Here is a 144,179-nt window from a genome sequence, read left to right on the forward strand (position 1 = left end):
CACTGAATTTTTTAACATGCATGGGATGTTGAGAAATGTAGTTTTTTTTGTCCATGTATTCAGCTCACGTGCCAAATTAATAACTGCTGTGTTTTTTGAGGGAGATGCTTCCTACTTCATTTTAAACAGACTCTTTAAAAAAAACTCAGGGACTCGTGATGTAGAATCTGTTAGAAAGTCATTCAGTAGTTTTTTATTGGAATTGAAGTTCCTAAGATAATGCAGTGTCTGGCTTGCCAGTCATAGGAAGAAGGTTGATAACAATATGCAACACTCTACATGTGCTTGTTTGACCTCTCAGCCACAAAATGCTGTGGAGGATCTTTTTAAAGCATGTTGAAATGCCAAAACATTTCACCATTCTTTGCCTAATCCATGACAATATATGAGTTGTGGTTCAAGAGGAGTTAAACACAGTTTAACCTGAAATGGCTGATCAAGAACCAAGAGTATCCCAACTTTGGTCACTAAGTTCCCTTAGATCTTTCTAAACCTGCCAGCATCATTACCAAAGCATAAAAGATAATGTGACTGCTGTATCCAGAAGACTAAGATTCTTCATTACCAAACTTTTATTGAGAGGTCTGGAGGATCTTGAGAAAATCCCATCGAAGCCATGACTCGCAGAAGACTGACATAGAGAAAGAAATCAAATATACCCTCAATTGTACAAGGCAAACATATAGTCACCTATGGATAAGAGTGTTAGAACATCAGAAATAAAACTCAGGGCTTTAACTGTTCAGTGTTCAAACATGGACAACATGTCCATGACAGATGCTGCAGATGTACAGTCAATGTACAGTGTGTTTGTGGAAGATCATTCAATTAGAGCAGATTTGCAGACATTAACATCATCTTCTTATGAGCAATCATAAGGAAATGTAGTGTTGATGGTCACGTCATCTGTATGTCCAACTGTAAATCCCATAAAGAAAGTTTTATTTTCCCCTTTTAATCAATGTTCAAAAGAACAGCAGATTAAGCAGTTCAATTATGTCTCTAGGCCAATTTTAACAAGTACAAGATTGAAGATACACCAGATGGAGAAAGACTTTGCTATGAGCCATATGACAACTATATGGAGAGGTGGGAGTGACAGGAACAACACATTTCTGTTCCAAACAAAAGCCAAGGATCACCAATTCTACTTTCAAACATGTCATCAAAGTAATGGCAAATTACATGTTCAAGATTTGCAGTATAAAATTAAGTAATACAAACTACAAGTAATGTGCTGTATAAACTCTTTATAAGACAATAATCTTATACATAGACAGTTATTTTAAATAGAGCTAATTTTCAGGATTATGTCATTCCTGATTTGGCATTCTGTTAGACTTTAAAGCTTTGGATAGTTTGGCTCCATCACTATTAATGGACATCCTCATCCTCACTCATTATTGTAATCTGTGGTCAAGGACAAGGCCTTACACTACAGACAAGTGGTGTAGGGTGAAATATTCATATACAGTATGGGGAGGGACTTTAGTATTCTGTGACAATATGTGCAAATGTGTTGGTATTTTAGCTGTGATTAACAATAACTTTCACTGTATCAATTTCCCTAATATTTATTTTATTTTATTGTATAAACATATTCTGCTTTCTCTGTGCCTGATTTATTGTATATGTATGCCTTTCCTTTTTATGGCCCAAGTACTTTGGAATATTTTGAAAATAATAAAAATGTATTATTGAATAAACAATATTAGTATAAGGACATAGTAACATTCTTATACATTTCATTTTTAGAGGAGGTACAGTATATCACATGCTGTGCAATGGCATACATTTAAAATGATATTAAAAGCTATTATGTTTATTTAATAGATGTTTTTAATTATCCCTACATACTCCAAATCCTAAACACTAACTCCATAATAAATCTACTAAGGATTAAAAATGATCAGGAGAGAAAACAACATCATTCTTGAACTTATAAAGAATGTTAGAGATCTGCTCAAGAAGGATCTTTTATAATGCAGAAGACCTGTCAAGTCAGAACAAAATTCAATTATCCGGTTATTAACTGGTTAAACATTAGAAGAGAAATGCAGGGAAGTGCATAATTCTAGACTTAGATTACCTTCTTGTGAATTTAGGTGAACAAGGAAAGAATAATTACTTTTTCTAGGATTTCACTGAATAAGTCAGAAAAAGTAGTTTCATATACTGTGCAGTATATAGTAAAAACATTAATAATATATTAATATAAAAGTAAGGCATGAAAAAATGTTTTGTCGGTGTATGTACAATTCTTTGATTATACCAAAGAATCATAGAGAAAGAAAAAGTAAGGTGATTGTTTTAATTTACACAACAGTGAATTAAATCATAATTTCATCTACTAACACAAATGGTAATACCAAACAAATATTACAAAGAAAAGACATATTTTTTAATGGACATTTCACTATGAAGTGATTTTGGATGACAAAGAGAAACATTTTGAATCACATTTATTTCAGAATGAAAAAATTATATCATTAGATTACATTTAATTATATGAAAAAATAATTGCTACTCACTCTTAACAAGCATAGAGAAGTAGTTCACACTATTATCCATTCCTTTTTGCAATAAGAAAACCAGAAATATATAGCTCCAGACCATAGAAATCAAGTAGTTTAAATTGTCATAACGAGACAAAACTCATTTAATTTAAGAGAATATAAGGTCACTTTAAAAATAGGTCATATTTGCTGAAAGGAACATCATGATAGAATGCTAATAAGTAAAAGAATTTAAGGACTACTGCAGAGAAAAAATGTCAATTGAGTAATTATTTAGAAAGTTAAGTAGAAAAGTGTTTACTAGATCCAGTACAGCACAGATCAAAAGAATTCCATAGATATTTTACATGATCAAAGTCATGACTTACAGAACATTTTCAAAACACTAATTGGACCAAGTTTATTATTTCAAAGTAAGAAAAGTTTATTTTGTAGTTATTTGTTGAATCATGTATTGTGACAGCGCTCATCAGACACTCATGATTTTATTATATTTAATAAATTCTTATTTAGGATAATTCATGAATTCTAGTTCAAACAGCAGAGGCTGATGATTTTTATGAAGATTAACCTTTCTTATCTTACCTCTGCTAAATGGAAAAATCATTAGAATTAAAACTTCATTCTCATAGGAAAAATATTAGCTGTAGCTCTAACAATATTCGGAAGTGCAGTAGTAAATTAACAGTCCACAACTTTTCATTGGTGTGATTAAAATAAACATACAGATCCAGCCATTCAGACTACACCAGGAATACTACAGTAGTTTGCAGTTGAACGGCTACGCAAGACTGCGTGAGGTTGGGGTAGACTGCGGGAATTCGCAGAATTAGATATTTTCATTAATGTGACTACAGTTCTTTGTAAAACTGCCAGGTGGAGCTGTGATAGCTTAACGGGATGTGTGGGGCATTTGGGCTATTACCAGAAAGCGCCTGGTTTCAAATCCCGGTCTATGCTGAGGGACAATCCTTTTCTAACTATAGAATTTAAACTGTACACTGTTTAGACTTTTATTAATTTTAAACTGTTATTATGCTGTAGCTTGTGAATGTGATGAGCTCTTTTCAGCTTTACATTCACATAGAGAGAATCCAAAGATATATTTTGATAGCAGAAAACAAAAACAGCACTGTAATATAATACTGTACATACAGTGATCTAATGTATGCACAGTGGATAGTAGCTAAATATGAAAACGTACCCAACAGTATTCTACCCTCTTCATAAATATTTTACGCATCAAAGTCTTTGACTTGGTAACTCACAGTGGGTTATGGTTTTAAAGTGCTTGTTCTAATATTATAAAGTTTATATACTGTACTTCATAAAAAGTTATAACGTTTTATCTTTTTCTAAGAATATGTAGTAAGAACACCACTTGCAGTAATTGTAAAAAAAAGTTGTACTTTATACGATTTAATAGTTATAATAATATGGAAACGTTTAACTTAGCAGCTAAAATATCACAAGTGGTCATTTCAGAAAACATTTTGACATCCGTTTCTTTTTAAAAAAACTGAACTGTGACATTCAGAAAAAACAATCAAGAATAGTCTTTGGTATTTGTATAGATAAAACTTTTCTAAATGTTTTTTTAAAAATAGAAGCTGTAGAACAGTCTTTATGGTTAATGGGCGGTGCACTATTTTGTCAGCATCCTACTGATCTGCTTAACACTTGTAGAAAACGTGATTTTATTTGTGTATAAATGCATGTTGCGCAGTGTTTAAAATGTTTAATTAAAAAGTGAAAAAACGTACAGCTTACACAAAGACTCTAAACTGATCGTGCCATTTTTCGTGCATAAAAAGTGTTTTTAGCTATGTAAACCCATTTTTTTTATTTTAAAGTCTTGCAATGTCTAATTTAGACAATCACGTTATTGTTTTTTATTTTCTTTAAAAGTGAAAGAATCAGTTGCTCATCGTGCCATACAATGTTACATTTTTATGTTTTTGAGAGACTTCTTAATGTTTCAGATGATGCATGAAAATGTAACCTAATGCTTTCTCGCGTTATGAGCTCGCTTATACATGGGACCCACTTTATTCAAGCTAAGTTTTCTAAAAATGTACTAGATATTGTTTAAATAAGAGCTGTGAACATTTTCAATAATTGCAATCTTTAAAATGCCTGTGGTTTGAAGGTTCTGTGCAACAGCAGAATTCACAGATGCCAATGCCATGTAAAGTTCTCCCAGATATCCAACTTTTGCCCATCAGTCAAGAGAAGGAGAGATTGTACGTGTAGTGCATCAGCACAGACGGAAAGCCAGAGCCAACCGTTATACGACTCTTCTGTTTCGTAATTTTTTTACTTTTGAAATTTACTGGGGATGGACCACATCTGTAAATTTTGACAGGCTTAAAGGCAAAAGGGCCTTGCCTTTTAACGTTATAGGCATGTTGAATCGTAGACTCTCAAAACTTACTTTGTATGTTTTGAAATTAATACATGATTGGATAAACTAAATGCTTTAAAGAAAAAGACACCCTTTACCTCTGGTTTAACAGTCCGCACAGCAACAAAACAATGAGATTAAACAAGAGAGTGTGACGTTACATTTTGTCAATGAAAAAATAGTCTATTCGTGTTGATTTAAGTGTCCTTCTTTCAGTTGGATTGCGTGATTAGCATGAAACAGCTCAGGGTTATTGTTATGATTTCTCTATTATTATCGAATCCCTCAACTCGTTCACTTGTAATTATTTTGAAAACATTTTGACATGTTACTTTTAACTACATTGCTGTTGATACTGTTGCAATAGACAATAAAACTCTCTGAGTTTATAATGTAGGGCGCTCTGAATGAGTTAAACTTTGATGCAGAACAAATAAAAGTATTTCCCACAAGCTATACTGTAGTGGCTTTAAAACTATACAACATCGCACTGCATGGATGTGGCACGTCTTTGTTCAAGTTTTAAAACTACTGTACGGAAAAATGAATGTTAAGAAAAAACAGGACAATTTGATTGCTGGCTGCCTTATGTTAAAGAGCAACAGTGACAATAGAGCATGATTCCATATATATTCCCCATTAATCAAATAAAAAATAATGCTTTTTTACTGCAATTAAGAGCACAAGTATTCATAGAAAAGGTTAAAACACCATAACTTTTTATAAAGTATATAAACTTAATATAGTCAGAAGTAGCACGTAAAAACTTTCCCAAAATACCCACAGTAAGTAACCAACTGAATTAAAGACGTTGATGCTTAAAATATTTATGAAGAAAGTGGAATACTGTTGTGTATTTTTTTATTTATTTAATAGCAAATTTAAACTAACCATATACAGTTTGATAATATATTTACATTACTCAATTAATACAGTTAGTGACGTTCAGACAAGATATGCTTAATTTATTTTTAAGCTCAGCTACCAAAATTTCCCTTTAGTTCCATATTAATATTCAATATTAAGCGGATTTAAACATGCACAGTAAAGAGATTAAATGAATCAATCAATTCACTAACAACCAATGCACCACAAGGGCCACCTTTCAATCATTTTGGCCAGCCAACCACATACAGCAGTATTATGCGATATTCTGCAGATAATTTCGTGAGGTAAGGGGCTTTAACGTGCATTTTGAATGGCTGCACTTGTATATGAACTTCGCTGGGTGTGCTAACCCTAACCCCACCTTGGGTATCAAGTGAGCATTTAGGCGATCTATAGCTGAGCTTCTCTAGGCAGCGGTTTTGAAATGCTCCTCAAACCATGAAGTATGAGCAGGAAAGGATTAAGACCATTGATCAAGGCTCTTGCAAGTGAATGAGATACAATAATGCTTGGTTACAGGTTTTGACCTGACCGAATCAGTTTTGGGAAACAATTACCGTGAGGTGCGCCATGCCACCCAGGCCCCACAGCGTTTCTGAAAAAAATTACAGATAGGAGCAAGAAACCACTCATCCTAGACCTGATTTGGGGCCCAAAACCCAGCGCTGAGCTTAAAAATTGTCTAAGTAGTGTGTGAATGCTAAGCCAAACCCAACCTGGGGTATAAACTGAGCATTTACGCGATGTATATTTGAGCCTCTCTAAGCAGCGGATTTTGACATGTTCTTCAAACCAAAAAGTATAAGCGGGAAACAATCAAGACTATCGATCAAAGCTCTTGCAAGTGAATGAGATTCAATAATCTTTGGTTTCAAGTTTTGATCTGACCTACTCAGTTTTGTGGTATAATTACTGCGCAGTGCGCCGAGCCATCCAAGCCCAGAGAGTTTCTGAAAAAAAAAAATCAGATAGAAGCAAAAAACCACTCTTCCTAGACATGACGTGGGTCCCAAAATCATGTTCTGAACTTAAAAATTCTCTAAGTAGTGTGTGAATGCTAACCCTAACCCTACCTGGGGTGTCAACTGAGCTTTTACGCGATCTATATCTGAGCCTCTCTGGGCATTGGATTTTGACATTTTCCTCAAGCCATAAAGTATGAGTGGGAAACAATCCCACTCTTTGCAATTAAAGCTCTTGCAATTAAATGAGATTCATTAATGCTTGGTTACAACTTTTGATCTGACCGACTCAGTTTTAGGATTCAATTACTGCGTGGTGCACCGTGCCACCCAGGCCCTAGAGGCCCTAAAAAATAATTTCAGATTGGAGGACAAAAACACTCATCCTAAACCTAAACCTGATTTGGGCCCCAAATTTTCTGTTAGTGCTTGAATGCTAACCCTAACCCTCCCTGGGGTGTCAATGAGCTTTTTTACGTAATCTATAAAGTAATGTTGACATATTTCTAAATAATACATTGGGTATAACAATACATGTACTGTAAATTCACCTGATTGACCTGATTTGCCCCAATGCTTATTATTATCTACATAGATATAAGAAAATATCTTAAAGCTCTTAGGTTATTTTAAAATTCCATAATAAGAAATATAGTTATTTAAGTCTATTTAATACACAGCGGAGAGCAATATATTTAAGCTGGGAGTTTGACTCTTTTGTACAAAGAGGTTGGTTCACTGGACAAAAGTATTAACATGAACATCACTTATGTACTGTATGGTGTACAGCTGGCATCTAATGATCTTGTAAAGTCTGCCATCTGGTGGCAGGAACTTAACTTAGGAACGCCAAAGTGGAAGTGCAGGGTGCACTGTCCAGAGGCTCAAATCACCTCAGGGGTGTTTGTACACTTATTTTACAAAATGAGCACAGCAGTAAAATCAACAACATACTAGGTACAGCTGGGAAAAGATGGATAGTGAGTCAGAAGAAGAAGGATGGTCTTACTTCAATTACATGATGTTAAAAGGTTCAAAATGGCTCAATCTATAAAACAATGAAATCTAAGTCTTGTGTAGACATAAATGGAGATATTTATAATCAAATGAAGAGACTTTTTCACAGATTATTTGAAAAGTAGCATATCAAATTTATTGCAGTATACTCTTATTATCTTGATAATGGCATTCATAAGAGGGGGACAGACACATGTTGAATCAGGGACCAAAAATAATGCTATGCATTTTTCCAGCACAACAGCAGTAAATGAACTGTAAAAACATGAGTAAATAATATAAAGAATAAAAGGGGATTAATAATAAAATAATAACAGGATTTACAACAGAAGATGTCAATAAAATTGCAACATTTTATGGAAAAAGCTCTATCAATACCGGATAATTTTAACATAACTGACACTGAAGTTCTGTAGGGGCTAGGGTTGCTAAAAATGTTAAATTGCTGGGGCATGTTGGTAATTTCCCTGTTATACTTATGAAAATGAAGGATATTATTAACAGGCTAGCATATTTTAGCTACCACATATATTTTGTGTAGTACTCACACTTTCAAGAACTTAATTGTCTATTACAGTAATTTTTAAATTGGTGGACAGAACTGAACTTGGAAACTATAGACCAATCTGTCTGTTATGGATAAATGTTTTGGATATGGCTGCTAGACTTAAATGAGAGGAAAATTAGAAACTAATCACATTATAAGAGACAACCAACATTAATTTGGAAAAGAAGGGTTCTGTATGAATAACTTCCTAGAATTAATCGAGCAAGCAACAGGGTTAGTAGATTGAAAAAAAAAATAAAGCTTATGACATGATATATTTGGACTTCTAGAAAGCTTTTGATAAGGTCCCTCTAAAATACTGAATCTCAACTTCAAAGCTAAAATAATCCTAGTTAAGATATTGTATGTACATGGATTGAGAACTGGTTAATGAAGAGAAAATAGCATGTCATCTTCGGGGGCACAGCTTCTGACTAGAAATAAACAGTGGTGAGCCACAAGGGTTAGGTTTAGGACTATTGCTCTTCTATCATTCATTATCAGCATTGATAATATACACAGTATCAATGATTTAGATTCTGATTTAGTTGACAAACTAGTTACATTTTCAGAGAACAGATGATACAAAAAATGGGGTGGCTGCAAACACAAAAATAGTGGCAAACCCATTACAAAAAGACTTAAAGTCCTTTGATTTGTCCAAGTACATGGCAAATTTAACATTGATGAGTGTAAAGTGATCCACACTTGTTATAGGAATACACCATACACTGTGCATAGTGGTTCATGAGCTACAGGAAAATACACTTGAATCTGTGTTTTTTGTAGATTCTTCTACATATGTCTTCTATGAAGCAGACAATTTTTTTAACTATGGCAAACCTGTACTCTGGAAATGCTGCACAATGAGTGCATGCATCATTAATTGAATTTGCCAAGTTTAACAAGTAGACAGTAAGTGCACTCCACTGTAACAGAGTCCACACTTGTCACTGCTGTGAGTGTCTTCACAACCTCCCATCTCCACTTACAATCCACAACTTGGGGTTTGTCAGCTACATCAATTTGAACTGAGTCATTTTTCAATGACCTATGGCTGAATTTTTCTTCTTTTTGTTCTGGGGCTTGGCTTCTAGGCTCTGTAACTACAATGCCACCAACACAAATTCCACTTTCAAGCTATACCTCCTTCTTACTACAGGGCAAGACCTGAACTCCTAACCTTTAGTGTTAACCCAAAGGGGAGAGCTAACCATGCTGCTCTGTTTCCAGTGTTTCCTTCCGTAACCAAAGGGACCAAGCCTGCTCCTTCCTCAAATCATCTAGCTCAATCCAGCAAGCGCTTGGTGTACAACTTGATTAAAGTTATAGTGGTCATATTGTCCACGTAAGCTCGAATAGGAGGTAGTTGCAGTCAAGATCTCAGACGTTCTCCTCCTACCACCCACCTCTAATTATAACTTCCATCACCATGGTAAAAGTCAAAGGGGAGACTATACATCCTAACATTTTGCTGTTTTCCAAAGATTGCTAAGAGGTGGTGTACTCAGAAGCGCTCTAAGGCAAAACTGCAGATCCCGGAAGTAATCCAGACCTCACACAATTTATAATGGTCTCTGGAATTTGGAAAAATTTGAATAGTTGTCCAGAGGAGGTTGTGAGGAACTAATCCAAAAGCGTTAGAAAGATCTGTAAAATATAACATGAAGATACATGTATCATCATTCTCTTTAGAATCTTGCATCTAGTGTCATATCATATTTGTATGTTCTAAGCACCCCGAAATAACATCACTTTATTAACCCTTTACAATTTCTTGCATTAGGAATTTGTCTTTTTGCATACCCCAGCTTGCTTTCCATGAGACACACAGATAGGGATAGAGCATGGGGTCAGAGCACAGGGTCAGCCATTGTACAGCGCCCCTTTAGCAGTTGGGGTTAAGGGCCTTGCTCAGGGGTCCAACGGAGTAGGATTCCTCTGCCAGCTGCAGGATTTGAACCGGCAACCTTCGAGCCACAGGCACAGATACTTAACCACAGAGCCACCACTCCACCCCAATACCAGGAAATACCTGGAATTCCTGTCTTTTGCTCCTTTTGCTTTTTGCAATTGACATTGAAGTGTCAATAAAGTTGTTTCTTTTCAGGTAAGCTGTTAACCCTTGTGCAGTTATACTGACAAAAATCTTGTCTTCAACGTTCAGAAGACTGATTTGTTGAAATTAGCTGATATTTGAAGCATCTTTTTTCTTTGGGGCTCAGGAATCATAAGAATCTTTTGCCCTACACCACACTTTTGGTATTATTTACTTTCTCCATTCCACCTTCATTTGCCTCCACAGAAATCTTAAGACATCAGGTGCATTCTTACAGGGTTTATATGGAATTCCATTGTGCCCTTGAATTGAGGCTGTTCTTGCTTGACACACTGTATTTTCCACTTCTCTCCACTTAGGAGAACTAATACCCAGATGGTATACTGGTGCATTGATGGGTGGCTTGTTTCTAGGTATAACAAAGTGCTCATGCCTCGGACTAGAGACTAATAAGTCTTCTTTTGATAATCTTCATGTTCCATGGCACTTTGAGTGTTCTACTCCTCTCCTGTGTAAAGTGAATGTCCTTTTACATATTTGTTTATTCTCATCCGCTAACTTAAAAATAATATGTGTTACTCATTCTGCATAATTGTATGTTAATAATGTAGAACAGATAGGTGTAGTTCACTCAGGATAACATGTAACATGATTGCAAATAAAATCCCAACAAAATATTGTTTTATTTTTTATATGACCTGAAGTGTAATAAAAATGTTTATGGGCTATTTAGAGTTTAATAAGAATCCTTATATTACAGGGGAGGTAACGTGGTTCAATGGTTAGCATTGCTGACTCTCAGCACTGGGTCTTGGGTTCTGCATGGAGTTTGAATGTTCTCCCTGTTTCCTCCAGGTGCTCCTGTTTCCTCCCACGGTCCAAAGATACAGTATATTGGTAGGTTATTTGGCTTCTGGGAAAATTGACCCTGGTCTGAGTACGTGCATATCTTTGTCTGTGTGTGCCCTGAGATGGACTGGTGTCCTGTAAGTGGTGTACCCTGCCTTCCTCCCATTCCTTGCTGAGATGGGTTTCTGCTCTCCTGTGACCTATAACTGTATATAGTGGTTATAAAATGTATAGATTGATTAATGTTATAAAAATTCCTAAGGAATAAGGACTGGGGATATCCTATTGTGTTTACTATTAAGTTACAGACTTTAATAATTCGAATTTGCAAAAGCAGATAAAAATAAGTTTGTTATGGCATTTCTCCAGAAAAGGCAATTAAAGCAAAGTTTAGATGTATTTGTCTGAGAGACATTAATAGAGTACCTACAAAGGCAGCTGTGAAGAACTGTAAACCTGCCAAACCTCAGTTGGAATCTGACAGGAGAGACGGATGTGCACCTGAATACATCAGCAATTGCCCCAAGGCTTCTGGAGTTCTGAAGGCACTCACATACATGCCAGTGAGCACGGAGTACAGGTTACAATATTAATTGAAGGTTAAATGCAAACATTTAAAGTGAAAGCTTGAAACAGAAAAGGTTAATGTCTGTGTAAAGACACAAGAGAGAAGTGAAGGATGATTTCAATGAAAATATGTTTGGGCAGCCCAGATCACGACATAGACTGATGGACACTTTCAGAGGGATTTAGAGACAGATGTTTAAAAAAATACTTTTAACAAAGACTGTCACAAAGATACTGAGGAACAAATTAACACAAATAAATAAATTAATAATCAACAAAAAACAGTATCTTAAATCAAAATGTTTGATTAGACGTATCCATTTACAAGTTCATTGCGTGTGATTTTATTCCAGGGAATACATTATCATCACGTTATACTGAAATTTTGCTTATATTATTAATTTATAAGTATGTTTATTCTGCATTTTGAAGATATCCATGTCAAAGTTATATGGACCACTTGCTTCAGGCTTTTAAATAACAATTACTGGTAATGTTTAATCTGTTTAGTTTATGCTTTTATGAAAGAGAATAAAGTTGTAGAATTTATTAAAATATTGCATAAAACATCAGAAAGATTACACAGAAGAGAAAACCATTGTGTGGTGTCCTTCTTTTCTGTGACCAGAGGTGTAAGAAGTGATGGTTAAGTTTTATCCCTTGATATAATAATCTGGAAGAATGATCTGTTTGCTGTAGTAATCAGATATTGTAAAAAAGCAAATGTGCTTTGGATACCAAGATCGCATTTGGATTTGTAATAGACTCATCATTATATATGAAAATCATGCTTATTTACTCTTATTCTCTTGGAGCACTTCTCAGAATACAATCTGATGAGCAATAACAAGACCCAAGAATTAAATGTATTGAAAAAAATGTTTCTTGTTCGTTTAGTCATAATATTTTGGTTTTACGTGCTTGGGTATGGGCCAGTCCCCTGGCTATAAGAGTGGGATCCCAGGCAGATTGAGGAGTTAACCAAGGGTCAGCTGCAAAGGTGGAGACGGGGTGGAGGAGAGATGCAAAAGATGGATGAGAAGGAGAAAAGGCCTATGTATTGTATTTATATTTATTTAATGTAGGAAATGACATCAGTAATGAATATATTTTAGGACAGTTGAGGAGAATTCTTACTGTACACAAGTATAGTACTGTACTTGTACCTGTACTTGACCTACTGTGCACAAAAATCTAGAAATTTGAAGCTTTCACCATAGGAACCCAAATAAATCACAAACACAATAACTCTAGTTTTATGCTGACTACAAACAACAACTAGTATTAACAAGTGAAAGGCAAAGAACAATGATTTTGTCATTTTGACACAATGTTTTTTGGCAAATTCTTTGGATAGCCTGAACACCTGAAGGTATGTTTTAAAAAACATGTTTTAATAAAGAGTAATACTGTGCAAATCTCTGAAAGACATTTGTTGAAAATCTCTTCTTAATAATAAACATTCTCTCATAAACCCCATAGAAACTCAAATGTATTGACTTCACTGTCAACATACAATTCCATATATGCATAAGTATCTCCCATGTTTATTTTTTAGAGGGCCATGTCCATGTAAAGTTTCATCCTCCCTTATTTGCAGTGGAGGATAGTCAGTGGAGGCAGTGGAGGTATACATCAATGGCAGTGTACAGCAGATGTAAAAATACTGACCCTGATTGTATTTTGCCACATTTCATTGTGTTACAAGCAGAAATCTTGATAGACTTACATATTTTTGTCTTTTGATCCACACAACATTTTCTACAATATCAAAGTTTTTAAAAGTTTGGAGCTAAAAAAATGGAATAGTTGAAATAGTTAAAAATAAAAACACTATAAATCTTCATTGGAAAAGTATTCATGCCCTTAGCATTAACAATCTGTCTCAAACAGTTCCCTTCCGTATTTGCATAATATGTTGATTGGAATCCACTTGTATAAAATTAAAGTGGTTGACCATCCAGATTGAACACACCAGTCTTTGCAAGGTTACTTATCCTTTTAGTGCATTTCTGGATCACGGTGAGACTTTTTAGCTACTTTTCCCAGTTAAGTAAAAAAAACACCTTTCTCCCTGATACAAACAGCTAAAAGCACATTTTGCATTTGCTAACAAATGCCTTAACCAATTTAATTTCTCCTATAAAAGGTACCCTTGATTGTTGTTGAAATACCCACCAGTGCATTAGGCAACCCAGGCTGGAATGTACTACAGTAGATAATAAAATAATAAAAGAGAAAATGTACTTTGCCTTTGTTGTAATAATGAAGTGTTAATTAAAGAGTGTCACAAGCACTTTTAGCAAAGTGTGTGTGTAGCAGCTGTAGGGGTTTTGTGAATTTACTGGGACAATGCATTAACTGCAGCAGTAATCACGAGGTGATTCGTTATGGCTATTAGAAAATAAATCGATCAGTGACGCACACAGACAGATTCAATACATGAGATACATTTATTAATACATGAATTGTGCATATCAAAATATGCAAATATGTATTTACTTTTGAGTAGCTATTGTAGAATTTATATTAATGAGACTGATTAACGATTCTACAATAGCTACTCAAAAGTAAATTACTCATGAATTAAACTGATATCAACTTGTGTTGTAAAAACACAATTCTTGAATTCTCGAGATGCAATGTAGAACATTGGATTTACTAATCCAGATATGGGTTCGTATTTTCCAGCACGAACACAAAAGACCAGCTAGCGGCTGCGTCCAATCTCTGCAACGTTCCATAGGTGTCTCCCCGGCATCCTCTGGCTCCCAGTCAACCAGTTGTGGTGCAGCTCGGAGGAATTAGGAGGAAAGATTTCTGCTTTGACGACGTGCCGACAGTGTCCCTCTCAGGGACCTACTAGTAGTCTGGCTGACTCGTAGAAAGTCTCTATGCACAGAGGGTGACCGCGGGTCAGAGCAAGTCAGTCTTTAGGGGGAAGACACTTGGTTTGCTTCCGGTGTGAATAAAACGTATACTTCGGTGATCAAGCGAAGCGTCAATGTTGGCGTTGGCTAGCGATTTACATACAGGCATTCCCCGGGCCGATACTTTGCTGAAACAAGGTTCCAGTCCCTATACCGACAACACTGGCCATCACGTGAATGTCTCTGAGGGTGTGAAAATGGCCAGATTTAAGAAAAAACCTTAAATCAGAATTGCATGAATAGCTTCTCACCACAGAGATGAGAAAGAGAGATGGGACCTCATTTAGGAAAGCACAGCAACACCTAATTCTGACTTATTAATATGCATTGCCACTACACAGCAAAAGGATGTCAGTAACACTCATGGATACTATAACTAATGTTCCGCTAGAACATGTAGTAGAAATACAAGATTTATACAAGATCAATCTGGGGGAGGAGCTCATGGGTGAGGAAATGGATAAGATAAAGCGAGAGGCCGACACTGATAGGGACAGTCAGGTCAAATACTGTACAAAGAGTTTATGAAGTTTGCATTTGAAAAGTTCCTACATCAATTTTCAATGTTATTGGGAAATGTGGTCTCTTACACAAGCTGATCCTGCTCAAAAACTGTTGGACCAATTTAAGCCAAACATTATACAGTAAATATAATTTACATTGTGTTTGTTGTTGATACATGATGCATAAACTAGCTTATTCCTGTTGTTCTTGTTTTGGCCAATAAACTGTAGGAATGATAGGTAAGCAGGTGAGCACACAATTAACATATGGGATACTAGCATTCTAGTGTAAACTAAGATGTCTATCGGATAATTTTGTTTTTAAAATTCAGACCGACTCCGTTTTAGGAATTACTTCAGTATTTGAATTAAATTGTAGTAATTGAATTCTTCCAAATTGGCTTGATGGACCAAAATGAGCTTCTCTTTAATAGTGTTCCATTCCATGTAGCACTAGCCCATCTTCTTTGAAAATATCATTGACAATAAAGTATTATTAACATAAAGTATGGCAATATTGTTGCCCTGCAGGAACCAAGAGAGATGCTGGATCATCATTGGCTCATAATGCAAAATGATTCTATACTAAGACTGGCCAATTAATTCCAAACATTTCTATGTACCATTCTGGTGGTAATACAATTTACTGTCCTTTTCTTGTATTGTAGTTATGCAACCTGCACTGCAAACTTTGGAAATTCTTGAAGTGTCTAGCCATTTAAGGTCAAACGTCACACTTTTCTTTTTAATGGAGAAAACACAATTATAAAATTATACGGTGGTGTTTCTATGTAATTCAAAATAGCCTCCTAATGACCACTCATCGTTTTTGCTTTTGCATTCTAAACACTGAAACGTCTTGTGCTCAAACAATGTGTGTATGATCATCTTCAAAACTGGCAGGTGCTGTATCATTATGACACTTGTCAGCTGGCACATTATATCAATATAGATACACAACTGACACATTGCTTTTGTACAATATTTTATATCAGGGACTTTTGCTGGTTCTTATGGTTTTCATTTTATTGAAGGTAAATTATTATTGTATATTCTTTGTTTGCTACTAATACTGTATGTACTCCAAAACAGCATTACAACCACATTGCTTCATTATAGCATTTCATAACACTGAAACTTCCCCATAAAGAAGTTTCAAAACTTTTTTAGAGGTCATTTTCTGAATAATTTTCCAGCAAATTTTGAACACGTCCCAGCAAAAATGATCAGCCTAAATCAAGTCTCCTACTGCAAAGTCTGAAATGGTAAAATCAGATTAAAATTCTTAATTAAATTGAATCTTGACACTACTTTTAATACCTTTGTTTTTGTTACCCCCTTTTAATTAACAGAGACCATAAATTAAATATCAACATATCTGACTCATTAGACATGAACAAATTCCACATTTTAAGGCTAATAACCCAAAGTTCATGCCCCATTAAAATATAGCCTGAAACTCTGCCTAAGGATACATCCATCAACTGTGTTAGGAAGAACAATACATCAAGACTCAGAGAAGGCATTATCTATGACTGCAAACCAGGTTACAGAATATATACAATTCATTCCCAAATGGTATAATTATAAGACCAAAACATCTTGTTATCACCTAGCAGGTTATATTTACTGGGTGTCCATCGTAAGATCAAAATAAGTCAGCTTTATCTGTTAGGATTTTGTGATTCAGCCATTGTCAAATTATACATCTTTTTATAAATTTGACACAGATCTACATATATTGTAAACTGTATGCTGCATATTGCAGATAAAAAACATCTTGCATTGTGTAACTGCTGACCCCTACTGAATGGATACTGTACCACAACAATACCAACTTCCATCCAACTAACGGGTTATTTTGAAGAAGCACAACATGTCCACCTCTGTTGTTTTTGCAGTTTTACTCCAAGCTAGTGCTAATAAATAACAAGATGAAATGTGTAATCCATGCTTGTTACAGGCTGGTGGAAAAAAATTACAGCACAACTGATCACTGATGGAAAAACAACACAGCACCATTCTGTCGGGGCTTGAGATTTCTCACAGATCCCAGGTGTGCAAAGTCTTTAGCCCTGCCAGCTACCTCTCACAACAGCTAATAGGAAGCACACATTTAATTAGGGAGAAGCCCAGCTGTCAGGTTTTCTTGATCGTATTGACCAATGGCTGGCTCCTCTCAGGCAGTGGTTAAGCTGATTGCTTGACACAGTGCTCAGTATTTACACAAATCAAGCAGAGCAACATACAAAGTAAACCTTAAGTCTTCCATTTCCAAGTATGGTTATTAACTCAACCAACCAAATATCCAACCAAATACTGACGTCTGTACTCTGGAATTCACTTAATGTGAACGTATCTCAATATCTATAGTATGGTCACCTAAAATCAGTAGTTTTGAGCACATATATTTTTGTTATGATATGATTGGCAGGTTTTCTTATAAAATTTACATGTCCTTTGATTCATTTTCCCTCCCATCTTAACAAGTCCCTGCTGATGGGAAGCAGACTATTAAGTGGTGAAGGGTCCAACTGTGAGGCCAACAACAACTATGAAAGACCTACAGAAGTCAATGACTGAGATGGGAAAAAATACAATTCTCCAAGTCAACAATGTTTCATGCACTCAACAAAGCTGGTCTGTATTGCAGAGTGGTAAACCCTTCTTAAATCACACATGGAGTTTGCAACAAAGCATGTAAGTGATACTGTGGTAAACTGTTTTGTGGTTAGACTACACAAAATTAAAACTTTTTGGTCTGGTGCAAACTCAGTAAAGTACATCACCCAGTCAATACCATCCTAGCTGTCAAACATGGCAGTGGCAGCATTATGTTAACCCCTTACTCATTGTGGTCTGATCTAGACAGTGTCTGGGTGGTATAATGCACCTTTTATTTCTTCATAATGGAGTACACCATGTCTACAGGGATATATTCAGTGACTCAAACATGTTTGTACACCTTTCTTGATCTGTGCTTTTCAAACTTTGCTTTGAAAGATCCTTATTCTTCATAGTTGAGTATTTTCTTGAAATTTACTGCTGTCCAGGGAATCTCCTAGAAACAGTGTTCTTTTTAATGAAAAAATGAAACAAATATTGTACATAGACAGAGCTCTTTAACTAATTGTATGGCTCAGATAGTTTTGTGCACATTAAATTAATTCAAGGAACAAGTAATAGGTTTATTCCATGCTGAAAAGAGAAGAAAGAAAACACAATGTTTCGGTTGTGGAGCCTTCTTCAGGTGTGAAATAGGAAGGAGACTTGGGGACCGCTTCAGAGAACATGTTAGGACTGTGAAGGTTAAAGATTTCTCCAAGCCCATTGTTTCTCATTTCACTTCTGATGGCCATGATCACACTAATCTCTCTGTCTGTGTTGTCAAAGATGGTTTTCCTAACTCATACATCAGAAAGACTACAGAAACTAAAATTATCCTGCAGCTAGGATCACACCTTCCCCCTTCTCTCAACAACAGACTACGTTTCTTCTAAATTCTCTCTATTCATTGTAGGTTTCATTTCACACCTCTCTTCTCCCATCCAGACTTCACACCACCTGATTGGCTACTTTGTCTGTCCCCTGCTCCCGCCTCTCGCTCCTCCTCTCTCCCAGCTTTTGTTCTCCTGCTACATTACCTTTGCTTACTGCCCTGTCTTTCTCACACCTGAAAGAGGCTCCACAGACAAAACGTTGTGTTTTCTTTCTTCTCTTTTCAGCATGGAATAAACCTATTACTTGTCCCTTTGCAGTCTACGCATGCTGACGCAGCTATCCACTTAAATTAATTTAGATTATCAACAGTATATGAAGCACATTGTGAATAATTTTGACTTAGTTTTTAATGTAAATCATAATAACATTCATGATTTTGCAATGTCCAATACTAACATTCACAGTATTAATGAGGTCAGTGATGAAGAGTACAGGTAGAAAAAAAGTTATTTTAGGAAACATTAAAGTATATCACAATTGGCTGATTACAGAAAACACAAACCTTACTTTATTGTGATTGATGACAATGTCTGGTATTGTTAGAAGAAATCTTATTAATTGGTTTTCTACATTGTTGTCTATTTTGCTTTTTAGACATCATGTGAAAGCTTTTCTAGAAACTGGAGTGGGAGAACAATTATCAAAATTACCTGACACAGAAAGGCAGAGGGACAAAATATGGTAATTTATTCTAAGCTAAATTCCCATGCGCCTGTCTAGTCAAAATCCAATAATGACCAAATGAGGTAATGAATAAAGAGATAGCATTATTAGTATTTGACTTAACTCACCCGACTGAGTTGATGATGCTGGGCAAGAATCATTGCTGCCAGACCCCCTCCCCCGACTTAGGAGTTATGAGCCAAGGAGAATTACTGCTATGGTGTTATTTGGGGTGGAGGGAGGGGAGCTCAAGAGCAGTGTGGTGTTCAGCCAGTGAGCAGTTATGAGTGGGGAAACAGAAATGCGACATTAGAATTTTAGCTCCACCCAAACCTCTGTGCATGTGGTCACACGACACCTCCTGTGTGGGTTATGTTGGGCTGTGGATGTGTTGTTCACAGAGAAGAAAAAATACACAAGGGGAAGTCAGCACTTAAAGGAAACAAAAGGGGCAGTTTTTTTTTAAGTTTTGCACGCAGCTGGCCACACAAACACTCACTGGGTTTCTCCACTAGGTATATAAAAAAAACAAAATAAAACCTTGAATAATATTGTAAACACCTTGATCTTGCTAAAACTCACTAAGGCTCCTGACTCTCCAAACCCTTTAAATAGGGTTTTGGCTGTACCATTATGAATAGGTGTAAAACATACAAATCAAATGACAAAACAACATATAGCACGGTAGTCGGACTACTTGGACACACAAATACATGTAACCCTTACAAATACACAGAAAAAACAATAATTAGGATTTCTAAACCTGGTTGCTCTTTCTAGTAGAAATATTAGGCTTTGATATCCTCCCCCCCCCTTCAGCATTTTAGCAATTGGTTGATTTACCTACTAGGCTTTCAGGCATATAATCAATTTCCTATCTGTTTACAACCTTTTGACCCTTCTGAGGACCCTTCCAAACAAAGAGGCATGGGCTTCTCCACCTATGCAGTACTGTTAAGAGGTAAGCTGGTGGTATTCTACACTATGCCTTGTTTCTATAGTGCAATTTCTATTTTTTAAGTAAGAATAGTGTTATCTGTCTTTTCCCCTTCTTTTCCACAACCTGCGTGTGCACCCGCAGGCTGAGAAACAAACAGGATAAATCGAGTGAGAACTGACATGCTCTGGTGTTTTCAAAAACAAGCTCCCTTAAGTATTGCCATCTTTGTCCTAGTATGTTTTATTTGTCGCGGTGATGGACTGCTCTGTTACATTATCCACCCCTTCTCCAAGATTGACCATGTTGGGCAATCGTGAAAGATAAACAGCCACCAGGTTCCTACTCCCTGCTTTGTGCTGGACTCTAAACCTTTAGGGTTGCAGGGCCAGATACCATCTAGTAATCCAAGCATTCTTGTCCTTCATGTTGTTGATCCAGCTGAGAGCCCAATGATCAGTATCTAGGATAAACTCTCTCTTCCTAGTAAGTAATACTTTAAATTGTCTAGGGACAATTTAATGGTCAGTGCCTCTTTCTCGGTGGTGGAATATCTGGTTTCTTGGGGAAGGAGCTTACAACTCAAGTACAGGATGGGCTGCTCTTAGCCTTCACTCTGGGCGAGGACAGCTCCAAGCCGAGGCATCCATTTGCATGAGAAATGGCTGGTTGAAGTCTGGACTTTTAAGCACTGGTTCAGAAGTCAACCAGTTTTTCAGAGCCCTGAATGACCTATCATGTTCCCCACTCCATTTTACCGGGTTCTGACCTGCTTTTGTTGTAAGGCTGGTAAGGGGAGAAGCAATTGTGTTAAACTGGGAAATAAAATGCCGGTACCAATTCAATTTTTTTTCAATTCAAAGTGCTTTATTAGCATGACCGATGGGTACAATCAGTGTTGCCAAAGCAAATAAGATAATGAAATTCACATGAAACAAAACAAAAAATAAAAGTAATATAAAATCTACAGACATATTACAGACATTTACAACAAAGACATATTATAAAATATTTACATATAATGTAGACAGAAGGAGCATTATTGGGAGACAGGCTCACTGTTCCTCAGGCTGTGACAGGAGATCACATACTGGGCTGCCAGTTCCACTGAGTTCCCTCCTCCCAGTAGGATTGGGACCCGTTGTGATTCTGGCAGGTGTGGGAACTCTGGGATTAGATTTCTGTATTTAGGGAAGAATGTTTCTCTAATCCCAGAGTATCTGTCACAGTGCAGTAGGAAGTGCACCTCTGTCTCTATTTCTCCCCGCTGGCAGTGGGAGCACAGCCTGTCCTCTCTGGGTAGCCAGGTCTGCCTGTGTCGCCCAGTTTCTATGGCCAGGCTGTGGTCACTGAGCCTGTACTTTATCAGGGTCTGTTTCTTTTTGTTGTTTCTTATCTTGGTCAAATATTCGGTTAGTGTGTATTGTCTGTTTAGGGTTCTGTAGCATTCCAGTTTATGTTGTGTTTGTGTGTGTGTGTCCCAGTGTGTGAGATATTGCTGTTTGATCTGTGTTGTGATGTGGTGGAGTCTGAGTTGTGGTGCTCTAGCAGTGCTGTCCTGAGGCTGGTTAGTGTCGGTATGGTTTGTGTCAGTGAGCCTCAGGACCAGCTGGCTCAGGGGGCTCTGTTTTGGGCTCAGCTCTTGGCTCAGCAGGGCTTTGTGGTGGTAGGAATTTTGGTAGCTGTTTTTTAGGTGTAGCCAATACTTTAATATTCTTTTCTGTATGTTTATCAGTAGTGGGTACTGGCCTAATTCGGCCCTGCACCCATTGTTAGGTGTTTTTCTCCGACCATCCAACCAAGCCAAGGAATGAGCGTACATGGAGCTTTGTCTGTGGTCGGGTCTATGTCAGATGGCCTTCACCTTGTCTGCTTGCGGTCATATCTGTCCTTTGCCTAGTTTATACCCCAAATTAATTTCACTTTTTGCCCAGGTACATTTCTCTATATTAAGAGTAAGCCCTGCTGCTACAATATTGCTTAGCACTCTTTTTAGGTCTTCCAGGTGTTCCTCCCAGGTGTTACTGAAGATAACAACGTCATCTAGATACTGTATGCTGCTGCCATCTTCTCACATCCTTCAGGTACCTTGTCCTTTAATTGTTGGAAAGTGGCCATGGCTCCATGAAGTCCAAATGGCATGACCGTACATTGGTAAAGACCAAAAGGAGTTCTAAAAGCTGTATAAGCCTTTGAGTCGATTGAAAAGGGCACTTGCCAATATAATTTACAGAGGTCCAGGGTGGTGATGAAGGTGGCTTTACCCAAGTGTTCCAGGAGCTCATAAATTTTGGGCATTGGATAGGCATAAAAATGTGAGACCTGCATTTACCTTTACCTTCCGGAAATCAATGCAGAATCGTAAGCTGCCAGCCTTCTTTGGCACCATCACAACTGGGCTTGACCATTCACTGTCAGAGGGCTCTATTACCCCTAGGTCCAGCATCATTTTGATCTCTGTCTTCAGGCCTTCCATTATCCTTTCTGGTACTTGATAGGATCCTTGACGAATTGGAGTATCATCCTTCAGCCGTATGGTGTGCTCTACTAGCATAGTTCGTCCTGGCCTACCTTGGTTTAGGCTTGGGAGCAAACTTAGAAGGCATCACAGGTCTTGCTGCTGCCTTTCATTGAGGTGGGATGCCTCTGGCATCAGACATTTGGCACCTGCAGCCCCATTTCTCTTGCTTCTCATCTACCTGTACCACCATTAATGACTGCTTAGGACCCTCTCGTTCCTTCCACACCTTAAGTAGGTTGATATTGTTTCTTCTGGTCAGGTTGCAGTATTTCATAGGTGACTGGTCCCATTTGCCTCAATACTTCATATGGCCTCTGCCATTTAGCTAAGAGTTTGCTTGTAGCAGTGGGCAACGGCAGTAATACTTTTTGGCCTGGTTTTAACTCTCAACTCCTTGCACAGTGTTCATACCATATTTTTTGGCTCTTCTGTGCCATTTCCAAATTCTCCCTTGCTTGTTCTTTCAGTGCCTCCAGACGGTCTCTCATTTGCAGGACATAGGAGACTATACCTACTGTATAGTGGTTGTTTTCTTTTCCTCCCAGCTCTGCTTCAGGATATCTAGTAGACCTGGCACCTGCTCCCATACAGGAGTTCATGGCAACCATCTAACCCAGTCTTGCCCTGAGTCTGATACAATTTTTTTTAACATTTTCTTAAGTGGTCCACAAGTGTGACATTAGAATTTGACTTCCACTTGAACTTATGTCTAATAACATATTTTTTTGCTAATGCAGAAACAATCTCAGTAGTGAAATAGGTTGACTTTGTTTTCTAAAAACACATACCTTAACATCTTATGGCAATAGGTAAACTCTTCTGGTAAACTTTCTGAAAAAAGCTTCATATGGAAAGGTTTCATGTAGTGTACAAGAGTTCTCTTGGCTGAATTTACATTTTCACCTTATGGATACTTAGATAAGATTTGAAAACAGGCTTCAGAAACCACTTTCTTCTGTTTTCTAAGTGTCTTCTAATTCCAGTAAAAAGATTCCTTAGACAACAGACAACTACTGGAAAATGTTCATTTTTTTCGAAGCCTACTGTGGTGTGACAAATGTTTTGTGCCCCTGTATGCCCAACTTTCAAGTAAAGAAAAAAACATCTTTGTGGAAGATACAGTATACATTTATCTCCCATATACTACTTACAAGCTACTCACTTGTCCCAAATTTGGAGGATTTATTTATTTGAATTCCTATGTGGGGAAAAAGCAACCCATATGACTGCGGCACTGAAAGCAGGTCACCACAGGCTATAACATCTTTTATCATTTTTTTCATGCTTGTGTATCTTGATTCATACTGTACATCACAGGCCTGTAAAAGCACATATCCTCTTTAAGAATTACTTTGGTATGTCTCTATTTCTTAGTTTGTTCAAGCAGTAAACATCTTAATGTGAATGGAAACTAAGAATTCAGTGTATTGGAATTATCTTATTTTAAATGAAAAAATCAGATTCAAAGACACAAACAGAGGTTACAGCACACCTGCACAGTAGGGATCTGTAGTTATTTTGGAAACTGCCTACTGACTAGATACTGTAGAATCCTCACTTACCCATCTCATCCTGTTCTGCTTTCTCTTAGCTAAGGGCTCTTCTCTCCATACATTTTTTTTTCCTTGCGTCAGCTTTGATATGGGTGTGCTGTTTGAGCAATAAGGCATGAGAGGGACATATTTGGCAACTATTTATAAAAGCAATGAGGCATGAGAGGCCATGCTATATTGTAAATGTAGTTACACTGAAAAGGCGTTGTTAGGCCCAATGCTTTGCCTCAACCCTTTTAACTGTGACTAAATTCACGATATAGCACAGGCCTTGAGTGCCTTATTGCTTTAATGAAACGGTTGCCAAATATGCAATTGCTGTATAGAATTAATTTTAATAAAAAAATGTATTTAACACAAAAATTAAGCTGTTTACATTCCTCCGCCAGAGAATATAGCCCCTTGTTGCTATGCAACAAACACAGCCATACAACCAATATGATAAAGGAATAAATTACTTGTTTTTGTTTATTCCTTGTGGTTATTTATTTGAACATTTCCATTAATCGTACAAGCATTGAAAACCTGTACAATCCCTAGTTCGTCAGGCATTTTCTTTTTCGCTGGGGGAGAGCTACGATTGCTGCTTGTCTCATTGCCTGCCAGGATATCACTCCAGCGCTGTCTGTCATAAAAATTGGGTTTCCAGTACTGTAACTCCTTAGTGAACTCTCGTTTTTATGTCCATTAACAGAACTAACCTCCCTTGCTTCTAATCGAGTGATTGATCATTTCCGCGCCATTGTGCTACGAAGGCAGTGGTTGGTGTAAATTTTTGTTCCAGCTGCTCTACATATTCTTAGAAACATTGTTGCAAGATAATTGACACCCATCGGTTCCTTTGTGTACCTTCAAAAATATAATAGGCTATTAAGGGGTTCTAACCGAGTGTTTGATAATTTCTGCACCATTGTGCTATGAAGCAGCTAAGTAGCCTTTCTTATCTATGCTAAGAAGCACTCTTTAAAAGCCTACTGTATATGATTGATTTGATTGACTGTTATTTATCAGTCAGCACATTGATATTTCTTTATCACACAGTAAAAAGTACTTCTGGGGTGTGCGTATATCAGAGTTTATAGCAGGGCTTCAAACGTGTGTCAGCCAATCAGCTTGCAGGACCGGAACTATCCGTTTTATCATTTCTGGTAAACAACTCCCTTCACAGATATACAGCCCATAATTCTGTCACGAGGCTGAAACTTAATGTCTCCTTCTACAAAGCATATTGTATGTTTGTCAGGCTTGCCTGAACTATTGAAGCATTGGTGCTGTGCACTGATAACTTTTAGTTGTAATTAATATAAAGGAAATAAAATATGGTTTTACTAGCCAATTAATAAGTAATAATGTCCCCAGCAATTAAATTTCATACTTAAGAGTCATTTACAAATGCAAATCTGTTTTTAAATTTTATGTTTTAATGGAATTATACAAAGTATGCCTTATCATATTATAATACTGTATTATTTTGTTCTTTTTTCGACATACAGTTTTTATTCATGCTTTTGATTCATCTGTATCTCACCTGTGATTAAGGAAAGTATCATCAGTTGTACTCATCTGTATCATCATGTATGTACAGTACGATTAAAATGATGAAATTATTTTAATCATCATGAAAATATCAATGAATGGCTTTCACCATTCATGTATTATATTACAAAGAAAGGTTTTGCAGAGGTACTGTATTACTGAAAGTTTATGTGTTAAAGTTTAGTATGTCCAGAAAAGATCCTTAAAACTATCTAGAAACCTAAAAATGTTATCACAATTGTGTAATTCCTTGAAGTCTGGTGTATGTTAAGTACGGCAGATATAAACTAGAAAACAACTTTATCTATAGAATTGCTAAATAACAGGTCTAGTAAAGCATGGCCCAGCATTCTCTGCTACTGTACTTCATAATGAATTATAGTAAGTGCCCCCACCGGTGTTAAACAGTGCATATGCTGCACTGACCCATTTGCAACAATAACAGTGCCCCTTTGTAACATTTGCTGAAAATTCTAATCAAAGTCGTTCTTTCTTACAGGATTTTTTTACTTCTTCTTGAAAAACAAATCTTTGAGTCAAAAAACTGTTCAGAAATGTGAAGCTACCAAAAACTGAAACAATAAGCAATTGTGGAAATACCAAAGAATCAAAATTAAATTGCTAATTTATCAAGAGAACTTACATCTGAAGGTGCACATAACATTTCACAATTTAATTTATTAGTGAACCACAACATTCAAATAGCCTTATATCTTGTTTTTCATTACATTTCACCACAAGTGCTAATTGTGATAACATATTTACATTTAAAATTGATCATTTATCTATATAAAAAACTTTAATTAAAAAATTTTAGGAAGGAACCAAATAATAGTAAGGCTGCTTGGTTAGAATTACAGTATAATCTCAAATTACCCTCATTTGCTAAGAGATATGCATTCTAAATGAAAGCGTTTCATTAATATTAAATAAATGTAATCCCTAAATTTGAACAACAATAAAGAGAAGGCTTCAACAAATTTGTTTTGTCAGATGTGTTATAACAATTAAAAGGTAGATATTAAAAGCATGAATAAATATGGTACGTAACATAAATATAAATTTAAACAATTATTGTTTTTTCCGATTCTTTACAATAAATAATTCCTTGGATAAATATACAGTAGGAAATTAAGAAAATACAGTGGCACATTCATTATAGTAATTTCAATTTTAAATTTATGTAATAATGTATAATCATTTTTATACAAATTAACAAAAGGAAATTAGAGATACCTGTGTGTTTTTCGCAAAAATAAAAAATGCTTTAAACTCATTAAACATTATTAGAAACATTATTAGAAACATAAATTCATAACAAAACTACAGAATTTTTATTATGTAACTAATGATTTAGCTGATCACTCTTTCAATAAAACATTTTACTTCAGAGCATTTTTGCAATAAAACACTTCTACTTTAAATTACATTCTCATACAGTATCTGTTTAGAATACAGGGCCCTATATTCAGAACACTAAACTTAAATGTCCATAGGAAGCACTGGGCATTCACAAATGTACAGTATTAAGTATTTTGAATATAGGACCCACATGTTTTACAGAAACTGAGAAAAGGAATGTTTCTTCACATTCATTCTGCTACCCTTTATCTATTGAACTGGCATGCTTGTATGGTAAACTATTTCAATCACTAAATGTAACTGTCTGGAGCAAAGGGTGGGCACTGTGGTCCACAAGTCACTGATAGAAGTCTGGATTATGTTATTAGCAACATTCAACCAGAACTGTCCAGGGGATGCATACTGTAACTAAAAAAGTTCCATTGTTGTTGGGTGAGTTGAAATTATCTTGGGTTTTCATAACTTGCGATGAAACTGTCGCTGTTAAGACTCGCTAGCTACCTATACACTTTCAGGATTATCTATGACAGTGAATACATACTGTAATATCAGATATACAGTACATGATGACAACCACACAAACAATAATAAAGACACAAGTGCTACTATAAGCTTTATACAAAAGCTTGCAGCAAAGTCTTACTTGTATAAGAGCAGAAGCCTCAAGCTGAAAGGGAAGGTGAATGCGTGCCTCACAATCTTTTGAGGATGTTTGAGGATGAACAAGTACCAAAATGGTCTTTTTGCAGATTTGTATTAGAAAAACACATTGTTGTTACCTCAAATGTTTTGTCAAAACAATACTAAATAATTACAGGAATACTGGCCAGAGGCATAATGGAAAAACTAACTGAAATGCAGGATGCTTGTTTCTTTTGGAAGAAAACTGCAAATGCAAATGGAAAGTGTCCTAAACAAAGTTATTTAAGCAGGAATTTTCTTAACTGAAATTCACTGTTCTTGACCTAGAACAACATTGTTTTACATTACTATACAGTATGTTTTTCAAGCTGAAGGGTCATTTTGTTTTGTTTCAGTGTGTTATTTGGAATTGTAGAGAAGTGAATACTGACAAAAGTATTAGAAAAAAAATTCTAATTGTAAAATTGTTTTCTGTTTTTATTCAGGACTCTTTCATCAGGACTGAATATCTCATTTTCAAAACACTTCTGAGGTTCTTCTGGCTTCTGACAGCTCATTTTGTATTCTGTTATTTTGGACTATTTTGGACAGCAAATATGACAAGACAAATTGGTTTTTTTATAATAACTTAGTCATGTTAGAGTTGTCCTGAAAAGGTTTAGATCTCTTATGAATTTACTGAATGGTACTGTATAATTATTTCAATTGACAGCGAATAATACTACTATTAAAATGTAAAACAAAGATTGATGTCAATTTTATTTTGAAGAATATAGAACTGTCACTCACTAAATAATGCATCTTGCTGTAATTCAAGAGATTACAATTTCCTTTTTGAAGTAACAACACTATTGAAAGAGCAACATACTGTAATTTATATTACGTGTTTTTTGCCCAGTTTACACAATTTTCATGCCAATCAGTTTTGACCAACTGTTAATTACATCCTCTACACATTACTATGGAAATTTAAAATGGAAATTTAAAATCTGCAAGCCACAGTCCACAAGAGGAACACACCAGAATGTATCCAACTATAGCCAACGAAGGAAGCATGAGTATGTATTTAGTTGCCAGATTTACCACACTTAATTGCTTTCCTCTCTCATCATTTTGCCGTCTTCTTATACATACTGATAATACTGCTTTCTTAGTTCAGAAAGTATTTCTAGTGAAATATGTTCAAATTATTTTAATATTATTCTTGTAGCACTAAATTGAATATTATTATATTTTTTGTGACATTGATTTTTTAATTAAACTAAAATGACAGAAGAAGACATCATTGATGGAAGAGCCAATCCCTAGTACTTTATTTACTTGTTTAACTTAATGTAAGATTTTATTTTAATTTATTTTATTATAATTTTTGGAACCATATTAATTTTTTGCATGAATCACGCTCATAAAATCCAGTTTTGTTTTATTAATAGTTTTAGAAACAATCAGATTACAAAATAAACATTAGAAATAGAACAATCTAATACTTTGTTCCTCGCTTCATTTTGCCTATCCTATAGCATTAACTGTTCCATTACATACTAGAAATAGTGGTTCCAATTTAAAACAACAGTTATAAAATGCATCTTCAAAGAAGCTCATCAGCTAACAGAAAGACAAATGTAATTGATTTACTCAAATAAATACTGTATTTCCCTTCCAATTAATTGTAAAGCAGAATCTCCAGTGTACAGTACCTATGAAAAACTTAATCCTGGAATTACTTTTTCTAATTTGGCTGTTGTTGGGCTCTCCCACCCATAACAAGGGACTTTCAAAGCCTTTTTAAAAGTGATCTTCTTTATTGTAGGACTCCTCTCTCTACTAAGTGAAGGCTACTGAGAAACCACACCATTATGTACTATACATACAAACACAAACATATATATGTATAATACTGGATATATTGTATACAGTATTATTCACATGTTTGGAAACACTGTGAGCTATAATAAAAGTGCATACATCTTTTAATAGAAACCAAAATTGCAAATGTATTTTTTTTTATTTTATTCATGTAAATAAGAAATGTGCTTTCCTAAAATAAATATTTTTGCTATTGATATTAAGTTGGGTGGTTAATGTTGAAAAGCACTGTTTAATATAAGGAGCTGGGGATTTTAAAGCTCTTTGATTCAGGTCATCTGAGAACTCCTTTAATTGTTCATTGGGAATTAAAATATTGTACTTTAACCAAACAATACAGATAATATGGTTAGAACACATGATATTTTCTTGTGTTCTAACCATACTAACATACGTTGTAATATACTACATTAAATGGCGTTTACTTGTAAAGATACAATAGTTTAAATTGCTTACAAAATAATGGAAAAATTCTGAGCTCACAGCAGCTTAAACCCTTAAAATGTATTAATTCATTCTTAATACAGAATGAAATTGTTTTATTTCCTTTACTGTAAATCAATGCAGAAAATATAAATACTTGCTGTTTTTTTTACTGTTCCCTGTTGCATTTTAAAATTTAAGGCAATACATCATTAGTGAAAAATTAGTACAGTATGCAACAGCTAAACTCCAGGTTCATATGCGTAAACCAGACAGCTGACAGATAAAATATTGCTGATGGATGCTGCATTTGGTTCTTCCCAGTAGCATTAGCCCATTTCTTCCACTTATTTGGTCATAACAGAAGCTATTACACATACAGTAGATATTAAAATTTGACCCTGACCTTGCTCCTTTTTATTTCAAGTCTTAGACGATACTTGTATGGCTTATACATGCAGTGTTTTATAGTTTTGTGTGTGTTTTACTGCAGTAACACCACTCCCTTAATTAACACTAAATGTATAACAGACACAGCTGTTACTTTGGCAGCAGTGCTTGATAATCCAGAGCAGCCAGTGCAGTATGCTCCAAAACTGCTCAAACCTGAAGAAATCAATGCCAGATATTTGATTTTGTATACAATATTGCACTTCTCACTCATCTAAATATTAGTTTCTCGCTGCATTTCATCATCCTGTGATTTCTGAGGACAGACAAGCACATCTTCAGGTGTCATCTTGGAGTCTTCTTCAGCCTCTTTCTGGTCATATTTAATTTCATCCTTTTTCAGGTCTGTTTGCCGTTTGCGTTCTTTGTCGAGCAGTCTGTAGTTGATGGCGTTCCCGACAAACAGCCAGATACTTGCAATTATCACAATGACTCCACAGGAAACATACATGTATGCATAGTTCCCAGTCACATCCACCAACCAACCTACAAAGATAGATAAAATAAAGTTACAGATTGTAACTGATCTACAACTACAAACTGTGTAGTTTTTGCAATGGTTTTAAACATATTTGGGTTTAAAAAATGAACATTTGTGTTTAAATTTTATAATCTTAATGGTGGCTACTAATGTTTTGTTTTGTTTTGTGTAAAATTAAAGCCCCTTGCCAGGTTAGCTATCATCTTAAAGTTTGACCACTAGATGGCGAACACAGAAATGTGATACATGGGTAGTCTGAATACTATAATGCCATATTCAGCATCTAATTCATAATTCAAAAACTAAGTTATCCACTAGAGCATATTTCTGAAATGTGGATTAAATAATAAATTTTGATATGGGCAGTTGTGTAAAATTAAGAACAATTATTATAATTGCTTGGATAAAAACATGAGGTTTTCAGTCACTTGGTGGAGTGCATTTTGCACATTGTTTTAACTGAAGGTGAAAGAAATACACCACTTAGATAATGAAGGTTAAAAGTATATAGGAGCTGACATTTATATAGTTTTCATAAGTCTTTCTACCTGTCTGACATATACTATATTTAAAGATTTAAAAATATGTTCTCTCCTGTTTAAGAATAAGCAAATAACATATGCCTGCATTACAAAAGAAAATCAAAACTGTTTATTACCTGCCAAAGGTGGTCCAATAAGAACTGGGCAGCACTCTACGATCGTAACCAGCCCCACAGCACTGGAAAACCGCTGAGCACCAACAAGGTCCATTAAAGTTTCAAAGAGGACTGAGCTGACCATCCCAAAAGCAAATCCAAAGAATATTGAATATATTACAAGCCCTGTGTAGCCCTTTGCCAGTGGGCAAAGAATATGGCAAACTCCATTGTATAACACAGCAAAGCTAAAAAAATACTGAATTTTTGGTCTGATCCATTTAGAATTTGCCAGAAGTCCCATTGATGGTCTTGCAAACATGTCCACAAAGGCTAAAATGGACAATAAAAAGGCTGCCGAATATTCATCAACACCAGTATCTTTGGCATATGCAGCCAAAAACACAATAGGGGCAAAGAAACCCACAAACATGATGACATTCCCTGATAAATAAATAAGAAACCCTCTGTGTTTGAAAAGGGAGAGATCTAAATACTTGTTTATTGTTTGCCATACCGATAATTTCTCAGTATGTTTCCTGGTATGCAGGAGTGGATCAGTTGTTTCAGATTCAATGTCTTTTTTTATTGGAGGTGCAGGTTTTGGTCCTAAGGGTCTCATCAGGGAACCAGCTACACAGCAGTTCAAAAGGATGCCACCCAAGATAAGGAAGCTTCCTCTCCAGCCAAATGAATTGAACAAAAACTGGTTGAGCGGGGCAAGTGTGCTCAGAAATACTGGGCTTCCAGCCATAGCTAGGCCATTGGCTATTGGTCTTTTCTTAAAAAAGTATTTGCCAATCATTGTTAAGGCAGGCTGCAAATTAAAGGCCAAACCAAAACCTAAGGAAGGAAAGGAAATACAAAACAATGCATGAGTGTGAATAACATTAACACATTTTGAAATTCAAAGTACCATCATTATCACAGCTTGGTGTTTAACTTCTCTAAAATCTATAATTCTATAATTCCCACAGAAAACAAGATACCACTTAATAGCAGTCAAAACTGACTCTACATAGCACCCGTCAAGGAAGGGGTTGTAATTATCAGCATTAATATTATTGTTAGTTTTTATAATTAATTTCTAGGACAGTATATATTTCTCCATGCAATGTATGTCATTTAATTGAACCTTACCTTTGTAAAGCAACTATCACCTTTCATCTAAGATAGTGGTTCCCAGTTCTGGTCCTACGACCCAAAAACCTGTTGGGTTTTGTTCCAGCTGTGCCCTTAGTTACACAATCAAACCCTTCATTGACTTTATAAGAATAAGATTAATCTGAAATTTTTCTTCCCAGATCATAACTCTTGCCACTGTGCGATATAAAAGTATAGCTTCTGAAACAGCTGTCAATACATTTACGCACAAAATCCTTTAAACAAGTTTCACCATAAAATTCCCAGCTTCGTTTATTGTTAATATGAAGGACGTGAACGTAATTTGGAATGTGTGTCCCTGTTTCTGGTATGCATTCAAAGTCGAAAAAAATGTACTTGTTTGAATTTTGGGGTTGTCCAAAGGCTGTATGTAGCACAAATGCGTGTCAGGGGTGTCGATTACGTTGTTACACCGTGAGCACAGTTTCTTTTTACATTTGTGATTTGCGAGGTTATAAACCCCACATTTCTCACAAAAGGACCTGCTCTCACACTTATCAACACCCGTCGCCACATTCTGTAAGTGTCCCGTCAAACACTGAGAGCTTTGACAAAAGACCTTACAAACAGGGCAATTCTGAATTTCTGCATCAATTTCACTGGGGATCTAAACAAGTTTTACAAGATTTAACACATGCATGAGCATTTTTGTGACTATATGCGGCAGTGACTGCTAAAATACGCTGAGCCCACAAAAGCTTTAATATTTAAAACCCTGTAGAAATGATCTTCATGCAGTAGATCAAAAAGTATTTTAGATTCTGGTGGCGTGGGCCCCGTTGTAAAATATTTCTACTCGTTCTGATCGTGGTACAAAATTTTAATGACTACCTTTAAATGTTTTTCAATGCTGCAACGTCTGACAAGCTAATTTTCTGATTCTCTAAAACCCAAGTCCCAATTTAATAAGTTGTATTTTATAAGTGAAATAAAATCCCAAGTACAGTATGCGACTAGAAACAAAATGCAGAATTTCCAATGAAGCAACTTCTTAGATCAATTAAGTCTTCAATTATCTAATTATGGTGGGATGGAAAGAAAACCAGTAGGTGTGTTGGTCATCAGGACCAAGAGTGGGAACCACTTATCTAAAAGAACAGATTAAACCTTTGATGAGGTTCATCACATACTATCACTTCCAAAGTAAGTAGTTACAATAGTGCATGCATAATTGCATTTCCCCTATTCATTTTTTGTTGCTAGATTTGCACCTGCTGTTGTTTTGCTTCAAGAAAAATTTTCTCTTCTGTGAAATTTGGAAGATCAACTTATGTTCATCTTCAAATTGTAATTTCTTAATATTTTTTAATAGTAGAATTAGTTATAAGTTAGTATGTTATAATTATTATAACTAACCAAAAAATTCTAATAAATCCCATAAAAGAGATCACCAGAGCTTTTTATATTTGGATGATTGCCAAACAAACTCCAACTACTGAAACAAAGCAAGAAAAGCAAAGCACGAGTGAATATAATTCCTTACACTTTAATAGCACTTTTCTGAACACTCCAGGCAAAGTGCAACAGTACACTCACCACACATAAGCTATCAGAGAAAAAGTGATGATGCCAGTTTATGGATGGGGATTATTAGGGTCCAATATTATTAGGACTGGTAAGGGCAAGTGGGAAATTTGGCCTGGACAATGGGGTAACACCCCTTATCTTCTCAGGAAACACCCTGGGATATTTAATGACTACGGAGTGCCAGGGCCGCAATTTTATGTCTCATTCAAAGGATGGGACCTTTTTTTATAGTATAGTGTTACTACTGTATACTGTGCCATTATATCCCACACAAACCACGGGGTGAGTGCCCCTGTTTCCACTAACACCTCCTCCATCAGCAACCTTAGATTGCTCAGGAGGTCTCCCATCCAGATACTGTCTCACACCTGATTATCTTTATGGGGTTTATGAGAAATAATTATTATTAGTTCACAAAGACTATCCCAGTTTAGAATTCACAGTACCAAGACAGTTGGAGGGAACTGTCTGTATATTTCAGATTATATAGAAAAGTACAGCACACTTCTTTTCAGATTTCATTTAATTACTTTTAGCATGTAATTGCAGGCTAATTTTACTCTGCTGTGCTCAAATCAGTTTAAATGTAGCTCCATTCAAATTTTCTTACCTCCAATAACTCCAATACAAAGGTAAAGTTGCAACACATTGCTACAGAACGATGCCGATATCATTCCAATTGAACACAGGAAACCTCCCATGATCATCACTGGTCGACTGCCATATTTGTTTACCAAGATACTGCTAATAGGACCTGTAAACAAAAGGATTAACGATTAAGAAAGTGATCCTTAACAAATTTTCAGAAGAATCAGATCAATCTTTTGGCTCAATATTTAATTTCTAAATTTTAATTAATTGATATTAGAACTGGATAGCTACAGTATAAGTCATAAACGTATTCATGTTCAATTCTAGCTGCTTGTATATACCTAGAATTTAACAATATCACACACTTTGTAGCTTAGCTTCTTTTTGCTCAGTGCAGTCTAATTTTGGAGAATTTTGCATTAGCAGTCTCTTTTCAGGAACTTTGATACCCTATAAGAGACACCTCACACAGAATTGTACAGAAAGCTGCAGAATCGGAATGAAAACATGTCAAAAGAAACAAACTGCACACAGAAAACGGTATGCATTACAGAAATATATATATTTATTTTTTTTTACTGACATCAAAACACTAAAACCTGACTACACTAATTGGGATTGCTATGCTAAACATGTTAGGTAAATAGCATTATTTGTTTAAATAGGTTCAGTATTATTCTGTTTTGACCTTGAATTGATAAAGAAATCTCATTTACATACACAAAATCCTTCCACTGCAATCTAGCGATATGTCAAATTAAGAAAGTCTCAAACATGAGCTGGGCTAATTAACACACTGTAAAAGCCACCAGCACTTCCTTTGTGAGGATTTCTGCTCAATTGCTCAGTATTTTCATGAAAACCATTCCCTGCTAGCATTTTAATTTCTGACTATACCAAATGGAAAAATGCAAAGACAAAAAAGCTAAAAAATATAAAACTCATTTGCAAATTTTTGTATGGAGACACTATGCAGGCACTCTACTAATTTGATAAGAAAAAACTATAAGTGTTACTACAATAAAGCCTGTAGGGATTTCCTTTCTGCCCTTGGGTGTATTGTGTTTGATTAAAATTTTGATTTTTAAAAACATTTCTGGCGAGTATCGTGATTTAGAGTTTTTTTACTGTAGTCAATCAAATGTTATGTAGAATTTTTCATTAACCAAACATTTATATAACTATTTAAGTCTACAGAAAACAATTTTCATTACCAATGATAACTTTGCAATGAAGTTCAAGCTAACATAGCAGAAAACATAGAACATGATTGCCACACAGAGAAATATATATACATATACAGTACATATACTGTATATACATATATGTTCTTCTAAAGATAAGCATTATACACATTTTTCCTTTCCCCTACCCACCTGGAAAGAAACAAAAGAAAGAAAAATGGTTTTGTAGTGATACACTAATACTATAAATATGTCAGATCAATATTTAACATAATAAGGCAATTCTTTATTGAGGACACCTTATTCAGAATAGGTCCTAAGTTTTTCCTATGTTCATGACAGAACACTTCCTCCACTTAGGCTTATTCTCTGAGCTTCTATAAAACTTTACTTTCTTTCCTTCCCATACACTATACTCTTTCTGTCCCCTCTCCTCCCGACTACATCGCTGCATTCCTTCACCCCTGTCTGACTCTCTGTTCTTTGCACATGGATCCCACAACTAATACCCCTACCTTGGAATACCTCTCTGTCATCTTTTCTGGACTAATGCTCTTAGTCTACTTCTTTTCATTTCATCTTCCTTCAAGACTTCTTTGATTTCTCATTGTTTTCCTGATCAATTACAGAATATCCACATTATCTCTTTTCTCAAGAAGACTTCACTTGACCTCAGACTATTTGCCTGCTTTCTTACATTCTTCATGAGCACTGTCTGCTTGACTCTTTTCTGATCTGTGCTCTTGTGCTAACCCTCAATACATTGCTTGTGCTATTTCACTTACTTCTGTACTAATTCTAGTCTATACAGGACTCCTTCTTTTAACTTCATGCCCAGTTTATTTATTGATATCTACCCTGTACATATTGAACTACTAGCTTAAAGTCTAGATTCAGAAATAGATGCATTCTTTACCATTCTGCTACATAACAATTTCGATCAGAAGACTGTCAACAGATTAATTTGAACACATTTCACCAACATTGTCAAGGCATCAAGGCATTTTAAATATTCAATATAATGTAGCCTAAGCTTACAGTATAATCAGCACACAACTCCTTAAACCAGTGGTTCTCAAACTCTGGTACGCGGAGCGCTACCAGCTGGTACGCCATATGACCCTGGAACTTTGTTGTGTGCACTGAAAAATCGGGACGGGTTTTCATATTTTCTATTTTAATGTGTCGAATACGCAGCCTACGTACTACAATACAGCACGCGCTAATATTTGAGTGGACACAAGAGCTACTATGTAATTCTACCATTGTATAGGAATGCATGCTACAAATGCAAGTGGCCAATTGTATTTAAAAAAAGGTATCTCCAGCAAATAGGGAGGTAGGAGAATGTGCATGATTTTGGAACACCACCAATCTTGTAAGCACAGGAAAGCATAGAAATGCATGCTACGAACTTAAGTGACCAATTGTATTTAAAAAAAAAGTTATCTCCAGCAAATAGGGAGGTAGGAGAATGTGTGTGATTTTGGAACAATGCCAATGTTGTAAGCACAGGAATGCATGAAATGCGTGCTACGAACGCTGGCAATCTTGTGAGCACAGGAAAGCGTGATAGATAACAGAAAAATATTTAAGAACTGTTCTAGGTTACTTTGAGAAAAATACACAGAGAGTCTCTTTGTTTCACTCCCATGTGCATGAAATAAAAACTTATTTTAACTTCTGAGACAGACTCCTGAAACGGAAACAGAAAAATGCAAGCTTACGGATTGCTAAAGCAGGTAAGCCCCACACTATTTTTGAAGAACCTTATTTACCGTTGGCAAAAGAGCTGACACGTATTATGTTTAGAGAAAAAGCTGCTAAACAGCTCAACCTGCTGCCCCCTCTGAAAGACACAGTCACTCATAGAATTATTGATATGGCAGATGATATCAAAAGTACACTGATAAGCGCGTTAAGATGAGCCGATGCTTTTCACTGCAATTAGATGAGTCTGTAAATGTCGTCGATTTGACCAATTTGCTCATTTACATTAGATACGAGCTTGAGGGTACATCGCATGAGGACTTTCTGTTCTGTAAGATGCTACCAATAGGAACTACAGGAGAGCACATTTTTCAGCTTCTGAATGAATTTATCGAAGAGAATGGCATCGACTGGTAAAATGCATCGGAGTTTGTACAGACGGTGCTAGAGCAATGACAAGCCGACACAGCGGTGTAGTTGCACGAATTAGAGAGGTTGCTCCAGAAATGAATGAACGCATTGCAATATCCACCGTGAGACCTGTGCCGCCAAGAAAATGCCTGACAATTTAAAATCTGTTAGACTCTGTTGCGAATTGTATCAAGGCTCAAAACATTGAATTTACATCTGCTTTGCTCGACTAAACAGGCTCACCCCTCTCACTGAAATGGTGCTTTTTATTGTTAATTTTAAATGGTTGTTGTTCCTGTTTTTTTTTCTGTAAAGCGCTTTAAGAAGCCACCTTTAAAGGTGCTATATCAAATAAAGTTTATTATTATAATATTTATTATATGTGTATGTGAGTGTGTGCACGCACACGCGCTCGTGTTGGTCATTGAGATTTTCTGGGGTTCCTATGAGAAGGTGACTTGTAGGTGGTACTTGGATGCTTTGGTTTGATCAGGGGTGGTACTTGGTCCAAAAAGTTTGAGAACCACTGCCTTAAACAATATAAAGTAAAAAATTGACTACAGAATTGACTACAAAGACTACAGAAAGAAAATTATCCTGCAGCTAGGATCACACCTTCCCCCATCTCTTAACGACAGACTACTTTTCTTCTAAATTTTCTCCATTCATTGCAGGTTTCATTTCACACCTCTCTACACCTATTCTGACTTCACACCTCTTGATTGGCCTCTCTTTCTGTCCCCTGCTCCCGCCTCTCGCTCCTCCTCTCTCCCAACCTTTGTTCTCCCGCTACATTACCTTTGCTTACGGCCTTGTCTTTCTCACACCTGAAGAAGGCTCCACAGCCGAAATGTTGTTTTCTTTCTTCTTTTTTTCAGTATGGAATAAATCTATTACTTGTTCCTTTGCAGCCTACGCATGCTGACGTAGCTACCCACATGAACTACTAAAGTAAAAAATGCTGCATAAAAAATTATAGCTTTTAACTGGAAACCAAAATAACATCTTGCAAGCTTGATTATTCAAAGATTTTGTCTGCATCTTAATTTTTGGTTTAAAAACCTGTCCCATTGATTTGAAAAGTGAAATACTCATAATAACAGGCCAAAGTGTTTTTTATTGTTGTTGAGTTAGTCTTGACTGATTAGAAAGGATGATTCAAGTATTTCGTTTTTGAATTGAATAAGCAAACCAGCATGACTTTTTTATATTTAATAGTCCTTCTTAGGATTGCTTAGAATGTAATGACATACTGTAACATGTTCAGATGCATGAGAACACTTTTTTAATCTAAAATCTGTCCATGTTTATTAATCCTGTATTCCAGTGTTAATTTTAATGATAAAATGAATGTACTTGCATGGTGAAAATATTAGGTGAAAAGCTAAACTATGCCAGTCTTTCTCATACTGTAGCTTGTATTTCTGCTTTCCACATCCCTAAAGCAGTGATCAGTGAGTAGTTTACTATTTTATATGCTTCAAGGAGCATTTGAACACAAAGATAGTGGCATACAGTTTGCATATACTTCAGATACAGGCAGTACCCTTGAGGCATTAAGGTAATTAAAACCTATCTGAGACATTCACAGGGCGTGTGATTTAAGAAACTGTATTTATGTGTCACACCCTCTGCAGCCTCCTGCAGGAGGCTCCTACTCTGTCCTGTCTCTAGTTTCCGGTGCCTTGCTGTCCTTCCGGTGTCTCTCTCTCTATGGGGCTATAATTGTCCGGGTCTTTCATTTGCCTTCACTCAGCAGTGACGTTCGGATGTCCTGAAACCCGCCTAGCACCAGGTCGCCCCACGTCCGCTACCTGAGGGCATAGGTTTCTATACGGCATTCCCTGAACAGCTGAGCCCGGGCTAACCCACGTCTTGCCACTACGCATAGGGTCTTTTTGCTCTCCTGCCATTCCATGGTTCGTCCTTTCCGACATCCGTGACAGAATGCTGAGCCTTTTTCGACCCCGTGTGCGGCGTCTTTTGTTTTTTCCGCAGCTTTTTTCTTTTTCTCTGGGCTTTTTTTTTCAGTTCTTCTATTCTAATCGCGGGATGCTACTCCTGACTTCCGTGTCTGTGAGCAGGTCATTCTGTGTCATGCCGTTCCGACATACACACCTGAATACCTGGCTTTCCTCAGGTTGTCTCTCCCGGCATCCGTGATTGAATGTTGAGCTGGCTCTCCCATCCTTATTGCTGGATATCACTCCGGTCTTCCGTGTCTGTGAGCGGGTCCTGTACCTGGCTTTCCTCGGGTTGTCCACTCCGATATCAGCATTAGTTTGGTAAACTTTTTGCCGTACCTCCATTCTTTTCGCTGGATATCTCTCCGGACATCTGTGCCTGTGAGCGGACTACGGTCTGGCTTTCCTTGGGTTGTCCACTCCGATATCAGTATTAGAATGTGAACGTGCCTATTGCCCGGTCTGCGGTATTTATCCCAGGGTTTTTTGTTTTTTATTCTTGTTTTTGCCTGGTGTTTTGATTTTTCACTTCCTGGTTTCCCCTCCTATTTGGTCCCCCCTGCTCCCTGTATCTCCTACCTGTTTTTTGTTGTTTGTCACCCTGGTCTCCCAGGTTTATGTTTGTTGTGGTTTGTGCTTGTGTGCTTGTCTTTTTTGGCCATGGACTCCCAGAGGTTTCCTTTCAGTTAAATGAGGTTTTTCCTCCCCCCAGTGCTGTGCAGCTCATTTATTTGTTTGGGTGTCAGGAGTACCCCCCATTAAGGGCGCTCCTACTCTGTCCTGTCTCTTGTTTCCGGTGCCTTGCTGTCCTTCCGGTGTCTCTCTCTCTCTGGGGCTATAATTGTCCGGGTCTTTCATTTGCCTTCGCTCAGCAGTGACATTCCGATGTCCTGAAACCCGCCTAGAACCAGGTCGCCGCACGTCCGCTACCTGAGGGCATAGGTTTCTATACGGCATTCCCTGAACAGCTGAGCCCGGGCTAACCCCCGTCTCGCCACTACGCATAGGGTCTTTTCACTCTCCTGCCATTCCACGGTTCGTCCTTTCCAACATCCGTGATATTATGTGCAACATCACAATATAGACATAACTGCTATCGTTATACAAAATTCTCCTTTGTTATAGTTGCTTAATAAAAGTACAAAATAAACTCTTCAAATCAGATGTAAGCAATACCCGACTTTTTCCATTGACATAAACATAGAGTTGATTAATTGAAACCTGAATTAACCTTTTAATTTTAGCAGTTACAGTAAATATATTGAAAACTAATGCCAATTTATAATACAAATAATACAAATATATTTTCATCATATACTAATGTGTTTACAGTATCTTTGCAATATTTGAAACTCATTATATGTATATGAAAACAAGAAGTTTTATTTTTAAAACTTGGCAATAAGTATTTAGCAGTGAGAAAGTACTGTATATAGACAAGATATCAAATTGAGTTGCATGACTTCAAAGAAAACTATTGGAGTTTTATTCTCGTAAATAACAATTGTACTTATTACTTAACATTTATCAATACTAATACAGAATCCTGTTTTCTACAGTTCATTAAACCCCTCTGTAGACCTGCTAACGTTTAACTTCTTTGCAGTGACGATGCTCTACTACTCAGCTTGTACTGGGTTGCACAAAATACATCATATTGTATTTGTAGTGGATTAACTAACCATAGAATTAAATATAGAATGAAACAAAATAATGTTCTGGTTATGTTTTACCCCTCTTCTTTCTGCTATCCATTTTTTAGCATTTAATTTTAGACTATAATTCAGACTATTTTTTGAATATTTAATGATTTTTGAAAAATCATGTTATTCAATTAATATTTACTGTCCAAGTACCTCTAGACTTTACAGCTAGCTTAAATGCAGAAGTACTTTTTTATTTTGCTTTCCTTGGAATAAAGGTTCCTGTTATACAGGTCATTTTAAGGGTAGTGCAAATTAGGCAGTTGGCATTCAACACATGATGTGCCCTTATGGAGAATAACATCTTGTGACAAATGAGAGAAGACCATCCAACATGCTTACCTGTTGACAGATCAATTTTGATTAGTCAGGTATAGTACAGAGAATTTCATTCCAGACAAGGTTACTTCAGAATTTAATGGTACAATCTATATTAACTATTTGCTCATAGCAGATATGCAACAGCCTGTACAAATAGTTAAGCTTGTTTGATCCTGCTTTGATTTTTCTCCCTCAGTAATTCAATTCAATTTATTTTTATACAGCGCCTTTCACAACAAGGTTGCCCCAAGGTGCTTAACAAAGCAAGAGACCATACATGTTGTGAATACAGAACAGAAAAGACCAGAAGACAAAATTGATTACTCTTAATTTGAAGTGGAATTGCAGTCACAATTTCTCAGACTGGTTATTAAATCTCTGTAACAAAATAAATTAATTGAAGGTATTTCAAAATTTTACAAATTTCGAATTAAGCACAAAACTGTGAACTTTGTGAAAGTAATGTACACTATAGTCATCATGTTATCACAAACTCCTGGTATCACCACAGCAAGAGCAAGAGTTTGCACGAATTGCGACGTGAAGTGGACCTTCCTGCTCACTAGTCACTGTAATGACTAGTGTAATGCGATGTATGAGCATTTCATTGCAGAAATATTCCAACGTGATGTGATCTGCATGCTGAGTTAACAGGTTGAATTTGACAACAAAACAGTCTTGACATCAACAGCAATATTTCTATTGGATTGAAAGAGATCTATTCACAAGTGTTCTTCTTTACAATGTAACAGGCTCGCTTCACCTCACCGGAAGTTTGGTTGCCTCTTGCTGAATCGCAGAAACGCATACCTGGAAATTTAGTTGGTTTTATGTTGCAAATTGGAGGTTTTACTCATTACTGTGTACATTTTACTTTCATTGTTGATTGAAAGAAATGCACTCATCAATGCCATTTCTTTCTAATCACAAAATAAAAAAATAGCATTGCATTTTTTTTCCTTTAATGGAAAGAACATTAGTTTCCTTTAAAGATTAGTAGAGAATACTTTACTAGTCATGATTCCTACAACTGTCACTTTTCAACCAAAAGAAATCAAGAGCTACAACTAAAAGTAGGCACATCCAAATTAAAATTTAATTATAACATTGTTTATGTTATTTAATTATATACAGTATATATGCTGTATATCGTGAGTATCAAAAGAAAGTTGTCACAAGTTATCAAATCAAAGTTTATTGTTTCTAATAATAATCAAAAGCTAACTGGAATTCTCTTTTAAAATATATAAAATCTTTTTTTTCAATGTGTATTATTCATCAGTAGGAGTGCGCGATGTATCAGAGGCTGACATATTATTCTCCGATAAGTAGGAAAATGTCATTATAATTATCGTTCCAATATTGGAATTACAGTCGATAATTACAACCAATAATGCGGCGCCGTATTTTTGTTAGCGCAACTAGTTTTTTTTTATGTGCATGTACTGACGCACTAGACTGGGTACAGTGCAGTTGCCGCAGAGTGAAAATGTCTGAGCCAGCTAGCATTAGCTAGGAAACAAAAACAGTAGCAAGTGCAGCGATGCCTATCCAACACGCATTTGAAAATTGTAGATTTTGTAGATTGTAGATTGTAGATCTCTGTAATAGGCTAAAGCAATTACAGAGAAAATCATGGAGTTTATGGCACTTGATGACCAATTAACTTTCTGTCAACTGAGCATTTGGAACCATGTTATACTCTCCCCAGCCGCCGCTACGTTTCTCATGTTGCCTTGCCGCCTCTGTATGATGTTGTCGCCACACACAAACACAACCTGATCAAAGCTAACGTCAGAGACATTTGCTTAATAACAGACATATGGACTTCTGACGTTAGTCCGATGAGTATGCTGAGTTTTAGCTTTCTTACCCTGATTACACATCAACTGTGGATTATAGTGTGAACTGGTTTTAAAACGCAGAAAAAGTAAAAGTATCAGTTATCGGTATCTGTATCGGCCACAACAAGCTGTTAATTATCGTTATCGGTCCAGAAATTCCATATCAGTGCATCCCTATTTATCAACATTTATCAATTGGGAATTAGAGCCTAAAATTAAGGCCTGTAGCATGTGTCACCACCATTGGAAGCAATACAAGTTTAAGATTAGTGACACATGATTTGTATTAGGCTGTAGATATATTCTTGTGGGATTAAATCCATATTCACTCATATAGCCAAAATAAGCATGTGTGTTTTTACTATTGTCTGTGCCCTAGACATTTTGCCACATGTCAAACTAGCTCATCCCATAAATATTCAATGGGTCTCAAGTCTAGAACATACAGTAGGGCATCCACAGCATAACTGTCATATTCTCATTTTGTAAGAAAGGCTTTGCTTTCACTAGAGCAGTATGAAGATGTACAGTACTACTGTCTATTATTCTGCTGGAACATTGTCATCAGGATGAGTCCACAGAAAAGGGAATAAGTGAGGTCCCAGGACTTGTTCAATGTAGCGCCCTAGCAGCCATCTTGCCATCAATCACTATGAGTGGAGATTTGGAGTGACTAGGCACTTCTGCTAATGCCATCATACTTCCACATAGCATACTGCAAATTTGTACCACAGTCACAGACATCCATCAGAGTTTTACCACTAAAGAGGACTGTAATACTAGTGGATCCCACTGAGGTTTTGTATTCCAGCCTCCCACAAATGCAACAAATATTTTATTTTCTGTTGGCAGGTCATATTGGTTCATTTCAAATCACCTCATCGCCTATTCTCAATCTACCCTCACATTAGTGAGAGGATTTAGTGCCTATGCAACAGTAACACTACTGTATTATGGTCAATTATAAGTGATTAATGATGTCTAAAGGCTTGAATACTCATTTTCTACATTTTACATTTTCTACACGTGTAAAGGTAATGACTTCTTTTTGTGTTCAGTATAGTTTAAAATATCACATAACATACATAAAATAAATACATGACAAGTCATTTGTTTTCATACTCTGACAGAAATATTTGGGTAATCAAAGTGTTGTATGGAATGTATCCATTGCTAATTATTGATAATTGACAGGAAAATCAGAATTTGATGATTATTTTAACATAAATAAGCAATCATCATGTTCTGAAAACAAAACTTTGAAAAAAAACTATACAGTAAATGTGGCTAAAATGAAAGTTTAGCAATAACCTCAGAATGACACTTCTAAAATGGCACTACTTAACTAAGAACCACAAACAGAGCATATAGACCCAGTTTAGTAAAAAGCACAGTGTGAACTTTTATTGACTGGGTGAAATTAATTACTATAAATAATAGTTGCATAAGGTGTGGAAGATCAAGCAAGACAAGAAAAGGTTGGAAATAGAATTTCAAAAAGTGATTTATAACTTTCAATAGAAAAAAAACCCTAGTTTATAAAATACTTTTCTTTGTCATTATTCAGAATTTTATTTCCATAGCACATTCATACAGTATGCCCACACATTTTGTGTGTTTGATTTGATTAGACAACAATTGCTTTACTATTTATTTACCAAGTCTCAAATTAAACAAAACAAGTATCATCTGCAAAAACAGCCCAAAAACTGTAGATGTGGTGAGATGAAGGTTAAAACATCAGTCAGACATTCAATGGTAAATACAGAAATTTAAACATATACTAAAGTTCAAGTGGGGAACATTGTGCACTCTTTACCAGCAACCACTTATATTTATAGTTTTTTGGATCTCTATGAATCAACACAGTAATAAATGTAGAGGTCGCTGGAGCTGAAGGCAGATATGAACAATATTTTAAGTACTTTCAAAAATGTCAGTATTTTTAATCCATATATCACAATTTGCACAAATATAGGAATTCAACCTTGAGCAAAAGGCAGGTTAGTGCTTTTTGATATGACTGGCAAAAAATATCTTCAACACTATAAAACAGCTATGCTTCAGCACCGCCACCATAAACCAAAATGAGATATTGTATATTTATCATTCTTTTACCCACAAGGTAAAAAATAAAGTGATGTTTTCTCTTTTACAAACACTAATGCACTGTTTAGATATTGATGAAGGAATGTTGGCCCAGTTTCTTATTAAGTAAAAACCTACAAACAATTGAACAGACTCATCTCTACTAGAGACCAAACAATAAAAGTGGTACAGGGCTTGATTATATTTAACACTCATTGCACAAAAACCAGCTTACAGAATGTTGACCTTCACTGAACTCACTGGATAGCTCCGATGATAATATTAATATACATACCTGTATAACAAGATCATAATTTAAATTTTACTTTCAGTATTTTTATCTGTTGCACTTTTTTGTGTGTATGTGCCAGAGGAAAATTATTTTCTATAAAACCAATTATTTTCCTTAATACTTAAATTGAAGCAATATTGCAATAATTATACCATGCACTTTATCACATAATGTTAAGGAATATAAAGCAAATTATGTCTAGTGTGGTATAGCATTTCAACTAGTTGTCAGGTGTATATTTAAATTATTTTGTAGTATTGCCTTAGGGCTTTTATTATGTTGTCATGACAATTAAACATGTACTGTATGTGCGAGCTGATGGTCTGATGTAGTTTAATGTAAAGGTCGGTAGTGACAAGCAATAGTGAATTTTGGAAAGGAAACAATAAACATATATTCCCATTAAAAGGTCTAAAGACAACTGATAGTTCCGCAAACACTAAAAAAAATCTCATTTACTTAGTCCTTGCAGCCGATTTGTTGTTCATTAGTTTGGTCAGATCCTAATAAATGTGATATATAGGATGTGAGGCATAACTTGTCTAGTTAAGGGAACACCCCACCCTAGCTTTTGTGAGGAATGAGCTAGGGACCTGCTGTAAAGGTGAAGAAGGGGTGTCAGGAGAGATTTGCAAAGGGAATTTAAGAAGACAAGATGCAAAAAGATGTAGGATCTGACATTCCTTCAGAACATCTGCTAAATACCATTTAGTAGCTGGAACATGTTTAAAGAGGCGGGTTGTGATCTTAGTGAGCTCAATGATACAGTGACATCATATATTCACTTTTGTAGAGCGTGTGCATTCTTTGCAAATCTGTCACTGTGTACAATAATTAAAACCCTGTGTGAAAAAAAACAGGGCTTTCAAATAAGGTGATGATGCTAACTTCAAAACCGGTAAATATGAATTCCTATATGCAGTGAAAAAGGTTAAAGCTGAATATGGCAATAAGTTAGAAAATAAACAAATTACCAATGACAGCCAAGGTCAGTCAACTAATCACTGACTACAAGGTGAAACAAACTGCTCCAAGAGACATTCCCTTTCTCCCAAACAAACTGAGTGAATTCTACTGCAGATTTGATGCACAAAACAGCATGCGGTGGACTGCACCTAGACAGCCAGTGGGGTCACACTAGCAACACTTTAACAATCGAGAACATGACGTAAGATCATTTTTCAACATAAAGAACAGAAGGAAAGCATTTAGGTCCGACCTTGTTTTCAACAGCTACTCTGAAATCTTGTGACAATCAGCTTGTTCCTATTTTTACAGATATTTTCAATCTACTGTATCTCTTAAGCTTGAAAAGGTGCTTCTCTGCTTTTAGATTGCTGCTTTAATACCAGTACCTAAGAAATCAACTGTGAGCTGCTTCAATAACTACAGACCAATGGCCTTGATGTCTATAATGGTCTATAATATATTTCAATATCTAGAAGCACCCAGCATGTATAGACGGATCATCTTAATTGATTATAGTTCTGCTTTTAACATGATCATCCCTCTCAAGCTTTTTTATACGCTATCAGAGATGGGTATCAGTCAAAGTTGGTGTTATTGGCTAATGAATTTCGTGTCTGTTAGAAAGCAGGTGGTGAAGCCGAAGGATTCAATCTCTAAACCTTTCATCCTGGGCACAGCCGGTTGTGTCTTATCACCTCTCCTTTACTCACTGTACACAAATGACTGTATTTCACATTCAGACTCAGTTCCAATGTTCAAGTTCGCTGATGATACTACTCTTCTAGGACTTACTACAAACAACAGGCATCCTGGCCAAATTTCCCATTGGCCGTTACAAATCATGGCCTCCTAATAATCCCCATCTATGAATTGGCTTCATTACTCTGCTCTCCTCCTCACTGATAGCTGGTGTGTGGTGAGCGTTCTGGCGCACTATGGCTGCTGTCGCATCATCCAGGTGGATGCTGCACATTGGTGGTGGTGGAGGGGAGTCCCAATTACCTGTAAAGTGCTTTGAGTGGAGTGTAAGCTATATAAGTGTAAGCAATTATTATTATTATAACAATGAGTCAGTATACAGGAATTAAGCAGCTTATTTAGTTGGATGGTGTACCCTAAACAACTTGGAAAGAATTTTAAGTTCCTGGGCTCCACCGTCTCCAGCATCATCAGGTCAACTTTTGTTTACTTTCCTCCACTCTGGTAAGCAACTTAGGCCTATCAAGATAAGGACTACTAGAATCTAAACCTACCCATAGGCTGTGAGGTGAATGAACTCCACACTTTTATTTTAAAAGTTTTGCTCAGCTCATTGTTATTTTATCTGACCTCAGTGTTATTTATCTAATTACTGGTGTGTGCTGGATGGTACAGTATGTGTAGATGTGTTGGGTGGATACTCTTTATTATTAGTTCTACATATATATGTATTACATGTCTTTGAAATGTATGAGCAAACCAAACCAAATTCCATTCAAGTATTTGTTATTGCCATAAAGTATTGAACTTGAACTTAATTGACCTAATGAATGCTCCCAGATTTTTCCTACAAGAAGCCAACACATTTGATTGAATTACAGTACAAGGCTAGGTACAGTAGGTTAGTCCAAATATAAAAAATAATAATTTAATAATAATGATCTTTATTTTATAAAGTGTCTTTTCATGATGCATCATCTCAATGCATTTTACATTGAAGCAAACAACAAAAGTTGTTGAGTATGAAAGTGAGTTTTAAGACATGATTTTACAGAGCAAGTGAAATGATTCTAACATCAACAGAACAGACAACAGTCTCCCAGCTCTAGCAAGGCCAGAGTTCAAAGAGAGAAAGAAAAATGTGTAGGTATATAGGGAATTAACACTACACTGATGTAGCCAGAAGCCAAAATGTTAAGGTAATACATGCTGATACATTTTAATTTCAGAACTGAGTTATAAAAATGTCCATAAATATAAGATATCAATATTTATTTACTATCAGTTTATATTATCATCATTATCATTCATAATCATTCATAAGTTTAAAATATAAAAAAGGTGTTATAAAAATACACCTGTAGTGTGGAAATGTATCTAATTAACCAGGTGAAAGCTTCTTTGGGGTTAAAGACTCACAGGACATGCACTGTAGATATGAGACGGATGTCTGAGCATCTGGCAAACATTTCCACTCTGTTGATCTTTTTAATGACAGCAAGTTCTTATCAGCTGTTGCTCTATATATAACATGAACAAGTTCACCTTGGGCCACTCTGCTAGTACAGTGCCTTGCAAAAGTATTCAGATCCCTGGACAGTTTTCACAGTTTGTTTCTTTAAAATGTACAGTCATCACACTTTGAAGTGGAAACTAATATTTGTTATATACACAACCTACTCCACACACTAAAAGCAAGAAATAAAAAGAGAAACAAATATATTATTGATATGAAAAAAAACAGAAAAGATATGGTGGCATAAGCATTCAAATTCTTTGCTGTGGAAAACATAAATTTATTTAAGTGCCACAAAATTATCTTAACAAGTTACACAATTAATAGAATTGTATCTAATATCCCACAATGAAGTTTGCAATGAAGCACCTAAGTGACCCTGCAAAAATGTGTCACAAGATATTGAGGTCAGATGAGACGAAATGGGAAACATTTAGTCTAAATGCCAACCTTTACTTTAGGCAGACCCAACACAACACATCTCTAAGCTAACACCATTCCTACAGTCAAATGGTGCCTACATCAAGAGAATACTTTCCTTCGGACAGGTTAAAGTTTGTTAGGACAGAAGTTTATTGGGGCTGAAGTAAAAATGGACAAAGTGTAACCCATCTCAGACCACAGTACACTTAAAACTGGAGCAAAAACCTGCATATCAATAGGACAATGATTCAAAGTACAAGGTCAAAGCTACTGTACATTACAGTAGCCTAAGAGTAAGCAAGTGAATGTCCTTGAATGGCCCAGTCAACGTCATAACTTGAATTCTATTATCTGTGGAAGGACTTGAAAACTGATGTCCACAAACAATCCACAAAGAAGTACAGAGAGCTTGAGCAAAACTGCCAAAAAGAACTGGCATGTATTGTATAGAGACTTACCCAAAATGACTTGCAGCTGTAATTTCTGCCAAGGGTGCTTTCACCAAATATTTAATTCTTGTGCCAGAATACAAATTCGATAAACATATTTCAGTTTTGTCTCTTCAGTTTTTGTAACATTTACTGTAACTTAGTTTACCCTTAGAAGTCTTCAGTTTGAGCATTTGGACTTTACAAAATTAATATATATATACAGTAGTGTATACATCATTTTGTAAGTTCACAAAATGGGACACCATAGAAAGGGTCTGAATACTTTTCCAGAGCACTGAAACTATCCCCAGTGATAGTCATAGCTTGTCTGATAAATAGCCTGATATAAAATACTGTATATAAGGTCACTGTTAAATAACTATGGAAGAAAGGAAATGAGCTTTCCCTACTTTCCTCCATTTTGTACACTAGTACAGAGTGTACTACTTTCCTCCTAGTACACTTAAAGCTATCAGTTAGTTAACTGATAGGCAAAAGTTAGTTTTTCTTTTGACATTTTATGAACTAATATTTACAGTACTTTTGTCAAAAGCATTCCACAATTTGTACAGCACTCTATTCCTCTTTTCTATTTCCATTGATAGCAACAGTTCTTCTAGTGCTACGTTTTCTAAGGAAATATAAGGTTTCTTATCTAAATGTCTGCCTGTCATTTATTTAAAAATTCAGCATCTGATTCAGCATTTAGATGTTTCAAATGATTCAGATGTTTCTGATGCAGACACACAAGACTGATAAGTTATCTGTAACTGGCTTTTAAAAGGTTTAACTGGGGTAGTATAAATTTATAAAATTTAAACATTTTATGATGTACTGTATACGAATCTTGGTGTGAAAGGAATACAAATATCATACAAAATCCCAATTGAGAATTATAAGACTTAAAAAACTAAAAGAAAATTGCAAATAGGAAAAGTGACAATAAGATTCCAACACAAAGAAGCAAGTTACTTTTATTCTGCTGAGTGATTTGATCTCGTTTGCTTTCTCACTCTTCCCTTTACTAATATCAGTACTTGACAGACAATCGACTTATGGTATTTTACAAAGGCAAAATTATCAGTTTTTTTCATATTTATATTTTGGTCATAGCTTACTTTTGCTGTGATTTCCTTTGATTTTAACATTCTCTCTGTTTTCTAACTTCAACCATAAGGAATCCATAATGTACTATTGTAAGAAAAATGGTATACGGTTTGGTCTTCTTGTGGTGCAGTGTAGTAACAAACAGAAAAGAAACATTAAAACTATAAGAAACCAAGACAAAACCATGGTAAAAATGTGGAAATGCCAAGGTATGTTCACTATGGTCAATTTTATTTAAATAAATACATTTTAAAAACAAGTATTAAGACATTAAGATAAACATTTTTTCACAAATGACTAGCAGCACTCCAGTTTTTCTAAAATCTCTTAATTTCCATGTATTTTATAAATAGGTTGAGAGTTTATATGTTGAAGATTTTTGCTTTCTTTAATGAGTCTCAACCATAAAATAGTAATTTCAAAGGCTACACTTTATTTGCACATGCCATATACTGTAGTTATTGAATAGTACAGAATTATACCAACACTTTAAATATTTAACAGTCTAATAAAAATGTATCAATGTTTATAAGATGAATGGAAAATGTTATGGTTTGGTCAACATAACAGCACACAAGAACAAGAACATCAAGAGATGTATGGACTAAAAAATACCACAGAATAACACTTTATTTCAAAATAATTTTAATATCCCTCCTCAAAAACGACTTTAGAAGGTTTACTGTTCTACAAAAAATATAGCCTTAAGATGTCAATCTAAAGAATGGCAAGACATTTAAGCAAACTTATATTTTGTCTTACCTCCTGCATACATGACAGCTAACATGATAGATGAAATCCATGCTATCTGGCTGTAGGAGGTACTGAAGATCGTCTGGATCTCTTTGAAGAAGACTGTGATGGCTTTGGGAAAGGCATAGGAAAATCCAATGGAGATGAAGGCTCCAAATACCACAGCCCAACCCCAACCCCCATCAGGTGGAGTTATAGTTGGTGGACCTCCAGCTGGTGGTGGCATTTCAAGCTGTTCTTAATCACTTTTCACTGAAAAAACAAAAACAAGAACAGATTCTTGTGAACTCTTAGTTGCAAAACTGTAATTTCTACAAATAATTGTGGATATTTATTAAGGTATTAGAGCTTAACCTACACAGCTTGGACTCTCTCATTCTCTAAAAGGCTTGTAATGTGTTTCTAGCCAGAACATGTGGCAGTATAATGTTAGCTGCTACAGTGATTTTTAATTGCTGCCTTAAGCAAAGGAAGCTCACGTGTACTTGGCAAAAAAGTACCTCTGACCTCAAGGATGTGTTTAGTAATGGAAACGGATTCTAATAAAAGCAGCCTGAACCAGGACATGCTAGAGCTAATGGAAAGAATAGCATGTGTGAATTATAGTAACCAGTGCATGACCTGAAGTTAAAAAATAAATGGTTACCACAAAATACCTTGAATTTATTAGGTATAATCGAAAATGTTTTTAAGAATGTTTATCTTCAGTGTGAAGTATCATGCAATCTAAATACCATATTAGGTGCCCACTGTATAAAACATGCTTAAAATCAGTCATTTGTATAGCTGTATTGCCAGAAGTGGTTTGAGTTCTGAACTCATAATTCGATGTTATGGGTTCAAATACAAGGTGAGATGCTACTGTTGTACTCTTGAGCGAAGTACTTCACCAAGATTGCTGCAGGAATGTATTCAGATGAATAAATGGGTACTAATGTAAGTTGCTTTGGATAAGAGCATCAACCAAATAATTAGTAATAACAGTTATAGAATACAATATTTTATACAGGCTATATGATTTCAGCTTTCTGTTTTCATCTTGTTTGTAAATTTGTTTTTTTAGCTCTTTAAAGATAGAAAAAGTGTAGTTATCACACCCTCAGAAACTTCTGAGTTTCAGAACGTCCCTTAATTACTGTTTAAGAGCTGTTTAATCAGAAGTAGTACCAAGCAATTTGAGGAGAGGTCGTGATAGGTTCTGGAAGCTAACATTTTTAAAAACAGTATTCTTGAAGTAAAGTTTTTTTGACATTCAGAACTGACTCAGGAAACAAGTTAAATAAACACCCAAGCAGATCAAGAAATGTACTTGATATTGCTCGTCAGTTAGCACTGGAGTGTTACAGTTCAACTGGAATGAAAGCAAGCAGAGATCTATAGTGTTCCCTTATAGCACAGCAGAAAAACCACCCAGTTTCCTCAGTGAGCAATGGAAAGTTATTTGAAGATTGTTAAGTACTTACTGTACGTTACGAGGCACAGCTATTGTTCGACTGTGTCTTAGAGCATAAAAGGCAAAAACAGCTTTAGGTATTTTAATTTAAGTAACTTTGTATATTAAGGACAGATACTGGGAGCAAAAAGAAAAGGACATGGTTTAGAAAACTGTTTACTCAGTGATATGAAGAAGGTCATGGGCTTTCTTATACTGTAATTCTTATCATTCTGGCATTTCCTGAAAGTTACGTAGCATTTTTATAGCATTAGAGTCCTGTCAACCCCAAAAAGCATGACTCTCCTTGAAATGTAAATTGCAGATCAAGATATTATCAAGTCTATAGTTTGCTCTATTGGAACAATCTGCTTTCAAATGTTTACCGGAACAGCAGTAACAATAACAAAAAGTAGTCGGTTTACAGCATAACCATCATTCAAAATAAGATACAATAATCATCCATTAATACAAAAGAAAATGAATTACATAATGATGTTTTATGGCATATAGGGACACAATTGCCCAGTCCTCCAGTACTTAAATAATCTTTGAAGGAAAAAAATCTGAATTAAGAAAGATGATTTTCAATATAAGTCCAAAGTGGTTACCAAATCTTCCAAAAGTGCTTAGATCTTGAGTGGAGATCATATGTCAGAGGCAGAAATGTATGACTTGACAGAATAACATTTCAGCAGTCGGTACGTGAATAAATGTAACTTTCCATTATGAGTAAAGTGTAGATCAGCCAGATAAGTAAATCCTCAGGATATATTCTGGTCAAGAAGAGTTTTCTTCACCGTGTCAAACTCCCATCATTTCCTCATGACCAAGAGATCCTGGTAGAAAGTGCAAGTGATGTTGCGCTTCTTCAGTGCAGCCCGGAGGACATCCTCTCTATCAGGAAAGTGAAGAAATAGCAACAACACAGTTCTAGGCCGGTCGCTGGGGCCTGGAGAAGGACAGATTGATCTGTGGGCTTGTTCATTGTCTAAACCTTTACCTGAAGGAAGGGAAGGTCCATTCATTTCAGTAGCTTTGATTGAAAATTTTTGGCAAGTGGTGTGGAGCCCTCCGAGTTCTCCAGTAGGCCTAGGATGTTCAGATTATTGTGCTGTCCACTGTTTTCAAGGTCGTCAATTTTGTCTTGCATCTGTTTGATTTTCTGACTCGTGTATTTCATTTGACAGTCATGGGTTGGTCCAGTGAACATAATATAATTTTGCATTAAAAATGTAAGTAACCAGATATTCACATATTCCCTCACACACTTGATATACTTGATATAAAGCATCCATTAACAATGCATAAGGCTTGCAAGAAAGAAGTTGATGTTTGTAATTTTGGTTGTATTATCTTTCATGTGCATTATACTTAGGTGTTGCTTCATTTGGTTAACATTATATTGACTCCTTTATAAGCATTAAATTATATTATAAATTATTTTACAAATAATTATACAGCTCCTATAGAAAATTTGTTTTTCTTTGGTGTCAGTGCCTCAGAATTTCATGCATTTAAATGAGGATGTTTTCCTCCGACCTACACACAATACACCAGACGTTTATGGTGAAAAATGTTTCCACTGGGACAAAAAATATTTATTAACAACATAAATGTTATACATCAAAATTGGATAAGTCTTCACTCCCCTGAGTTAATACTTGCTGGAAGCTCTTTTGGCAGCAATTACAGCTGTGAATTAGCAATATTTGACCATTCTATTTTACAACTGTTACAAAACTGTTTAAATTCTGTCAAGTGCATTCAAGGCATGGCACAAAGTTTTTATTGGATTTAGGTCTATGTTCTGAATGAGATACTTAAGGACATTTACTTTTTTAACTCTTTGTACAATTCAGTGTAGCAGTGGTTGTGTGCTTCAGGTTGATGTCATGCTGAAAAATACAGAAAGGCTTTCCTCAAGACCTTTCCTGTACTTTGCTCCATTCATTGTACCTTTTATCCTGATAAGTGCCCTAGTCCCTGCTGATGAGAAACATTCACATAACACATTAGGGATGGCGTTCTTTGGTTGATGTGCTGTGTTGGGATTATGCCAATAATAACTTTTTGCCACATATTTGATGCATTGCTTAAATGCCTTTTAGCTGTTTTTTTCAGCAATGATTTCCTTCTTGCTACCCTGCAATAAAGACCAAATTTGTGGAATGATTAGGCTGTCACCGGTACACTTTGGCTATAAAAGCCTGTCCCTCCTTCAAAGCTGCCATTGGCCTCTTGGTGGACTCTCTGATCAGTCTTCTTCTTGCTCAGCCAGTTTCTATGCAAATTCACTTTTTAATAATGGTCTTGACCACGCTCCAAGGAATATTCAAGGCCTTTGAAATGTTTTTTGATCTGTGCCTTCCTACATCTTTGTCTCAGTTTTTTCTTTAAAGCTCCTTGGTATTCAAAAACTTGGTTGAGTATTTGGTTTGAAATGCACTACATAGCAGAGGAAACCTACAGGAACTGCTGAATTTATTCTGAAATCATGTGAATCACCACAATTTAACAAAGGTGGAGGCCAATTAACTTGGTATGCGATTCAGAACAAAAGGTTACACCTGAAGTATTTCAGTATTTATTTTCAATTATTTTTCTAAGAATTACTAGAATATTTTTTTCACCTGGATGTCGTGGGGTAGAATGTGTACTGTACATACAGTGTATATGAAAATAATATATATCAATAAGTTTTAATACTAGGATTAGGACAAAAAGGTTTTTATAAGCACTGTATATTTTGCTCAAACATCAAATTGATCGGTACTCTTTTACATTATCTACTTTAATATTTTGCATGTGGAGGGTATTCTTTTGGTTTTCTGCAAATAGACAACATTCCAAGTATAATGCCTGGAAGATGTTTTCAGACCCTTCCTAAATGATGCATGCAATTTTTTTTAAACTTAACATTTAATACTTTATTACCAAATTTATGTCCTCAAAGGGTAAGATAAGTTAATGTCAGCAAAAGCTAAAGAGAATAAAAAAAAACATGTTGATCTTTTAAGTATTCAGGCCCACATACTCGATACCTGCTGGAAGCACCTTTGTCTTTTTGGGTTATCTGCTTTGTACACTACCTTGGTACAATTTGTGCCTATTACTCTTCGCAGATACTGTATGTTTTTAAGCCTTGCCACATAATCTCAATAGGATTCTAGACAGGACTTTGACTAGGGCACTCGAGGACATTCACTTTCTTACACTTAAGCCAGTGTAGTTTTGGGCTTGTGCTTTGGACCATTGTCCTGCTGAAAGGTGAATTTTTTTCCTAGTTTTGGATCTAAAACAGATTTTCTCTAAGATTTGCCAGTAATTTGCTTCATCCATGGTTGCAATAACTCCACCCTAGCTTTCCAGCCCATGCGTGATTTGACATGTTCTTTTTAGTTTCGTTTGGCCCAATGACATCCTTAACCAAATTCCTCCTTGCCAGAAGGTTCCATTTGGAGGTCAACCTGGTCTAGGCAGTGTCTGGGTGCCTTCCACTTCTCATAAATCCACATTATGCTTGGATAAATATTAAGAGTCTTTAAAATTGTTTTGTACTCTTCTTTTGATCTGTGCCTTTAGAGTACACAACTTTATTCCTGAGTTATATCAAAATATCCTTTTGTTTGAATCTTTGCCTGAAAGTCTGACATAAATGAGAGTTTTTTAAAGATATGTATTTATTCTGAAATCATGTGAACAATTATTCTTACACTCAGACAGAGGCTACTCAACTAATCACGGGATACAATTTTGTGCACCTAAATTAATTTAGGTTTGCTAAAACAAAGTGTTTGAATACTTATGGAGTTTTAACTTTTCCATTTTTCTTCCATATTACTTACGTACTTTTTTCTTTTTTATTTGCTATGAATGTGTGGAGTATGTTGTGTATATAACAAATATTAATTGTTAATTCAAAGTTTAATTATTGCAAGCTTTAAGGCAAGAAAATGTGAAAACTGTGCAATAGCCTGAATACTTTTGCAAGACACTGTTTCTATTGGTGGGTAGTGAATAATGTGGAAAATGTGTGAGATATCTGCCCATAAACCTATCTAGTCTACACAGCTATTTTCTGTTATTTTTCTCTAAATCTTTATAACTGCCATTTTAAGGTACAATCAACTAACTCTGTAATTTTGTGCTTAAAAAACGAATGTGTCTCTTAAATTAATGTAATGTTGTTACAGCAAAGGTTTTAAATAATTCTGCAATCATTACTTCTCCATTTCCTTTCATATTAATTATCACTGCTCTATGTTCTTAATTCATTTGTTTTTTTCTTTGAATGTATGGATTAGGTTGTGTGTATTTCAATATTAGTCGCTACTAATAAATAAAAGTCTTAAGACTGAAAGCTTTAAAGTAAACTGAAAATTGTGCAAGGGTTTGAAAATGTTTTCAGGGCACTGTATATACTTTGAAAAAAAGAAACCTGAATTCTGTTCCATTTTAAAAAATAAAATCATATACTAAAATACTGGCAATAGTTTACATTTTTTGTTTTTGTAATACAGTGATTACGTACAGTAATTTGTTAAATATTGTTAAGCCCTATAAACTACTTTGTAAACCACTATATTGGCAAAAGGATCTAGCTCAAACTATGAGGCAAATTATGACCACAATACACCACAGAAAATAATATTTCTATTGTTAAATGCTAAAACCGAACAAACATTTTAACAGGGAAATAATAGATGTAGTACTGCCAATGTTTGATTGATAATAAACTTGATTATAAATTCATTAGCTAAGAAAAAGATTGATCAGAGTATCTCCTCTAGCTGTTAGTAAAAGAAGGTATTGACTTCAACAACATAGCTGTATTGCATGTTTCAGACTTCAATAACCATCTGTTTTAAAAAATGCCATCTGTTCTCAGTTTTAAATGCAATTCCACATAGTTGCCATTTCTGTTCTATCATTCATATTTAATTGTTCTTGCTGAAGAAGTCTATTGACTTTGTGAATGTCTTTAAGGATGTTCAATACTTGAATCAGGTAAAGCTTTTGTCTATCAGTGGAGTGCATTACTTTTAGCACAGGAATGTATCTGGCCTCTCTTCTCTTTACCGAAATATATTTTTGTAATATGATTACCAAAACTGAACACAATTACCTAAGGGTCCTACTAGGACATTGCACACATTAAGCCATACACAATTGTATTTAAATCCTACACTTTAACTATATACCTTACTACAAGCATTATCTAGAGCAGTGGTTCTCAAACTGTGGTGCGGAGCGCCCCCAGGTGGTACGCCAGATGACCCTAGAAATTACATAAGATAAGATCACTTTATTAGCCCTATACAATTTCTTGCATTAGGAATTCGTCTTTTCGCATACCCCAGTCTGCAAGACACATGAGACATGAGACACAGACAGGGAGAGAAGCTTGGGATCAGAGTGCAGGGTCAGCCATTGTACAGTGCCCCTGGAGCAGTTGAGATTAAGGGCCTTGCTCAGGGGCCCAGTGGAGTAGGATTCCTCTGCTGGCCTCAGGATTTGAACCGGCAACCTTCCGGCCACAGGCACAGATCCTTAGCCACAGTGCCACCGCTCTGCCATTGTGTAATTTGTTGTGTGCACTGAAAAATTGGGAATTAAAAATTGAATAATTAAATATTTACATAATTTTTCATCTGTAATTTACTTACTCGGTTTCAGAAAGCTTGAGACAGGTTTTAATATTTTCTATTTTAATAAAACTCGTTTATGTGTCAGATACGCAGCCTACGTACTTAGCTACATTGATACAGCGCACACTAATACTTGAGTGTTCATACTCCTCTTGAGCTTTCAGAGACACAGTTTAGTGCCACATTCGCCAACAGAACAAGTGATCAAAAATGAATACCTTGCAAAACTCAAGTATTATGTCTTGGCTGAATGGAATAGACGCCAAGAGTACTGACGCCAGCTCCGATAGATCATGCACACCCATTGAGAACGAGGAGGATTATACATCGGCCACTTCGGTTACCATATTTGAACTTCAAAACAAGAGAACTCCCTGAGGAACTTTCCTATTACCTTATCTGGGAAGGGGGTCGGGATAGAGCGGGTTTTTAAAATATCCCACATTTTATGTTCATTGGTAAAGTAACTGTGATGATATTTAACCGTGTGAAATGCATAAGTCCCCTCTGCTACAATAACAGTATCCTCTGTTTTTCTGCCAGATTTTACAAAATAATCTGTTAATTTGCCACGGAGATAAAAGTACCAGGCTAACACATCAAACATGCAGCTTCCCAGTCTTCTCTGCCACTTCGAAAACACGGAAATTTATTTTTTAGTTCTGCTGTGAATTTACACTTTCTCTTTGGCATTGTGTTTAAAGTTAGAAAAACGAGAAACAAAATAGGGAACCTTTCGAGGGAATGCTTCTGCACTGCACAGACCGAGTAAAGACACTGATATTGACGCCCGATTTCGCTCTCTCGTGACATAATCATACACGTACAGGACGAAAACTGAATGATAATGTAAGTCGCAAAGCGAACTAGAGAAGTTAAGAAATTATCTCTCTTTCTAACTATCTTTAAAACTTTTGTTAATTATTCTTCATGGTGAAAATAATGGGGTCAAAATCCCGGACATTTTTGAATATTTGAAAATTCCCCCCAGACAGAGATATAAGGATTAAAATAGAGGACATGGCCAGAAAAATCTGGACGTATGGTACGGCCACGGACACTAGCTCTACTGCTGAACCTGACACAGATAGCACTGCTACCGAATGGCTTCCTGACCAGCTGAGTCCAGAGCTCGGAGTGCCTGTCCTCGTCACTCTGTTTTTAATTTCCTTGGTCCTGTTCCTGTCCCTGATCCCGTTCCTAGTTTTAACTGTTTGTCTTGGATGGATCTCCCGGCACTTGGAGCCCAAGTTTCCCATTTAGACTTCCCTCGTTTGGACTTGTTCGCCTGCGCTCCCCCCATGCACCTGGATCATTGTTGGCACTGCCCCCTGTTCGTCATCCAGTCCTTCCCTCACCGTGTTTTCCCTGTAGCTCTTCTCCAGTCTCTTCCGGATTATACCATCTGCATAGGGCCCTAAACTACACACTTCACGGGAGTCTGGACCGGCTCCCGTTACAAAACTCAATTCCTGAAGGCCCTAGTGTCTTTTGTTTTTTGTTCCAACTACATTCTCAGTTTAATTAATTATATACAGATGCAGCCATTCAAAACGAGCGGGGTACGCTGTGGTACAACACGGTGGGCATGTATGCAGAAATATTCTATGCATCAAAGTCTTTATCGAAGATATTACTAATAGTATTAATAATGAATGACCTTGGACAAGCTGTAAACTCAAACTCAGTATTACCCTGGTCCACATTATGTTTTATGTAATCAACTGTGTCTGTGTCAAAAATCATATATGTCTAATTTAGAAAATAATTAGGTTAGCTGTTTAATTGACTACTATTTTGACTCAATGAAACCCAGAAGACACAGGGCCCTCAAGGAACTGAATTTGAGACCACTAACATAAGCAAAAGTCTTTTTTGGAAATTGCTTTTTCTAGCTTAGTGCTTCCCATTTTAAATTGATAGTTTATGCTTGATTATTTGCATATACTGTAAATACTGAAGTAGTTCAAGTAGGGAGCTGCGTCAGAAGAAAGAAAACACGTTTCAGCCGTGGAGTTTGAAGAAGGCTCCTCGGCCGAAACAGTGTGTTTCCTTTCTTCTTTTTTTCAGTATGGAATAAACCTATAAACAGTATAAATACTGTACACTTGTTTACATTAAATGTCATTTTCCAGGTGCTTCCATGTCCATATTTTTTGGATTTCCTTTGCAGCACATAAAGTGTTTGCTTACCCTCCTATTTGGTATAATCTGTAATTGTCACTATTCATGATGATATGACCCACATCAGCTTCAAAAGCAGGGAGAGCTTTTCTCTGGACAATGGAAAGAATAGTTTTGTTTAAAAAAAACAGCTTCAAGAACAATAGTCACTGTGCATTCAAGAAACCTAAAAATAACTGAAAATATTATTGCAAATCTTAGACCGAGCTGTGCGACATTATTTTAAAACATGAATAAAAAAGGAAAAAAACATTAAATACACCAAATCAAAATGGATATGTTTATATTTATCCTGCGTATGCAGGGTTTAATGGAAGGTATTTAAGCAATGCTGTCAATCCATGTAGCATGTTCATGTCTTCAGACACTATACAACCTAGCCAGGCCTAGGCTAAAGGAAACTATTTGACTATGCCAAACCTCTTCTACTGTCAAACAAATATGAGCTGCAGCATACTAAGTTGAAAGTGAAAGAATATTTCACCTTGATCATAACAAATGCTGCCATTTAAACAATTATTGCATTAAACCATTCCTAATACATTTCATGTATGTTGTATCTGGAAATATATTGTTTAACTTTTTAGGATGTTACCTTATTGCTCAACACAATTTGCTAATCAGTTTCAGAAATCTATAAACAAATGTCATTGATGCTCTGTATGTCTACACAATGTTGTAGCCATACAGTACATAAATGCAAATTATGTAATGATACAAAATGTCGTGGAATACATTGTTGAATAGTTTTTAACATTATGTACACATGTCTGAACTATAAACTGTTTCATAGTTTGCATAGACAGCGTTGGGGCCTTTCTAATTAATGGAAATATCAATTAACATAGCAAATCAACACAATTACAGAGAAAAAAGGTATATTTCATATATTTTCAAAGAAAACCCCAATACATAAAGATGCACTGTAGTATTAGATAAGCCACCAAGAACATGGTGAAAAATGTTCTTTGAAAATGCAGTAGCAGTAGTCAGCTGTTGATTACATCAATAAATCATCACCTTTAGTCTGTAGTTAATCTTTCATCACATAATATTACACTGCTGCAACCATATCCTTTTTCATTCCCTAATTATCTTAATAAGTCATACAGTGATATTAAAGATGCAAATACAACATATCTTCAAAATGCAACAAGTTATAATCAACAAACAATATTTAGTTATTCTAGTGAATAGTTAATCCCTAGAATAGATAGATAGATACTTTATTGATCCCTTGAGGGAAATTGCAGTGCAACAGCAGCTTAACACACACAACACAGCCACAGTGTAACGAATTATATAATAATAGTACAATATAATAGTACATACAATACAATACAATACAAGAGTTACTCACAGTCCGGACACACAAGAACAAACTAGAACAGAACAGTACACAGAAAAATCGTATCACACATATGAATATAAATATAGATGAAAATATAGATATAAATATAAATGTATTGCACAGGTCCCTGGCATATATTGCACAAAAAATGGTTGTAAACGGGAAAAAGAAAAAGAAAAAGAAAGAGAACAGATGTAGCAGTAGATGTGTAGATGCGTTTAGTCCAGAAACAGGTCACTGTCGATGTTGCCTCTGCCAAGACGCAAGGTGGATGCGTTGTACAGTCTTATGGCAGAAGGCAAGAATGACCTCCTGTAGCGCTCCCTGTCGCACTGTGGATGAATCAGTCTATTGCTGAACGTGCTCTTCATTCCTGCAAGCCTGTCATAGAGGGGATGGGAGAAGTCCATGATGGCCTCTAGTTTGGACATCATTCTCCTCTCAGCCACTACCTCCAAGGGGTCCAGGTCAGACCCAATGACAGAGCTTGCTCTCCTGATGAGCTTGTTCAGCCTTTTAGAATCCACTGCTCTAATCCCAGAGCCCCAGCACACCACTGCGTAGAAAATGGCACTCGCTACCACCGACTGATAGAACATGTGTAGCATCTTACTACACACATTGAAGGACCTGAGCCTCCTCAAGAAGTAAAGTCGGCTTTGTCCCTTCTTATAGATGGCCTCGATGTTCTTAGACCATTCCAGTCTATCGTCGATGTGCATTCCCAGGTACTTGTACGAGTCCACCATCTCCACGCCACTCCCATGGATGTAGACAGGAGTAGGTTTGACCTTTTTCCTCCTGAAATCTACCACCAGTTCCTTTGTCTTTGTTACATTCAGTTCCAAGTGGTTCACCCCACACCACTCCACAAAGCTGCTGACCAGTCCTCTGTACTCCTCCTCCTGCTCACCCTTGATACATCCCACAATTGCAGAGTCATCTGAGAACTTCTGCAGGTGGCATGACTTTGAGTTGTACTTAAAGTCCGAAGTATAGAGGGTGAAGAGGAATGGAGAAAGAACTGTCCCTTGAGGTGCCCCTGTGTTACTCACTACCTGTTCAGACACACAGTTCTGAAGTCTCACAGACTGTGGTCTGCCTGTCAGGTAGTCAGTGATCCACGAGGTCGTGGAGGCATAGACTTGCATCTCCTCCAGCTTCCTCCTTAGAAGTAAGGGCTGGATGGTATTGAAGGCACTGGAGAAGTCGAAAGACATGATCCTTACAGTGTTGCCAGACCTGTCCAGGTGTGAGTAGGCCCTTTGCAGCATGTAGATGATCGCATCCTCCACACCAACACTGGGCTGGTAGGCAAACTGTAGGGTGTCCAGTGATGAGCTGACCAGGGGTCTCAGGTGGGATAAGACCAGTCTCTCCAGTGTCTTCATGATGTGAGAAGTCAGTGCAACTGGTCTGTAGTCGTTGAGGACAGAGGGGCGCCCTTTCTTTGGTACCGGGACCAGGCATGATATCTTCCAGAGCACCGGGACTCTCTCCAAGCGCAGGCTCAGGTTGAACAGTCGCTGGAGCACTCCGCTCAGTTGATCAGCACAGGCCCTCAGAACTCTGGGACAGATGTTATCTGGTCCTGTGGCCTTACCCTCGTGCAGCCTCTTCAGCTCCTTCTTCACCTGGTCAGCTGTGATGGTCAGCCTGGCCTGGGGGATGGTGCTCATAGTGCTTTCAGTGCTGCAGGTGTTAATGGCGGAGGTGTTGGAGAGTGGCAGCTGTGGGGGATGGGTGGGTGAGTAGCTGTCGGGGGTTGTAGCTGTAGGCGGCCATGTTTGTGGGGGGATGGAGGAGGTGTTGGGCAGTCGCAGCTGTGAAGGGTTAGGGAGTGTGTGGCTGTGGGGGGATGGGTGTTGCGCCACAGAGGACCCAGAATCAAACCTGTTAAAGAACTGGTTCAACTCGTTGGCCATCTCCAGGTTCCCTTCTGTTGCACCCCCAGCCTGTTTGAAGCCAGTGATCTCTCTCATGCTGCTCCATACATCTCTCACCCTATTCCTTTGCAGCTTGTCCTCTACCTTCCTCCTGTAGGCGTCCTTGCTCTCTCTTAACTTCTGCTTTAGCTCCCTCTGTACACGCTTGACCTCTTCCTTATCTCCCCTCCTAAAGGCTCTCTTCTTGTCATTCAGAAGAGCCTTCAGGTCACTGGTGATCCAGGGTTTGTTATTGGAAAAGCAGTGTACGTCTTTGGTGGGGATGGTGTTGTCTACGCAGAAGTTAATATAGTATATTATAGAATAATTAAATAATGTGTTTATTTAAATCAAAGCTGTAGTACTAGATTCATTTACTCCCGTGCTTCTCAAAAATTGCTTTTGGCTTAATTTAATTTCTATATTACCTTCAAGAATTTTTGTATTACTTTTGCTTAAAATAATCTCAGAAGATTGAAACTCACACCTTACTATGGAATCACACTGTTAAAGGCTATTCATACTAAAGCCTTTTAATTAAATTCCTGTGTTGTCTAAAGGCATCCTAATGTTATTACTTAATATAATCTGATTACAAGGTACACAGCATACTTTCATTTAGATCAGCTAATGAAAAATGTCAACAATGACTTTCCTTTAAATATGGGCCCCAACAATTTAAATCAGATTACAAGTAACCATTTCAAAAACTACAGTATAATAAATACTGTATGTAAATAATGTACCAGCAAATGGATTCAAGAATACATAAGAACCACTATGTTTGAGAAAACTTTGCATTTTGTTATTAAACTCTAATGAAACACACTGTGACTACAAATGTTAAATGCCATTCAGCTCAGACATGGACATTACTTCTTAATAAAGCCCCCAAAAAGCCAGCAAATAAATGACTTCCAAAACTTTCTATGGCTCAAAATAGGTAAAATGAAGAGACACAGAATAATCAAACACGCTTTGTTAGGTAATATAGTGTACATATCCTTTCATATCCAGAAGACTGAAGAGCTTGGAGAACTGGCTCATGAGTACCATGAAAAAATACTGGACAAGCAGGAGTTTGTCAGCTGTGGGTTCCTGTAAACAGGAACGACAAGAGGGAGAGAGACTAAGCAATTTTCCATGAGTCATGAGTCAAATTAAGGTAAATAATATTTTAACTATAACTGCTCTTTACAGAAGAGGAATTATGATTACAATATTATAAAGATGATTACTCTGGGTGGGAACCTCTAAAAAAAGTATGTTGTATCATTGAGTGTAGGTTATAATTTATCCATCTATACAGCAGTAAAAGTGATATATTTATAACCAAAAAGAAGGAGCAAAACAAAAAAAAACAACTAAAATAGAATGCTTCTAAAACATTTACAACTGACTGTTAGAATGTTCAATCTTGCTTCTTACTGCTGATTTCAATTCTGCATCATATCTTTCCCCATCAATCAAATTAGACACATCTGAAATCTTTAAAAACTACAGTACCTTAACAGAGACAGGTCCATTTTAAAAACAGGTTTTGTGATGAAAAAAAAAAACCCAAGCTGCCAAAGAAAGGCAGTACAGCAATAAAGACTGATCAAAAGAACATTTATAAATGAGAATAGGGTGGATAACACTAGCCCTTAAAGGGTCAAAATCCAGCAATTCCTATATGTCTATATATCTCCAGCACCTACAGAAGTGACGAAATGTAAATTGGTTCAGTTAAGCCTATAATTGGATTAGGATTTAAGAGCTTGGGAAGAATGAAAACCTCCAGACGTGGTAGCTAAGACTGGAGTTCTGTACCTATGCATAAATACACTTTGGAAGATGATTATAAATGAACAGACAGTTGAGATGGACTACTAAGCTTGTGTGATATGAGACTGTGTGCCTCTGTGATGGCTAGTAAGACAGGAACTTTCAAAATATGTGTTATTTGTTATATTATTTTCCTTCTTAGTTGCATTTCAATTTGTTCTAGTGACCTCATAATTATGCAGACTACATAAGTAATGACACAATATATCACTATTGGGATCAATTTTCATGTTCATTAAAACTGGAAAACATAAATGTAGAATAACGTATTCACTGGTATTCTGTAAAATGAAAAGACACATCAGTGTGCATACATGAACTATGTAATGTATAAGCTTAATGTATAATGTATTAACATGAAATTATTTGCTCAAAATGTCTTTCTATCACACAATCACCATCTTCTCCTCTTACAGATACACAGTACAGTATTCACTGTCGGTTCTATGAAAGCTTCCAAAGCTTCTGCTAGTATTTGATTCAAAGCACATGATCTGGCACATGCTTCTGTGATGAAAATAATACATGGGTTGCTTTAATCCAAGAAGCTGACACAGTGACTGGAATGGAACCTGTTTTAAAAAAGACTGTGCTAGATCACATGAAAAGCACAAGTCATTGGTTTTGCAGGAGGTGTGTGCTTCTCTGAGCCAATCACAAGGCAGTATATGTAACTGCCTTTCCCTATTGTTAAAGCTATTCAAATAGATGTAATGCATCCTGTTGAATAACTCTCCTTTAATCAAACAGTACAAATGCCTCTTTCACTGAAGTAGCGTAGAGAAATGACAAGAAATAGAGCAGGTATTTCTTAATGCAAAAAAGATGTTACAGAAAAACAGCACATCAGACATGAGGAGGTGCTCACTGCTTCCTCTTCATATAATCTGCAGTTTTCTGAGTTCTGTATAAAGTCTGCTCATGAATCCTTAACTCATATAATATCAGAATTTAAGAAAACCTGCATTCTTCATATGAAGTTTGGAGTCTTTATCAGAATTTAACCCTGTACAAAAACTCCTGCATTAGTCTTTCTCCACCCCTCAAGACTCCTGTAGAATAATTCAGTTTTTTTTAAGTAGCTCTAAACATTCAGTGAGTAAAATTCCAGAAAACAAGTTACCTTCCTACTAATTAAGCAAACTATTTTCTGACTTGACTCGTGGAATGAGTGGAACCAAATACATAAGAGATGGTGTCTTTATTATCCCCATGGGACAATTTGTCTTACAACAGCAGACAATACAAAGAAAAACACACAAACAATAGCCGAAAGCCAAAAGGTTGTGTTTCATTTTTCAGCATGGAAGAAACCTTTACTTGTTCCTTTGCAGCCTACGCATGCTGACACAGCTACCCACCTGAACTTCCTCTCCATTACTATCACTGAAAGAGACATATGACATGTAAAAACGTAAAACTGATGTGTAACAGAATGGCAATCAATTTGCAAAACCAAGTGTACTTAAATGTACCTAACTTTCTATCACCTTTATTAATTTATTCTCACAAAAAATAAGTAAATGTTAGACTGTACAGTATGTAACTGTATGCTATTTTCTGAAAATAATGGAGCACCAGCATGTTTTCAAGGTCACTCCTCTTATCCATGGCTTAGTTTGCATACCCACCTGCTTCAGGCAAACAAGGTCACCTGTGGTCTGTTCTTCAGTTAGTTGCAGTTACTTTTTAAATGCAAAACAAGATTTTATCAAAATGCAAATTTTACCACTGAAGGTAGAGAACATTTGAAAACAGGTTTGGTTTCTTTAAGAAGAAACCTAGGGAAATGGAAAACAGGCATTAGTCAAAAAGGGGGTCCTTGTTCAAATTTAGAAATCATACTTATGAAAGACCAAATGGTACAAAGATTAATATTAAGCAGGGCATATTGATATCATGCTACCATAAACATTATAAGGCAGACTTTTATAACTTTAATTTAATATAGGTCATGGATAAAAGCTAACACTCTGCTACAAGGTAAATGATAATGGATAGATGGTAGATTCTAGTCAGAAATCAAATAAATTGTTTTTCAAACATAATAGAATGAAATTTCAGAATAGCTACAGTATGTGAATACTTTAAACATTAATTTGATTAGTTTTGTATTACTGAGAAGATCACATTATTTTTTTCATAGTTTAAATAAAAAAATAAAGTTTAATAAAAGTTTTATACTTTCTAAAAAGTAAAAGTGTGTTTTTATTTATTTTGTTATTGAAGGGAGAATGTTATGTACTAAGAATCAAATGCCTGGAACTGTCTATTTTTACAAAGCTGAGATGCCCTCAACATGGGAAATAGGTAAGGCATTTATATCTTCTGTTCTTTCAATGTTTTTTTATTTTATTTTCTGATCATTTATAATCTGATCTTGCAGGTCTAAAATTACACTGTAACAAAAAGAGCAAGGTCAAAAACACTAGTTTTTGTGTTAATTCACATGCTAAGCCTGACCTACTTCTATATACTGTACCAAAATCTTGTAGAACTTTATCACAACTTTATCTTTTTATCAGCTTTATCACATTATCCTGGCAAATGAGAAACCTCATCATAACACACTGTACAGTATGTGTGGTAGGAAAAGGGAATGTACTGTATATATATCAGTACTTTTTACTCTGTACATGGTTTAAAACATTACATATTACCAGTAAACGTCTTCTCTAAAGACTATATATATATAGAGTAAATACAGGAAGTATTTAAGTATTAAGTATTTAGTACTAAGCAAAAACCTAAAGAATTAGTCAAACTATTGTTTTAGTGGACAGACACTTGCACTTTTTTACTTTAGTAGTTGATAAGATCTGCACTAATAGGGACATATTTCTCTCCACCAAATAACATAAAACTAAAGAAATACAGAACAATGAGACAAGTAAAGGTTTATTATATGCTGAAAAGAGAAGGAAAGAAAACATTTCGGCTACGGAGCCTCCTTCATAGTCCAATGAGTTTTACAAAGGGTATTCACGGCAAATAAATTGTCATTGCAGTTAGTTAATGATCACTTTTGAATAAATTACAAAAATGGTTATTAAAAGTGATGTGTACTACTTTTTACTTATGAGTCAAAACAGAAATATTAGGAATGAATGCAAAAGAATAACCTTTGCAATGAAATGTCACTTTTTTTATACTGTACATAACAGTACAGAAAATTCTGACCTCCTGAGATGCCAACTGTAAGACTGACCCTTGCCTCTTCAACTTAAGAGTCTGAATCCTGTTTTCATTGTAGATGAACCAAAACAACACTTGCTGAAAATTCTATGGCAATGTTGCTCTAAACATCCAAGGTTAGGGCATAAATGTTTAATCAGTACCATGCTGGATGACAAATAAATGAATAATTGGGGCAGCTGCAGGTACTGCATTCACTTTCAGGTATCAAAGCTTTCAGATCTTGATGGCATTTTAAAAACATCTTCCCAGAGCTCCTGAACACCTCCTGAGCCATGCTATCCAAGTGTTTCTGGTTTAAGCCTAGGTCACCGACTCTGACTGGGATTCCCCAGGCCGCAGTGCAAACCTAGGAAAGCAATTCTGGGGTGACGGAGGTTATCTAAACAGGGACCTTTTTGCTTCAATTAAACTCCTAAACTCCTGGGATTGTAAAACTCCTGAAAACTGCTTGGCAGCTGTAGGCTTGCAGTGACCTCAATAGAATATCAATTTGTTCTCCAATATGGGCTAATTCTCCAGTCAGATTTGTCAACTGACTCTGGTATGTGGGTTCTCATTCTCCTTGTGCAATATAGAAGTGATTATAGGAAGGGCAAATAAATAAATCTTAAATAAAAGATTGCAGATTACATAGGTATGTCATAATAAGCCCTCAGTTAGGAATGCACTATTTGTATTGATACAGTATGTAGCATTTATCTGGTATCCATAGAAATCCTGTGTGTGTCTTCCAAATTGATAAAACCACAATGCTAAAAAAAATGACATGCATTTGAAAAATCTACATGTACACTAATGTAATAGTTTGCACACTAACATGGAAAAACATTGTCTCTACTGTATGTGAAATATACTAGTGTCTATAATCAAATTGTCTAAAAACTGTAACGTGTTGTAAAATAAATTACTGCTTATTCTTGATATTGCAGAAAATACAAAAACTTTTGGCAAAAGACAATCACATGAACACAATGAGGAGGTACAAACCTCCTCACATTTGGTCACCAAAGGTATGACTATATAGTATAATAAACACCATATAAAATCTCAGTTTGTGCATCCTCATTCTATTTTGTGACTTTTATCACATGCCAAATGAATTAATAGCAATCACAAGGTCCCACTTGTAGCAATAGCAACTATTGCTATTCAGTTCTGAATTAATTAGATGCACAAATCTACCCAAATACAATAATAATGCTCAGTACCAGTTCATAGCATCTGAATACGTTTCATATTTACAAATAATGTTGCTGTCAGAGTTTATATTTTACAAGAAGTGTACAAGAAATTTCTAAATAATGTAACTGTCACGATTGTAGTCCCTCCCCCTTAAGGGTGCTCCGGCTCTTTTACTTTTGAGTTGATTTTGTGTACCTGCCCCCGATTTCTGCCTCCCTATAAGAGCCAGACGCGCACTCTGTTCCCGGCTCTGCATTTATTCCCGTACCAAGCAAGTCCAGGATCTGAGCGTCCCCCCTTTTCCCACCGACCCTCCACCGGATCCCGCTCCAGTTTTTAATCCTGTTTGTCCTCGTCTCGGATGGACCGCCCGGCTTTGGACCTTTTGCCTTCCTCTTGGATTTCCCATTGGACTCTGATTTGGATAGTTTGCCCCAGACTCATCCCCCAGAACACCTGCGCACCATGGACACGCCCTCTGTTTTCATTCCCGACTCCCGCATGGTTTTTTCTCCATGTTTTCCTCACTCTACCCCGGATTATGTCGTCTGCATAGGGTCTGGAAAGAACGCTTTCATGACAGTAGCCCCAAGAGATTTGGAAGTAAGTATTTCTGCTTATATATGAATTCTGCATTAACAATAACACTTGAAAACATGACACAGATTACCTAAAGTCTATAGTCTATAGAGCTATTCATCTGTAAATGAAATGTCTGTTTTTCTGTTTTGTGTTTTAGAGACAAAATATTGTTCTTTCAACTAAAAAAACAAGCTTTGAAATACAATTCATTCTCAGATTGATTTTCATCTGTGGCCCGGGTGTTGGGCATATTTCTGTATTTCCACGTACATGATAAAACACTGGGTGGCATGATGGTGCAGTGGTTACCATTGCTACCTCACACTGCTGGGACCCTGGATTCAATTCTGGACCTAAGTTGGTATGAAGTGATACTGTACATTGTACCTGTATTCAAATGGGTTTTCCCCAGGAGCTCCAGTTTCCTCCCATGGTACAAAGACATACTGGCAAGTTAACTGACTCCTGCAAAAACTGGACATGATGTGAGTGTGTGCATCTCTGTTTGTTTCTGTGTGTACCCTGTGATGAAACGGTGTCCCACTGAGGGTATATCCTGCCTTGTTTTGAACACAGGAAGAATTTACCACTCCACACATATATCACCCCAGGGGATGGATGCTAAAACATTAGGCACAAGTCTGCTACTTAATTCATTCAACAATATTTTATTGCTTAGTTTTAACTCTCAGTTGGAAGTTCTGATATTTTATGTTTATAGTTAATTTTGGGAAGACAAAAAATAAACAACAGTTTTAATGTTACACAGTGTGCATATTGAGCAAAGTATTGGTAGAAAATACAAAGAATTCTGATTGTGATTGCTATCTCGTTCCAATTTTTATAATACTGAAAGGCAAATTCAGAATGTCTAACTTCTTTCCCTGCAAATAATGAATTGGTTATAACAATAGAAAACAGAATAAAATAGAAAAGTGTAAAAATAGCATTCAAATTCTTACATCTAAAACATATTTAATAGCTTTAGTTTGTTTTCTTTCTCATAACAACTGAAAACCTCCCATTATAATGTTGTTATTCATGCCCAGCCTTTTTAAGTTTCCAATACAATAGCTGTTTAACTTGTTTTGCTTGGCAGCAAGCCTCCTGCTAGCTGAAGGAAGTACACAGAAAAAATATAATCCACAATTGTAGGTTCACTTAAGTGGAAAAGTCTGACAACATGCACTTACTTGACACTTAAATTAGAAGTGCATAACAAAAAAAAAACAAAATTCCTTTATGTACGCGGTATCATAAGAATATCCTCCATACACATACAGTATGGTGAGATTGATGCATGTGAAAAGTTTTCACAATGATCTGCATTTGTATGAGGAGATAGGAACCATAAAGTCGGAACTTGTTACGAAATGTGAAAGTTCTTCCAAATTAAAATAAGGAAAATTCAGGACCATGGACAGCAAACTTTTATTTACGAAGAAATTAAAGAAATTAAGTTATAAGTATAGTAATTTATTCATGTGAAACTCTATTTATATTACAACAGCCATCTACATATTAGAAGTCTCTTTACCTTATTCTAACTACAAATTTTAAACCAATGTACAACGGAATCATACATCTTTGTGCTTGCATTCAATGGGCCAACACACTGGGTATTCTGTGGGCATTAAGTAGGATTGTTCTGGCAATCTAAAGCCACTGGTTTCTCTGCCACCTGAGATAACGGCTAATTGCAATAGAATCAAGGTTGTGCTGCTAAGATTTTATTTAGGCAAGATGGTAAAAACAGTCATTACAAGCAGGTACTTTATACTCAAGCAAGAAAAGAAAAAGTTGTTCATGTTGTTGTGTCAAGACCTGCAGTTGTGCAGAATAATTGAAATTTTTAAAGAATAATTGGAAGATTTGTAATTACATAAGTATTCAACCCCTTGCAATGACACTATAACAACCCAGTTCAGTTCAGTGCAAAAGAATAGTTAGAAATATCACGGGAATTGTGTAATGGTTTCTGACTTATTTCATTTAAGTGGTTTAACATAACCAGGATCAATTCAACTGTCAGCATAAGGTCCTTTAGATGGACATTTTAATGTACAACTTACGTATAGTGATACAACAAATCATCCACACGTGAGTAAAGTGAACTGTATCCTTCATTCTGAAGGGAAATGTGCTACACAGATCAAGGAGTCCTTCTAAACTGAACTGGCAAGCTGGACATTGGTTAGAGGAGATACTGTGAAGCCAACAGTGACTTTGAAAGATCTGAAAACTTCTGAAATGGGAGTTTCTGTACATACAGAACTGTACATCAACAACATTATTGTCCTACTAATGGATTATTAGGACAACATAAAGATGGCCTATATGGGTGAATAGCAAGATAAAAAGCATTTGCAGAAAGAGACTCATTTTAAATCTTATGCGAGTTTTTCATACTGCCTGAAAAATCCCAAATGCCAAGCATGGTGGAGGAATCTTGAACAACAATAAAACAACAAGAAACATCAAGCACTCAGTGGAAGACATACTGTAGATAGCTTTAAAACATACCCAGTAGTGAATATCTTCTTTTGCTCAAAAAGATCTGTGCAATTGCAAAGAGAACTGGGAACAGGCTGCTTTCTACATTCAGCAATTTTGAGTGCTTCATCAGAAAGGCCAAAAGAAGTTAGAACAAAGAAAATTAAATCTTACTAGCATTTACAATGACAATGATCGACACAAATAAGCATGTGTTAAACAGCAATTGGTACTGGTGTGGTTAATCAGAAATACTAAATTTATAATATCTCACATGTGGTAGAATAGAGCTAATGAGACAAGAATGATACTGCCTATGCACAGCAAAGGGAAGAAGACACATAATGATGCATTAGTGTATTATTACCAGTATGATTCTATGATGACAGGAAATCTCATTGGTACTGCTTTCTGTTCTAATCCAGATACCGTTTATTATACAGTTTATATTTTTATACAATAAATGGTCAAATTTGTCCTTGAGTGTAGTGTTACACTTATTTAATAGTCTGCAACTTTTAAAACTGTATCATAACTGTATTTAATATGCAATTATATTACAGATGTCCTCTTTATTTATGTCATTTAAATCTTTTAAAATACCTTCAATTTTTATTTATGAACAGCAATAATTGTTTACAAGAATAGGTATTAGTGTCCAGTTTTTACTATAACGCACATGTCAATGCAAAAAAAAACACTTTAATTCTAAATTAACTTATGTGTTATTACATGATAGTGAGAAGATTGTCTTTAATGTAGGCCACATCGTGTATAGAAGGAGGCCTGCTGAAGGGCATGCTTAGAAAATAACACACTAATGTCCATATTCCCAATAAATAAGAATATATATTTCCTAGATTTATAATGGGGTATTTAATTTTATTAGAATTTAACAAAAGTACATTATAAAGGGCACAGCGTGAACTGTATATTTAAAACCAACCAGCTGTCCTGGAATGGAACATCCTTTGCCCCCTGCCAAGCAGGCTCACAGAGAATCATCCGATAATTATGGAGTACAATGCAAAGAACAGTCTTCCCCTTCATTCATTACCTCTGCTGTGGTTTATTTTCTCTCTCAGTACTACAAGTAATGAGGGGAGAAATACAATAGGTAACAACGCCTTTCGATTCGCGAAGTGCAATTAGAGTACAGCACAAGCATAACAATCTGCTGTTTGAGCAGCGTTCCCCAGGAGTGCAGAATAATGTTCTTGTTTCAAAAATGATTGGTGGTACAATCCGGATGCAACCAGTCAGTGTGTGACTAATTAATTCTATAAATCTACTACAGACAGCTCTTAATGGTCAATTTTTTTTTAACATCTCATTATAAAACAGAACATCATTTAGGACAAATGTACATTACCCAGAAACTGGACTGCTTTTTAAAACTGCCAGGATTTTCAGATGCATGATCACATTCAGATTACAGTACGAGGAAAGTACGATTTCAAATATTGCAAGGTCACAGCTTTTTAATTTAGACTTTACGTCGCCACACAATGCAGTTTGTAACATGCCAATGGGCAGGCTTAAACAGTGACAACAACGCTGCGGAGTACTGGCATTTACTTAAATCGCACACATCAGTTACGTGTAAGCATGTAACGGAGGAAAATAAATTGCAAATTACCTTTATGAATGTAAGACCTGCTTTCCCTATCGTGGTCCTTGGACGCTGACCTTGCGTGTGTGTTGAGAGAAGAGCCCGTATTAAATTTGTATAAAGTTTACGAAGGATCTGACGTAGCCTTGTGATATAGGAGTCAGTAGCGTGGTGGTTGCTGGACCACGAACAAGGAGACAAAGAGCTGCGAGCAAGATAGCTTGCATTATACTATTGCGTAGCGATGACAGCATTGGTATACTGTGTTCTACTTCTTGGCTAGACTCAAGTTTTTGTAGTCTCACGTGCGCCCAGACCTTATGCATAGGAACCAATAGTGCAAATAAACTGTTCGAGGATGTAACGTCATCATTGCTGTATCTGCTTTTTGTTTCGCTGCCTTCTTTTTTCGTAATGACTTACTGTACATGGTTGCCTAAAATAACCGTTGTTCAAATACTGTACAATACAACGTATGAAAAAACATTAAGCCACAGAAAGAAGTAACGTATACTGTATATGTATCAGAATAATTTATATAGTACCGCACTATAGTTTCCGTTTCCGTAGAATTTGAAGAATAAAATTTGAAAATATGCAAAACAAGGGGAAAACATTTATGTGCATACGTATGCAGACATACATCATATTGCTGCAAAATACACGGGTTTTGCGATCTATACATATTTAAAACGAGATATAAGTACATATATTAGAGGGGAGGGACGATAAAGGCTGTATCTTGTACTATACAAAAGCAGCCATGAGCGCTTTAGCAAATTGATGTCACTGTCACAAGCAGGAAGAACGGAGTCGAAGTAGGTCATCTGCTTTATGAAGAGGGATTTTCTTAAATCTCAAAGACGATTTTCTTAAAGATGCTTTCTGTTAAAGATCAATTTATCAAAAGTTTATACCTTCACTGCTTAGTAAGAAGAAATGAGAAATAATTGACTTTGATAATTAAAACGTTTGTGCTCCGATAGTGATGTACTGTATATGAAGTAAAGACAGAAAGTTTACTCACTGTCCATTTGTAATCAATTCTAATGCTAGAAAAATAGTTTTCTAGATATCTTTACATTAGTGCTCTGTTACATAATTGAAATAAATTGGTTACTTTTCCGTTTTTTTTCATTTTAATTTATTTGAACATAAAATAAGATTAAGTTGGCCACCACTAACCTTTTCATACTGTGAAGAGATGTATCAAACATCTATTCACATTTTAGCTTAAGCCATGTAAAATAAATATGTGCTGTTAAGATAACATGCTTATATTAAAACAAATATAATACTTAGAGTATTCTGTTTATTTTTAAAATAAACACGAATTGAAAAACATGGAATCACATACTCCAAGTCACATTTCCTGGCCAATATATCAGGAAATATTGCCCCTTGTGAAATTAATAGACAATTTCAGTGAACAATAATACAGTACATAGTTGACTTAAGGAGTATAAAATAGACTTCTATGTCTGTTGAAACAATAGAGTAGTATTCTGTGATATGATCCTTAAATGGGCAAATAAAAACTTGATAAAAGTCGTATGATATAATTAGTTATAGTTTATTAAATATATGTTTTGCTAGTATACTTTTTTTACAGAACGAACCCAACATACAGTAACTCAAGTACTAATTACACATTGAAAATAATACTGTTGTAATCAAGCAAATAGTTTCAGTGGAATCTCAAGATGTGTTTAGTGTCCCTTATTTTAATCACAATGGGAATTAAAGAGGAAATGAAGAATATTCTGGCACAAATCAAAGATATGCATAAGAACATAAAAGGTTACAAACAAGAAGAGTCCATTTTGCAAATTCAGAAATACCCCTATGTCTGTAAGGCCCTTTAGTCAGGTGGTGAATTTCAAGCAATGATTCAGTTATTTCAAAACAACTGCAGCAAGACACAATCAAAATAATAGTATATAAAAATTCAAACACATTGAATATCCCTTTGAACATATTGAAGTCTATCTTTTAGAGGTAGAAGGCATATCATGTGCCCAGAAACAGTTTAAACAGATCTCAGGGTGAGTGCCACCTACTGGGTCCAGTAACACCACTTCCTGCAACAACCTTAGTTTTTCCCAAGAGGTCTCCATTTCAGGTATTGACCGGGCTCATAACTGCTTAGCTGCTGGTTAAATTATGTTATATACAGCACCTGCCCCTGGCTGCATTATGCTATAGTTCTGACTCTTATCAGAAGGAACTCAAAATGTTGTCAAGTACTGATGGAAAAAGCAAAGTACAGGAAAATCGTAGAGGAAAACTGCCTGTTCTGCTACAACAGGGGAAAAAGTTCAGCAGGACAGTGACCAAAGCACAAGGCAAAATCTACACTGAAGTGGCTTAAGAATTAAAAGGTGAATGTCCTTGAGTGGCCCAGACAATGTCCTGACTTGAGTCCTATTGAGAATCTGTACAGACATGAAAACCTGACATTAAGTGATCCCCAAGCAATGTGAGAGAGTTTGCACCAATCTACTAAGAAAAATGGGCAAAATTTGCACCATCCCAGTGTAAAATGTTGGTAGAGACGTACTGTACTCAAAAGACTTTCAGTTGTAATTGCTACCAAAGGTGTTTCCACCAAGTATATAGGAGGAATGAATGCTAATATATTTTTATGCAATCAACATATTTTATTTTTTTATTTTTCTTATCTGTTGTTGCTAGCATTTTAACTTCTGTCACCTATAAAATTGTTCAATTTGAGCATTCAGAATAAAACATAAACATAATAAAAAATGTCTTGAAAATGTGGTCCACAAACCACAATTGTTAACTCATGTTGAACAGTGAATACTTTTTCAAGGTGCTGTATTTAACACACATTATATATCACATGTATGTCTTACAGGAGTCACTCAGATGCCATCTCAGTAAAAAATGTCTAGTTCAAATAAATATAATATTAAAATATACACATTAAGTATTATTTTTGTTACACATCTGCAATACAACTGACTGAGATTCAGACTAGGTTCCAGATTTTAACTTAGTATACTTCATATACTGTACAGTACAGTATGTGCTACATACTGTATAGCTTGTAGATAATGCATGGTGACACTGGCACCGTATATGCAGCTTGAACCTGTTCACTTTCTGCATGATGCCAATATATGACTAGATTTAAATTATTCTTTGCAATATAGGTGAGCAGCTTATGAGACTTTGTCAATGAAAGCTGAATTTGAATTAATCATATTCATCCTGAAGACATAATATATGCAGTATTTTTTGTTTGTTAAACTTATTTTATGTGACATCCAATTATTGAAGATAATATGATTATTAATATTATATTAACGTCAGTAACATTAGATAAAAGATAATATATTTTACTCTTCCTAAAACTCTCCCCCCACTAAGACTGCCACTTTTCATTGTATGGTTATCTTGAAACACAGATACTGTAGCAATCACAAAGTGATACACTTTCCTACATGAGCAGGAATACAGAATAAAAAATGGGTTTATCAGACACACTGGAAGAACATACTGTTTTCACTCTTTTTCTTTTACAACTCTATCCGGTACACAAATAAGTCCTTTTATCTTGTAGCATTGGTGTCTGTAACTGTTGTTCTTTCTCAGATTATTTCAGATCTGTTAATTGCAAGTCCTTTAATTTAGTGTGTGGGGCTAAACTGCTTACCAGTCAACCAAATTGAGAACCTATAAAACTCTTCTGCAACAACTCATGCCTCAATATTTGCTAAACAAGATGAACCTTGCTCAGCATGTTTTCACTGCAGACTAATGACTCCAAACATAGAATCCAACTCATTCACAGCTGACAGTAAATACCCGTGCCTTCAGTTTTCAGTTTCTTTTCTTGGAATACTCTAAAGTACAGCCACAGGACTATCCTAATGTCACTATAAGAAAACCTTAATCACAGCATAAAGATCTTAGAAATAAACTGTTTTGGAATGTTGTCAAAATAAAGAACGTACAGTAACATTAAATTGCTCCTTTAACATTTAAAACAAGAGGGTCTCCACATCTGTGAGTTCAACATCAAATTAATTTATTCACCACTTGGTCTGGCTGACTGGATCTTGCATGGAAAAAGAGCAGAGCGGGATGAAACCCTGCCAAAGGTTATTAAAGCTATTTTCAAATGAGCAGTGTAACAGACTAAGATCGGAAGACAAATCACAGACTAGCTAGTGATAGAACCCTCCCAGTTCTGTCAGCAGCGTGGGGAATGATAGGCTTGAGAGGGCTTTACAGGCTCTCTGACAGTTTTATTACCCTTTTCGTTGCAGTTGGGCATGCTAATCATAGAGGATTTTTACTATAATTTCTCTTTATAGTAATTACAGTAATTGCCAACATACAGTAATTATAATTACTATAAATTTGTGATTACTGATGGTTTAATTAATCAATTTTAATTAATTTAAATCCAATGCATTACTACTTTAATTATCATATAAGGAAGGGTTACTTATGTCGTTTAACCATACATATTATACAGTATATGGTTGTACATCATGCAACTGTATAGCGATGGACTTTGTTATAAAAGCGAATTTGGATATTTGCAACGTTTCTTTGCTCCAAACTCTTATAAATCTCAAGACCTTATTGTACACAATACTTTTAACAGTGATAAGAACATTTGTTCTAAAAAATAACTGATTGGGGAAAACATGGTTCTTATTTAGGCATTTTAGTTTCTGTAGTTATGACATAAAACTGTTTACAGATTGAAAGCAATTGTAGAAACAAATCGATTTGTGTGAAGAGTTGTGTTAGGATGAGAACTTAATAGGGACAAGAACAGGTTAATTCCACACTCAAAAGCAGTAAGACAGAAGAAAACAACTTCTAGTTTTCTTTTTTGAGCCTTTTTCAGGAGAAAACAGGAAGAGCAGGGACATGAGGCCGGGAGGTGTTTGAGGAGATCATAAGAAAAAGAATGTGAGAATAGGTATGGTAGGTTAGAAAGGGTGTCCAAAGAAAAAGAAATGTAAGAATTAAATTCCAGGGATGCATTAAAGGCTGAAATCTGAATATAAATTGAGACATTTATAAATTCAATCATTTATATCTAAATATATATATATACAATAATTGATAGCTTGGGCAAGGTATGAAGCTAATATGCAGTAAACCCAACTTTGTCATTGATGTCCTTCTGGAGTATGAATGCTGGAAAGACACAGACAAGCTGTTTAATGTCACAATAGCTGGGTTAGGTAAAATGGGAAACTGTTGTTTTGTAAAAATCTTTAAACCCGGTTGTATTATGTTCTGTGAAACATGTGGCCAGTCTTCTTCCTGCTTTGCCAATATAAATGGGAGTGTGCATTCTTGAAAAGATGCAATATATAAGATAGCAAGACAAATATAATGCCCACAGGCTTGAAATAGTCAGAAGGGCTATGTATATGTGTACTGGTGGATATGTGCTATATTTGCACATAATACAGCAACTTATGTTGCAATAAAAGGTGAATGGAATAGCTGTGGTCTTTTAAGGAAACTGTGGATAAAGAATACTTTGTAGGTTACATGGTCAGAAGTATGAAATTTGTGAGTCTTTGAAAGGAGTTGAATAGTCTTCTTATCAAATTAAGATGTTTTGTATTATATTTGATTATTTAAGGCGTTTTAAAAATGTTAGCTTTTCTGCCTTGATGAGATATAAAATAATAGTAATATAGCATATTTTAATTAGGTTATTATTTTAGTTATTTAAATATCGAATCATTTCCATATGCTAAAACATAGCATTATATATACTTTGAAACAATCTTTTAATATATTTTATGTCTTTATGTTGGGATTTTCATACGTTCAAAAATAATACATTGAGATTAATACATGTTATCAATACCATGCTGTAGTTTATGGGGAAGACTTGAAACCATCTTGACATTACTGTGAATTATATGGTTTGTACATTTAAGTACTTAAGTGGAATAACATGATTAATGCACAAGTTAACACTGAGTTAAAGTTTGGAATTAATTATAACTTAACCTTCTTAAAAAACTACTTTAACTAGAAAAACAAGATAATTTCATATTTTTATGTAATATTGTTACAAATAGGGGGTTAGGAAAGTAGAGAATACTGAAAAGTGTCCAAGAAGGATACATCCTCAGAGGCCTCTCAGAGGCTCAGAGGCCTACATCCTGACCGACCAGAAATACTCCAGGCTGCTACCAAGTATTTAAAGACCTACTGTATATAACACACAGGCCAACGAAATCTGCCTTCTTAACTAGACAGAATTCGACCTACAGTTAAATCTCTCTGTAAATATGGATGCTACAATATGAATGGAAAACCTATCTTCCTATTCTAAAAATGCATCCACTAACTAGGAGAGGCCGTGTTTAACCTAGGGATTCCCAATACAGGAAATCAGAGATTCTTCAAAACAACAGAATAGCATGCTATAAGAGAGCATGCTCTCTTAACAAGATTCAGATGCTTAACACGAATCTGGTCTTTACGGTTGATCTGAACTAGAACCTCACACCTGGCACTCTTTTTCTCTTCTCTTTGTGTCTTTTGTCCATCCTGTGTTGTTTCTTTTTTCTCTACTGTGTTTTTCTCCTTGTCTCTTTTTCTCTCTGCCTTTTTATAAAATTTTCCTGGACTGTTAATGACCCTTAATAATTTCCCATTAACTTAATTAACCGATGTAAACAAGATGATTCCTTTGATCAGTGTACATCAACTTTTTCAAGTTTTGTTCTTGCTTTAAATCTTCCAAGAACTGCAAATCTTGGCACTAGCTAGTTGTTGACCATTGTCTAGAATTATTGTCTAAATTCTTAGACACCACAATAGCCCCTTCCAATAGTCATAACAAGATGACAAATCACGTCTGAACATTATTCTCCAGGAAGCTATGGGGCATGATCTGCTACTCTCAATCACCTGACTAACTGGAGAGACTAACTGGAGAAAGACAATTGGTGGGGTGGTAGTTAAAAACGAGGAAATTAAGACTGTCTTTAAAAGAGCATAGAGTTTCCACTATGCACTAAACCAGATGGAAATGGGAACAATGAAGTAACTAAATTATAGGACTGTGGACTATGGAGAGTGAGATTTTCAGAAAAAAAGTTTTTTTGGATTTGAGATGGAATATTGTTCTGAATCTGATATGCAGGTTAGCTATCCAGCTGTATTTATTGAGAGGATTATTAAAAATAAATTGAAGAAACGATTTAAAAAAAGGAGGAGCTAAGGTTTTGTTCTGTGTGTTTTGGAATTTAGTACACCTTCTAAATAGGCTGCTGTATTTTCACCATTTGGCTATGTCTGTTTCCCCAGGACCTGTCTATTAAAAGATATGTGCTACTATAAACCCGTCCCAGTACATTACACTGTACATCTTATATTGTGTGATAATAAATAACTATTGAGTTTCATTGTATAAGAACCCAAGTAAGGTAACAAATAAGAGGACTCTGCTTAATTTCACAATAAAAAATATTAATATTAGTATCAAATTTAATTCAAAGTGCAATCAGGGAAATTGGAGTAATTTTACGGCTTTAAGGGATCAATCGCAAAAAAACAAAAGACAATAAATTATACAACTCAAAGTATACACTTTTATTAATACAACAATGAACCTTGTATAACAAACAAATCAAAGACTAAACATACACATTGATTAATCTGACGTCATAAAAGTGGGATTTAATCAGGGATTGCAAAGATGTTAAAAATAGCAGAGTTAAAATAATTGACTAGTACTTATTTCATAAACTCACAGACTGAAAAATAATAGTGTTGTTATGTTAAAAGTGGAATATGCAATTATAGCTTATAGCTTTAATTATGGTTTTAATTAGCTTTAATTTTATAGGTTGTTTTAAAAGTTTATTGTTCTCATGAAAACTCTTCCAACTCTTCCATTTACGTTACAAAATGCTGTGCTCTCATTAAAATGCTGAAGTTAATTGTTCAGCAATGAAAATATACCCAAATAAGCATCTGAAAGATAGATAGATAGAGCAAGGTACAGAGGTGTAAAATGTAATTGAATGACCTGAAATGTTCAAAAGGAAATGCATATTTGTGGGTGCAGATCAAACATACTTCATTATTCCATTCTCATGGAATAGGCCAGATTCTTATGAAAGACATCAAACATTTGTGCTGTACAGTATATTATTTTAACTCACGGGTCATGATATGATTTTCCTGGCTCAGCCTTTGTTAGATTGGAGTCTGCATATTCTCCCTCTGGAATCTCCAGTTACAGTATCTCCACACTGTAAGACGTTCTATTTAGGGTGATTAGATCTCTAAATAGCTCCCTGTGTGGAATGAAGAGTGTGTATGTGCCCCTCAGTGGACTGGCACACAGTCCAGATTGTTGCATGTCTTGTATCATATGCCTGCTGTGTCAGACTCTGGCTCACTGCAACTCTATGTAATAACTGGCTCCTGAAGGTGGATGGAGGACATAATACAACTCTGATATCAGTGCTTATCTGAGTGTCAGCTTGAAAAAGGCCCTTAAGCTTCTGAATATAAAAACCAGCCAGGGTATTACCAATGAAAGAGAAAATACATTATTTAAATAGAAATATTTAATTTGCTCCATCATAATTATGTATAATTAGTTATATGTACTGCATCTTGTTTGTTTTCATAACTCACAAGGATATAAAGCTGTCTATTTGATTGTGTCCTTTAGCAGGCTGGTGATGTTTCCTGCTTTAATTAACTATCTTTAATGAAATAGGAATATACTTTTTTTAAAGAATGGCAATAAAAATATTTCAACATTTCAAAATATGTGTTCTCCTGGAAGCATTTAATAAAAAACTAAAGTTTGGCTTTCTATACTTTAGAAGCCCCCTCAAATTTTATTTTCTCAAAACTGCTATTGATATCGAACAATATGTCCAAAGAGGTGCAAACATTTTGAAACATCTGGATCTAATGTTTTGATGGGTTTAATTCTACATCTCTAATCCTCATTTATTTTAGGTTTTCCAGTGTACACCAGTGTACACCAGCTAATGTTAATTTACCATTTTGAGCAACAAAAACTGCAGTACCTAATTTATTTACTAACTGGAAACTGTGCAAACAATGTTTTAAACAATTATTTGCGTGGTAAATGTAGCTTTACATTTATCCTCAATACTATCTTATTGACAGTACAAAATGAATTAATAGTGTAATATTTTGTTAGTATCTCTTCAGTATAATTCAAATTTCAGTGGTAGTATAAAAAGATATGCATACAGTTTTTCAATGTACTTTAATTAACTATACCACATCTTAAGTATGAGACCAAGTATAATTTAAGTATATACTAAGTGCAAAAGTTTGTAATATAGTAAGTATATTTGTAGTATGCTTAAATGTACATGTAGTTCTCAATTAATACAGCAGATGTGTTCTTGAAAAATGCTGAATAAATCAAAAACACAGAATTTTTTTTTTTCATTAAAATGCATGCAAATAAGGGTGATACATTACTGGTCTACTCTCAATTTGAGGACAAAATCCCAACTAAAAACATATACTCATACTCATGTATATATTCTTGTAATTTTTTTATATAGTTGTACATAAAGTTGTTTTTAAACTATTTGTTTAAATGTTTGTCAGTGTTTATCGGTTTTACTGTGAAAGGAAGACTGTCATTAGAGGTGGATGTTGAATGGTGTAAAAATCAGTAATATTTTAATTTGTTTGATTGAATCAAAATGAATTGTTTTGATTTATTCACTGTTAAGATTCCAGTTTTGTTCCTCATTGTTTTTTTAAAAAAACAAGACTTTAAATTAATAGTTTTATATTTGTTAAGTTAAGTTAAGTTATTTGCATTTAACTGAGTTTTAAAGGTATCTTCATTCCATTTTTCCAAGTTTTTTATTGACTGTATTTGAAATTTTATGCAATATAAACACAAGACACACACTAAAACAATAAATACATTTTACTGATTTATTTAGTAAGTGTGAGATGATGGTAGATGAAGGGTGACTGGTAGAGCACTCAAAGATTACCCCTCCACCTACAAAGACTGTTCATCCAGGTACAGTACATGCAGCATACAGTACATTGCCTCAAACGTTCAAGTTGTCAATTGCTTGCCACATTAAAGCATGTTAAAGTGAGTACTAAATTAAGATGTGTTATATATTCTGTAGGTGTTTCAAACCAAAAATGTACAAATTAAGTGCATATACAGTATGTGGAGAACTACCTATACTAGTTTTTCATAAAGGTAGTGCAATCACCTGGCTACATCTGACCATTTCAAGGACAAAAAATCTCAATCAAGACACTCAAAGAATGTCCATTGTTTCAACTTACCCACTTAGGGTACTATGATGTTAAATTTAAATATCGGATATTCCCTAAGTGCAACTATGTAGGATATGAAGAAATAATAGGTTTATTCCATGCTGAAAAGAGAAAAAAGAAAACATATACAGTATGTAGTATAATATAGTAATATTAATATATGTATTATATGTTTTTGTTTCCTGTTTAAAGACTTTGCACTCAACAAAATTACACAGTAGTTCAAGTAGGTAGCTGCATCAGCATATGTAGGTTGCAAAGGAACAAGGTTTATTCCATGCTGAAAAGAGAAGAAAAGAAGCACAACGTTTTGGCTGTGGAGCCTTCTTTGGGTGTTCTTCATCGGTCTTCACCGGTGGAAAACAGCCACCAGCAATTACCCAAATGACCACTGATAAATAGTCAGTCCACTGCATTTTTTTCTTTCCTCCTGTGTTTTTTTTTTCTCGCCTGCGTTTTTTTTCCGCCTGCCTTTTTTATTATTGTGTAATCTTTTAAATTGTTAGTGTATAATTTATTGTATTCTTCTTGTAACCTTCTATCAAATTCTGTCCTATCTCTCCTTGGCGAGCTTGCGAAAAATGCATTTCACTGCCGACAACCACCGCTCTATGCAGTATTGTTGTGCATTGATAAATAAACCTCGATTGATTGTGTTTTTTGGACTGTGGGAGGAAACTAGAGTACCCCCGAGGAACCCACCTGACCTTGGGGAGAACATAAAAACATCACACATAGCACCCCAAAACTGAGCCATAGGCCCCAGAACTGCAAGGCCCATTGCAACTCCGATAACTTTGCATTACTTATTAGCTATCATACACAAACATTAAGAATACTTATGCTTGACCTTGCAAATAAGATTTGGTTTTTACCAATGTGGATTTTACCAGTCCACATTGGTAAAAAAGAAAGGAAATAATTATGTACCTACAGTATGTGATTGGCCACTTTATGTAGTGAACATTTAACAGTTTTGAGACATGTTGAAATACTAAAACTCTAGCCATATGTTCTTTGTATTTGTAAGGACAATCTTTGCTATTGTCTGTGAATTGTTTATTTCTTATCCACTGTAGCTTCCATTCTGACATGGAAGAGTAGTTGGTATAAGCAAGTGTCAACAGGATTGATTTGGCCAGCTCATTTGCATGCAGTTAGTGGAGACACTCCTGGGTCAAGCTTAAGCTTCTTTTATGGATCAAACCCATTTGAACATGGTTCTTACATAAGTCTCTTATCACAAGTATGCACCTTTATTCATTTTCTTCTGCAGAATCAGTTTTCTATCCGTTTTGTTACCTACTCTATATTTTGGTTATAATATTTTAGAATAAATATATTTTGTATTATTTTGATTTATTCAGAGTATTTAAGATTTTGCACTCCTTTTCATTTTAATAATTGTTTAAAATACCAGGTTACAGAAATGCAAAATTTATTAGTGAAAGATAAACAATAGCTGAAGGAAAGCAATGCAATTTTGATGGGAAAATAAAAATTTAAAATTCATGGGCACCTTGGAACGGATATATTTTCAGGAGACTGGGAAAGCAAAAGCTAGGTTATTTATTCATACAGAAATACTCTTTACATCAAGGATAGTGGATGAGACATTTACATATACTCTTCACCTGTTCTGTCATAGGCTGGAATATAAAGTATTGCATATGTCACCATAGACCAGTTACATGTTTTTTTTTTCTTTGTGGTGATAGTTTTTGCTTTAAGGAAGAAAGTAGAGCATACTGTATATACATACTGTATACTGTGGATGATTTTCCTTCCAGGACAGCTGCCCATTTTGTGTACAGACTCTATATCAGGAGGCAAGGGGAAATAATTTTACTAGGACGGTATTGCAGGAATCAGTCAAGTATACAGTAGTCCATATGGTCTTATTGGTATTTATGTCCAGTGATTGTGCAATATACGGCAGAATCCTCTCACTTTCTCCAAACTTGCATTGCATGTAATGTACAGTATAATAGTGGGTGCAATATCTTCCATAATAATATTGCTGTGTTCGATGTGGGAATCAGACATTCTCCCTGGGAAATACATTGGATTTAAATTACAGTCCTGTACTAGATTACCATCTGTGACCATCCACTTGCCAATATTGTATGCTTGCTGCTAACAGAATGAAAACTGATACTGCGGTCATACAGTACATGACTGATGCCATCATTGTCATTTCATGCAGGGATTACATATAAGAAAATGATGAATGCCAAATAACGATTAGCAAATATATCTCATGTATCCTATGAATGAGATATCAAACTGTTAGGATATACTGTATGTAGTTTAAAGTGTAGAATTTAAAGCAAGAGATGTTATATTAAAATCGTTACAAGTATTCAACATCCTCAAAGACACTGACAAAGTCAACCCTGCATACTTCTTCAGAATGAAAAGAAACATGAACTAGAAGACACAAGTGGAAACACCGTAAGTGTCCATTTAAAACTGAGAACAAAACTGAGAAAGTCTCTACCATAATAAGCTGCCATACTGCTGAAGCCTATACTCTGTATTATTTCAAGAAATGGCTGGATAAGATCCATGAATCAATTAGCTACTAACTGCCAGATGGGCTAGTCGTGCTAAACAGTCTCCTCTTATTTTAATTGTTCTTATGTTCTTAGGGTGCAAATGTGGCTAAATCCTTCTCTTGCCCCTGTGGCGTCTCTTGTTAATTCATAATTTACCAGCTCTGTTTCTACTATTGCCTCTGCTCTATGAAAAAGGAAATCCTTGTCAAAACAAGATTTTCCTTTCTATTCATTCTGTTGTCATTTTTCGTACAAGACAGAACACTGGATTTGATTCTTTTTTGTGTTGTCTTTTACACTCTGTCTACAGGTGCAGTTATTTTTTATTCTTCCTGCTGATTTACTTTACAGGTGAGTTGAAAATGAATACAGAACAGGGCAGAGAAGACCTACAGTAAAGTAGGCAAAGGTTTCCCCTAAAATCTTCACCACTGTGTTGCCTGTCTGCTGCTTCATAGCTACAGTATACACCCTTTGTGCATTCATGTACCTGAATTCGCTATGCAGTTTTGTGCAGTCTGTGCTCCTGCACACATCGGTCCCTTTGAAGTTCATGCTCTCTATGCTCTCTCTTCCCCTAAATAAGTTCTGTGCTTTTGTTCTCTTCTATCTTGCCACTACACTGTTCCAGAACATTTACAAGCAATATGGTATATATAAAAAATGACCATGAAGGTCATAACTGAATCTTTGCTCTTGAGTGTCTTAAGCCTTGGCCCTGACCATTATACATGTGTAGCAGTGTACCTCCCTTTTCCCAAACACCCCACTCCCAAGCATTCAGCAATAAACATGGGCTGACATGCTGTACAGTGCTCTCCAAAATGTATAGGGACAGTGAAATTTTCCTGTGAATTCTAATAATGCTCTTTTAATAATGCTTATTTCTACTCTCTTCATCATTAAACAAACCGATATTATGTAACCTTCTTCTGAAGGAGTAATAGCATTGAGACAGCTGAGAGGTGCATATTGTTAATCAGCTTATTGTCACTTGATATAATTGGGCTGAAGTCAAAGTATTTCTTTGTTCTAATATGATCAAATGTATTGTATACGTGGAATAACCTGAAAATTAAATCAATACTATATTGTACTTATACCTCATTGTCCCAAATACAAATACAGTACAAATGTGACTGTAAGTTGCTCTTTGCTATCCTAACACTTTTAGAGGGCACCATTTAGCAATAACTGCAGAGTGAGTGTCCCCTACAGGCCCCATTAACACTACTTCCAGCAGCAACCTACTTTTTCCCCAAGAGGTTTCCCATCCAGGTATTGGCCAGGCTCACTGCTTAGTTTCAGTGGTCAGTGTAAAATTGTACAATGTGGTGTAACTTTAAAGGTTTCATACTGTACATGATAACCTCTAAATGTGAGACATGCTAGAAGTACTGCTCACCTTTAGTAAACATGTACAGTAAAAGTAGCTTTACTAAATGAATTGGTACATTCTCTAATTAACTCTGCACCAAAGCCACATGTTTCTACAGATGCAGCCATTCAAAATGGGTGGGGTATTTCGCGGTATACCCCGGTGGTCGTGTTGCATCAAAAAGCAGTATCACGCGGTATATCGCGTCATTTGACGTCATGCCGGAAAGTATCCGGAATCACCTTGTAAAACCGCCAGGAGGAGCCAATAAAGCTTAACCTCTCATGTACAGCATTTGAGCTTTTAAATTTAAACTGTGTATTACAGCATGTTAATCATCAGTCATTAAAAAGTTGGTATATTTTATAAAAGCAAGATTGCTCAGTTGGACAAAAGTACACAACCTACCTTTATCAGAAATATTTATGCATCAAAGCCTTTACCGAAGATATTACTAACAGTATTAATAATGAATGACTTTGGACAAGCTGTAAACTCAAAGTATTACGCTGGTCAACATTCTTTCTAACCGTCATTTTAAACGAAAATACTTTTAGTTTTTTCATTGACAAACACCACAGCATTTCGTTGATCTAACTAACGAGGACAGGACATTAGCTAGCCAATACGATAAAAGGAATGACTTTTTTTGCTAATTTCTTTAGCACATTTGTACAAGCACTTGGAATCTGTCCAAGCCCTACTTTGTCAGGCATTTTCTTTTACTGCAACGGACATAAAAACTCCCTTGCTTTTAACAGAGCGTTTCATAATTTCTAACTACGAAAATTATTTAAACTGCGACACTTATCATTCAACCATAGCTCAAAATATCACAAGGATCCTCAAGTGTACATCAAAGACTGTATTAAAAGATACTTGTATCAGATACATGAGAATCCAGGCTTTTTTTATCAACGCTTTCTTTTCCGTATACCAGATATTATGGAACCACTTCAGAAGGGTGTCAGCCAGTCAGATTCCAGGAATCGGTACCTTAAAGAAAAATACACACCAGTATTCCATTTCTCCCTAAACATTTTAAGCATCGAAGTCTTTAACTAACATGTGAAATAGCGTGTAAAAAAGTGGTAGTTTTAAGCTTTTCTGCTAATATAATATGGAATCGCGTATCTAAAGAAATTAATAACGATATGATTTTATTCGTGTACTGCGACAGGGCTATGTAGGGCTGTTTCGCCTCTCTCTTCATGTGACTTCCCTAGTAGCCCACTGGTCTACGTGCCTGATTACTAAACCTACAGGTTGTGTGTTCAAATCCAGCTGGTGCCATGACTTTTCTTTTAACAAACATTTCTTTGAAAAAATAGAATAACAATATTATGGACAATTAATTGACTTTTATATTTCTTAATATCACAACATGATCGAATTTAAGTCATTTTTGATAACAATGAATAGTCACCTTCTTCCCTTCTGACAATGGTCCCTGCTTCTGCTTCCTGCTTCTATTGTGTGTGTGTTGGGGGGGATCCCTTTAGATCTCCCTTCAGATTTAAACAACAGCGACTGTCAGAAGATAGGACACAGCGGCTCAGACACCCGCTGAATGGAAAGGGGCACTTTAATGTTCTGTTCGGCTAATATTAAAGCCAATACTTTAATATTCTTTTCTGTATGTTTAACAATAGTGGGTACTGGCCTAATTCGGCCCTGAATCCGTTGTTAGGTGTTAATGTGTTGTTGTTAAGTGTGAATTTGTACCTGTTTCCCTGAGGTCTGGCTTTTTTTCTGGAAAACCATAACTCTGGTCTTGTCCAGATTGACTGTCAGTGCCCAGGTCTGACAGTGCTGCTCCAGCAGTGCCAGGTTCTGCCGCAGCCTCTGTTCTGTGGGTGACAGCAGGACCAGGTCGTCTGCAAAGAGCAGGAACTCGATTTCTGTAATTAATGCAGATCAGTAAATCAAGGAACAAAACAATTATTGCGCCCGGCTCCTCAATGGGATAGCTTTGACGTGCTAATGCGTTGGTTTAACAGTCCGGGTGTGGCAAGCCTCTAATGTCTCCCGACTTCGGCAAAAGGAACCTGCCTTTCACTGGAAGACAATGAACACATTCTAGCCGTACATGAGAATATAGCATAAATACACCAAGGGATTGGGTGAGCTCCCATCACAAAAAAAACTGCAAGCCTGCACTACAGCGACCACAGTACAGTATGGAGACCAAGACCTTTTACGGGAAGAGACGGGGTGCTTCTGCCGCCCCAGCTTCCAAAGAGCGAAGGGTAAGCAAATACAGCAGGCTTCATCTGAAATACGCGATTATAGCGCATATTACAAGGTATTATTGCCGTTTTGAATTTTATATTCAATTATAAATATTTCTTCGTAGCCTGTTCTTCAAGAAAACACCGCAGGGGCGAAACGATCTTCAAAATCTACCACCAGGACAGTAAAAAAGAAAGCGGTAAGACGGATAAAAAGAAAAGTTTATTTTGACGTCTGTTCCGCAACTGATGAATACTACTGTGTGACTTTATTTCTTACATGAATTATGTTATTTTGCCACAGGCCGTGGGTCTCTGCTCTCGGCCACTGGCCAGGGTGCCAACCTGTAGAAGCAGCACCTGTATGGAGACTTTTCGGCAGCAGCGGGAGCAGTACGATGCATTACTGGGGAGGATTGGGAGGCTAGAGACACTCCTGAAAATGCAGAAGAAGGAGACAGTATGTTCCCGCAGTCAAACAGTTGAGCAGGTGTCTCCCGATAAGTGCCCGATTCGTGATCGGATCAACGAAATGCTACACAGCCCTGTCGCAGTACACGAATATAATTATATCTTATTAATTTCTTTAGATACGCGATTCTTTTAATATAGTCTTTGCTGTGCTCTTGAGGATCCTTGTGATATTTCAAGCTCTGGTTGAATGATAAGTGTCGCAGTTTAAATAATTTTCGTAGTTAGAAATTATGAAACGCTCTGTTAAAAGCAAGGGAATTTTTGTGTCCGTTACAGTAAAAGAAAATACCTGACAAAGTAGGGCTTGGACAGATTCCATGTGCATTTTTGCAATTTACGTTGTTAATATGGGAGTCAGGAACCTAACCCACAGCGCCACTGGCAAGGTCACACGAGGAGTGCTGAAAAAGCCCTACAGAAACATTATCAACAGACAATGTACAGCGTGTACTATTCTTGTGTTGCGGTACATGAATATAATTATATCGTTATTAATTTCTTTAGATACGCGATTCCATATTATAGTCCCTTTTAATCAAATTCTAAAAGTATGCTTGTTGACTCCGGTATCACGTTAGTTAAAGACTTCGATGCTTAAAATATTTAGGGAGAAATGGAATACTGGTGTGTATTTTTTCTTTAAAGTACCGAGACCAGCCATATACTGTATGTTTATGTTCCAAAATTAATATCGTTTATGGCCTTCACACGCGTTACAGTATGCTCCTATTCTTTTTATGCTACTAAGATTTCCCTTCAGTGGTAAAATTCCATATAAATATTCAATACTAAAACGGGCACAGTAAAGACATTTAAATCTTTCTACGACCGACCAACGGACCACGAGTGCCCCTGTCGGTCAACCAATCACGTACCGTGGTATTTTGCATCAACGCGCGTCACGATGCATGTAGCCAATTACCTCCAGTACGTGTCTGTGCCGCGCACTTTGAATGGCTGCATCTGTAATTCACTGCAAGGGCATGCATTGTACTGTTATCCACTGTGACTTCATCAGAACTTAAAGCACATTTATTGCCATCTCTGTTCAGCATTTTTTAATCACTATTGTGAACTAAACATCAAATGTGTTTGGGATAATTGTTCAGCTCACGAGAATTATAATGTGAATAAAGAAGCTTTGTTCCCAAAGATACATTGAGGTATAGGTTGGTGCTGAGTATGCTTGGATGTTCAGAAAGTCGACAAAAAGAGTCTAGCTTTTTTATGTTTTTATCAGGTGAAAGTAACAATGGTTTCTATTCCAGAAATAAAGTATTGAGCAGTATACTGTACTTTCCTGATTCATTCTTCCAGCCTTGCATCTTGCAGAAAATTTTAAGTCCTAATTCAAACTGCTTGCAGTCATGTGGTTGGAAAAATCAGAGATGCCAGTTCAGTTGGTGAGAGAAGAGGAGCTGGTGATTAAACCAACAAAAATGAGTTGGATGCTAGTTTCTTATGGCGTGATTTCACAGCTGATGACTAGTTGAGTGTGCCAATCCCTTATTGGTAGAACTTCCTTTGAGTGAACAGTGACCTCTGATCCATTGTCTTGGAGAAAAACAGACTACAAACTTGATGGATCCCATCTGTGCTAAATATCATTAGATGTTTCATCACAAGATATAGCTAAATTATGTCTCTTAACAGATGAGTCCCTAGCCATATTCCTCTATATTGTCAGAGAGGCCCAAGTTACTTTGACAAGGCATCACAAAGACTTTTAATAACAATTCATTCTAAATGTAATAATATGTCTTGCTGCTACAGGTGGATCTCTTTTGTGCTCAGTTTTGGAAGGACAGGCAGATATTTTCACCTGGTAACAATCTACTTATTATCTACTCTGGGTCTCGATCAAGGATCAAGACAGTTCACTAGACTAGGATTTGACTGGCTGCACAGGCTGTTAATAATCCCTTGAATATTGCTTTCCCCTACCTTTTTGAAGATGGTTAGGACAGAGTTTTATTAAATAATTCAAAACAATTACAAGGTTTAGGGTGGTTCAGTAGTGCAGATGTTAGCATTGCTGGGTTTCCTCCCACATTCCAAAGACTTTAATTGGCTTCAAAAAGTTGGCCTTAGTGTGAGTGTGTGTTTGTGTCTTTCTGTGCCCTGCAGTTTACTAGCATCCTGTCCAGACTGTATCCTGCCTTGTGCGTATTGCTTGCAAGGATAGACTTCAGCTTACCCGGCGTAAGAGTTAATAAATGGATGGATGGATTTCAATGTTTACTGTTGATTTAAGATTGATCAAAAGCTTTTTTGTCAGTAGTTTTTCTTCTGTTACACTGCTTCTATTTAAGCTCCTAAGAAGTCAGGTTTATCAATGTTTATCAATGACGTGAAAAGAATGAATGGTAGACAGAAGAAATTGATAATGTGGAATTATTATGAAAGCAAAATGATTTTTATATAGCATTTCATAAAACCAAGTTAAGACACCGAAGAGGCAGGGGATTATATGCTTAGTGGCATTATTTTCACTAGTTACATTGGGTGTGGATAAGAAAGGATAATGAAAAATTCCCTTAAAGATGAAATGCTGTTAATATTTCATTATTAAAAAAAATCAACTACATGATGCCTCGAGGAGTGGAATCTTATTGCGTAGATGGCTACATTTTCCAGGAAAATTATTACTATGAATTATTACTATGAGGCTACTCTGTTGGGCCCATGAGCAAAGCCCTTAACCCCAACTGCTCCAGGGGTGCTGTACAATGGCCGACCGTGTGCTGTGACCCCAAGCTTCTCTCCCTGTCTGTGTGTCTGTGTCTCACGGAGAGCAAGCTGGGGTATGCGAAAAGACGAATTCCTAATGCAAGAAATTGTATATGGCTAATAAAGTGATCTTATCTTATCTTATGAAAGGTACAACCAAAGCTTTAATATGAAATTCATAAAAGATGTGTAGAAGTATTTCTTTCCTTCTACATAGACAGGAGCCAGTACCTAACTTTAAAGCAAATATTTTATTATTTGTTTTAAATTGTGAAATTATCCTTAGCTAAAGATAGATTTTAAATTATTTATTAAGCAGTATTTGCTTCCAGATGATAACCTGGTTACATCCAGATGTATTCCAATGGAATACAGTAAAAACTCAACAAAATGAAATTCTTATATGATTACTTTTCAGGGAAATAGTGTGAACCCCTTCAAAAAGAGACTAATATCAGCAAGATTGTTGAGAATTTGTATATTTTTATTTTTATTTTGAGGGTAATTTTGTTATTCTGCAAAACCTTCAAATTTCTGAAAACAAAATTGAAAAGTGAATAGCACAAAGCACTGGAATTAATTGAGCTGAACTTCTGCACAGCTTACCAATTTACATTAGTAAATATTTATTGTCTGTGGTATAGCTAAGAGGGGATAATTCTCAATAAGAAAGAACCTGTTTTCCTTATTTGCATAAAAACCTATTTAGTAAATTCTGTCATAATGCAGTAATGTAAATATCAGTGTCTCAGCCCAACAATGTATGATTTTGATGCCTTTACATACAGTACCTTCTACACTCCTGTAATGTATACTTAAAAAGTCACACATTGGCTGTTGAAATCGTACTGTATGTTCTGCTCAATAATAGTAATTGATATTACAGTATCAAAAATGTTACATCAATATATTTCAGTTGTAATCAATTTAACATCTTCCAGAATATCCTGAAAGTGATACGAAAGGGTGTAATAAAAGTTGGGCTCCTGATTAGTTTGACCAGTTAATAATATTTGGTCTAGAGCAGGTTTGCCTAAACACTGCAAATTAGCTATGTCACGTGACGAGGATTTCCTAGAGAGTGGTGCACAATTGACTGACTGCATCCAGAGGTTGGAATTTATCAGTCATGAGTATGTTTCTCTTGGCTTTCTGGCAAACAGACTATTAAATTCCCTGGTGCCTGCAGGATTGTAGTTATGTCATTGAGAGGCACACTACAGCCTCAAATCTGTGTAACAAAAAATGATTGGCTCTGGTGGTAGGACAAACTCATTCACTCCATGCTGTAGATGAGTCAATACAGTAAGCCAAGACATAAATGAGAGGATATTAATTAAAATTTGAAAAATATATATATTCAAAAACAAATATGGGTGATCAAATAATCTAGTCATGGTCATCTAGTAGTTTAATGTCCAAGACTGAGAATTTGTTTGATTAATTGAATGGATGAAGGGAATTCAATGAGAATTCCAATTTCGTTCATATCCAACACCACATTAAGTAAATAAATAAACAGGCTTGGTTCAGTTCAATATTTGATTACCATAACCCTCACAAAATGTGCTGGCAAGTATCTCTCAACCCCTAGGAACAGGAAAATATATATTTTTAATCTTTATTTAATTTAATTTAAAATTATTTAATTATTTAATTTCAGGAGTGAATAACAATCATGCATAGTTTACCATGAAACCCATACCATAAAGTCATAAGTTTTTTAACACTCAACATCCCATACTGTCCTCACTATAGTCGGTGTGTTCTGTGACTTTAGTCAGATACTGTCAGAGGAGTAACAACCAGGCTGAGTTAAGGATGGTTATGCATCTTTTAAAATAAGACAGCAGCTTAGAAAGTCAGTGGTGCTGCAGTGCTATTTTATTTTCACAATCTCTTTAACTGTTTCAAAACACTTGCTTGTCGAGTCTCAGGTGGCTCATTCATCTTTGCAGCTTTAATCTTCACCATCAGCTCCCTGCTGCTAGTAAGGCCATCTTGGCTCACTCTCTGAGCTCTTGGGGTGTGCCTTTCTTCTAGCTCAATATTCACACAGTGATATAGAAAGCACCAGTTTATATAAAGAAGACCACAGCTGCCATCTATCACAATAGTAACTACCAGCAGCTATGGCTTCTCAGATAAGCCTATGCATCCTTAGCCTACACAAATCATATAGGGAGCTCCATTAGTATAGATACCAATTTTACAGCTCTATCTTCTTAAATGACTCATGCACACCTTCTCCACAGGTTGTTTCATGCAAGGGTTTTATGGAATGCATCTCCTTTCTTACATTGTGTTCACCATTTTATTGTGCTACCATCAGTTTTACAGCATCAATAAAATGTATAGTCTTTAGTTTTTCAAATATTGTAGCCTTCAAACAACCTGTCTGCTGGTCCTAAACATTTTGTGCCAGACACAAAATATGGTCCTTAATAGTGTTTTTGGGCAGGGAGTAGTACTTGCACACTCCAGATTATTTTGTCTCTGCATTGAACATGTGTTCAACTGGTTACATCAATCTTTTAAACATGAATTGTTAGAAAATGGTGAGTAGTTTGTTGTGAACAAAACATTGTAAAACCGGTTTGTTTTATGAAGCTCTTTAGATAAGTTAACTAGAAATCAGAGGTCTTGGATGGCATCCTCTAATTTGCTATCTCTTCTCTTATGAACCAAATGCTAAGGAAGCATGTTAACTAGATTGTAAATTATTGTCCAGAATAACAAATTAAGTAAAGCATAAAGTTTACATTTAATCATCTTTCAATGCCCACACCAAGTTTTTTCTTCCTCCGACAGCATTTCATAGAACATTTTTGATGATGTTTGACATTTGCTAAACCGCCTGTAGCTTGTCAATTGTAGTTGTCATTTTTGCTATTGAATGTTTCGTTGGAACTTCATCTTTGAATGGGATGCAACTTTGGCATTTATGCTTCGCTTGAGACAGATTTAGAAAGATTTATATTTTAAATTTGAAAAGACTGCTAGAGAGTTGCACAAATAAACTTTATTGCCAGTGTGTAGGCTTACTCAATTCCCTCCTAGAGAGTTCTAATATGGCCAATCATAAATGTCCCATAAAATCTAGTTTAAAAAAACCTTTGCTGTACTGGGATGAATATAAAAATATGTACATTACAGGTTCTTAAAGGGGATATTTTTAATTTAGTAATGCTGTTTCAGTAGATATACAATATAGGCTTTTCCAGAGAAAATACACAACACACATATCAATGCACTTTAAAACATGTTTTTCTAACAAATCTTTAGCTTTCTATTTAAGATTAAGTAAATAACATTGAGAAAATAATCTTCACAATACGACCCCACAAAAGTCTTATTTATTGGGTATGGAAATTCTCCTTGTGTATCTACATCACATCGTGCATCACTCATGCAGAAAGTGGTAAATTAGAGTTTGTTTATTCCGGCAGGAAATTATGAATTGATTAAAAAATTCAAATCAAAGCACTTCAGTGGAATGGTTTAATTTTTGGATTAATGTTCATATCAAATTGAGAAAATAATAGGTGAATATTTTTATTAAAAAACAAAGTTTTTATGTAAATCCATTGTTTTCTGATAGCTTGAATTAAACTTAACTTCTCTGGGGTTTAGTTTGCTATGCATCATAAATGCGTGTGGTAAGTACTGGTTGTGTAATCTTACATGAAATACAGTAGTAATAAAAATGTATTCTTTATTTTTATTGTGCTGAAATTTACATTACTCTGCAGTCTTTTTAGCATGTTTTAAAGCTACAATTTTAAAATGTTTATCTTTGCATGCAAATATTATAAAATATTAGTGATATTAAACTGTTTCTGGGCATTATCAATGTTGGACATTAAAGGCTGTGACATTCATTCACTAGGGAAAGCAAACCAGGGAAAAAGCATAATACGCAGTCTCTGTTGGACACCTGTAACTTAGTTCTACAATTTATTGTTTTTTTGTTTAAAAAAAGGGATTGATTAAATGTCACTGGGCAAGCATGAACTTGTTTAGGTAATTTAACAGATAGACCAATTAATGTCTTCAGATGGTCTTTGTAAAAGTATGAGTATGTTTTGAAAAGCAGCTTGTAGTTTTCATCATTGAGAAGCAGGTCATTAATGGAACTTATACAGTAAGTGCAGTTACTGTAGACCAGTAGTGAAGCAACTGATGGAGAAAGTGTTCTTTGATATGTCATATTGCCTAGTCGGTAGTAGCACAGTTACATTTTTAAGAACTAGTAAGAATAGAAGATGAATAATGAGCAATAGCTGCAGAGAAAATTAAGGTCAAGTGAAATGTTTTATTTCATGCTGATAGGCTATATTCATGAGGGCATATTGAATGTTATAATGTTTGTAATAGGTTAAGGATGATAGGCAGTTTGATGATGTTATTGAGAGGGACATGTTTAAGAGCTGTAAGAATAGGTGGACCTACTAGTATTGTTTCAAAAATGAGATTTGATTTGTTTTATTTTTTTTATTTTTTTGTAATATCTTGAAAATTCCTAAAGTTATACTGGTGCTTTCCATGGCCTTTATTATATTATATACTTGTAATGAGAGTCACTAAATGTAATATGGTTATTATAATGGTGTATTTTATGGGTTATTCTGTGGACTTTTTGATTCTGTGGGCTTAAAGCTCAAATTCTTTAAAAGCCTGCATGATTTGGTCTTCCTCAATGGATTCCAAGGCCACAACAAGAACATCTTGTTTGTTTGAATCTTTCAGTCTCTCGAAGAGAGAAGACTAAATGGTAGATTGGAGTTGTAGAGCAGGCTTGCATCTATAGAGAGAGAAGAATAATAGACATGCTGAGCTAAAACACATCCTGTGAGCTTGGCTTTTGAACAGTAGACATGACAAATAAACATAAGAAAGGTTGCCTTGTCCGCCCTGCTTTCCAAAAATCTCTATTATTGCAACCATCTCGCTAAGATAAACATTCCATTATGTCCACAAATATCTTATTATTGATTTTTTGTTTGTAAGAAAGGTTACACTCTGAGCATATCTATTTTCAAATCTTCGAGCACTTAGCTCGCAGATTTTCAGACTCAGAGCCTCGTACTTCTGACGTCTCTCAGCACCATATTATCTTTTACTCTGGTGTTTCTCAAACACTCTCTTATTCATGCCTGGTCCTCTCTATGATCTCCACTGAGAGAATCTTCTCAACGATCTCATATGTTAGTGAGTCTTGGACTCTCAGACTCAGTGACTCGCACACCCCAGGCTCACATTTCTTCCAGGTCGTCCTTTTCGAGGAGTAACAGTGGAAGACCCTTGATTCAGTTGATCCCGTTTGGACACTATACCGCCTTCTTTACCTTACGAACGAGCCAACAGGCAACAACCAAGGCTGTCACGCATCTCGAGCCTTCGCTGTACCTCAAAGTTTCGTGTCTCTGCCAGGAATCTTCTTGCGCTCCTAGCCTCCTCACACAGCATCCATCGACTCTGTTTCTTGTAGCCTCCATTTCTCATTTTCTCTGAGCTTCTCACTCCTTGATTACACCTACAGTATGAAGTCTCCTGCTCCTTCTCAATTTCTCAGATCTCCTCACTCCACTATTATCACACACATGGAGACTCCTGCTCCCTGTTCTTTTGCTCTCTCTAAGCTTTTCACTTTAATGTCTCCACTTGATTACTGCTGGACCTCTAAAAGTGCACCTAATGAGCTTTTGTGTGATTGGCAAGTTGCAATGCCTAACTGTACAAGTTGTATTGCTGGTCAGAGGGCTTAAAACAAATTGACAACTTTTTGTAAAAGTACATAAAATATAACTATAGTATTTATGAAAATGTTGCGTTTCTTTTTTCCATTAGTATACATCAGTATTTAGACTTTTAATTTAAAAATTAAAATTAAATTCCTTTCAGGAATCCCACACCCTTGATGGCATTACACTGTGTATCTTGTTCCATACTCCCACAAAGTTTGGGGTATAAATGTGACTTCAATTCTCAAAATTAAATGCACCTCCGCATAGTGGAAGATTTTTCACACTTTGGAACGGCAGAAAGATGAGAAACAAGAAAACGCTCTAAACACAGACTAGAAAAATCAAGTGAGTAAATGTGGTGATATCCCATAGACATTTTAAGATGTTCAGGACATAAAAGAGATGGTAAAGACAGTATCCATAGACAGATTGGACAAATGCAGTGTACCTACAGTCAAGGAAGAATACTGTAGAAATTCAGTGGTATGGAAAACCCAGTATGGGGTACTTTGAATTTTGGAACAATTTATTTTGGTATTGCCTTCCTTGCTCTGCTGCTGGGTACTCAACAAACTAGGCTTGGGTGCAGTTGTATACCAGTCTTGCATAGCATGCACACGTCCTAGCTCATTCTATGGGCACTAGGATTTCAGGGAAAGAAACTAAGACATACTGTAGTATAGGTGCAAACAAGTTCTTTGCAGAAAAATACATTTTCATTAATGACACAACAATTAACATAGTCCTTAAAAATACACTTGCAAAAATGAAATGTTCTATTACAACTCACAAACAGAAGTATTATTAATACCTGAAATATATTAAATTAATTTACATGTTTGTTCTAATCAAGTAATTTGAAAATTCAAGTCATTAGTAAAGTGTAGCAAGCTAAGTAGCTCAATCAGAGTTTAACAAAAATAATATCCATTATGAATATTCATTTTTATTTTCAGACATTATTTTAATTAACTATTTCCTTCATGTATGCCAGAGTACTTCAAAATGTTCTTTAAATTATTTGAGTGTGTCTGGCCTTTCAGTTGTGCTTAGGGACTATTTTTTTTTAAATTGCACGCCAACATTTAAGAAGTAGGGTAAAATGGTAGGGAGAGAAAATGACTAAAGGAGATTAAAGATAAGAAATAGTAAAAGAAAAGCATAATTTGAGAAATTGGAATAAGACTCTAGTCCAGAATATCAAACAGTCAGGAGACATTTTTTAGAATAAGTAATCTTTTCCTATTGCCTGCAGATGTGAATGGTTTGACTGTTTAAGGTGATTTCATCATATTTTTAGGCAGACCTACAAATCCTGAGTGTAAAATTCTGGGAACTGATGAATGATGCAGTTTCAGACCTGCAAAAAACACTCAAGGTCAGTTCAGGTTAAGCATTTAATATTTTTACAAGGATCTACAAGTTCATATTTTATGTATAATTTGTCACGGTTATGTTTTTGTTAAAACTAGGATTATTGTTAGGATTTTACCCACTAAGACTTAAGGTAAAGGTTAAGGGTGAAGGCAAAGATCAGATTAAATACTTTATAATTAAGGTCCAAAAATAACATTCATAAAATTTAAACATGCTTATAATGTTTACACATATGCCACTATACTTAAACTTATATTTTTAATACAAATATAAGAATACAGTTCATACAGTAATAATCCATAGAGCCCTGTGTCTATCAGTCCATAAAGGTTATACAGTATAACAACATCTAGCATTAGTAGGACTTATAATGTTCTCTTTAGTTCTACCTACAACATGATTTTATTTTTCTCTTGTGCATTCATCATCAATAGGTACTGTACATTTTTGTACAGTTCATGCCAAAATAATCTCATATGATTTAGGGGATTTAAAATTAGTTCTAAAATGTTTGTTATCCTGAATGTCCTCCAAATATACCTTGCTGCACTGTCTATAGAAAAATAAAAATAAAAATAAATTTGAAATATGCAACCTTGGATAACAGACATGTGATCATCAATCTATGCCAAATATCCTACTGTCAGGGCACCAGTGTGAAAGCCGGAGGCTAAGACTGAACCACCAACCCATTGGCTCCAAACCAAGGATGCTGACAAGCTGGCAACTGGAGTCTATGAGATATGTGGTCCTCACATAGGTGATTCCACATGGGAATTAAAATAAAAATGTGTGGAAGCATTTTCATGTCCACTTTAATCATAAAAAAAGCATCTGAGTACAAGATTAACCTGGCAATATAATCCAGCCTCCAGGCACTCTTATTTATACTGATAGCTACATGTGTGACCTAAATTATGTAATCATTGGCTTTCATAAATAGATTTACAGGAAAAAGCATGTAACCCTGCAAGCAAAACTCAGACAAACATCTTTGCAGGGGTTCCCTAGACTGCTGTTCTGTCTTCTCTGTTAAGATGTACTGTTGATGATCATTATTTATTAGTTTAGTAACATGAGTGAGGTATTTTGCTGAAGCATAATGATAAAATGGCACTGTTCCACTCAGTTTTAAACCCAGTGGAAGGCAGTGTGTCTGTGTGGGACAATTTTGTATTTTGGACATTGATGTATTATAGAATAATTGGCAGAAGGAGGTGTGTTTGTTACTTACTGTTTTAAAATTGTTAGATGTGTGATGTTTTCAAGTTTAGACCAAATTTAAATAATCTTTGCTTCTGGAAATTGACAGTGGTCAGCTGTAAGGTTGGGGAGGAAGTTTTTGCTCAGATTTCTTTTGTTTTTCTTTTGTATCTCCAGAACAACTATAGCTTGAAACAAGCAAGCAGTCAGATGTAAAGTCATCTTTAAGTGTGGTGGCAGGTTCTTATATATAAACTTAATAAATATAAATATCTGTATTTGTTTTTAAAAAGTACATTTTAATATCATTTCTATATATATATAAATTAGTGATAAAATCGATTCAAGCTTTAACTGAATGTCTTTTGTGTGCTATTGTGGGTTAATAAGGGTACTAAAAATAATTTAATAATGTGACAGAGTGCTTGTTTTTTTTCTTTCTTTTACTGAATGTGAAATAATCCAATATTTCCCTCTACTCTTCTGGTATGTTTGAGAGTGTGTATGTGATACGAATGAAGTGTGAATGATACTTACCCTTTTTGTTGTTTCCCTAAAATCACTGCAGTGTTTTCCCCGTTGGAGTATTGTATTGTGTTGATCAAGATGGCCACCACTCACCTTTCCTGTTTGTAGTATCACACAAATGATCTTAAAGGGAAAGGTTATTGGTGAGCCATCTATAAATAACCGATGTAAGGTTAGTTGTTTTGCTTAAGTGAATATATCACAGTTACATAACTATGTTCAAATTTATAATTTTTGGGGGGGATGGTTAAATACTTTATTTTGGTCAAACTGCCCATCTCTGTTAAGAAAATGTGAGCGAGTCCCTTTAAGAGGATGGTCCTTAGAAGAGGAGGGGCTATAAAAGGGACTGGGAGAGCTCAGTATGGGAGGGGGTGCCTTGGAGGAAAGGTGTGGAGAGTACTCCTGTCAGGGTTTTTTTTTTTGTTATCCCTATTTTGATGGCAATAAATCCAGTTTTGTTTGCATTTGAAGACTGCTGTGTGGGAGTTTCTTTTCTTTTGAGCCAAACCTGGTCACTCGGCCGGTGACAAATAAATTAAAGGTATTTTTTTAAAAAAGGGAAAAAGAAAATTAACAGGAGCTCATTGCAGTGTGTGGTTTGCAGGATGGTTGATTCTCTGGGTGGAGAGAGAATTTATCTACAAATTCTACCAGCAGGCAGAGCATCTAGAGTCCAAGATTCAAGTACTTGAACCCCAGCTAACTGACAGTACTATTTTACATGCCCTATAGGGAGATTGTGTGCATGCCACAAGTAGGCGGTTAAGCCAGTTCTGAGCTTCAAATGAAGGTGATGCTTGCTGAGAAGTAGGGGTATGAGATTCAGTGATCAAAGCATCAGGAATCTCAAAGCAATCATAAAGTATACCTTGGCTTACCTTTAGTTAATTGTTATGTGTAAATCCTTAAGAGTGTCATCAACAGTCTATGGATACAGCATAAAAACAAGCAGATACAGACCAGAAAGAAAAGTAAGAAAGAGACAGAAAGGATGACAAGGGACTCAAAAAGGCAGAAGTTGAGAGGTGTTGTCTTGATCATCCATAAAGACCAGATTGGAGTTAAGTATTTCACCCCTGTTAAGTGCGCCTGCTATTCTGTGGTGTTTAGGGAACTCCGATTTCCTGTGTAAAGAGTCCCTCATATAAAACAGCCTCTCCTGGTTAGTGAGTGCATCTGATAAAATAAATCCCATTTATTTTGTAACAACAGGGTTTACAGAGAAAGATTTAACAGTAGGTCATATTCTGTTTAGTTAAGAAAGCAGCCTTTTCTTCATTTGGCCTTATATAAGAATTGGATACTTGGTAGCTGTCAGGGTTTTTTCTAGGTAGTTAAGACAAAGGCTTCTGAAATGCCTTTGTAGTTTGGACAATGTGTAGTTTGTGTGTTGTATGTTTATGTTGTGTGTAGTTTAGTGTGTGTACTATCATTGTTAATTAAATTAGATTATCCCAGTGTTCCTGAATTATTAATCTTTTCACCAAAGCTGTGAACAAAGAACTCAGTTGCCTCTAATTATACCAATCACTCGGGTATGTTCTTGGCAAAATCTTTACAAGTTGGGGGTTATAATTATTTTATTTTAATTATTGACTAATTCTTGTCATGGATGTCGGAAGGGACATACCGTGGAGAGGCAGGAGAGAGGATAAAGACCCCATATGCGTAGCGGCATAACGGGGAAAAAGCCCGGGCTCAGTAGTTCAGGAGTTGTATAGAAACCAATGCCCTCAGGCAGCGGACATGGGGCAACCTGGATGCTAGGCGGGTCTCAGGACATCCGAACATCAATGCTGAGCACAGGAGAATAAGTGACCTGGAAATATATAGCCCCAGAGAGAGAGAGGCACAGGAAGCCAGCAGCCATATCACCCTGCGACTCACAACTGGCAACCCACTGAAGCTAAGCAGGTGTGAGGCTGGTCAGTATGTGGATGGGAGACCTCCTGGGAAAAACTAAGGTTGCTGCTGGAAGAGGTGTTAGTGAGGCCAGCAGGGGGCGCTCACCCTGTGGTCCATGTGGGTCCTAATGCCCCAGTATAGTGACGGGGACACTATACTGTAAATAAGCGCCGTCCTTCGGATGAGACGTAAAACCGAGGTCCTGACTCTCTGTGGTCATTAAAAATCCCAGGGTGTTTCTCGAAAAGAGTAGGGGTGTAACCACGGCGTCCTGGCCAAATTTCCCATGCCTCATAATAATCCCCCTCTATGAATTGGCTACATTACTTTGTTCTCCTCCCAACCCCCCACTCCGACGGCAGGCGGAGCGATGCGCCGGTTGGAGTATTCTCGGTCGCAGTTAATGGCAACGTCAGCTCAAAGATTTGGTTCAAACCACCAAATGGAGACTGGTGTGCCAACAAGTGGACCCTGCTGATGCGGGATTAATGCTAGGAAAGAGAGAGAGAGAGAGGCACAGGAAGGAGAGCAAAGGACAGGACAGAGTAGGAGCGCCTTCTGGCTGCAGAGGGCGTGACAGTTCCCCCACCCTTCATGGGCGGCTCCAGACACCCATACAAATAAGTGAGCTCCACAGCACTGGCGGGAGGAGAAAGCTAATTTAACAGGAGTCCATGGCTGAGAGCTGCCCCCTCCTCCAGGGTATAAACCTTTATTGGGTAGAGGAAGGGGGGGGGTCAGGTAGAGCTCCGGAGACTTAAAACAAACAAACAAAAAAAAGACCAGTACACAAGCACAAACAACCACAGAAATAAACCTGGGAGACCAGGGTAACAAACCACAATAAACAGATAGGAACCAACTTGTTCCACAACACAGGGGGCAGGGGGACCAGAGAGAGGGGGAAACCAGGAAGTGAAAAATCAAAACACCAAGCAAAAAACAAAAATAAAAACAAAAGCCCGGGGAAAAATATACCGCAGACTGGGCAATAGGAACATTCACATTCTATCACTGATATCGGATTGGGCAACCCGAGGAAAGCCAGACCGTAGTCCGCTCACAGACACGGATAATAATAATAATAATTAATAATTGCTTACACTTATATAGCGCTTTTCTGGACACTCTACTCAAAGCACTTTACAGGTAATGGGGACTCCCCTCCACCACCACCAATGTGCAGCATCCACCTGGATGATGCGACAGCAGCCATAGTGTGCCAGAACGCTCATCACATCAGTGGGGAGGAGAGCAGAGTAATGAAGCCAGTTCATAGATGGGGATTATTAGGAGGCCCATTGGCCCTTACATGATTGGTAAGGGCCAATGGGAAATTTGGCCAGGACACCAGGGTTACACTACTCTTTTCAAGAAATGCCCTGGGATTTCTAATGACCACAGAGAGTCAGGACCTCGGTTTTACATCTCATCCGAAGGACGGCGCCTGTTTACATTATAGTGTCCCCATCACTATACTGGGGCATTAGGACCCACATGGACCGCAGGGTGAGCGCCTCCTGCTGGCCCCACTAACACAGCAACCTTAGTTTTTCCCCAGGAGGTCTCCCATCCAGGTACTGACCAGGCTCACACCTGCTTAGCTTTAGTGGGTTGCCAGTTGTGAGTTGCAGGGTGATATGGCTGCTGGCTATGGATGGCTATGGAGTGATATCCAGTGATGAGAACAGGAGGGCCAGCTCATCATTCAATCACGGATGCCGGCAAGACAACCAGAGGAAAGCCAGGCAGCAGCCCGCTCACAGGCACAGGAGTTAAAAAAAAACATCCCACGATATGAATAGGAAAGCTGAGAGAAAAAAAGCCCAGAGAAAAAAAAAACAACGGAAAAACAAAAAGCGCCGCTCACGGGGTCAGTAGGAGGCTCAGCATTCTGTTACGGATGTCAGAAGGGACAAACCATGGAGAGGTAGGAGAGCGGAAAATGACCCATATGTGTAGTGGCAGAATGGAGATAAAGCCCAGGCTCAGCAGTTCAGGAGTCGAATGGAAACCAATGCCCTCAGGCAGCGGACGTGGGGCAACCTGGATGCTAGGTGGGTCTCAGGACATCCGAACGTCAATGCTGAGCGCAGGAAAATAAGTGACCCAGAAATATATAGCCCCAGAGAGAGAGGCACTGGAAGTAGAGTAAAGCACAGGAAACAAGGGACAGGACAGAGTAGGAGTGCCCTCTGGCTGCAGAGAGCGTGACAATTCTTGATGTTCACTATTTTCATAACCCCCTATTTGTAACAATATACATAATTGTTACTGTGTATGTTGGAGTAAGGAGCTGAATCAACAAGTGAAATTCAGAAATACAAGTAGAGTTTAATTTCATGTTGAAAGTACAAAGAACAATAAACATGTTCTAATCAAAATCAAATCAAAGTTTATTTATCAAATAAAGCTGAGCATTGCCATTACTACTCAGTTTAATACAGTCAAAGGAAAGCAGATTGTATTCACTAAACTTAAAACCTCCTTTGAGTGGGAAATGATGGAAATAGGTGGAAACCTGTGTAAAAGGTGTCCTAATATTTTAATGAAACCATGAGCTAATAAATGAATGGCTGGCCTTACAGAAACATTCGGTGTATCAGAGATTTTCACCATATATTCTCTCTATCGCCAGCAATGAAAATAGCATCACAGCGTAAGGGTGTGCCATCTTTAATAGCCCTGACTGCCCACACTGTGGGCTATGTTCTTGAAAGACTGATTTTAAAGGTAATTGTGATCCAAAGACTTGATTTAAATTTATAAAAAGGTCAGTGTCCTTATTTGTGGAAATAAGGTATCTACCAAACAATAACTTTTCTTCGATAAATGTTGATGCATTTAATGGTATGCGGGAAAGGTTCCCTTGAATTTAACTTCAATTTAGAGAGCAGTTTTGTCCTGCATAGGATATCTTATTTTATAATAATTACGTTACTTTTCTTACAGTGAATTAGTATCTGTTTTAGAGGCTCCAGAGATCTGTTTGTCACTGCAAGACCTTGTTCTTCTCCTTCTCCTGTTCTGTAACAGGCTGATCCCAAGTATTCACAGTAATTGTTCAATATTCAACATACTGTATAATCTATATATTATATTTATATATAATCAATATATAACTCACATCAGGGCCAATTTACCTAGAATCCAATTAATCTACCATCTTGCCTTTGCACTGTGGATGGAAACTAAAGCACCCAGCAGAAACTCGTGGGAACACAAACACCACACAGCACCCTAAGTCCATAATTGAACCTAAAGGCCCCACACTGTGAGGCAGAAATGTTAACCACTACACCAATGTGCCAACCTAAATATATAAATAATATAGATAATTTTAAAAAGTAATAATTATCTGTGTATTTCTAATGAGCATTTTCTAATCATTATACCATTGATGTTCACTGTTTAAAATTAAAACTATTTTGTAATAAACAGAGGAAATTTAAAAAAAACGACTCTATGTTCCATGAGTTATAGCCTATTTTTAATTATCGTGTTTGTGAATGATGAAATTATTATTTTCACTCATTAGGTATCAATTATAATGCAATTATAAATTAACAAAATTTTACTGATATTTTGGTTTTAATTTAAGCATATAATAACTTACTAAAATACTCCTATTCCGTCAATCAGAAACATATTTTTAAGTTGTTTTCCAAAAATGACCTTGCAGAGGATGGACAATGTTGCTGACTTTGCAGTATTTTGTTTATTCTGAAACTAAAGTCAAACTGGGTCACAAGAGCTTATTTTTATCCATATGTATAAGTGACAGCGGTCACACTTCTCTTTTGAAATGGATGAAGTACAGAGATTGGGTGTATCCTGCCTTGCACCTGAGGCTTGCTGGGTGAGGCACTGGCTCGCCCGTGACCCTGTGTTGGATAGAGCTGTTTAGAAAATGGATGGATAGATTGCTATTACCATTATTGAGCAAGAACAGAGGCCACTCAACTAATTGTGTGGATCTTTAACATAATTTTGTGCACCTAAATTAATTTAGTTGAGTTGAGTTTGAAAACTTTTTTTCTTATATTATCTATTTAACTCCAGGCTGCATATACCTGTATAACAAACACTACTAATTGGTATTTCAAATATACTGCAACCTAAGATTGCTGCTTTGAACTATAAATTGCTGCAAACTATAAAACAACAAATTGCAATAATTCACCAAAACTGTGAATGTTTTAAAGTAAATTATTTTGAATTCTTTTAATCTTATTTGCTCATTTTTATTTGAAATTTTAATGGGTTTTTCGTCCACGGAGATATTACATGTTCTGTCATGGACTTTTCATATGGACTGAGAATCATATTATGCAAACTGTGACAATTCATGAACTTGAACCATGGCGACTTGGGCATGGGCTTGAAACATACTTAGGATATTAAAACTCCAATATGAGCCTGGATCTTTGCTAAGGATGTAGATAATTGCAGGCATATTACAGAAAATAAACTATATTTTTCTTCCACATCTAGTGAATAGTTAAAGAATGACGTAGTGGCAGAATTCAGCTGGTCTACTGAACACAAGAAAAGGGAAACAATTATATAATATAAACAAAACACAATATGCTTTAGAATTCTAAGACAAACAGTATAATACAAATGCTTATCCTGTACATTTTTAATCCTTTCATTCTTGTGGTCTGTCTCAGCTAAATTATAATTCTTGTACTACAGATACTTGGAAAACATTAAATTACAGAGGATTATTGCTTACATATTGTTCAATTGTGAATTAATGAATACTTGTAGTGAGTTATTGTCTCTAGAAAGACTTATGAGATTGCTTTCTTTAGTAAACCAATTTATAGAAACACCCTATAAAAATCTAAATACCACAGTAATTCTTACTATGTTACTGTGAAAATATAATCTTTTTATAGGATAACAACATAATTGTATCAATTCTTCTATCTGGCTGGGACATGGTGGATAACAAAAAGATGACTTAATGGATTAATATCAAGTAATATCTCAGAATATTGGCGAATATTATATAATTTACCTACAGTGCAGGACAAAACTATTTTTTTCATAGATGTATATAACTGCCTTTCCTCCTATTATTTCCTCCTCCAAATTGTTTTAATGGTAGTTTGAGTAAATCATATAAATTGCAGGTAAATTGTAATTTCTGTGAACCTATTTACCCACATTTATGTGCAAGTAATTTGAATGTAATTTTGATAGTATTCATAGGTTTCTCTGCTTTTTCTGTAACTTTCATCCAAATGTCACAGTGCCACCTACTGGTTGTACACAATACCTGTAAATTTTATTTGCATTATGCTTAGCTTTAGTTACAGATTTCTTAAAATATATATGAAGAATGTGTTCATGATGATCTGAATTGATTTCATTTGATACACAATATGCTATTGCATATAGTAGTTAATTGGTCCAAGGATATGTCTGGTTGATGAGCAACAAAAAAATCTTGCCTTAGATATTATTTTTTTCCTAAATAAACAAAGAAAATAACATACTATAGAAACTAAATGAAACATTTTAACAAATCTCACAACATGAATACACAGTAAAACCACACATTAATGTTATACTATAGCTTCTTAATACTACTAATACAATTGTTTTTTTCTTAAACAATAATTATAATACTGCATAGGTCCATTTTAATGTATAAATCTTAGTACAAATAATTGTACGTTGGTGATCATTTAACTTGGTGTGTTCTCAATTGATAGAAGCAAAGGCTGTTCATCAGTTGTGAAATACAATGGCAAAAGCTCTGAGATCAAAGCATAAACTTTTACAAACATTCTGGAATTCCCACAACACAAGCCTTCGAGCGTATACACAAAACTATGCCAGAAATAGGAATTCACACACAAGCAGAAAAACAAGGGACCCAGATCTTAAATAAGTTATGAGGATAACTACTGGAAACACTGAACATCAGAAGTTTAAAGGTATTACATTTTCATGTTATTGTTTTCACTGCTTGAATTTGCAGAAAATATATGTTTACTAGATTACTTGAGCAGAGAACAACATAAAAAACACAGGTTTAAAAGTTCATGGGTATGACTAAACGTAAGGATATAAAAACTATAAGGATTCAGCATGGCATTTTTTCAAGCTGAATTGTTTGCCTGACATTGTTTTAATACCAATATAAAGGCCAAACAAGGGGTACATTATGTATATTTTGAATTCCCTGGCCAACTGCAATCTGTGTTAAAAACTATTCATATATGTTTCATTACAGTCCTTGATGTTGTTTTTTAACACAATAAACTTTGCAGATTAAAAACTTAATTACCACAAATCGTAAACCATACATGGTCTTGCTAAATGAAAAAATAATTATGTTGTGGCAAAAAATATTATGGTTGATGTAACATCAACACGTATACCATATAAAAATGGTACTACAAAAATTAGAATTGCAACTATGGTGAAAAGATTGCATCCAGTTTTTAAAAGTGCCAAAATAAAAGCACCACGAGAATTGCAATAATCAATCTTCTTTACTGACCATGCACATAAAGTAAATATTAGACACAAGATTCTGAAACATAATAACTGGAATGATGTATAAAGCTAGGCCGAGTCAGTGGTGCACTGGACTAGATCAATACTGTTTTATCACCTCTTCTAATATCAATTTATTTTTTCATTGAGTTTGAACATGCACCATATTGATCAGCCTCCCCCTTTTTCAATTAAAAAAATGCTATCCCATTCTCTTACATTTTCTTTCCGTTTACCCATTAAGCCATCAAAACTTGTTTCTTGTGCTTAGCAAATGTCATCCCTGAATCTGATCTAATCAATCAATCATACTTATCGTGTTAACTCATCGGCATCTCTTTCAAAACACACCTCTGAATGTTGTTTTTTTGCAGATGGACCATTACAATGTTCTGAATTGTATTCTGTCTTTAATTAAGACTCCATCTGGAAGTCAGAAAATGTGCTTTAGACACCAAAATTCAGAAATAAAAGTTGTTACTCTATTTTTTCTAGTACTTTGTAACAATGAAGCTTCCGCATCAGTTGATCCAGATGAGCTTTATTGCAACAGATTAAAAACTGAATTCTAATTAAAGACATTCTTATGTGCAGCCTAATGCTAGAATTGTACAGTTCCTGCATTTATGTTCCTGTTTCTCTGTGTACATCTACTTTTGTGATGACATGCATGCAGGGGGCTGTGGCTACTGTGTTGTTCATGAATCCTGGTGCAGCACCAATGGGGAAAAGAGAGGATGGGAGGTGAGGGACTCCCAGTGGGCAGAACATGAGCAAATGGAGGTCACTTGCACATGTGAAGACCTCTCTCCCTCAGAGCTACTTCCCCCAGTAGGAGGATAAATAGGGGTGTGCTCTCACTCAAAGTCTTGGGAGTCTTTGTAAAGTGAAGGCTAACATGCATATCTCCCTTCATTCAATAATATTATTCTGTTGTGATATCTAAGTGTGTGTAGCTTAGTTGCAGTGTTATATCTAAAATTCATTTATTAATACATAATTTATGCAATTGTAGCCTCTTAATCACTTTCTAAAGCACTGAGGAAAAACAACAAAAATTGCCTGGAAAACATGTTGATCACCTTTATTATTATGCCAAACAATCATGTTTGCTTACAAAGTGTATATTGGGGAAAAAAAAGATTTAATGCCCTGTAAAGTTAAAGCTGTATTAAAGATTATTTGCAGGGTACAACTGCACGGAGCTGTCAGAACAATATACTAAAACAAACATTCAGGAGGTGGACGAACACTAATCTCACTCATTTCTGTCTACTTGCAAAGGAACAACACACCTCTTGCTTATTCACTTACAAGTGTAGTTTTAGCAAGTCTTCCTCTACTCCAAAATGTACCCAAGCATCAACTCCTCAGCTCATCCTTCATTAAAGGAGGGGGGGGGGTCCACCGGCCCCATTCTTATGATAAGTTATTGTTCACCTCAGCCAGATGAGTCACCCCAATAAATCTCACTATTCAAATCAAATTTCATCTCTCCTTAAGCACTGAAATCTAAATAATGATGACAGGTAGAGAAATGGGTGTTGTGCTGTTGGCAGTACTTGGTACTCTCAGCTGGCAGTTGGACACCTGTATACAGTTGCTATGTGACACCATATACGTTGGTTGTTATTGCAGATCATGATTAATGTCAGGGGGGCTGCATCAGTGATGTTGGACCAAATATAAGTATCATGAACATGGGAAGTGTAGGTAGGTGAAGTAACACAATAAGAGCTTTCATAGTTGTAACAATATACTGTAGTTCTCAATTCAATTATGGAAACTAGCCGGCAAATTGCTATTAAATAACGTTTCCAGCAGCAATGAGGTTTCATTTGGTTGCTAACAGACCTAACACTGAGTTGTAGAATTTGGAAAGCAAATACTATGTAGTACTGTAAATCAGGGGGTGCTTAAAGTTCAGGCTCTTGGTTCTAAGTGAATTTGGTTTCAGTAATTCCGTAAAACTTTTCTCAAATTTATTGAACATTTCATGGAATTCTGCCTGCTAGGTCGATTATTATTTTTTCAGAAGGATCTCACAGAGGCTATAGCATAAATAGCTCCCTAAGGATGACTTGTCAACACACAGGTTTTGAACTTCTTGAAGTTCTCTACAGAGAGAACAGTCTTTCCTAAACAGGTTCAGTTAAAGTCATGACCACTTTACACCTAACCTAAACCAATGGGTCATTGGTGCAAACTCTTTATTCACCTGTGGACAGATACAAGCTATACAGCACATCTTATAAGAACATCAACACAAACACAAGAGGGATCTCTTAACGTGGAAATCATCATATCAGGCTTGGCATTAATAAATTTGCATTTATTATATAATACATTTCTCACTAATCCAAACTAATCACAACTTTGAGAAATTGTTTTTTTTATTCTTAAATTATTAAAATGTGTTGTTCTGTTCTAGTGGTGCCTTTGATAAACATGACTGAGGAGGAATGTTTTGCCTGGATTTCATTTTCATACTTTAAGGATTACCAGTAATCCACTGGTACATTCCAATGTCACAGTAGTTATGGACCCATAAACAAGACTGAATGGTTTATAGCCTATTAAAGAAGGGCTTGTAATGTTTTTAAGGATAGTGGATGCAGTAGAGTTTTAAATTCCTTTCTACAGAGGAGAACTCTGTATAAATGAGACATTTCAGGAAGATTTGCATTAGCCTTAGGGATTAAAGAAGGGCATGTAATGTATTTAAGAATAGGAGATTCTGTGGAGTTTTAGTTTCGTTCTGCAGAGGAATACATTGCACAATTGAGACATATCAAAAAATTTTCCATTGCTTTGGCTTTAGGTATCAACTGACCTTTTATATTATGAAGACTGTCATTATTAAAATTTTGAAAAAAAGCAAACATTTCAGTATTAATTTTTATTTGATTTGATTTAATATTTTTAAGACTGTAGTATTAAGATTTGAGGGTTGATCTAATTTGACATGTATTGAAAAGATAAAGGACGATTTCTACTAAATTTGAGAATTTTAACAACAACATGGTTATTAAGAATTTACAAACCCTTGTGTAGAGATAGAATTATTTGATCAATTCTCAGCCTGTCACCATGGAAACAGAACAAAATAAGTGTGGATTCCTCTTTTCTGTTTGACAAACATATTTTTATTCATTTAATAGTCCAAAGAAAGGATTAAGAGAATAAAATGATAACTGAAATGCTTTTTAACTTTGCCAGTATGAAAGAGAGGCATTAATGCAAATGTATTTTCTAGGTTGCGTTAATAATTGTTATATCATAGCATTTTAGGCTAAAGATGATACTGTGTGAAAGGGTGAAAATAATTATGGATGTTTAGATAATTGAAAACCTTAGGCTTTATTCATCTAAGTCTATTCAAACTAATATTAATATTCTTTTTGCATAAACAGAGCTCAGGAATACATTTTAAACAAGTGAAAGCATTTTACAATTTTTAATGAAATGTTCATTTTGGTGTTTTAAAGCTTTAAAGAATGAAGAAGAACTGTTTAGGAGACAGACAGAAGAGGAAATTGATGATCAGAGTATTACTGCTGCCTTCATAATATTCATAGTCTGAAAGATTATTCTTTATTCAAACAAGTGGAAGGACTATTGGGATTTTTGTAATACTTTAAAAATCAGATTCAAACATTTAAATGACTAATGTACTGTACATTTCATGTTAATTGAACATTTAACCAATATCAATAAATAAAACCTTTAATTAATACATTTTGAATCATTATGATTAATTTGTGATTGCAACCTGTGCAAGGTGCTATGATTTTATAGAAATGAATCTTTTTCTTTTATAATTATTGTAATATATTGTTATAATTCATTTTCTAGTTTATTTTGAACAATTTAAAAACATCTTGTACACAGCAGTTAAGGATACTCAAATGTGTTATGCCCAGTGTTAAAATTGTGCTAATAAAGAAATAATACTATAACAACACAACACATCTAAAAGGATAGTATACAGGGAAACAATGAGGCTTTTTCAAAGATTTCTTTTATTGAGACTTCTGGGCTGTTGAGCAACAGAAGAAACACCAAAGATTGAAAGGTACCTGCTGTCATTCAGAAGAAAAGAACATGCCTGATTCTGATGCAGAAGATAGTATAAGGCTAAGTACATGTAGCAAAATCTCAATCTGACTGCTAAGGGAAGTTTTTGAAAAGTGAAAAAAAGTGAAAAAGTGAAAGCTCGTTTTCAATATTAGCTTTTCCACAACCAGAAATACATTTGAGTCATATTATATTTATTTAATTTTTTAAGGAAAAAAAAAAGAATTATTAAGGGGTGGTTCTTTGCCGTTGTTTACGCTTATAATATTGAACACAATGGCACTTTGGTGGTCTTCATGGTGGGATATTTGCTGGAATCACCTCTTCAATACAGAGAGAGGTGTACATACAGTATATATACCATTATTATTGCACACAGACAAAGGCCATTTACTAGTTGTGTGACTCTTTAAAGTAAAATTGTGCACTTAAATTTAGATTTGCCCCAGCAAAGGGTTTCCATACTTAAATCATGATAAAACATTAAATCAATGGAGGTTATGTTAAAATGTTATATTGCCCTAGACCTTATTTTTCACCACAATTTAGGTTACAATGCTACAAAAAGATAACACATCTCTGGAATAAGTCCTGCATTTAAGGGATGTTTTACATTGACCACATAGGAACATAGGAGACTATAAGAGTACCTCCAAGTGTTTAAGATTCTGAAAGGCTCTATCAAAGTCAAGTAAAGTTCTCAATAAACAGCAAAGGGAAACAAAACTGAAAAAATGAAAACATAAGGCATGTCTTTAGACAGCAGTTTGTGGGAGTCCAGAACAAGCTACCCAGCCATGCAGAGACCTAGCTGGATGAGATCCTGGGATCAATTAGATTCTAACAACAAACAAATAATCTACTGTAGATGGGCCAAATTGCCTTTTTTGTTTGCAGACTTTCTTATGTTCTTATGTTTTTGCTGTTTCACCAAATGTTTGCAACTCTCTATTCACTTCTGTGACATTTTATTCAACTTAGTTTGCTTTAACTGCCCTACTTTCTTTTTTAATTACCTTCAACACATGGATAATTGCCTAGAGAGCCCAAAACACTTCATCTAAGAATAATTTGTGTTTAAAAATATCGATTGTCACATATTCCCGCGACTACAGGACAAATTTTCATTCCTTCTAAAGGTTAACCTTGGGCTTCTCCATTTTCATTGTTTATGCAGAATTTATTTTTGACACTTTCAAAGAAGACCTTTGAAGATATAAAAAATTAAAGAACAAAGGGAAGCCTCTTTCTTGAATTATACCAGAGTCTGCTATAAAAGAGAACACAAAGTGTCTTTCAGGATTAGTCTTAAACAGGGATGAACTATCTCATGACCTCACTGCACTGATGTAATCCTATCTCCCTGCAGGTCGGCCATATGCATGTTTACTTCACAAACTCATCATGCCAGCAGTGCTTTAAGGGCAAAGACATATGAATGATTCACAGAAAACATAATTGTTGACTTGGTCTATATGGTGTTATTGTCCAGGCTATGCTAATCAATATTGAGAAGACTGGACATTAACTTCTCACCACTGACTGCAAACCCTTAATGCACTACATATTTCCCCAGTAATCCTCTCACAGGTATGCTTCCCTCTTCCATACATTAGGACTGATGTTTTAATAAATAACTCGATGCTTCCAAGTTTATAAATACTGTATATTATTTATTGCATTTTTTGCTGCTGTTACAGTTTATATTACCCAACAATAAACCTAAAGAAATTTGACCCAGAAGCTGATTTGATTGGTTTATTTTTTTATTTTATTTTTTTACTGAGTTTGTTATGTTTATTACTTTTCATTAGTTTTATCAGTTTACATTAAAGTTTACAAATGAGAGGAGGCCATCAAACCAACCTAGATCATTAAGTTGCTAGTGGCTAATTTATCTATCAAATCATTGAATGAGAAAAAATAGAGAATCCCATGCATCCTAACACAGAATCCCAGCCCATCTAATAGTAGATTTTCAATTTTAGAAGTAGAGGAATGTAAAAAATATTTAATCTATTTCTTAATAAATAATTACTTTGTATTAGTAGTATACAGTACATTTTATGTAAAAATTTGTTTATGTAACTCTTTTGACTGTTAAATACGGTACAGCAGAGATATAATACAGTTGCAAATATGAATGTTCTTGTAATTATGAGTTCAGGATATTGATTTATTGGTCCTCTTGTGCTTTTTGGGGTATGTTCTGGTGAAGTATTTTGTTAAAAAGTTGATACGATGATGTTTTGAAGATAGATTAGCTTATATTGTTAATTCAATTAAGTATAATAATAATAATAAACTTTATTTTATATAGCACCTTTAAAGGTGGCTTCTCAAAGTGCTTTACAGGATGACAATAACAATAAATAAGAAGAGTATAACAATAAATAAGGAGAATACACAAGATAAGACACAATTACAATATATAGAGGAGACCGTGGATGGTGGTACTAAGAAGAGCAGAGGGTGAAGAATGGAACCAGTTACAGTAAGTAAAGGCTTTTCTGAAAAAGAGGGTTTTGAGTCTGGATTTGAAGGAGTTTAGAGAAGGTGACTCTCTGATATCCTTGGGCAAAGAGTTCCAGAGCTTGGGGTCTGTTACGTCCCAGTGTGTGTTCTGTGTGTGTTTTTTCTGTTATGTCCACACTGCTGACCCTTGATTGTTCTCCCTTCCCCATTGGCCAACCATCACACCACTGTTTCAATATGATGTCATCATCAATCAGCCCTCAGCCAATCAGAACTCATTTTATTCACTATATAACATGGAGGGTTTCAGCAAGGAGAGGCCTTTTGTTTGACTTCGGTCCCGTTTGGTTTTGGTTATCGCTTCGCTTCTGGTTATTGCTTCGGCTTTGTTTGTTGGTTTGTTTTGCTTTGTGTGTGTATTTTCGTATAGCTCCGGCTTTGTTGTTTTGTGGGTTTTTTTGTTAGTTTCTTTGTATTTTCGTTTGTTTGTGTGTTCATCCTTGTTTTGTCATTACCTTGCCCCAGTGTTACATGTTCAACTTTTGTGTTCTTTTGTACCCTGCTCCTGTTTATTACTCTTGTTTTCCCTTATTTGTATTCCTGGTTCACTTGTGTTTTTGTGTGAACTTTTGTATATAAGGTTAGTTTAGGTTGCTGGGTACACTTTACACACTTAGTTGATTTTGTATTAGTACACTAGTTAGGACGGATGAGTGCCGTTTGTCTTGTATGGTTTTGGGTAGTCAGTGCAGGTTAGCTAGGGTGTTGAAGACACCGAAGACCGTGTGTTTCGGGTTTTCTTTTGTAGTCAGATTAGCTTTCCCTCACTGTCCTAGCCAGCTCCATTTTTGTTTGTTATTTTCTTTCCTTTGGCACCACTCTAGTTCCTTACCCTTGTTATCACGCTTCCTAGTCCTTCACCAAAACCCCCCCTGCTTCCAAAAGAATTCTCCTAAATGTTACACCCCTTTACCCCTAGACACTTGGGGTCGTAACAGGGTCATAACAGGAGAAGGCCCTGTCACCCATACAATGTAGACGGGCTTGGGGGACAGTAAGGAGGGCAGAATCTGAAGAGCGGAGGTTGCAAGGTGGGGAGTAGGGCAATAATAGTGCAGACAGGTACTGAGGTGCCAAGCCATGCAGAGCCTTATAGTATGTTGGTCAAATACTTTTATAATGCTATTTCCTTGGAACACAATATTTGGGTATTTTGTATATATTCAATATACAGTATACTGTATTTGGTAAAAATGTGAACAGGGTAGTTACTGTCATTCATGCTTTAGAATGCAGTAAACACTATTCCAGTCATGAGACTTCTACATTTTGGAATCAAGATAGGACTACCTCTGCAGAAAGAAAATTAGGGTACCTGTAGTCAGTATTACATGTGCAGTAGGTCACATAACATAAACATACAACATATAAGTTACTCTATGTACAAACAAGGCAAGCAAGGTCTGTAAACCAGGTTATTCCTTTGATCAAAGAACTTATGAACATTAGGAAGGTGTAAAGAAAGGTCATTCCGAGTATCCAGTTGTTTCTTGAAAGAAGGCATAATATTGTTTTTTAGTTAACATTTTCAACAACTGGGATGGGTAACTTGTTCCAGACTTCAACAATCTTTGTGTAAAAGGTGCTCACCATTTTCTGTTTCCATTTTCAGACTTGTGTCCCCAGGTTCATGTTTACTTGTTTAATCTGATTTAGATGTTTTCTTGACTTTGTCAGTGCTTTTGAGGACTTTAAATACCTAAATCAGGTCATCAGTACGTTTCTAGTTTCACAACTAAAAACATTAGTTGATTTCAGTCTGTAGGTTATTCCTTTAAGGCTGAGATTAGGTTATTATTTTCTGGACTGATGTCAAAGCCATTGTATCGTTTGTATGGTTATCAACATGGTACACCAACTTTAATTAGATCTTACTAGTGCATTGTACAATTTAAACATAAAAATAAGGATTTTAGAATTTAAATCAGTCAATTTTCTTTTTTTATTACTTCTCAGCATGATGAAAATGATGTGTCAATGTGGACACATAAGTCTTTTTCATAAGAAGCTTTTCCAAGCTGAGCATTTCCTATATAAAATTTATTTTATTGTGTTTATTTCTTTTGCACTTTGCTTCTGATACAGGGCTGTATGTGCAAGAGCCTGTTACAAAAGATGGTGTCACCCCCTCTCAAACCAAGACAGTGCAGAATTCTCTTGCATTTTGGGATCTTTTCTTAATCTCTGCGCATGTGGGTGGCTGTGAATAAATCCTGGCTGGAGCAGAGCTGGAATTGTCTACATAAATGTCATCTGCCAGATGCTTTCCCAATCTTGAATTTTTTCTAAATCTTTTTGAATTTTCTTTTGTACCAGTGTTTTCTAATCCTCCTATTTTGTTTTTCGTTGTGAGCTAATTAAGTCGACTAACTATTCCTTGATTTTAGCATTCTCTTATCTATGTTCTTTTCTTTTGAACCCAAATAAATATGTTTCCTTGACTTAGGCTACTACTACTACTGTACAAGAATTTGAGAATGTATCTTTTATAAGGGACTTTCTCAAAAGCCTTGTGAAAATCTAAATATAGCATCTTTTATATTTTCCATTTATTAGTGTTGTTCAAAGGATTCTAACAAGTTATTTAAGCATCATCATCCATCCATTTTCTAACCATTTTATCCTATAAAGGGTTGTAGGGGAACAGAGTCTTTCCTACCAAGCAATGAGCACAAGGCAGGGTACAGGATACAAAGACATAAACATGCACACACTCCTGATTTTCCCAGAAGCCATTTAACCTACTGATATGACATTGTACTGTGGGAGGAAACTGGAGCACCCAAAGGAAACCCATATAAACACAGGGAGAACATACAAACTTCACACAGATAGCACCTCAGGAATTGAACCCCTGACTCCATTACTGCAAAGCAGCAATGCTAACCGCCGTGCTGCCTGTTAAGCATTACGCATTTTAATATCAATGTTGAGTTACTGACTAAAAGACATTCAATTAAACTAGTCTGAATTGAACTAGAGCCAATACTTACTTAAGTTTTCAGTTTTGAGAAGTTACATCTATGATCCCTGACTCTGCAAATTTGCCTCAAATGTCAAATATAATTGGATTTTATTGTAAGGATATTATTTAATTTTAGAGTTTTGCATAAGAAAACATTTTGCTCATAAGTTTACATAAACTGTATTAATAAAAAAGGGACAGATTCAGATTTTAGTTTGTGTTGCAAACAAACTTAATGGTGAATTGAGTACAAGAGCACAACTAAAAAGAAGAATATTAATGGAGTTTATAATGGAAGTTCTAGAGGGATAACAACAGCCAAGTTCAATCAGACTCAGCTGTCATTTTCTCACCTAAATCATTATGTATTAATACTATATGTTGTCTCCTTCTCTTACTCACGTACATCTTTCTGCATCCCACCTCCACCTTTGCTTCTGCCCCTTGGTCACTCCTCACTCTGTGTGGGGGTCTTAGACTCCTCATCCTATGGCCAGGAAGTTATCCCTCAGTCAAGCAGTTTAAACCAAATTTGTTTGGTTAAAATACCCCACAGTCCTTTCATTAAACATAATTAATTCCTTACACTTATATAGCACTTTTCTGGACACTCCATGCAAAGTGCTTTACAGGTAATGGGGACTTCCCACATCCACCAATGTACAACATCCACCTGGATGATGCAACAGCAGCCATAGTGCGCCAGTACACTCACACACATCAGCTATCAGTGGAGAGGAGAACAATGTGATGAAGCCAATTCATACATGGGGATTATTAGGAGGCTATGATTGGTAAAGTTGAGAGGGTATTTTGCCCAGGACACTAAAGTTTCACCCCTACTCTTTTCGAGAAGTTCTCTGTGATTTTTAATGACCACAGAGTGTCTGGACCTCATTTTTATGTCTCATCTGAAGGACAGCGCTTCTTTAAAGTATAGTGTCCTCGTCACTATACTGGTGCATTAAGACCCACACAGACCATAGGGTGAGTACCCCTACTTGCCCCACTAACACCACTTCCAGCAGCAAACCTTAGTTTTTTCTCAGGAGGTCTCCCATCCAGGTACTGACCAGATATTATATTAGCTTCAGTGGGTTGCCAGTTGTGAGGAGTTGCAGGGTAATATGGTTGCTGGCAAAAAAGAGATTCACTATCCTTAAAAGGACTGCTCTCACCAGCCACCAGGAAGTAAAAAAAAAGAAAACAATATATAATTTGTTACACTGCTTGCTTCATTAATATGGCCCTCATCCCACCACTGGAGAAAATGTGTGTGTCAGCAACCATTCAGCATTTTCACATTGTGAGTGGCACATCTCTTTGTGGAACCACAGTAAGTCTTCAAGCACCAGAAATGTCTTGTGAGTTTTTGTTTCCTTAAAAGTTGAAAGATGCCTATCCAACTTACTTCTTCTCTTCCTTGGTGGTGCTCTACCCATTATACACTGCTGCTCTTAGAATTCCGATCAGAATCAGTTAGTATAATGACCTACTACCTATACATTGTTTTCTTATTATTCATTTGAGAATGCACAATGAAACTATTCTGAGGAAAGTTTGAGGGTTTTGCCTTTGTCACGTACCTTGTAATTAGGTCAACATACAATACCTAATCAATTGATCTGGGTATTAAGGTTTGAAAATTACAATGATCAGCATATTACAGCAGACTGAGCATTATATGTAGTAGCACAATTTTTGTCAGATTCATGAGTTACATTTTTTATGAATTTGTAAACATGATTTCAAATTTGATCTCCTTATACTGTATATTTGCTCACTTCATTCTTCATTATTGTGTTAAACAAACTGTGCCAAACTAAGAATGCTAACAGAAGGGCACCCATTTTAACATATTGGGCACATATACTATTGTGCTGATTGGATTCTAAATAATATTTAGTAATTCTGTGCACTCTGATTTACTTGCACAAACATTAGGTTTGTTGGGACAGCTATTGTTAAATTAAACTGGACTGATAAAATGTTTACTGTGTAAAGCATTGCATAGTTTACAGTATATATAAGTTGTTATTTTCACTATTTTAATATCAAAGCACTGAAGTACATTACAGGATATATTTTTAAACTTTTATACCTGAAAATTAAATGACCAAAGAAAATCAATTTTCACAATAAAATCAAACTGGGATAAAAAAATGTCCATGGAAGCTTGTTTATTAATTTTTCATCTTAATTGCCTCATCTAACACATCATATTAAAGCAATAACATTTCTCCTGCTTAAACTGTCAAAGACACCTGGCAGCAGAAAGTATACATTTCATTACAGATGAGTCCAGTTCCATACTGCAGCTGTTCAATTCTGAATGTAAAATGTTTTTATTTAGGGCTTAATTTCAGATGTTTTTTCTTCTCTGTGCAAACAAAAATAACTGCCAGGGAAACAAGGAAAATAAAAGAATCCATTCAGCTTTCCTGAGTAAGCCTGTAGTCAGTATTAACAAGGTGTGGGATGCCAACGTGGGTTCTAAAAAATAAGTTATGAATCCATCTGGATTCATGCCTGAAACCTAGTGCACTCTATTAACTGCACATATGGTTTGCAGTGGGAGGCAACTCTTACTGCAGAAGTTCAGCCAGTCAAAAACTTGCACTTGGGCATCTTATCAGTTGGTGTATCTATTATTGGATAATATACTCTTCCAATTACTGGAACAGCTATATTCAACAAACATATTTAATATATATCCAAGATAAGTGCAGGAGGGTGCTAGAAGGATTTATTGCCTGTGTGAATTCAAAACATAAGCCTCTCTTAATCAGCACAAGTACAGAAATACCTGCTGTAATGAGCTCTGCTAGAAGAATGATCTAAAAAGTCCCCTAACAGGTTGCTGAAAAAATCTTTTGTTGTTTTCAACTACAATCCCTTTAACCCTTTTCTAAGCATAAAGGATATACAGAAAAAGCAAAACAAAATACTTGACAAAGAAAACACTGCATTTTCATTACTAATTTTCTAATAAATGAGCTGTTTGATTGATCCAAATCCAAAGCAAATTGACTCTCTTGTGTAGTATGTCTTTTTGCAAGGTAATTATTAGTCACTATTAAAGGAAGTCACATTTTGATTTTTTTTATAAAATAATAACCATACACTTAATATTGCACTGGTAATATTTTTAATGTTATTATTGTTAGAAAACAAGAGGAGTTGTAGTGGTGTATTAATAAAAGCAAAACTAAATATAATCTGCGGAGACCAGTTTGAGATATCTGATAACTTCTATCCTCATGAATGAGGAAACAGACCAAACAGATTATCCTAATACTGGTAGAATGCCTTGGAGGAGGTGGAAGAGCCAGGGAAGGACTACAACTCCTACAGATGAATGTGTAATAAGGGACACACTAGGTTGGCTGGGGAGTATAAAGCAGGAAGTGTTTTGAAACATGGTTGCCAATTGTTTGATAATTATTACATCTCTATAATGATTTCTATCCTCCATACCATGTAAAATGAAAAAAAAATATTTGAATGTTTATTTAATCACATTTTCAAGAGCCATTCAAGCAATAATAGAAATTCTTATTCAAGATTACAGGAAGAATGTAAACGGTGGCATGATTAATCAGAGACAGACATCAGTGTTAGACTCCAAAGCAGGAATCAGAGACCTGAGAGAGGGAGTTCAACAGAGCCAGCTTTATTCACTTCTCAGTGAAGGCATCCACTGTTATATAAAATAAATATAAATATATATAAAATAATTCTCCAAATACTAAAACATACACAGCTGTTTATGTACACCTTCTTTGTGTCACAAAAGCTAATAATTTCACAAAAGGTGATGCATTCTAACTGAAGTTTTCCACTGCCCATTATCATATCTCAAATACCCAGTCAAGCACATACAGTATTGTTCCCTATTTCACTGTTTATCATGAGTAACTTGCTGTTAGTTACTGTTCTCATTATCATTAGTGTTCTAAGCTTCTGCGAGTTCAGGGTTAGGTGTTCAGTCTGCATAGCCTATCCTTTCAGTCCCTCCTGTTAGCTGTCTGGCGATAGCCCAGGCAGGTTACCCATGAGCCTCCATATACACATCAGCAGAGCCTTTGATCTGAGATTTTGGGTAATTTACACTCCTCTTACAGCCTCAGCCAACCTGAAATTAGGAGTTTGTTTAGATATGATACTTGTTCCAGCACTAGTGGTATAGGTGAGGGGTTACTGGTAAAATCCTAGCTCCTTTTCCCTAAATAAATTATGAGAAAATTGAATTGTAATCACAGTGTTATAACAAATGACAAAGCTAATGACAGAAATGATCATTGAGGCTTCTGCAGTGGCAAATGTCCAGTGTCTCTCTAAGTGTGCCAAGAGTTATAAACAACAAACATTACAGGGTCTGTCAACCTCATCACTGTTTCTTACTCCAGACTGACTTCTTATTTTCCTCTTCTTGAATGATTGTCCAACTAATATTAATCATTTCAGCTGAAGCCATCTCTCCTGGATCTCTAGAACAGTCAGTTCTGCACTCCACCAGGGCTTAAATGACATTAACCCCCTACTGTGAAGGAGCCTGATATTCATGGGTAGAATGTAGATTCCTGTGGCACCAGACAAATCAGGTTTCATGCATGTACAATCTTTTTGGTGAAAAACACCACTGGGTTGGCATAGAGTCATTAATTGGCTCAACAGAGATTACAGTGGGTGCTGCCACAGGAGAATTTTATCTAATGAGCTGACCATAGTGATCACCTGAGGTGTCCCCCTGACTGAATTATCTAATATACTGTAGTTGGTCCACTTCAATCCCCTGAGGATTTTACAAATTTATAAAAGGTCCCCTCATAATTTTCTCTGTTCAAGACTGTAAAGGTTCAGTACTGCCCCAGTGAACCACTGAATTGAATTAATTCTCTAGTAATTGTGGTATTAACAGTTTTCATCATGTTGGATTCAGAATACATCTTATTATAATCTGTCATACTTATTACTATTTTTTTAATTATCTCTAGCAAGCTCATACTTGTCAGCACATTACAGTTTCCAAATCACAGCTCATGCATAGTAAGTCACAATAGGTGATGTAGAATTCAGGCTAGGATTCCCTGCTCCCTTCACAGCTGTCAGCATGTGCCTGCCTGAAGTAGCCCTTCTCTCACGTACACTCACCCTATTTCACACTCCTTTATTAGCCAGATCTCCACCGTATTTACAGCCTTATGAAAACTTTACAGCTATATCTGCAGCTGCCAATTTAGGCAACATGCTGTTATTTTAAATGTTCACAACTTCATTGTCATATAGCTATGCTTTCCAATGCCAGTTTAGTTCCCTGTATACCAGAGTTTCTTTGTAATTCTTGTTCGCCCTTTTAGCTCCATTAAATAAAACTAGATAATTTCCAGTTCACTTCACTTTACTTTGGTATTATTACTTAGATATATTTTTGTCTTCACTACTCTTGCCCTACTAATGTTGGCTTACATGCCTTGTTCAAAACTTTTCTCTTCCTGATTAATAGTTACTCTAGCTGCTCAGGTTTAACCTTGTCTATATTTATTATCATCACAGTTAAACAATTTTCATCGATTTAATTGAAGTTACTAGAATTTATTGCTCTCCTTTCTCGACTTGGTTATTACATGCATCCCACAGCTGTTCATACACCTGTTCATACATGCAGTACAGTGCTTGTGACCTTTGATTTATCTTTTTGTAATGTGACATCTCGACTTGTTTCTTTAAAAATATTTTCACCTGTAACCATACTCTAATTTGACTCACACAGTCATCTCTTGACACACACAGCCACAAGCTGACCTCTTAATGCACACACTTCTTTAAGGATTTAGTTTTTAACATTTCTTCTGAAAGTTATTAGGTTATCTAAAATGAAGCAAAGGATTACATGATACGGTAAGAGATTATTCTTATGTCCTATCCAGTCATTTTTTAATAGGCAACTTAACATCACAGCCCCTCACATCTGGTGACTCCACATCCAATCTCTTCATTCTGTGACACAAGGAGTGTACTGTATATCTTTAACATTATTTCCTTTAATTTTACACTTGTGCTATATACTTCAGCATTTTATTGGCCATTTTTATTATTTCCCTTTATTGCTGAGTTTGACGTTTCCTTATGATATTTATAATGCACATTCTTACTACTTAGTCCTTTGTGAATGTTATTGATAGTTTAGCTCCTATGAAAGTCTGTATTTCTTTTGCTTTTTTTTACCTGGCATTCAAATGAACTTTGCTCTATGAAGGCAACAGGACAATGTCTTCAACATTTATGGAAGAAGCAGGGGCAAATGTTTAATCTTTTTTTAAACAATATTAAAAACCTAGTCCAATGTTATTGAGAGAGATTGTGGTAAATCAACTGCCCTTTTCTCCACATTAAGAATATACTAATATGTCTGCTTTTCACCTCACTTACTCATTTTCTAAACAATGTGACACATTCATGCAATTCATTTGCAAAAAAAATGCATTATATTAATATCAGGTTGCAGACCTCCTGCAGTCGGTCAAGACAAAAACAGGTTTGGAATGCTACAACAAGGCTAATGGCAATATTGAAAGTGTTACAGAGTTCAGTGGTTGAAATGAGAGAAAATGTCCATGGGTTGACAATATCCTTGTCTCTTTACAAAATGTGGAGTGATTGAATCGAACTGAAAAACCCACTTCAATACAGCGTGAGGTTTACTACAAAGCAACTTCAAAGTAAAACTGCAAACATGTGCCAAAAGATTTTTGGTCAAACAAGACAAAATTGTATTTTTTGGTCTAAATAGAAAGCATTACATGCACTTACACAAATCTAAAAGAGTGCATCACTCATTCAACACCATTCCTACTGTTGAACATGGTGGTCGCAGTATTATTCCACCTGAGCCCACAACCTTCTTTGCACAATTCCAGAGGCCTTACCTCTTACTTCATATTATGTTTTTCACAAATATTTTTTCCATTTACATTGTTATGATATAAAAACATGAAACATTTAACAAAAGGTTCACCAGAAAAACATTAGCTTGTTTATATTAAGTGCCTTATTTCTTTTAATCTGTGACTTGGTTGGGAAAAGCCAAGATTAACATAACTCGTAATGGTTTATACTTACGTTTCTGTGTCCCAAAAAGTAATTGTATTATACAGTAATTATGCAATCAGGAAGGACTTACTTCAAAGTCACAGTGGTAGGTAACACAGTTTGATTTATCGGTTGTTCTTACAGAAAATGTAAAGTTCACACCACACACAGGTAGGAACAGTAATGTATTTCCTGGCAAATAAGTCTTTTGGAAAAAACCCAATACATACTGTAATAAAGTGCATTTCCTTTGGGCTTTTATAATATGATGCTGACCTTTAGAGGCATGTTACAATATTCTCTGAGTACAGCTACTGTAGTACATTAATAAATCAGATTATGATATAGTTCAGTGGAGTCCTGTTTTCAAGAATTTATCTCATCTTATTAATAAATATGCACTTTTGAACAAAACAGGATCTATGGCCAATTTAATTTATTGTTTAAATATATTTCTCTCACCATCATAAATGGTGTTAAGAATGACTGTAGTAATTTCTATCTGAACAATAGTATTTTGAATGATCTAAACGTGCTTTAGGACACAGTGTGTCCCTCAGCTTTTCTGTTTCACTGTGTCTTGCTCGCTCTCTCGCTCTACATACTTATGTTGAATAGATATCATTCCACCCTAATGATAAAATGTATATAAACTATACTCAGCCTACTACATTTGTTTCTAGATGAAAAACATTCAGCACATTTTAAATGTTAATGCAATGGTATCTGGTCAGATACTAATGAATCATTATGCAGTCAATACATTAACTGTTTTGTAGAAAGCTAATGTAGACCCCATAAATAATGATAATGAGGATGCGATTATATGGAAAAGGCAATCCCACTTCAATAGTGCCCCAGAGTACAGGGTGTGATATTTGGAGAATAGTATTCCAAGGAAATGTAGTAAAGGGTGCAGAGAATGGGAAAAAGAGTTTCAAAAAGGGGGATTGATGTAGAAGCATGTTTGTTTGATTCCTGGAACTAATAGTGAGAAGTGCTCGGGTTTCTAATTAAAGTGACAAAAAGGCTGAAAGCTCACATTTGATAGAGCTCAGGGTATTTAAGGATTTTGTGCTGCGACTGAACTGGGTTGTGATAAGATGTGGAAAGAGTTGAACTTGAGAATGTTCTCCAAAGGTTTCATAAACGTATCTTTCTGAACTGGGTATTCAAATATATTGGTGGAGTCCGAGATTGAGGTGCATGATTAAGTAAATTCACTAACGTGCCCCGAAGATGTATCGAAATCATACGCTTGACATAACTATAATAGTATTTAGTCAGCTTAGATGCTGAGTTACCCTTTTGCCTGGTGCAGTGGGCTGGCAAGACTATTATGGATATTTGCAAAATGTGGATCTGTCAAAGTGAAAGGGAAGTCTGGGATGACGACATGGAAGACATCCCATTATTGGCTTTGGTTAGGAAATGTTGTGCTTAAGATATCCTTATACAAAAGCATATGGAATTTGTTAGTAGAAGAGGATGCTTCAGAGCTGGTTAGATATTTGGGAATGAGACTTCTGAAATGTTTGTATTTGCTGCACTGTAAGAATCTGATGCCTAGGGACGAGGAGTTTATGTTTTGGGAGCAGAACTAGTGAGTTGAGCATTTCATGCTGGTATTTTAAACAGGTATAGAGAGAGCAATGAAAGGGTTGTGAAAGAGAGGAAGCTGTAGTGAGAGAATAAAGGGACCGCCTTAGCGGAGATGTGCTGCGAAATTAATCTTTTGGCCAGTTGTGAACTACAAGTATGACTGGAACACATAAGAGTGGGGAACCTACTGTTGGCAGATGTGGTCTCCTGCAGGCTCTGAGATGCAACAGAATGCATTATGGAAGTATAGTTTTTGGCATAGTAGCACTGGAAGACGACATGAATGGTGGGGATGGAAACAAAAACTGCTGGGGGGAGAAAACCTTTGGGGGTCCTGGCCCAGTGATTTCCTCTTTTCTGGGTTCGGTGTATTATGGATTGTGGATGTTGTTTTTTGACTTGGGATGGAGTACAGTAACTCAAAAGATGTTGCACTGACCTGTAAAGAGGCAAGTTGGATCTACCTGTGTGGAAGTAGGCATTGTGGAAGTGGTTCATTGTGTTTGTACCAGTTGCCATGGTATCCAACAGAATTTGCCAAAAATCAAGTTGGTCTGTGGAGAAAAGTGCTTGTGTTATTAAAAGTAAGGATGAATCAGATTTTTCTCCTAGATAATGTGAAAGAGCCAGTGGAAGAGACTGAATAGAGACATGTAGAATTGACAGTGGAATTGATCTTGGTGTGTATGTGTTGACCTTTCTGGTCTACTTACTGTAGAAGGATTCTGGCAGAGGCCTGAAATAAGTAGATGATAGGGCCAGGTTGGCAAGAGCAATTGAAGCGGAATCTCAGCCTGGTGTAGACTGATGGTGTTTGCATCGACAGGGATCAGGGGTCTCTGATACTAAATAGAGCTCTGGAGCACTTGAGGAGGCTTGAGTCCAGGGAGCCTGGATGACTGGGGCAATCAGGGGACTAGATAAAACAAGAAAGAGATATCAGAAAGAAGGTCCTGGGTGCAAGACCTACACATAGAATGCAAGAAAAGATGTGTGCATTAAGTAAGTATTGTAATGAATATGCCCCTGCGCATAACAGGGATCTTGGCCACCCGGGCTGAGGAAGGTCTTCTTAAGTTCAGCTGGCAAGACCCCTGTTGAGTGATGCTGGTGACCTGAGATTGCACTCATGTGATGAGGGATGAACTGTGGCGGGAGCGGTGGGGGCACAAGCCCAAGAACCCGCATCCGTTACAGTATTTATATGTAAGAGAGTGGAAATGCAAGATAACAATTTGACCTCCTCCTGAACTTTTAACACTTTCTTATTAACATCTACATTAATGGTAAGATAAAACAATAAAATACATCCATATCTCTTTTTACGAATGTTCTTTTTATGAAAATTCGATACTAGGAAGCATGTGAATTGTTACCCACATTTCAAATAACAAAAGCCAACTTTTAAACTATGAAGAAGTGATACTGAGAAAAGTTTTGAAACCTCTCCCAAATATAGAAAGAGAAGAAGGCGTCATATGACTTATTTCATATCGAGTACATTCCACTAACTAGTATGGGTGGGAGCTACCACAGAGCCTACATAGTAGCACGAGAGACGTGTGATAAGTCTTGCTTCATGTGTTATTTACTATTTTGTGTGCTTGTGTTTTTCGTGTAAGAAAATTTGTAGTTTAGACTTTATCATGGACCCTAAGGGTGTTAAGAAAATGTGAAAATTGTGTGTGTAATTACACAAAAAGCGTGTACTTAGGTATGATCAATGTCTATTACTTATTAGTAATAGTTGTTATTACTAGAAAAAAAACACACAGTATGAATCTTAGTTCGTCTTAGAATGTTTGTCATTTTGCAGTGAAAAGACTAAAAGTAAGGAGGACATTTTTGGGGCCCAGAATAGATTGCAATTTTTTCCCCAAAAAAATAAGGGAAATAGGTTTTTCTTTGTATGATTTTTCGCTGTATAAATGGGTTTCTGGGCATGAGTTATGTTCTTAAAAAGAGGTACGGGTGTATATGATTTAAACAAATTAATTAATTTTATAGCACCAACCACTGATTACCATATGATTACCAAATCATATCAATGATTTTTAAAGAATGCCAACTATGTAGTGTTGTGAACAAAATTCTTTTAAACTTTGAAACATTAGTTACATTTTTGTCAATACAAGTCATACAGGTTACATCCTTTTTCATGTTTTTTTTTCATGCCATCCTCCCAAATCATCAAGCTGATTCATAAGACTGAGATGGAAACTCTGTATGTAAATGTGGTAATACACATTATAAAAGGTTTTCTGATTTAAATTTGTTTTGCATATGCTGTATAAACATACATATATCTTGTTATTATTTTATCTTGATTTCACTTTCTCAAAAATGAGGACACTAGTTTTCTAGTTCAAGCTAGCACTCTTATTCAGATTCTTGGGAAGGAGTTAATACCGTGATTTCTCTGGTGTTTCCTGTTCTTTGATTTGATATTTTTTATGTTCATGTTTTTACAACATCTGAGTTATTGATTACGCTTTGTCTTTTGCAGGTAGACAGACCACCCTTAAGGAGATGTTTATGGCACAGGGGTTATGACTGTCAGATTTGTGAATTTTTCCATTCAATTCAGTATACCATGAAAACAGAGAGATAGCCCAAAAATGTACAACTAATGTATACAAATAAATTTTTTAGTTTTAAATTCTATAAAGGTTTAAGTCTTATTTCTGTTCAACTTTAAAGCTATCCATAAATAAAATAATTACAAATAATTCAATTTTGTCTCTGCACCATATAGTTTTTTTACAGTATGTATGTAAAAAACCTGTACATTTACTTTATATGTACAGTGTTCTCCAATGTCATTAACTGGCCTTCTGCCCCAACTTGGCCTGAGTAGATCTAAGTAATTTTCCATAGGATTATAGTACAGTTTAAAGTCAGACTACAAAGACATACAATGATAAGAATTGGTCTCCCACTTATCGTGTATTTTGGAATAGAACAGTGGTGTGAATGTTTCAAATAGTACCCCCTTCTGAAATTACAACTGAACTTCCAGAAATCCGTAAACACCTTTAGTTTTTTGAGGGATGTCAATGTTATATTTGGGGGTTTATTGAGAGTTTTCATTCAAATCTTCAAAGTCCTTCATTAGATTTTTTTCTGAAACTATTCTGACATTAATTGGGTTAAGTAAAATGTATTAAGCAAGACTTTCCTCATATGATCTTATTTTAAAAACAAAAATGTAAATGAGGAGACTTTGGCATATTGTAATTTTCTTTTATGCAGCACATAATTGCTCTTGAGACAAGGGTTTTTATCATAACAATTAATTCTCTGTGTCAGTTCACCAGAAATTATTAATACCATCCATGCAATGAAATATCAGGAAATCAGGATCATTACTCTCCTTTAATTTAACCCTCATATAGATAAGAATAGCTTAGGAATAATTAGCATTCAATCTCAAACAAAACCTTCACTTTTAAAATCCAACAGTACTTTGCTTTGTTCACATAAGCCATTGACTGGCATTATCTTGAAAAGGAAAATAATAAAAACAGTGTCTTCTCAGTTCTTACTGACAAGGGAAGGGTTGAAGAAAGGTTATCACTGCCCACTGTAAGTGAATGCTGAGTTTTAATTTACTAGAAGAAGAACTGGTGAAAAAAAGAGCCGAGCAGAGACCTAAATCTTTTGCCATTGACAAATTACTTCAGCTCACCTTTGCACTATAAATAGCTAGTGCTGCAATTTAATTCCTTTTGAAGTAAAAATAAATGATTAAATAACCTACCAAGGCAAGTTGGCAGGAAGGATAAAGAGCACTCATCTTTTTTTCCTTTACTACGGTATATCCATGGATTGTTGTCATTAAACAATAATTCTCTTATCATTTAAATTCATTATCCCTGTTATGAGAAAGGTTTTGTCTGTGCTTTTATCCATCTATAATAGTCCTTTTGGGTTTAAAAACCTGTTTTTAAATGCTGCTAAAATTGTTCTCTTAAATATTTTTATTTCATTACTTTACATGCTGTTTTTTGTACATGTACTGTATACTTATAATGTTGCACAAAGCAGTAATTGAAATGTCCTTTAAAAGGGAAAAAGTGTAATACAATAAAAAACATGTGAAAGGACATGTTGGTGGTTGAGTAAAGTTTAGGATCTTGCCCTTAGGCAGACCACACAATCTGCAGATTCACCTAAATTAAACAGTGGACCATGGAAATACCTGTTGGAATTTATAGTTACCTCATAAAACCCACTTTGTTACTCTATATAATAGCAATAATGACTAATATCAAACCCAATTGTAGGTCAGAGGCCAAATTCATAGTTGCTGCTCTGGGAATCTTGTGTAAAATTATGTCAGTAATTTGGATGGGATGCCAGTCCATCACAGGACACACACATACAAAAATGTGTACACACAAACACCAGGGCCAGTTTTTACAGAAACTAATTAACTTACCAGTATATCTTTGGACTTTGAGCCCTCACACCTGAAGAAGGCTTCACAGCCGAAACGTTGTGCTTCTGTCTTCTCTTTTCACAGCTACCCACCCGAACTATGATAATCACTATACCACTGTGCCACCTCCACTATCCTTCTGACCGCTAGAAAGTATTTTTAATATAAGCCCTCCTGTACATCTTAGATGGTGCTCTTTGGCTAAATCAAAGTGAGTCCAGGGCCCTCAGATGAGTGACAGGCCCTGTGAGGGGCTACAAGGGGCACAGATTCTGCTTTGTAGTACACTGGTTATGTATAACCTAACGTCTTGTCATACTGGTTTAGAAAGATAGCACAGATGACAAAAAACAGTGTTATTCTAGCCATCTCCAGGGGTAGGTTACATCTCATAATTATTACAATATTACAAATGTAAAATTTGGCCATGGTGATCACAGTGTAAACTTAAGGATCAGCAGCAGCAGTTGCTGCTCCTTTATAGCTACCATTAGATTCAGTTTGCCTTATATGTCCTTATTTATTATCCTATTTTGAGTACCCTTTATAATTAAAACAAATTGACAAAAACCAACAAACACGCAAACATACATCAACCATCTAATTCCCGTCTGTGCTATGTGCATCTTGTATAGAAACCATATCTCATACCTTATCCCACCTCTGAGTGGTATAAAGTCGTAAATGGCCTGATGTCCATTGCAACCCCCTAATATTAAATTTGTGGCTCAAAAAATGTGTGTATTGTGTAATTTAAATTGTTTTGAAACTGATGGGCATTATACAAAATATTTGCTTCAATTCAAGACAATATGGATATTATAGTTCCATTTTTTCACAGTGCCTATCATGACATGATCCCCACAAAACGTGTTTTTGTCTGAGATTTTCTGAGATTTTCCTCTTTCCAAAGCTTTCAACCAGAAAAAATATAGTATAATATATTTTGATATATTCAAAATCCTACAAGCCAGGACCCGAGTCACTTTCCTCTTCAGCCTCAATCCTTCACCATATACAGTTGGCTCAACAACTGCAGCAATTTGTCCCCTTTTCTCCTTTCCTTCTCTATCTTTCTAATATTGCTTGCTCTGCTCTCTGTCATTCCCCATTTTTCTCTCCATTTATGGTCAAGTGTCTAACCCATTTCACGTTTGACCACAGCCTGTATGTGTCATTTTGCCTTTTCCTTTTCCACAATCCTCCTTTTTTCTTTCTCTGCTGGAGCAACCAGTCACTGACTCTTATTCATTAATTTCTCATGTTGTCCATAGTGCTCACAAACTAGGCAGCTACAGCAATGTTCTTCTTTATCCCCTCCTTTGTCTGGTGTCCAGTATTGGTCCTCAACTTCCAGCTGCATACCGTACATGGCTATTATTTGTTCTTCCTTTCAGGGTTCCTCTTGGAATATGTCCTCATTCATTCAATGTAGAAAACCTCAGTAAGTGATAGTTCTCTTACTTTCATGTCACGATACTCTTCAGGGGTGCTTCGGCGGCCCGCCACAGAGTTCCAGCCTTACCTAGCCACTCCTGCTAGTGTTGCAAGCTGCTAGTGCTGCCTGTTCACTGACTAATTTTGTGTCACCCTCATCATAGTGCTTCTCATTCACTTAATTTACAGTCAGTGTTGTTCAGAAACATTGCATATCTGAATCTACTCTAACAAACAAGCTCAAGCGTGCATTATACCTGCTTCTCATTCAATCCATGCTACAGTATATGCACATCCTGCTTGGTTCCCATAAAACTGTAGCCAAACTGGCTTGTACTTAGCTCAGTGTTTACAATCTGTGATGGTGTGATAGGGATCCATTTAGGATGACAGCTTGATCTCAGACCATCACTCTCATTTCCTCCAGAAAAAATTCCTAAGACAGCCGGTATTAATAATTATTAATGACGCTACCCCTCTATATTTGTCAACTCATTTCATTAGAATTTTATCAAACTAGTGAATACAACATAATGCCATGATTTTTTTAATTGTGGATGTAGTGGATAAATGGCTAAATTTGTTTGTACAATTATCAAACTGAGACTGAGCAGTAATATTACATGCATCTTCTTACAGTTTCTAACATTATTATTACTTTAACATGTACCTAATAGTGTGGGAACAGGAGCTAAATACAGTATAAAAGGTGTCTCATTCAAAAGCAATTAGGCAACTTTCACTTTTTGCAAAAGGAAAGCCTTTCTTAATGTTTATGACTAAGTGCACAACATGTTCAGGTTGACTGAGTTAATTCCAGTATTTCTTATCAGTTATAAATGGATTCTGCAAGCTCCGTTTTTTGTAAATGATGGTGTCATCCTGACTCTTGATAAAGGCAGCCCTGGCTCCATCCCCTGGGAGAACTTTAAGCAGGAGTAATGGTGGTTATACCCACTACAGATTGAATGAAAGTAGTTTCTCCATCTCTAGGGATTGTGGTCAGCCTTCCTCATATTATCCCTATTTTCTACTTTGAAAGAGCAGCTTGCAGAGAAAGAAAGAGTGGATCTATAAAAGGAGGCACTGTGATTGATGGTAAAATAAAGAGAAATACTGAATGAGAATTCTAGAGACAGATATGGTTGAGAGTAGAAAATCTTTCATGTTTTTTAAATGCTTTAGTGTGTTTTTAAATCAATTATTTTTCATTAAACAGTGGATCTAAAAAAGGTATACAAAACAGTATAAATTATTAAGATAATCAAAGCATAACTAACAGTAAACAAGCAATACACATGAGCGTGAACTTTGTCTTCTTGATCTGAAACAACAGAGGAAAAAATTGAGAGGTCAAAAGGTGGAATTTGTATTGATTTCGTATTCTGAAGTGTAGCATGTCTGGCATTTAGGTCAAAGCTTAAAGTATCGAATCACCACTCCAGAGAGGAAATGTTCATATCTTCTCAGTACTTTATCTCTTTGAATAAACCTGTTGAAAATGTGTTCCTAAACAAATGTAATTATTGTTTTAACAGGATATTAAAAGAATTTAAGCTAAGTGTCCAGGAAATACAATGTCTCTGTTCTAATTTTATGTTAACAATAACTGAAAAACAAAGGAGAACAATACATAATGAAACGACTCTGTGGTCTAGTAGTGTGGTTCCCCCAGCAGTGTTAATTTAATGGAATATGAAAATAACTGTCAGTACATGAATTAAAAGTGAGTTTATTTGCAATCTAATTATAATATATTTTTAAAACAATGTACACATCCACACATTTGACAATTAGATTTGATGAAAGAGTACAGGCTATGTGCTTGTTATACCTGGGCTGGGAGCACCTTGCATTCCAGTGTTGCCCCAGGCACCCAGCATGTTCAAACGGACTCTCAGGCTTCTTCTGACCCCAATACGCTCAGTATGCATCTCTCAAAGGCCAGCAATTTTTCAATCAGGTGAACCATCCCAAAATCCATCAAGCAGTTGAGTGGTCTATGTAAGTCTTTTCCCCCTCTTATTCAGTGCTCTGACAGTGAGATAAGCGTTCAGTGCATCTTCATAGTAGCTGAAGGACGGTCACCCAACAAATGCTTTTTTCACTCTGATTCCCGAGTAAAGAATCGAAAGGGTCATTCTGCCCTTGCTGCTTTTAATAATAATAAACGTTATTTTATATATCACTTTACAGAACAAAAAACCACAGTGAGAGGAGACAGTAGATGGGGGTTTGGAATACAATAGAAAAGCAATAGGGCACACAAAGACCAATTAAATAAAAGTCCTTCTAAAAAAGAAACTTTTGAGTCTAGATTTGAAAGATCTCAGGGAAGGTGACTCTCTGATATCCTAAGGGGTTGAATTCCAAATCTTTGGAGGACGGCAATAGAAAGCCCTGTCACCCATAGAGTATAGTGGGGCTTGGGGGGCAGAATTAGATGAACGAATGTTGCAAGGTGGGGAGTGGGATATTAGTAACAGACAGGTACTGAGGTGCCAAGCCATGCAGAGCCTTACACTGTAGGTGAGCATGAGGATTTTGAAGTTGACATGAAACCCGATAGGAAGCCACTGCAATGACTCCAGGAGAGAAGTACTGTTATCACTTGCACTGGACCTGGTCAGGATTCTGACTGCCGAATTCTGGACATACCGGTGTTTGTTCAATATAGATTTAGATACCCCAGCGAGTAGGAAAAGGAAAAGAAAGTGTTGACCAGCTTTTAAGCAACAGTTAGTGACAGCATAGGATGAAGTTTGGAAATATTTCTGAGGTTGAAGAATGATATTTTGACAGCATGTTGTACATGTGGATCAAATGGATCAAATATCATCCCTAAGTTCTTAAATTTAGATTGAAACTCAAGTACAGTACCATCCACAAATAGAGTTATTGCATTAGCTTCACGTAGTTGATGGGGCATGTTGAAAAGCATAACTTCAGTCTTGTGACTGTATAAATGAAGGAAATTTTGAGTCATCCATGTTTTTATGGCAGAGATGCAATGTGAGAGAGTACGTACAGTCACATCAGTGTCAGGTTTGGTATGGACATAGATTTGAGTATCATCTTCAAGCAAATACTGAAAAGTAGGGTGCCCACTATTGATCCCTGATGAACACCAGACTTAACGAGTCCAATTTCAGAACTAAAACCACCAGGAGAGACAAAATAACAGTGATCAGTAAGGTAAGACTTGAATCTTTAAAGACCAATGTGAGAAACTCTGAACAGTCTCAAGCCAAGAAAATACAAAACATCAAAAGCAGCACTGAGGTCCAGAAGAATAGAAATAGGAAGAACCAGAATCAGAAACCATAAGTTTCTGATATCATTAGTGATTTTAACCAGGCTGTGCTGTGTAGTTGTCAAAAACCAAATGGGAGGGGTTTAAAAAGGTTATTTGCATTTGTATATTGATATGGCTATTTAACTAAATATTTGGAAGAAAGCGTAGATTGGATGTAGTGTAAAAAGTGTTTAGGTTGTCCAGAGCCATGTTTGGTTTTGAAGGCCGTTGGTACCACATCAGTGCTCAAGGACTCAGTTATTATGTTGAGGACTATGGGGCAGAGAGAGGTGAAACAGGATTGAAATAAAGCACTGGGAATGGGATCTAACAGGCAGGTGATGGATTTCGTACCTGGATCCAGTTACTTTTGACTTTTTTTCTTCTTTGGTTCACTGTCACCTCCTAAGCTACGGTTCCTCAACCTTCTACACTACCGCTACAAGACTGAATCTCATTCTGTAGGGAGTCTTCACTTATTGTGGACAGCTCAATTTCCAGCCAGCCTCTCCATGGTAGTTAAGGCAGTTTATTTTCCTGCGCGTTATGTATTTGGCTCCTTTCTCCCTTCCAATCAGCCTGCATCATTTACTTCATTATCACTTGTTATAGCCTCACTTACTGTACAACGAGCGTTCCTGAAGACCCACAAGGCACCTCTGAATACCTGCACTTGGAGCTCAGCTTGTCGTTCACCCCGGCCCTAAAACATCAGGGATTGCAGCATAACAGGATGCATAGCAAGACTATACCCTGGTCGGGACACTCTTCCATCACTAGACATACATGCAGAGATAATGTAGAGATACTAATTAGCCTTTCCAGCATGACTATGTGATACATGAAGAAACTGGAACACCAGGAAAACAACACAGGACACAGGAGGAGAATTTAAACTCCCCACAGGAAGCAGCCCATTCTGGACTCAGAAACGTCCCAAGAGCTGAGAGACAGAAGTGCTAACAGCTATGCCAGCCTTTTGCCATACCATCTATTTTTATCTCTTACAGTTATGGCTTTTTATTGCTTCCCATGTTTAACTGCAGATTTAGATCCCCACAACAGCTTCCTCTGAGACCATCTCTCATCCTCCAAGTGCCTCTTCCTCCCACTTGCACTGATCTGAACAGAACAACCATCTAAACTGATGACGCAGAGAATGTAAGTATTAGTAATTAACTAATCAATGATCCAGTTGGCTTTTCTATCTTCAAGGAGCAGGAAAGGGAGAATTTAGTTCCCAGTGATTAGCTCTTAAGCTAAAAAGACAAAAACTGATGCATTAATAATACTGAGTAAATTAAGGGTTTCCCAGTAAAGAAAATTATCTAAAAATAATTAAATTTATTTTCCCCTGGATAGCTATGCCTTAAAGGTCTTTGTGGTAAAAGATTTTAGAAGTTTGTAATGAAATAATTACTTTTTAACATAAGTAATTAAAGAAAAAAACAGAAACAATTATTGGATCTGTTGAGATTCTATAGAATTGTTTGGGTAATTAAAAAAGAATTCCAGGTATGTTATGCTCTTGTGGATAAATAGGCTGGATAAAAGAGATTTCCTCATTGGCAAACTTAAAATTCACCTATCAGGTCCTCAATTACCAGCTTGACAGATGGGCTGTGTTTACATCAATAAAACTGATAGTCCAAGAGCTAATTAAAATTGTCACAATAATACATTAATAACACATTTTCATTGAGCCTAAAATACACAGATATCAAGAGACGTTTTACTTTTAGGAACAACCTTGCCACGGTGAATCTAAGATCTCATTAATATTTTTATATTTTCACAACCTACAAATTCATAAATTTGTGTTGGCAAAATACATGCAAGCTCAATGCACACTCTATCTTTGATAAAATGAGAGAAAATGCTGAGGTAAAATGTTAACAATCTTTTTTTTCATGGTGTCAAGTTTATGCCCTTTGGCTTTTAAATACTTTTTCCTCAGGAACTGTAGTTATATGTTTTGTGGTGTCCAATGAGATGTTTTAAACAGTTTAAGGTTTCCTTTTAATCAATTCAGACTGAAATTTAATGTAATAGAATAAGTAAAGAAATTCAGGTGGGTAGCTGCGTCAGCATGCGTAGGCTGCAAAGGAACAAGTAATAGGTTTATTCCATGCTGAAAAGAAGAAGAAAGAGAACACAACGTTTCGGCCGTGGAGCCTTCTTCAGGTGTGAGAGAGACAGGGCAGTAGGCAGAGGTAAAGTAGCGGGGGAACAAAGGTTGGGAGGGAGGAGGAGTGAGAGGTGGGAGCAGGGGACAGAAAGAGAGGCCAATCAAGAGGTGTGAAGTCAGAATGGGTGCAGAGAGGTGTGAAATGAAACTTCCAATGAATGGAGAAAATTTAAAAGAACAGTAGTCTGTCGTTAAGGGAAGGGAGAAGGTGTGATCCTAGCTGCAGAATAATTTTAGTTTCGGTGGTCTTTCTGATGTATGAGTTCGGAAAACTGTCTTTGAGAACACAGACGGAGAGATTAGAGTGGTCGTGGCCGTCAGAGGTGAAATGAGAAACAATGGGCTTGGAGAGATCTTTAATCTTTACAGCCCTGACGTGTTCTCTGAAACGGTCTCCGAGTCTCCTTCCTGTTTCTCCAATGTAGATGGCTGGGCATTTACTGCAAGAGATACAGTAAATAAGGTTGCTGGAGGTACAAGATGCTGTCTGGGTGATCCGGAATTGTCCTGAGGGGCCTTGAATGAGTGTGGTGGTGGCTGTGTATTTGCAGGTGATACAGCGAGCTCTGTTGCAAGGGAAAGTGCCTGGTGTGGATGGTTGTTGAGGGCGGTCAAGGGAGCTGTGAACAAGGAGGTTACACAGATTAGGTGGTCGGCGATATGAGATGAGGTAGGCAGAACTAACTGACACTGACAACTAACTGACACTGACAACTAACTGACACTTCTGCCTACCTCCCTCTCCAACAGGACCCTACCACTGACTACCAAAAGGAAGTGGTATCCACCATTTCTCTTCTTATCAGCAGTAATGAGCTCCCCCAGGAGGCAAACCGGCTCATCATGGAACATCCACAGGTATCTCAATTTTACCTCCTCCCCAAAATCCACAAACCGGACACCCCTGGACGCCCCATCGTATCAGCATGTAACTGTCCAACTACTTACATCTCAGCCTTTCTCGACAGCCTCATGAGACCGCTGGTTGAAGATCTTCCCTCATACATCAAAGACACCAACCACGCGCTCCAACTTTTTAATGATTTCCAATTTCAGGGTACCGAATGCTACATTTTTACCATGGACATCACATCTCTGTACACCGTCATTCCCCATAATGACGGCCTTACAGCACTCAAGCACATGCTGGACAAACGCACAGTGCTTGATCCACCCACCCACACCCTGGTACGCCTTGCAGAATTGGTCCTCACACTGAACGCATTCTCTTTCAATAATCTTTTTTACCAACAGGTCAGTGGAGTTGCCATGGGCACCAGAATGGGACCCAGCTATGCCAACATTTTTGTCGGCTGGGTAGAAGAACGCTTCTTCGCTTCCTACACTGGCTATGTCCCTGACCTCTACAAACGATATATTGATGACTGCGTCGGTGCCGCCACATGCTCCAACGATCAGCTTGAGTTCTTCCTGCACCATTTCACGAACTTCCACCCGTCCCTCAAATATACGATTAACATATCTTCCACTACTCTTCCGTTTCTAGACATCCACTTGTCTATCAACTACCCCCGACTGTCCACTTCAGTTTATTACAAACCCACGGATTCACACAGCTACCTCCTGTACAGCTCATTTCACCCCAACCACACTAAA

At 36.2% G+C, this 144,179-nt stretch overlaps 1 protein-coding gene across 2 annotated transcripts; it reads right to left on the bottom strand.

The window, feature by feature from the left end:
• Positions 1-29,363: 29,363 nt before the first annotated feature.
• LOC148829437 (monocarboxylate transporter 2) lies at positions 29,364-76,214 on the bottom strand. 2 transcript variants are annotated; one of them, XM_088924039.1, is made up of 5 exons: positions 75,976-76,214; positions 52,521-52,763; positions 35,116-35,259; positions 31,836-32,657; positions 29,364-31,182 (listed from the first exon to the last, which is right to left on the bottom strand). In XM_088924039.1, exons 2-5 carry the CDS (start codon positions 52,735-52,737, stop codon positions 30,911-30,913), a joined length of 1,455 nt encoding a protein of 484 aa, XP_088780165.1. In that variant the 5' UTR covers positions 52,738-52,763; positions 75,976-76,214; the 3' UTR covers positions 29,364-30,910. The 2 variants fall into 2 exon arrangements, with proteins under 2 accessions (XP_088780165.1, XP_088780167.1); XM_088924041.1 differs by lacking the exon at positions 75,976-76,214 and adding an exon at positions 52,870-52,917.
• Between the last annotated feature and the right edge of the window lie 67,965 nt (positions 76,215-144,179).

This window comes from Atractosteus spatula, chromosome 8, assembly GCF_055471065.1.
Source record: "Atractosteus spatula isolate fAtrSpa1 chromosome 8, fAtrSpa1.hap1, whole genome shotgun sequence".
In the NCBI taxonomy this organism is placed as follows: Eukaryota; Metazoa; Chordata; class Actinopteri; order Semionotiformes; family Lepisosteidae; genus Atractosteus; species Atractosteus spatula.

Coding starts and splice junctions, on each gene's coding strand:
- LOC148829437 (XM_088924039.1), bottom strand. CDS start 52,737: ATGCCACCACCAGCTGGAGGTCCACCAACTATAACTCCACCTGATGGG. Junction 35,260..52,520: donor AGCTGTCATGTATGCAGGAG/GTAAGACAAAAT, acceptor TTTTGTTTACAG/GTCCTATTAGCAGTATCTTG. Junction 31,183..31,835: donor TATTGGACCACCTTTGGCAG/GTAATAAACAGT, acceptor CTATCTTTGTAG/GTTGGTTGGTGGATGTGACT.